Consider the following 132,613-nt stretch of genomic DNA (forward strand, 5'->3'; position numbering starts at 1 on the left):
TTTTACCTAAAGCATACCATTCAAAAAGTAGTTTATTGCAGCGATTATTTTATTGGCCACTAAGCTATCCAAAAGTAACATAAGACATAAACGTAGCATTCATAGATCCATTTAAATTTTATTTATCATTAAATTCATACTATTTTGTAAATTCACACTAATCCTAAATTTATGGGGGGGGGGAGGGGGCGAGTGCCCCTCACCATGCCCCCCCATCCCAAATGACGTCCCAGCTTACAACATCTTGCTCCTGTACATTTAACCGCTTGTTTTTGTGTAGTGTCAACCAGAGAGATTTAATAAGAATAGAGGGGCCCTTACGAATAAATAATTGTTGTCAATTTTACGAGGTACGTCTCTATAAATACGCTACATCGCACGGAATACAATCGGATCAATTTACTTATAAAAATGTATCCCATGTTGTTTATTGTGTGTTTTTGAATGTATTGTGCAATTTTTACCGATGCTTGCCCATTGTACAGACTCCAGGGATGTTCAACTCGAGAGCACCCCGGAAGTCGGTTTTGTGAGATAGCTAGTGGTAAGCTTGGGCGGGGCTGGTTTCCTCAAGGTGCCTTCCTTCGTCGTCGGTGGTCTGGTCTCTGCTGATGTCGGCTGCTCTGCTATGTCCCTTTCTCCTTCGTAATGTGCGTGGGATGCGTGATGTGGAAAAAGGGAGGAAATTGTATAATAATAAAAACAGGTTGTAATTCTGTTTGTATGGTGACTGTATTTTATATATATATAAATACAAAGAATAAGCAGAGGGGGGGGGGGGAGTCCGTCGTGAAATTAGCGCGCACGTGTTCGAGAGGTTATGATAACCTCACTCCTCACGTGACTACGTGATCTGACTTCGACGAAGAAAGACCAGGATTTCCTCACTTCTCACCGGACGTATACTGAAGCTGTACTTCCAGTATCGTCTGCCGATCCAGGCTGAGCTGATCGGGACTCGGTGGTGGGAACAAACTCGGTAGCGAACAGAGATGTTCACTCGACCGAAGCGGAAAACGAATAGGAGGCGGGGACGCCCGCTCGGCGCCGATCTCCCTCCAAAACGGCTCCTTTGGTCGTAACGCCACGAAAGCTGACCATGAAGACTTGGTCGGAACATACTCCCCCCGTTGGAAGTCAGAGGATCGAATTCCAAAACAAACAAGAATTAATGGTGCACAAGCGACTAATGAAATACACAAAAACCAAGCAAATAAGCAAAAAAATAACAACAAAATAAAAAACAACACAACAAAATAACCCAGTCAGCAAACAAAATAACATTAGTCCACCGTCAGTTTCCCATCCTACATAAGCAGCTGACTAAGCCGGCAAGAAACAAACAAAAAATAGACAAACAAACAACCAAAACACCAACAAATAACCAACACCAATGCTAGGTAACAATATTGTTCAACCGTTATATGTCCCAATCTATCCTGATAGCTCCATTACAAAGCACCAATCAAACCAACAAGAGAAGCATAAAAGAAAAGCAACTCAAAAACTTAAGTTAAAACACATAAACTGAATCCACAACACAGATACAAACAACGCGCCAACTTTAATGTGGGACGTTATGAACGTTCGCCACACCGTTGCACAAATTCACTGAGTGCTGCTCGACTGGCAGTCGAGCTACTCGCCGGACTGCTCGCTTGGTGTTGCTGATGGAGGAGTAGTAGGACCTACTCCTGTGCCCCTGTCTGCCAGGGGCCGCTGCTGCATGTGCTGGTGTGGTAGCACCCTCGCTCCGGGTTGATCGACCAGATCCTCCTGCTGTTGCGCAACTAGTGGTGCGCCAACTAGGAACTGGCCAGGAGTTATGGGAGCTGGGTTGGGAAGGTCGAAAGATGTGAGGGTTAAAGGGCGCGGGTACATTGCGCTTCGGCAAGCGGAATCTTCGTTCCGCGTAAATACGCGATTCGTCCAGGGGACGCGTAACTGTCTTGACTGGACGTCTCGCGCCAAAACAAGATAACGGATCACGACCCGTTGTGTGATGGCAATTCCGAGAATCGCTTGAAACTGTGGGCGCTTCTAGAGAGCCGCCCAATATCCAGCCGAAAGCTGTATTCATCATCGCGATGCGTCCTCCTCTGTCACCGCGTGACTTGGAGGGAACTAAAATGGTACGTTTGCCATTGCGTAACATCGCATGATAGGCGTCGCTGCCTATCACCATATCCACTGTACCGGGAATATCGAATGACGGATCGGCAAGGGGGAGATGAAGCGGCAAATGGCTCCGAATCTCGGACACGTTGCGCGATGGAAGTTGATTCGCGATCTCGGGCATGATTGCGCAATCGAGATCAACACTGGAGCCCTGATTGGGGATGCGCGGTAGAATTCGAATTACCGCGCCACTAGTAATGGACGTCCTATTTGAACCTATTCCTACCAGGTTGACGTCCATCCTTTTCGACTTTAAGGCGAGTCGCCTTCTTAAGTCTTCAGAGATGAAGTTGAGTTCGGAGCCGTTATCTAACAATGCTCGAACCTTGTGCGAACGCCCATCTCCGCCGCGAACTTGTACTTCCACGGTGGATAACAGGACAGTTCGGGCGTGAGAAGGCGATACGCGTCTCACCGAGTGTAAAACCAACGATGATTTTACGGGTTTGGCGTTCTCTGATTTCTTGGGGCTCCGATAATGTTTGGCCTTATTTGAAGGCGAAGTTTGGTATGGAGTTGAGTCATGTAACATGGTGTGATGGGCATGACCGCATTTGAAGCATCTCTGCTTTGTTTGGCACGCGTGAACTATGTGCCCTGGCCTCAAGCAGTTGAGACATAGTCGACGTTTTATGGCGTTCGACCTACGCTCATCACCGCTCATTTGGCGGAATGATGGACACGCTAGCAGAGAATGACTTCCGCTGCAACTGATGCAGGAGGGGCGTTCCCTCCTCACATGCAGAACTGCTGCCTTCGGATTCGTAATGGTTCTTGGTCGAGGATTCGACTCGCCTTTTAAGACGAAGTCGGCATTTTCCATCGATTGGCACTGGCACGTTAGAAAATGCATTATTTTGCTAAACGTGCAGTCTTCATACTTGGGAGTCTGAAGCTCCCATTGCAGAAGTGTACTCCGGTCGAGTTTTCTGGTGATAAACATCACCAGAATCTCGTTCCAGGTCTCGACCCGGACGCCCAAGTTAACGAGCGCACGTACATGCATGTTGGCATCATCTATGAGACGACGCAGACTGACGTGATTGTTGCTCACGACTGGCTCGGCTTCAAGCTGTTCCGACCAAGTCTTCATGGTCAGCTTTCGTGGCGTTACGACCAAAGGAGCCGTTTTGGAGGGAGATCGGCGCCGAGCGCGCGTACCCGCCCCCTATTCGTTTTCCGCGTCGGTCGAGTGAACATCTCTGTTCGCTACCGAGTTGGTTCCCACCACCGAGTCCCGATCAGCTCAGCCTTGATCGGCAGACGATACTGGAAGTACAGCTTCAGTATACGTCCGGTGAGAAGTGAGGAATTCCTGGTCTCTCTTCGTCGAAGTCAGATCACGTAGCCACGTGGTTGAGTGAGGTTACCATAACCTCTTGAACACGTGCGCGCTAATTTCAAGTCGGACTCCCCCCCCCCCTTTTCTGTCCCCCCTGCTTGATCTCTGTATATACATATATATATAAAATACAGTCACCATACAAACAGAATTATAACCTGTTTTCATTATTACAATTCCCCCCTTTTTCCACATCACGCATCCCACGCACATTACGAAGGAGAAAGGGACATAGCAGAGCAGCCGACATCAGCAGAGACCAGACCACCGACGACGAAGGAAGGCACCTTGAGGAAACCAGCCCCGCCCACGCTTACCACGAGCTTCTACAAAACCGACTTCCGGGGTGCTCTCGAGTTGAACATCCCTGGAGTCTGTACATTTGGTCCTTCGATTCCGTATGTCTTCAGAGCTGGTCTTCCAACGTCGTCGAATCCAGGTTGGTCGTAATTAGCATTTTTCTGTTGTTGTTGCTATTTTTTTTGGTCGTCAACGTCCATTTTGTTTTTTCCCGCGTCCATTTTTTCCTTTGTTTGATTTCGTCGCATTTCAATAATGGCGTCTTTGAGTACGCTTAAAAATACGCGGAAAAGAATTCGCGCTCGGTTAACGAGAAACGCGAATCAATTGGGGGACGATCTGAGCATCTTCGAGCTCAGAATCAGGCTCGAAACAATCAGACCATTACTGTCTGAATTCGAAGCGATCCAAGCTCAGATAAACGAGCTGGACCAAGAAGAGGCGCAGGCCTCCGAATCCGTCGTGGACCTATTTGATAGGGAGCATATGGCCGCCTTCGTGCGATGCACCGAAGCAATCAATTTGCGTGAGCCGCAATTGAGCGCTTCACCGTTAGATGGCGCTAACCTCACAATGTCACCTGTACCGCAATCAAATTCGGCAATAAAATTGCCCCGTTTGGAGTTGCCCACCTTCGAAGGCAACGTCCAAAATTGGCCGCTTTTTTCACAACGCTTCTTGGCCGCTATGGCCGGCGAGAGTTCGCAAATCGCCCGGTTCCAATACTTACTAGGAAGCCTAAAAGGAGAGCCCCAACGTTTAGTTGACGGCTTGGAATTAGCTTCAGATTCATTTACGAGCGCGTGGTCCATTTTGGATCAACGCTATAACAACAAAAAAATTGTTGTTCAGTATCACCTTCAGGCATTGCTTGAAGCCGAGCCAGTCGTGAGCAACAATCACGTCAGTCTGCGTCGTCTCATAGATGATGCCAACATGCATGTACGTGCGCTCGTTAACTTGGGCGTCCGGGTCGAGACCTGGAACGAGATTCTGGTGATGTTTATCACCAGAAAACTTGACCGGAGTACACTTCTGCAATGGGAGCTTCAGACTCCCAAGTATGAAGACTGCACGTTTAGCAAAATAATGCATTTTCTAACGTGCCAGTGCCAATCGATGGCAAATGCCGACTTCGTCTTAAAAGGCGAGTCGAATCCTCGACCAAGAACCATTACGAATCCGAAGGCAGCAGTTCTGCATGTGAGGAGGGAACGCCCCTCCTGCATCAGTTGCAGCGGAAGTCATTCTCTGCTAGCCTGTCCATCATTCCGCCAAATGAGCGGTGATGAGCGTAGGTCGAACGCCATAAAACGTCGACTATGTCTCAACTGCTTGAGGCCAGGGCACATAGTTCACGCGTGCCAAACAAAGCAGAGATGCTTCAAATGCGGTCATGCCCATCACACCATGTTACATGACTCAACTCCATACCAAACTTCGCCTTCAAATAAGGCCAAACATTATCGGAGCCCCAAGAAATCAGAGAACGCCAAACCCGTAAAATCATCGTTGGTTTTACACTCGGTGAGACGCGTATCGCCTTCTCACGCCCGAACTGTCCTGTTATCCACTGTGGAAGTACAAGTTCGCGGCGGAGATGGACGTTCGCACAAGGTTCGAGCATTGTTAGATAACGGCTCCGAACTCAACCTCATCTCTGAAGACTTAAGAAGGCGACTCGCCTTAAAGTCGAAAAGGATGGACGTCAACCTGGTAGGAATAGGTTCAAATAGGACGTCCATTACTAGTGGCGCGGTAATTCGAATTCTACCGCGCATCCCCAATCAGGGCTCCAGTGTTGATCTCGATTGCGCAATCATGCCCGAGATCGCGAATCAACTTCCATCGCGCAACGTGTCCGAGATTCGGAGCCATTTGCCGCTTCATCTCCCCCTTGCCGATCCGTCATTCGATATTCCCGGTACAGTGGATATGGTGATAGGCAGCGACGCCTATCATGCGATGTTACGCAATGGCAAACGTACCATTTTAGTTCCCTCCAAGTCACGCGGTGACAGAGGAGGACGCATCGCGATGATGAATACAGCTTTCGGCTGGATATTGGGCGGCTCTCTAGAAGCGCCCACAGTTTCAAGCGATTCTCGGAATTGCCATCACACAACGGGTCGTGATCCGTTATCTTGTTTTGGCGCGAGACGTCCAGTCAAGACAGTTACGCGTCCCCTGGACGAATCGCGTATTTACGCGGAACGAAGATTCCGCTTGCCGAAGCGCAATGTATCCGCGCCCTTTAACCCTCACATCTTTCGACCTTCCCAACCCAGCTCCCATAACTCCTGGCCAGTTCCTAGTTGGCGCACCACTAGTTGCGCAACAGCAGGAGGATCTGGTTGATCAGCCCGGAGCGAGGGTGCTACCACACCAGCACATGCAGCAGCGGCCCCTGGCAGACAGGGGCACAGGAGTAGGTCCTACTACTCCTCCATCAGCAACACCAAGCGAGCAGTCCGGCGAGTAGCTCGACTGCCAGTCGAGCAGCACTCAGTGAATTTGTGCAACGGTGTGGCGAACGTTCATAACGTCCCACATTAAAGTTGGCGCGTTGTTTGTATCTGTGTTGTGGATTCAGTTTATGTGTTTAAACTTAAGTTTTTGAGTTGCTTTTCTTTTATGCTTCTCTTGTTGGTTTGATTGGTGCTTTGTAATAGAGCTATCAGGATAGATTGGGACATATAACGGTTGAACAATATTGTTACCTAGCATTGGTGTTGGTTATTTGTTGGTGTTTTGGTTGTTTGTTTGTCTATTTTTTGTTTGTTTCTTGCCGGCTTAGTCAGCTGCTTATGTAGGATGGGAAACTGACGGTGGACTAATGTTATTTTGTTTGCTGACTGGGTTATTTTGTTGTGTTGTTTTTTATTTTGTTGTTATTTTTTTGCTTACTTGCTTGGTTTTTGTGTATTTCATTAGTCGCTTGTGCACCATTAATTCTTGTTTGTTTTGGAATTCGATCCTCTGACTTCCAACGGGGGGAGTATGTTCCGACCAAGTCTTCATGGTCAGCTTTCGTGGCGTTACGACCAAAGGAGCCGTTTTGGAGGGAGATCGGCGCCGAGCGCGCGTACCCGCCCCCTATTCGTTTTCCGCGTCGGTCGAGTGAACATCTCTGTTCGCTACCGAGTTGGTTCCCACCACCGAGTCCCGATCAGCTCAGCCTTGATCGGCAGACGATACTGGAAGTACAGCTTCAGTATACGTCCGGTGAGAAGTGAGGAATTCCTGGTCTCTCTTCGTCGAAGTCAGATCACGTAGCCACGTGGTTGAGTGAGGTTACCATAACCTCTTGAACACGTGCGCGCTAATTTCAAGTCGGACTCCCCCCCCCCCCTTTTCTGTCCCCCCTGCTTGATCTCTGTATATACATATATATATAAAATACAGTCACCATACAAACAGAATTATAACCTGTTTTCATTATTACAATTCCCCCCTTTTTCCACATCACGCATCCCACGCACATTACGAAGGAGAAAGGGACATAGCAGAGCAGCCGACATCAGCAGAGACCAGACCACCGACGACGAAGGAAGGCACCTTGAGGAAACCAGCCCCGCCCACGCTTACCACGAGCTTCTACAAAACCGACTTCCGGGGTGCTCTCGAGTTGAACATCCCTGGAGTCTGTACACAAGCAATGCCTGAAGGTGATACTGAACAACAATTTTTTTGTTGTTATAGCGTTGATCCAAAATGGACCACGCGCTCGTAAATGAATTTGAAGCTAATTCCAAGCCGTCAACTAAACGTTGGGGCTCTCCTTTTAGGCTTCCTAGTAAGTATTGGAACCGGGCGATTTGCGAACTCTCGCCGGCCATAGCGGCCAAGAAGCGTTGTGAAAAAAGCGGCCAATTTTGGACGTTGCCTTCGAAGGTGGGCAACTCCAAACGGGGCAATTTTATTGCCGAATTTGATTGCGGTACTGGTGACATTGTGAGGTTAGCGCCATCTAACGGTGAAGCGCTCAATTGCGGCTCACGCAAATTGATTGCTTCGGTGCATCGCACGAAGGCGGCCATATGCTCCCTATCAAATAGGTCCACGACGGATTCGGAGGCCTGCGCCTCTTCTTGGTCCAGCTCGTTTATCTGAGCTTGGATCGCTTCGAATTCAGACAGTAATGGTCTGATTGTTTCGAGCCTGATTCTGAGCTCGAAGATGCTCAGATCGTCCCCCAATTGATTCGCGTTTCTCGTTAACCGAGCGCGAATTCTTTTCCGCGTATTTTTAAGCGTACTCAAAGACGCCATTATTGAAATGCGACGAAATCAAACAAAGGAAAAAATGGACGCGGGAAAAAACAAAATGGACGTTGACGACCAAAAAAAATAGCAACAACAACAGAAAAATGCTAATTACGACCAACCTGGATTCGACGACGTTGGAAGACCAGCTCTGAAGACATACGGAATCGAAGGACCAAATGTACAGACTCCAGGGATGTTCAACTCGAGAGCACCCCGGAAGTCGGTTTTGTAGAAGCTCGTGGTAAGCGTGGGCGGGGCTGGTTTCCTCAAGGTGCCTTCCTTCGTCGTCGGTGGTCTGGTCTCTGCTGATGTCGGCTGCTCTGCTATGTCCCTTTCTCCTTCGTAATGTGCGTGGGATGCGTGATGTGGAAAAAGGGAGGAAATTGTATAATAATAAAAACAGGTTGTAATTCTGTTTGTATGGTGACTGTATTTTATATATATATAAATACAAAGAATAAGCAGAGGGGGGGGGGGGGAGTCCGTCGTGAAATTAGCGCGCACGTGTTCGAGAGGTTATGATAACCTCACTCCTCACGTGACTACGTGATCTGACTTCGACGAAGAAAGACCAGGATTTCCTCACTTCTCACCGGACGTATACTGAAGCTGTACTTCCAGTATCGTCTGCCGATCCAGGCTGAGCTGATCGGGACTCGGTGGTGGGAACAAACTCGGTAGCGAACAGAGATGTTCACTCGACCGAAGCGGAAAACGAATAGGAGGCGGGGACGCCCGCTCGGCGCCGATCTCCCTCCAAAACGGCTCCTTTGGTCGTAACGCCACGAAAGCTGACCATGAAGACTTGGTCGGAACACCCATCTTGCGAGTAATATAAACAATCAGAGAAGTTTTTATCGGACATACGTCGAGCACCAAGCGTCAAATAATAATGCAAATGGAATTGCTCAATACTCTTTTCTTCAAATGCAAGCCGCATTGCTGCTTTTTAGTTTGCGTCTGTCAGCTGGTTTCTATATTTGTTTTAAATAAAGAGCATTACACTGAATGATCTTTCGCAATATACGATAGTGGGAAAAATAGACAATATTAATAAAGCAATTTTTGCCAAAACTTAATATTGGTTTGTTTCATTGTCAACGTATATTTCTGACCAAAATTTTTGAACCGAAATATTATTAAAATGGTTATTAAGTATTTGATAATGACAAATTTCTAATAATTCATATTTTACGTTAGCCCAGTTAATTAATCTCAATACTGAAAATGATTTTAATCTACATATTTTGTAGTACTATGAAATTTTAAATTTTATTCTATTATTTTTTATATCTCTATTATTTTAAATTTTAATTTTGAAGTTGTGTCTGTCATCTTATCTCTCAAATCACTAACAGAAGATAAAATTGAAAAATTGCCATTTTCAACTTCGGTCATCAATCAAGGCTTTTCGCTATATTTTTTAGTTTGTCAATGATGAGCATAGTTTCTATTATTGTTAAGTTTTTTGTAGTTTATAAAATATATATTTTTTTTTAAATATTAGTATTATTTACTATTAAGTCGCTGGTGGCCGCAGTAAAATCCACTAGTGGCCACCTTGGCCGCACATAGAGCGACCGGTTGTCCTGTGACCGGTTCACATTTGACTAGTAATCACCGAACCGAATGTAAAAATTACTTAGAGCGGTTTTTTATTGTACTGGCAATACTACTCTGGCGGCCATTTTTGATCATACGTCAAAACAGATACTGACCCGGCGCTGTATTCACATATATCAAAAATCCTGGGTACGGCCGTGCTCGAGACGTTTGTGTTTCTGCTGTCGAAGTAGTGATGGAGTGCAGACTTTGCCTGTGCTCTGCCCCACCAGAGGCCTTCGTCTCCATCCATGGCGATCCTCATCCACAGCAATTGGTGCAACGCATTTGGAGCGGTTGTCAGCTGCGGGTCAGTTACTCTTAGCCCATTACTATTAGTGATACCAATTTCATTACTCTGGAAATCATCATTATCTTTGTCATTTGCAGGTTAGGAAAGACGACCATCTGCCAGATATGATATGCCATTCGTGTGTAAACAATCTGGAATTGCTCGACAGCTTTCGAAACGCCTGTCTCCAGAGTGACGAAACGTCCAGGATGGTTCTAAACAAGTCTTTAAAAATCGAGACAGAGGAAGTTTTGCTGGAGGATGTAATATGGGAAGACGAGACGGATGGTGATTTGCCAACAAACATTTCTAGTTCACCAAACAATGACGAGGTAATAGTAATAAATTTACCTGTAACGATATCTAACAATTCTATAAAATTAAAGTCCTTTTTTGTAGATACACGAAGGAAAAATTACTTCAGATGATAACAGACCAGAAATGAAGAATAATAGTGAAGAAATGACACATACAACGTCTCGTGCTCTAAAAAATCTGTATGAATGTGACATTTGTTCAAAGTCATTCGTTCAAAAGTTATATCTTGTAAAACACATAAGACGCCACTTTAAAAAAAAACTGTTTGACTGTGATATTTGCTTAAAATCATTCAAAACAAATTATGAACGCAATACACACAAGCATGCTCATAGTGGGGTAAAGCCACACAAATGTGATATTTGTTCAAGATCTTTTACTCGGAAGTCTTCCTTCGTTAAACATATGAATATTCATAGTGGATTAAAGCCACACAAATGCGAAATTTGTTCTAAATCATTTGTTCAAAAATATTACCTTGTAAGACATTTGAGTATCCACTCTGAGGAAAATGAGTTCAAATGTGATATTTGTTTAATATCTTTCAAAACAAAGTATATCCTTATTAAGCATATGAATATTCATAGTGGGTTAAAGCCACACAAATGTGATATTTGTTCACGATCTTATTTTCAAAAGTCTGACCTTGTTAGGCACATGAATATTCATGGTGGATTAAAGCCACACAAATGCGAAATTTGTTTTAAATCATTTGTTCAAAAATATCTCCTTGTAAGACATTTGAGTATCCACTCTGAGGAAAAAGAGTTCAAATGTGATATTTGTTTAAAATTTTTCAAAACAAAGAATTTCTTTACTGAGCATATGAATATTCATAATGGGTTAAAGCCACACAAATGCGAAATTTGTTTTAAATCATTTTTTCAAAAATATCAACTTGTAAGACATTTGAGTATCCACTTTGAGGAAAAAGAGTTCAAATGAGATGTTTGATATTTGTTTAAAATTTTTCAAAACGAAAGTATTTCCTTACTAACCATAAGAATATTCATACTGGGTTAGTGCCATTAAAGTGTAATATTTGTTCACGATCTTATTCTCAAACAAATGGTTTCACATTTCAGACACGTTTTTGTAATTAAGTAGAGAACAAGAAAAAATAAAGTAAAATGGATAGCATTGGCAGTAGGTACTGGGAGAAGAATTCAACTACCTGTTCTTCCTTAGAAATGTATCCTCACTGTTCCCTGTTATCAGGTTTTGGTTGACCATCGGTTGTCAGAATCCCTATTTGAAATCGATAATTGCACGTGTTTTTTCCTTACTTAAAATTCGTGCTAATATCCAGAGCCCCACCGTCCATATATGCGAATTGTGCAAATCACACGATGGTCAAATTTCTTGAGGCGGCCAACCAAGAACCAAAAAAAATCGACCGCTGTACTCTGTCAGATGGATTATATGCCATCTTGCTTGCACCAACGCAATCCGCGTTACAAATGTGTACACAACGAAAGCATTTCTATCGCAATTACCGCTGGAGTTAATACGTTTAGATAAAAAAAAATATATTGAGATAGAAAACCAATCCTTATGAACGTGGTGAAATAAAAAAAAAATGGCCAAATAAACGCAAAATAGCACGGAGAAAAAATCCGTAAAAAAATATATATTTTTGACTTTTAAAATTCGCTAGACAACTAATTATAAGTATTTTAAAATAATAAACAATCACAATCAATAGAAAAAAATATCACCGAACCATGTATTACATACATGTGTATCCTACTCGCGCACACTTACATATGTATGTAAAGTTGTGTGATAGAAACAGAAATTCCCATCGCACGCCACTGGTATGTATGTAATACCGCTGTAAAGTCACATGCAAAGTCTCACTGAGTATATTGCTGAATATATTGCATTTAAAGTATATACATATTTACTTTCAAATGCCATTTTGTAATTTTTGTATGTATGTTTGTACAAAGAAAAGAATAAATTTATTTTTTTACCCATGCATCTATGTTTTTATTTAATTAATGGGGGTTTGCTTCCAATTTATTTTTATTTGGTATACTAAGTGCGTATTTTTTACGTTTTTTCATATTTATACCTGTGCAGAGTAGAATAGAACCGCTCGGTTAATTTTACTAGAGATGTCATATTAATTACATCTTGTTGCAATGTATTTGTTGAAAGATGTGAAAGCCCCTGACAAAATGTTCTTACCACTAGCGTAATTTGCGAAACTTGTGACAAATTTGACAAACATGTGGGAAAAACGTATTTATTTTAACACTGGTAGATAGATTGAATAGCAACCCACATGTGGTGGTGAAAAAAACTGAAACTTTTGAAACTGGGGATGAAAAAAAAAAAATCAGTTCACGGTCAGTTTTCACCCTGTTAACACGCTGCGTTAATTAACAATTATTGACGTAAAAATAGACTTAAGATTTAATTATTTTTAAATATCAGTTGTAAATTAATATTATTATGTATAAATTATTGTGTTTTTACGTTCGCTTTAATATATTTTTTAAATTTTTAATCACAAACTTTTTTTTTTAAATAGCTCCAAAAAAACCATTTCAGAAGATGTGAAAGTGGCCATTGCAACGCTTATTAGTGAAAAGACATATAGTTACAGACAAATTGCAAAAAAATCATGTTTCTCACCCTACGGTAGCCCATATTGCACAATTAGTGCAATCGGGAGTTTCTCCAACTGCTACATTATACGACAAATGTGGGAGAAAACGAAAAACCACACCGCGAACGGATCGAAAAATCATCACCATAGCTTTGGGGAACCGTAAGGTGCCTAATAAAGGCATTCAAGCTATTCTAAATGAAGAGGGAATCAATATTTCCCCAAGGACGATGCAACGTAGATTTCGCGAAGCTAATATCAAGAGCCGAACTCCCATAAAAAAGACAAAATTGACACCAACAATGAAAAAAAAGCTCAGGAACATCAGCAATGGACTGTTGATGTTTGAAAAAAGGTGTGGCGGCTCGCTTATACGACATGGTCGAGTTTGGTTGCCTTCCTGCGAGTGGGGACCAACTCGGCTGGGTTCGGAGAGCCACTACTCACTCTGCCTTTAGCTGTCATATAATAAACACGTGCATTAACATGCCAGTCGTCTCATTCGTTCATCCCCCATAACTGGTGACCCCCGACATCGAGCCACGCAGCCTCGATAATTCAGCATGCCGCTGCTCATCCCTGCCTCGCCGAGCCAGGCGGGAAAGCTACCCGCCGCGCCGCCATCGCCATCGACACAGCACGTCGCGGCCCGCAGGTGACAATAAACGAGCAGACACGGCTCGATGACAGGTGCTTAAAAAAAATGGGGGAGCGAATGAGACGACGATCTTGACAGCTGGATGTGGAGTCATGCGCGATCCAGTACACATAGAACGGTCATCCAGCACCACAAGATTCATCACACACCACCTCAGCACCATCATCATCATCATCATCAAGGCCCCGTCCGTCTCCACGAGCGTCGTCACGCCGAGACGGGCGGTAGCGCTACAACACCTCCACGAGCCACAACGACTCACAGTCCAGCTCGGAGTATCATCAACCACATCGATGCCCCTGCCGCCCCCGCCGCCCCACCAACCGACATCAGCCTCGGAAGAGCGGCGCCGGCGCAGCATCGCATCGGCGCGACCATCGGACCAGCCGTCACCGCCCTCGAATGTACCGACCATTCAGGGCAGTACACCTACACAGCGGATGACCCACGTCAACATTTTTTTTCTCCCCACTCAATAATTTTTTTTTCTCTTTGTGTAACAATATTTTTTTTCTTTTGTAAAATTTGTTTCTTTGTAATTTTAGTATCGCTGATGCTGGGGGGGGGGAGTGATGTGGCGGCTCGCTTATACGACATGGTCGAGTTTGGTTGCCTTCCTGCGAGTGGGGACCAACTCGGCTGGGTTCGGAGAGCCACTACTCACTCTGCCTTTAGCTGTCATATAATAAACACGTGCATTAACATGCCAGTCGTCTCATTCGTTCATCCCCCATAAAGGTATTGTTTAAATATTAATATTAAACTAAAAAATACTCGATAACCTCCTATGTACTAATTTTTCATTCATTTTAGGTTTGTTTCTCTGGCGAAACAATTCTAAGGACGATGACAGATGTTGTCCAATACATCAGAAGACGACTTTCCGAGAAGCTGAGCGACGAATGCACCATTCAAACAACAAAATATAATGCATCTGTAATGGTGTGGTCGGTTATTAGCGGAAAAGGGGCTGGACCCGTACGTTGGGGCAGGATCAATACAAAAAAATTTGTTGGACGTATTTTTGCCGTATTTTGAATCAGAGGGGATGGATGCACATAATTACATTTTTATGCAAGATGTCACACGGCCAAAACAATTAACAACTACCTGACCACAAAAATATTCGAATTTTGTTATGGCTAGGTAATTCACCGGATTTAAATCCGATTGAAAATTGTTGGGGGTATTAAAAAGTATTTTTATAACAGCCCTAATACTACGTTAGATAATTTAAAAGAAAAAATAATAGATACATGGAAAAATAATTCAAAAATCAAAAAAAACAATAGTCATGCATAGAGATCATACCGCGCAGAATTCGGGCTGTTATAAAAAATAGGGGAGGGACAACTAAATATTAAGTTAATTACAGTTTTTGGATGGAATCGGACATCCGACATCCATTTGCCTTTTAGCATTAATACATATCATGTGCTATCATTCCCCCGTTCTTCCACGCCTAGTTTGTATTCTTATAATCTGGGAGGGAATATTCTGGGAAATTGTCTTACCACAAATGATCAATATCTTTAGTCCGTAGCATCTTGGAATCTGGTTCCATAATATGGAGTTCCAGTGGAGTAACCCACTCCTTACAAATTGAAAGATTTCAGAGGAAATTTCTACGATATTTATATGTGAGAGAGTTTGGGTACTATACCTAGTGTACTGGGAACTTTGGGTTATGTAACCTTATTTTCCAGAAGGAATATCAGTTACATATATAGCATCGCTTTTCTCCCTCACACGCGATCTCACTCGCACGCGTTAGATCGAATTGCTGTTCGCGGCATAAATAATGCCGGGGCACTCGCCTTACGATGCTCTGATCTACATAATATAATAAGAGAAAGCACCGAAAGGCTTTTTATTCAAAAATTCAAAGATTTAGAAGAAAAAAAACTAGTAATTGTTAAAAACTAGTAAGTGCTCTCCTGCGAAACTTGATGAATTTTGAAAAATTATCAACAATTTTAAGTCGTCAATAACTCATTTAATAGTACAGAAAGCTATTTTCTGGGAAAAAAAGTAAAAAAAAATTTTGGCCAGGTTTTCACCCCAAATACCACTCGGTGCCGGGTTCGATCCCATGAGCTGACCTCGATTGAAAAGAATTTTTCTGAGTATATCTGTAGTGCTGCTGGTCAGACTTGGATAATTGTCACTTCAGGTCGATCGTTTCCTATCAGAGTTTGCCAATGTTTCTGATTTCATTGTTGAAACGGTTCCCGATTAAATTGGCTAAAAACTTTCCTACTATGTCACCACTACTTGAGTAAGATTAATGTACAATAAAATGTATGTACAATTCATAGATATCTCGTTAAATTTCGAGTTTTTAGTGTCTCGTCATTCAACGACTTGTGTAATAAAAATGCTGTGTTGTTTGTAATTGCCCAGGAAGGCGCAATGGAGTTTACCTGTAAAGCCTTCATGGTATATACATATGTAAAAAAATATATCATGGTATTTATGGTTTCGAACAGAGTGGCCACGGTTCGATTCCAACTAGTAGTTGCTGGACAGACCTTGGTTTGTGACTCCAGGTTGATTCTTATCAGAGTTTGCCATTTTTTATGATTTTCATTGAAACGGTTCCTGTAAATTAGTATCTCCTTTCCTATCTCTCTCGTAAATCTCAAGTTATTCAGCGTCTTGAGGTTCGCCAATTTAACCGCACTGTCGCCTAGTGCATCAGTAAGAAATAAGAGGCAAATTATCCTCTGAACTGTAATCGTAAGTAAATTTTAACCATAAAGGGGGTTTGTAAAAATATGGTATATATAGAAAAATTAATTCAAGCGAAGTTTTTATTGTACTGGCAATACTACCTTGGCGGCCATCTTACATCAAATCATGTACCAAACATCCTTTGTAACGGCAGTGCTCGAGACGTTTGTGTTTCTGCTGTCGAAGTAGTGATGGAGTGCAGACTTTGCCTGTGCTCTGCCCCACCAGAGGCCTTCGTCTCCATCCATGGCGATCCTCATACACAGCAATTGGTGCAACGCATTTGGAGCGGTTGTCAGCTGCGGGTCAGTTACTCTTAGCCCATTACTATTACTGATACCAATTTCATTAACTCTCGAAATCATCATTATCTTTGTCATTTGCAGGTTAGAAAAGGCGACCATCTGCCAGATATGATATGCCATTCGTGTGTCAACAATCTGGAATTGCTCGACAGCTTTCGAAGCGCTTGTCTCCAGAGTGACGAAACGTCGAGGATGATTCTAAACGAGTCTTTTAAAATCAAGACAGAGGAAGTTTTGCTGGAGGATCTAATATGGGAAGACGAGTCAGATTGTGATTTGTCAACAAACATTTCTAGTTCACCAAACAATGGCGAGGTAATAGCAATAAATTTACCGGTAACGATATCTAACCATTCTATAAAATAAAAAAAAGTCTTATAGTTATAGTAAATTAAGTAACGTTTTGCTTATTTTGTAGATACACGGAAGAGAAATCACTTTGGATGATAACAGACCAGAAATGAAGCATTATAGTGAAGAAGTGACACATACAACGTCCCATTCTCAAAAAAATCTGTATGAATGTGACATTTGTTCAAAGTCATTCGTTCAAAAGTTATGTCTAGTAAGACATATTAGCCGCCACCTTATAAAAAAACTGTTTGAATGTGACATTTGCTTAAAATCATTCAAAACAAATTATGAACGCAATACACACAAGCATGCTCATAGTGGGGTAAAGCCACACAAATGTGATATTTGTTCAAGATCTTTTACTCGGAAGTCTTCCTTCGTTAAACATATGAATATTCATACTGGGTTAAAGCCATACAAATGTGATATTTGTTCAAGCTCTTTTTCTCATAAGCCTTCCTTCGTTGCACACATGAATATTCATAGTGGATTAAAGCCATACCAGTGTGATATTTGTTTACGATATTTTGCCCTGAAGACTTACCTCGTTTCACATATGAATACTCATATTGAGTTAAAGCCATACAAATGCGATATTTGTTCAAGATCTTTTACTCGGAAGGTTTACCGCGTTATACATATGAGGACTCACACTGGCATATCACACAAATGTGATATTTGTTCACGATCTTATCATCAGAAGTCTAACCTTGTTAGGCATATGAATATTCATAGTGGGCTAAAGCCACACAAATGTGATATTTGTTCAAGTTATTTTACTCAGAGGATTTCCCTCGTTAAACATATGAATACTCATAGTGGATTAAAGCCACACAAATGCGAAATTTGTTTTAAATCATTTGGTCAAAAATATCAACTTGTAAGACATTTGAATGTCCACTCTGAGAAAAAAGAGTTCAAATGTAATATTTGTTTAAAATTTTTCAAAACAAAGTATTCCCTTATTAAGCATATGAATATTCATAGTGGGTTAAAGCCATAAAATTGTAATGTTTGTTCACGATATTATTCTCAGAAGTCTGAACTCAAATGAGATATTTGCTTAAAATCATACAATTTAAATAAAATTTGATCTCAGTTCACACAAACGTATTCATAGTGGGGTAAAATCACATAAATGTGACATTTGTCCAAAAAACTTACCTTTCGAGACATATGAGACGCCACTCCAGAGAAAGACTTTTTAAATGTTAATATTTGATTGGAGCCTTTTAATGTAAAATATGACCTTGGTCTACACACGAGTATTCACTTTGGGGTCAAGCCACATAAACGTGACATTTGTTTAAAAGCATTCATTCAAAAATCTGCACTTGCTAACATTGCCGGCCTTACACCCTATAGCGCCCCTAGAATTTTTTTATATTTTACTATTGGAAACATCTCTTATGTCTAATTTGATGTTACCTCCATCAGTCATGTTCACATCGTCCTTTTCACTATTGGAAACATCTCTTATGTCTAGTTTGTGTCGACGAGGTAATTGTGTGACGACGATCGGTCCCAGATGTTAAGGCGACATTGTTTGTTTCGCACCCCGGTTGTTGCTACTGGGGGGGGCTTTTCTCGTTTTCCGATTTCTTTGGATTGAATGAGCACGGTTTTTGGCATTTGAATGCCTTGGCACCATGTTTTTTGTGGAGGTAACATAGTATTTTCTGGGAGGCATTTCGTTCTCAAGCTTGTTTGTAAGTCGAACAGTTTTGGCTGCGGCTGCGCATTTTTAATTGTTGTATTTCACGTTCGCGATCGGCCAGTTTTCTCTGATATTTTTTGATTTCAGCTGCCATTTCCATAATATTGGGTTCGGGTATGCTGGTCGCTTCCTTCGTTACTTCGTAAATCTCTTGATTGTGGTACACCTCCATCAATTCATCTGCGGTAGCGGCCAATTGTTGGAGCGTTGGGTCAGGCATGGATTTTAGTATTGCCTGCGCGTGCTTGGGGAGGCTTTGCATCCACAGTGTTTTTACTATCTGGGAGTCAGGGTGCTGTTTACCAGCTAATTCTCGCATCTGGCGCAATAAATGCGATGGTTTCTTGTCAGTGAGTAGGCGGGTGGTGCGGCGTTCCACTGATTCGCCTAGTCTTTCGAGTATTGCGTTCTTCAATTTTTCGTATTGTTCTCCATTTGTGCGTGGTCCAGCTACGATGTCGCTGACGAAGGACACGGTTTCGTAGTCCAGGGCTGCGACGAGGCATCCATATTTCGTACGGTCGGCTATTATGCCGGCACCATCAAAGTGAGCCTCTGCAATTCCGATCCACAGGGAGATGTTTTCCTTGAAAATCGGTGGTAGGCGTAGCGCTATGCGTGCTGTCTCCAATGGTGCTGGGGATTCTTGTACATTTGGCGGTTCTGGATCTCCGTTCACTGACATGTTGTTCTAAGTTTGCTTCGATTGAGGCTGCGGCTGCAGCCTCAACCGAATACAGCTGCCAAAGCGGGACCGATTAATAATTGATGCAAATATTGCAATTTAGTGACATTCGAATATTCCGTTTTATTTCCTATTATATTCCTAAAAGCTTGTTGAAATGATTGCCATTCAGATGGAGCTCCCTGAAATGTGGGAATAGTTAACGTCGGTAACTTATCTCTAGCAAATTTAATTGTTGCTTGCTCTACCTTTAGTTGATTATCTTGAATGGATTGTCTATCTTATGTCGCTTTAAGATTTTTAACTGTTATTGTAATCGCGTCGTACTCTTCGTCTATTTTAGCCGCTTTCGGTATATCTGTAAGGTTATCTAAATACTCGTAATGGAGTTTTTGTACATAGTCGTATGCTTCTTTAATGGTTTGATACTGTCCTTCATTTATTTCGGAGGTTTTGTCTATTTTTCCTTTTAGTCTTTGTAACGCGCCCGAATACCTTAATTCTATTGACGTCATTGTAACTTCTACTTTGTTTTCTTTCGCTAATGTTTTTATCGATTGAGTCTGACTTCGAGTCTGATGTACTCTAGAGCTTGACCTGTCTCTAATAAATTCTAAGTTCCTAGTTGGACTTCGACTCTTACGCGACTTGGAAGTTGAAACTTCTATTTCCTCGTTTTCAGAACTTGACATTTGTTTCAGAAAGTTGCACTATTTCGTCTCATAAATAAAGTTATCCTCTACTGTAGCCGTCAATTGAACTATTAGTAGAGATGTGGTAACAATATTCAATAATTAACCGTGAATCTTTATATTCTACTTTAACTATTATCACCAGATTCTATCCAACATATTTTGGAAGAAATTACAACACCTACTTGGTGGGTACTAGTAAAAACAACCCTGTTTTAAAACACCGTGACTTATTGTCGCAGTTACCGTTCCTACATACATTACGGAACGTAGAAATATACCAAAATTGGTATGTACTTGATTTAAGCCACCTTCAGGCTACAAGTCTGACCACTGTGTTAGACACCGTGTATTGTTTCATCACACATTATGAAACGAATGAACTTCCACATTTATTGTGGAGGGGGGGGGGGGGGCTAGCTGTGACTTATTGTCGCAGTTACCGTTCCTACATACATTAAGGAACGAAGAAATATACCAAATTTGGTATGTACTTGATTTAAGCCACTTTCGGGCTACAAGTCTAAACACTGTGTTAAACACCGTGTATTGTTTCATCACACATTATGAAACGAATGAACTTCCACATTTATTGTGGAGGGGGGGGGGGGGGGGGCTAACTGTGACTTATTGTCGCAGTTTGAATTCAACACGTGCTTTACACTACATCTATTGATTTTACACTTTTAATAAGAAATTCGATGCGACCGATGAAACATTCCTTCGTGTGCGCGATATTATTATATACGATTACGTGAATTAACTGTTGTACTTTAAAACATATTTTAAAAACTGTCCTACCCACATGATTGCCTTTTGAAAAGATGGCTTGTGATTGAATACATTCACTTACTTGATATCCTTTGCGCCGTTTATCTGATCGTTCTGATAACTTCGGATTACCTCTGTGTCCCATGCGCCTTTGTAGGCTATGTTTTTATGTATTTAATTTTTGGCGTCCAATCACGCGGTCATGTACTTCTGTATATCAATCAATTTATTGCTGAAATAGAAGCAAATATATTATTAGTATTGGAAAGGTAGGAATAGTATAAAAAGGGAACGATACCGATTTCTTAATAATTGACATCCATTTTTTCTCGACCACGTTTATCCTTTTGGTTTGTCCGTTTGGTATTGTGGCTTAGGTTACTGGTGTCCGGTTCGAAGTGACCATCATGGAAAAGACTTCGATATTGGTTTAGATGAAGTTTATTGATGTGTAAAGTTATACACGTGGGTACAAATTTTGAATCAGCTTCGCGTCACGAAAAAAAACATTCGCGAACGCTCCCCCAAAGCTGACTCATGGGATCACTGTTTTTGATTCGAAATAGCACAAGTTATGTTATATTCCTACACCTCCATCAGTCATGTTCACATCTACGTCAGCCATGTTCACATCGTCCTCTTCACTATTGGAAACATCTCATGTCTAGTTTGATGTTACCTCCATCAGTCATGTTCACATCTCCGTCAGCCATGTTCACATCGTCGTCTTCAATATTATCCGTCGTCCTAATTGAATCAGTAGTTGATGATCGACTTTCCGTGTCCGGTCGCACTGGAGAAGCGTTTAAAGTGGTTAGAGACGGCGATGCTGAAGGCTGTGTAGGGGTCATCACTAGTACGAATCCAAAGCGCGCCGCTCATTATTCAATTGTTGTAAATGCTTTGTAAAAAAGGTTCGGCAAACCTTAAACAATGCATTTACAAAATTTGAACAATGAACGGCACGCTGGTTATCCGGGCTTTAGTCATCACCATCTGATCATTTGACATCTTTGGTGTTTCACCGGCCCCACTTGAATCGGAGTCAATGGGCTCTGCTTGAGCAGACATTTCTCGTTCTCCGAACTCGAGCTCTTCATCATCCCACTTGAACTCTTCTATTAGCTTCTGCTTCAAGGTCGTCCATGACTTAATTCCCCATTCTATATCCAGGAACAACTTCGCTGTTCCTACGCAATATTCTCTCCCGTAGACCAGTTGCTGCAGGGGCGTCCAGTGGAATAACTTCGCAAATTCTTCCATGCGCTCAATCCACTGGCTGATTGGCACACCGTCGATCCCCTCAAACCGTGGCGCGTAAGTCTCGAATTAGTCTCTATCGAAATATGGCACTTCGTCTTCTTCTTCCTCTTCATCCTCGTCGTCATCGTCTTCGTCTAAGTCCGCGAACCTTTCCATCTCCGACGTACTAGTGACGCTGCCGCTGCTCCTTTGCTCCCCGTCCCTGGTATCACTTCCAACAGCAGGCACATATCATACAGCTCGTTTAAGGTGAAAGCCTTCGCGGCTTCCAGCTTTGCGTCGTAGTTTGCGGGTGTGATCCCCGTAAACCTCTCCACCCTTCGCCTCGTGTCCCGGCCGCCTAACTTCCCACAAACCAGACGGTGCACGAGCTCCACCGACCTCAGCTCAGCATACCTGATGTTCGTTTTGATACTCGAGTGCTCGCCGAGTCTCCACACGTAGTCGTTCACGTAGTCGTCCATGTTGTGTTAGGTGTTGCGCGTCCCTTACCTCGACTGTCACAGTTCCACATCGTCGTCTGACCGCTCCTGGCTGGCACTGGAATATCTTCATGTATACCGGACGAGCACCCAAATGTAGGTTCCGGATGTGAAGGATTCCAAGTGAAAAGCTCAGATTCTTTTTGGTTTTTAAAAAAAATATTGCAAAGAAATTACAGAACAAATTAAAAAATCTGCAAAAAAGGCACGCCGCTTTGCGGCGCCCCCCGGCATTGCGGGGTCTGCGGGCGCGGTAGTTACGCCACTGCTGTGTTGGCTTGCATCCGTATCGAGGATGAATTGGTCGTTAGGTCGTGGATGCGTCAACACGGGAGCCATTATCAGTGCCTCCTTTAATTGCTCGAACGATTCCTGACACTGATGTCCACTAGAATTTTCTGTCCTTTTCCAACGTGCTGAGGTACCGCGCTCCAGCCAGTCGATCTAGTGTGTCGTCTATCCGAGGAATGGGGTGTGAGTCCAACTTGGTGACCGCGTTCAAACGTCGATAATCAATGCAGAGGCGTGAAGATCCATCTTTCTTCACCATCACAATAGGATATACCCATGGACTGGAAGCTGATTCTATGATACCTCGTCGTAGAAGATCGTCAATCAGCTGCCTGACTTGTCGCTTTCTGGCTAATGGTGTCCTCCTCGGTGCTTGCTTGATTGGTTTGGCGTGTCCCACATCGATGAAGTGTACAGCTTTCGTAGTACGGCCGTGACCGTCCTTGTTCCAAGCAAATGCCACTGCATTCCGTTGTAACATTTTATGTACAACGGAATGTTTTCAAAAAAAATATTGCAAAGAAATTACAGAACAAATTAAAAAAACTGCAAAAAAGGCACGCCGCTTCGCGGCGCCCCCCCGCATTGCGGGGTCTGCGGCCGCGGTAGTTGCGCCACTGACTTGCTGCCGTTGTTCACACGATAGACATTACGCAAAGGTTTGTTCTAGCTTTGTGATTGTCAGGTTTTCCACTGATGCGTTCACTCTTCGTAGTTTAACTTCCACCCCAGACTCAGCCATCGATATGTTAAGTCCATTCCTAGAAGGTCTTTGTCATGGATATCGGCCACGGCGAAATTCCACTTGATTATTTTGGTTATGACTTGATCTTGGCCTCGATCCATTTTACGATGTGTAGGTAGGAGGGAGATTTTGACGTCTGTCTCGCTCTCCTCCTTTTGACGTTCAGCATTTTATACTGGTTTCTGGGAAGTTGTCGATATAGTTCTAAATTTAGAACAGAAATCTCTGCGCCGGTGTCGACAACCATTTGACACGGTATGTCACCAATCGCTCCGTCGATTTTCGGTGACCCTCTTGAATTTAACGGTACAGCACGGGTATTGTGTTGGGCGTGGTGATCATCATATCCCGTTCTTGGATGATCACTGCTCGTTTTCCGATGATGGGGTTTCGGATCTTTTGTCGTCTTCACGCGAGTCTTTGAGTCGACGTGCCGTAGTTTCTCGACAATTCCTGTTTATATGTCCCAAACTTCCACATTTCCAGCATCTGATGTATTTGGGATCTTTCTGTTAAGAACCCCATTTTTTTCGGTAAAACGTCTTGGTTGGGCTTTCTACTGTGAAAAGCGTGCTTCTGTGGCACGGGTCGTGATGGCTGTAGTTTCGGCCAATCCTGCATGCGGCCTGATGTGTCCTTGCTGGTGCGAGCGAATTTTGTCGCCTCGTAGACCGCCTCAGCGACTTTTACGACTTCCGGAAGACTCGTACTTGGGCTTAGTCTAGCCACCGCTGCTTTGACTTCTGAATGCATGGTGCTGTTTATGAACATGCAAACAATCACGCGTTCGAGAGCTTCGGGCGCGAAACTCATCCTCATCCTCTCGTTCTGGATCCCATTTTCTTCCGCTGGCCTTTTCGAAGTGTTGGTATACGGATGTCCGATTGCCGTAGCGTGTTATAGGACGGGATGTTGTGACCGAAACCAACTATAAAAAATAAGTTTTTATAGTTGTCTCGTTAGCGGCGTGTAACTTTGTGCATGGGTCGTTAAGTTTTATAGGTCCCAGATGACCAGGCGACATTGTTTGTTTTGCACCCCGGTTGTTGCTACTTTGGGGGGCTTTTCTCGTTTTCCGATTTCTTTGGATTGAATGAGCACGGTTTTTGGCATTTGAATGCCTTGGCACCATGTTTTTTGTGGAAGTAACATAGTATTTTCTGGGAGGCATCTCGTTCTCTAGCTTGTTTTTAAGTCGAACGGTTTTGGCTGCGGCTGCGCATTTGTAATTGTTGTATTTCACGTTTGCGATCAGCCAGTTTTCTCTGATATTTTTTGATTTCAGCTGCCATTTCCACAATATTCGGGTGTGCTGGTCGTTTCCTTCGTTACTTCGTAAATCTCTTGATTGTGGTACACCTCCATCAATTCATCTGCGGTAGCGGCCAATTGTTGGAGCGTTGGGTCAGGCATGGATTTTAGTATTGCCTGCGCATGCTTGGGGAGGCTTTGCATCCACAGTGTTTTTACTATCTGGGAGTCAGGGTGCTGTTTACCAGCCAATTCTCGCATCTGGCTCAATAAATACGATGGTTTCTTGTCACCGAGTTAGAGACCAGTGAGTAGGCGGATGGTGCGGCGTTCCACTGATTCGCCCAGTCTTTCGAGTAATGCGTTCTTCAATTTTTCGTATTATTCTCCATTTGTGCGTGGTCCAGTTACGATGTCGCTAACGAAGTTGGACACGGTTTCGTAGTCCAGGGCTGCGACGAGGCATCCATATTTCGTACGGTCGGCTATTATGCCGGCACCATCAAAGTGAGCTTCTGCAATTCCGATCCACAGGGAGATGTTTTCCTTGAAAATCGGTGGTAGGCGTAGCGCTATGCGTGCTGTCTCCAATGGTGCTGGGGATTCTTGTACAGGTGGCGGTTCTGGATCTCCGTTCACTGACATGTTGTTCTAAGTTTGCTTCGGTTGAGGCTGCGGTTGCAGCGACGTTGCGATGTTCTTCGAAAGGGTTGATAGTCGTAGCAGTGAAGGTGCGATGTTTGTTGAAGGGGTCACCAGTTATAGGACGGGAGGTTATGTTGTGACCGAAACCCGGCCTATGGAAACTTGTAGATAACAGAGGATATTATTTTTTCTTCAGTATTGTCAGTACAGAAAATTCACGGGGAAGTGGGCTAGTTGCCTGCTTCAGGGGAAAAGTCTGGACTGGACCGCCGCTCATTGTTCAATTGTTGTAAATGCTTTGTAAAAAAGGTTCGGCAAACCTTTAACAATGCATTTACAACATTTGAACAATGAACGGCACGCTGGTTATCCGGGCTTTAGTCATCACCATCTGACCATTTGACATCTTAGGTGTTTCACCGGCCCCACTTGAATCGGAGTCAATGGGCTCTGCTTGAGCAGACATTTCTCGTTCTCCAAACTCGAGCTCTTCATCATCCTACTTGAACTCTTCTATTAGCTTCAGCTTCAAGGTAGTCCATGACTTAATTCCCCATTCTATATCCAGGAACAACTTCGCTGTTCCTACGCAATATTCTCTACCGTAGACCAGTTGCTGCAGGGGCGTCCAGTGTAATAACTTCGCAAATTCTTCCATGCGCTCAATCCACTGGCTGATTGGCACACCGTCGATCCCCTCAAACTGTGGCGCGTAAGTCTCGAATTCGTCTCTATCGAAATATGGCAATTCGTCTTCTTTACTATCTGGGAGTTAGGGTGCTGTTTACCAGCCAATTCTCGCATCTGGCGCAATAAATGCGATGGTTTCTTGTCACCGAGTTGGAGACCAGTGAGTAGGCGGGTGGTGCGGCGTTCCACTGATTCGCCCAGTCTTTCGAGTAATGCGTTCTTCAATTTTTCGTATTGAACTCTTCCTTCTGGGATAAAAACGTTGCCCCCGAGTTCTGCATGTTGGTACAGGATATATGGGATCACTTTTTTTGATTCGAAATAGCACAAGTTGTGTTATATTCCTACAGTGTTATGAGTTTCTCCATTAGTAGCTGGTAGTCGTCCTGCGTATCCTGTGGAAACCGGCAGACGTAGTTCATGGTCGCGCCACGCATCGCTGCACACAGCCTCGTCGACAGATTTTGTGATCACTGAAGTCGAGCTGTGAATCGGAATCTCGCTAGAAATTCCTCCCAGGAACCTGACCCATCGTATGTCGGGAACTCTCGATATTTACCACGGTGAAATTCATTGACCGGTTCGTGAGCGATATGCTGCGGTGATAACCGCATTTTAACCGATTCGTCTTTTGCTGGGGCTTCTTTCTACGCCGCTTGTAGTGTCGCCATTTCCTTTTCCATGGCACGAAGTCTGTCCTCCAGTTCTCGGGTTTGACTTCGTTGTGGCGTTGCGTCGATCTCCGGCGGTTGCTCTGCGCATTTTCAATTCTGCTGGTTGCCCGTCAATGTAAGATAGCTGAGTGGTCCTCTCTCGCCTTTGAATGCCGTCAAATGCAATGCGTTACCACATCAAATGCGAATCGCGGCTTACACCACAACTCAGCTTTCGTCAGATCTCTTCGGTCTCCGACGATTTCTATTTCTTTGTTGCTCTGCTCATCTCCGATTCCACTCGACTGACACCAATGTTGCGTGGAAGTGAAGTGGGGGTTTCCAGGATCGGAGTGAAAGACGCATTGGTGCTGTAGAAGCGGTTTATTCGTCCGCTCTCGTCGACGCTCCCGGTCCGAATGCCTTCCAATTCGAAAGCGCCCCATATTTATACTGTTACGGGGACAAGTAGGAGATGGTGTAGAATATTATAGTCACAGATTTTGTCAAATGATTATATTCTTTAATTAGCTGTAAATATAAACGAGATTAATGTACAAGTTACTAGTCTCGAAGTGCTAGTTAGGTAGTTTAATCACAAGTGCCTTGTGAGACTGTTTGATCGCAAGTAACTATGTAGTAATCATAAGTTACTAGTAAGGCAGTTTAATCACAAGACTTTTATCGCAAGTGATCAGTTAGATTGTTTGATCGCAAGTGATCAGTTAGAGTGTTTGATCGCAAGTGATCAGTTAGAGTGTTTGATCGCAAGTGATCAGTTAGAGTGTTTGATCGCAAGTGAGGTTCAATAGATCTAACATGAGCATTTATACACAAAAGAATGATAAGTTTTAACCAATCACAGAATGTTGGTAAATAACAAAGTGATTAAGATACAGAGCAACATCCGTGTGTAAGACAGTTTTAATATTTGATTTATGTATCCTTTGAGAGTATCGAGACATTATTGAGTAGAAACACAATTTATCATAGAGATAAATAGTGATAATAATATTTTTAGGGTTTACACGTATCGTGGGACAAAATGCAGCTATAGCAATAAAGATTATTAAAAGTAATACTTTGGATTTCAACAGGCCATTAACTATGTCGTCTTATATAACAATCGTGTTAGAAACTCGCATAAATTATAATAGATAAAAGTTAAGTAGATAGGATTGAACAGAATAGTTGATTGTACAGTGCGGAAGCAATAAAGATATTGAAAGTCTCATAAATAATGAGGGATAACTTTAAGAGATAACATCATAAGTAGTTAAAAATGAAACAGATGTTCAAACTTAAGGTTAAAGGGTATTATACATAAGTATATACATAGGTTGTAAGATCCTACCACATAACAATACATATTGGGCTTAACAATCTATTGGTCCATGAGTCGGGCGATCCTATTGGCCGTTACATACGGCTCATTCATACGTAGAGGCCATTTTGGCGGGAACGAGAGATCAGGTGATCTGCGCTAGTAAACCATCGGTCCACGAGCGCCACTCACCTAATCTCTACGTTACAATATAATGTATTATACTATAATACCGAACTATTTTGGTAATACACTATTAAATATTGTTCTAAATTTTGTATGGTCATACGTCGATGCCTATCATTAAAAATATATTTTAAAAGAAAACGATCGTTCGACATCGACCGACGTTGTGGGTGAATACTTAAAATAGGTGGAAAAAGATTTAGTGGATTCCTAAGAGAATGAAGCAAATGATATATCTGAAATACATACATACATATGTGGATTATTGAAAAATTTAAGTTATGACTGATGCTAAAATTATTTAGATCTGCCCGTGGACAGAATATCACTTGACAACAAAAGAACACCTAAAGCTACTTCTATTAATATTACATTTCTCTGGATAATAGTGACTGCTGGCAAGTTATTCTGCAATATGAAAGTAGTAAGAATCATTGTTTTAAAATAGGATATCAAACAAAGAGGTGGCATTTGTAAAAAGCTCTGCCACAATTATTTGGATTCCAATGGATTACCATAATAAATACTAAATCATAATTATCAAGTCAACATTTACTTTATATACTTTAAAGGCATTTTTTTGTTATGTTAATTCCACGCTGTAATTTAATATAAAATCAATTAAGTTATGTTAAGCTACTTATATACACCATTATTTTATTGTACCATTTCTCAAAGCGAGTGTCGAATGAGGCATAGCAGAGAAGTGCATATATGTATATTGAATTAAAATGAAGTTACCTGTATAATTTTTTTTATTTTTATTTTATTACAATTTATCAAACACACTCTTCTAACAGATTGCTCCAAAGCGGCGAAAGGTGGAAAATATCACATTCAGTCTCGGCAGCAACGATTTCATTAAGAAGTCGAATAGCTCTTGGAATAGGAGCCATTCGAAAAAGAACTGTGCGGTCAGGAGGTACAGCCAGCAAATGATGATGTCTACCACGCACATAGTGATTAGGGACATAAAGTCCCAACTGCTCCAGCAACAACGGGCATGACGTATTACCACGTAAGAGCAGGAGAACGAAACGAATTAATGAGAAGTTTCTCCGAAGTTCAAGGGAATTATACCCAAGCATGCCCAAAAGGAAAGGAGTGGGGTAGAGATATAGGTAATACCCATATTCTTTCCTATATAGGAAACGAAGAAATGCTTTTTGCACTTTCTCAATCATCAGAGAGTAATTTGCTTCATGCGGATTCCACACAATCGCATTATACTCTAGCTTACTTCTCACAAGCGAATTGAAAAGCAAGCGACAAGACAAAGGATTGGAGAATAATCTTGCATATCTCAAAACAAATCCAAGTCGACGAAAGGAAACGTCAGCGACTTTCTTGATATGGTTGTGATAGGTGAGTTGAGGATCAAAAGTGATACCCAAATCGACCATATATTCCACACGCTTCAACAAGACGGATCTAATGGAATATCCGTGACAATAGAGCGAATGTGCACGTCCATAGCTCATAATTGCACATTTATTTAAATTAAGTTCAAGGCCTAAACTAGAACTGAACTCCAAGACAGCGTTAATATCAGCTTGAAGGAGAGAGGCTTGCCTCTTATCCTTGACAGCAAAAAAGAATTTAACGTCGTCAGCAAACAAGAGACATGATGTATTACATAAAACTCTAGGGAGGTTATTAATAAGAATTGTAAATAGTAATGGGCCTAAAGTGGACCCCTGAGTAACACTAGATCGAGTAAAAAATGAAGGAAATTCATAAAGACCATATCTAACAAATTGCTTCCTATCACTAAGATAAGAAGCAAAGAGTTAAAGAAGACGCGTTGAAAAACCCACTTTAGCTAACCTGATCAAAAGAGCGTCATTATTGACTTGATCAAAGGCTTTACGAAAGTCAAAGTAGGCTACATCAACTTGCTGACCAACGTCAACTTTAGACATGATCAAATGTGTGAAGCAGGCGAGATTAGTGGTAGTGGAACGACATGGTGTAAAACCATGTTGCTCATCACATAATAATCTTTTAAACTGCGTAAGAATCAAACGGTGAAGAATGATGTCAAAAATGTTGTGAATAGCCGAGATAATAGCAATAGGTCTATAATTTTCAACCTCATTTTTAGAGTCACTCTTATGAATAGGAATGACTAGATAATTTCCATTTTTCAGGATAATTACCAGAAGCAAAAATAAGGTTAAAAATAAACTGAAGAGGCTCTAAAAGCGAATTACAGCATGCCTTTAATACGTCAGGGGGCACACCGTCAGGCCCAACAGATCCTTTCAGCTTCATAATAGCCATCCTAACATCTCCAAGCGAGACCCGCGGAATGTCTATACCGACACCCTCAGTACCAATTTGTGAAGCCAAACTAGCATTAAGGGATGGTTTTCTCTGGTCAAAGACAGAGCTAAAAAAATGAAGCAAAAGCATTAGCGATCTCAGGACCGTAAAAACTTTTATTACCAAATGAGAATGAATGCTCAAGGCCATGTGAAATATGCTTACTCTTAATAAATCTGAAAAAGTGGTTAGGATTAACCACAATAGCACTCTCCATCTCATTAAGATAGACAGTATATCGCTCACTCACACCACGTTTCACGATCTTCCTAAGAGTCCGGAATTTCTCATAGTCACAAAATGATTGGCTACGTTTCCATCTTCTATGAGACAACCATTTTGCACGCACATCACTTATAAGTTTGGATCCAAACCACGGTGGAAATACCCGACGATGTTGTTCCGAATTAGGATAAATGATGAACCGAGGAACATAACTGTCAAATATATTATAAAGTATATTATACAAAAATTCAACAGCATCACCAGTATTCATGAGGTACATTTGGCGCCAGTCAATTGAACGAACCTCATTATAAACCAATTCAGAATCAACACGAGCAAAATTCCATCGCAGTGAGGAAACCCCAACCGATGAAGAAGCTGAAGCAGCTCTCACAGAAGAAAAAAACAGAAGCTCAATATGTAATGCATCATGATATAGGTCCTCAGGGATGATCGCAGTTCCTTTTGGGCATTGGATCATCGTTGCTGACACATTAAATTCATTCACTAACATAATATCAAGCATACTTGGATTAATGGGTGAACCAATCTGTATTATGTCGCAATAGGAAATCACAAAATTAAATTTATTGCGGACATGAATATTAGCACTAGGTAGATGCTAATATTCATAAAATCACCCATTATTAACAAAATATCACGTTCATTCATAAAATCACGCACATTCATCATATTCACAAACAATAACTCGTATACGTCCTCTTTTGCAGCAGGTGGAATGTAAACCACACATATAAACATTCTCAAAAATATAAAATCAACTCTCACCCATAAGTCCTCACCAGATAGAGTTTCAAAATTTGTCATCCGGACTGACCGATCTACTCTATCGCGACGATGCACCCTCCAGAAAGAATCAAAAAGTTCAGCATCAAAAAATGATGAAGTCAACCATGTTTCCGTTAGTGCTACCATATCATCACAAATAGTAAAAACGGCTGAATTAAACGCAGCCAGTTTTGTCCTGAGACCTCGTACATTTTGGTAATAAATTACCAGTTTTCGGTCTCCCAGTTTGGCGCGTGACTTTTTTTGAGACAAGAAATGGCAGTTTTGATTGAGCCAACGGAGGTTGAGCCAACGGAGACGAAACGGAAGAGGAAGCAGAAGAAGAAGCCAACACAGTCACAACAGCATCACGACTATCAGGACCATTTGAGCAGGCAGATGTAGGAGAAGAGGCAAACATCGACGTCATGCGACCGTTTCCATGGAAGATTCACCAATACTTGCAGACGTAGTTATCAGGCTTCTAACATAGCTAAAATTATGACATCTATGGTCAGACATTACAAACATCGTAAACAATACATTAATAAATAACATTTTTCATGTAACAATACGAATTTTTACATTCAATAATCATCCACAGAGACATCCATGGAGAAAAATCTGGCGAAACCTGAGATATAACAATAACACTGAGCAACAAAAAATCACGTTTTTGAGGTTCCAAAGCGGAGACTAGCCAATCTTTACTAAGTTTGACCCACTGAATTCGAATATGATATTGATTTTTGTTGGTGGGTGATCGTTTACGAGATATGAGTGTTTAAAAAAATCCGCGATATTTACAGTTTTTTGGCTTTTGCGGTCTTTAACTCAAAATTTAGGATTGTTACGCTCAAAGTGAGTATTGGAATCAATAGTCAGATATTTTTCCTATTAATGGTTATATTTCATTGCTTTAAAATACTTATAATTAATTATCTAAAGAATTTTAAAGTCAAAAAAATATATTTTTTTTACGGATTTTTTCTCCACAGTGACAGTGTATGTGTTTCGTCGTCGTCTTGTCGACCAGCTCGTTCTGGAACGGTGCGGGGTGGGGTAATTAGAAAGCCACGGTTTTTGGTTATGACCTTGTTTATTGATTTGTATGAATGATGCCGAGCTGGGGAGTACGCTCGGCGCCTCTGCCCCATTGCGGAGGCTGTGAATGAGCACGCCAACCCTTCAAGCATCGTAACCTGTGCACCGCGGTAATATGTGTTCTCCGAACAGCACTTCGGTCTAATGCGTGCGAGTGAGATCGCGTGTGAGAGAAAAAACCGATGTTAGTTAGTGTTTTGTCCCTATATGTATGTACGTAGCTGACAAACTCAACGAGTCGTAACTCGTAAACAATGTATACCGCGAATATCCAAAGGTTACGATGCTCTGTTATCCCTTTCGCCCACTCAATGATAAGAATGAGTGAAAGACAAAAGGTGAGAGCAGACGGTCCGATTTGCATACTTATTATTATTATTATTTTGTCTTTTTTAACAAAGTAGTATCGAAAGTTTTGTCCATCCCATTCAGCAATGCGTTTGTTGAACGCATTTTTTCTATAATGGAATCCATTTGGAGAAATGACAGAAATAGAATGCGATTAAATTTAGTTCGAACTGGCAATTCGGATTAATTTTGATATGGATTGCGAAAATTTTTACACATCTTTAAAAGCGGTCTCCGTAACGAGCCAGAATCTTAAATTACAGAAAACGCAAATATCGGAAGGCAAAGATCGAAAATCGAAAGATGTTAAGTCGAAAGATCAAAAACCTTTGAACAATACGCGGCACCTTCTGGGTCCGGTGACTACTGATATGACAGCTGTCAAACTACATAGTATTATAGTCACGCAGAGAACTACCTGGCTACGGCGTTTGTGCTTCTGCTGCCTTTGTAATGATGGAGTGCAGACTTTGCCTGTGCTCTGCCCCACCAGAGGCCTTCGTCTCCATCCATGGCGATCCTCATCCACAGCAATTGGTGCAACGCATTTGGACCGGCTGTCAACTGCGGGTCACTTACTCTTAGCCCATTACTATTACTGATACCAATTTCATTAACCCTCAAAATCATCATTATCTTTGTCATTTGCAGGTTAGGAAAGGCGATCATCTGCCAGATATGATATGCCATTCGTGTGTCACCAATCTGGAATTGCTCGACAGCTTTCGAAGCGCTTGTCTCCAGAGTGACGAAAAGTCGAGGATGGTTCTAAACGAGTCTTTGAAAATCAAGACAGAGGAAGTTTTGCTGGAGGATCTAATATGGGAAGACGAGTTGAATGGTGATTTGCCACCAAAAAATTCTGAACTCAATTCACACAAGCATATTCATAGTAGGGTAAAGCCACACAAATATGACATTTGCCACCCCAAAGAAAAACTGTTCAAATGTGATATATGTTTAAAATTTTTCAAAACAAATAAAATCCTCACTAGACATATGCATATTCATAGTGGGTTAAAGCCACACAAATGTAATATTTGTTCACGATCTTTTACTCAGAAGTCTACCCTCGTTGTACATATGAATATTCATACAATGTTAAACACGTACAAATGTCATATTTGTTTAAAATCTTTTAATTGGAAGTCTTCCCTCGATTCACATATGAATATTCATACTGGGTTAAGGACATACAAATGTGATATTTGTACAGGATCTTTTACCAAGAAGTCTAACCTCGTTAAACATATGAATAATCATAGTGGGTTAAAGCCACACAAATGTAATATTTGTTCACGATCTTATTCTCAGAATTCTAGCCTCGCTAGACATATGAATAATCATAGTGGGTTAAAGCCACACAAATGTAATATTTGTTCACGATCTTATTCTCAGAAGTCTGGCCTCGCTAGACATATGAATATTCATACAATGTTAAAGACTTACAAATGTGATATTTGTTCAAAATCTTTGACGCGGAGGTCTCACCTCGTTACACATATGAATATTCATACAGGGTTATTAAATACTTACAAATGTGATATTTGTTCAAAATCTTTGACTCGGAGGTCTTACCTCATTTCACATATGAATATTCATACAGGGTTAAAGACATACAAATGTGATATTTGTTCAAGATCTTTTAGTCTGAAGACTTACCTCGATAGACATATGAATATTCATAGTAGGAAAAAGCTATATAAATGCTATATTTGTTTTCAATCTTATTCTCAGAAGTCTGAACTAGTTTCACATATGAATATTCATAGTGGGTTAAAGGCACACAAATGTGATATTTGTTCACGATGTTATTCTCAGAAGGCTTCCCTTGTTCAACATATGAATATTCATAGAGGGTTAAAGACATACAAATGTGATATTTGTTCAAGATCTTTTACCAAGAAGTCTAACCTCGTTAAACATATGAATAATCATAGTGGGCTAAAATCACACTAATGTAATATTCGTTCACGATCTTATTCTCAGAAATTTGACCTCATTAGACATATGAATATTCATACAATGTTAAAGACTTACAAATGTAATATTTGTTCAAAATCTTTGACGCGGAGGTCTCACCTCGATTCACATATGAATATTCATATAGGGTTATTAAAGACTTACAAATGTGATATTTGTTCAATATCTTTTACCAAGAAGTCTAACCTCGTTAAACATATGAATAATCATAGTGGGTTAAAGCCACACAAATGTAATATTTGTTCACGATCTTATTCTAAGAAGTCTGACCTTGTTAGACATATGAATATTCATACAATGTTAAAGACTTACAAATGTGATATTTGTTCAAAATCTCTGACTCGGAGGTCTCACCTCGTTACACATATGAATATTCAAACAAATGTGATATTTGTATGAATATTCATTAAAGACATACAAATGGGTTAATGCTACATAAATGTTATATTTTTTTTCGATCTTATTCTCAGAAATCTGAACTCGTTTCACATATGAATATTCATAGTGGGTTAACGGCACACAAATGTGATATTTGTTCATGATCTTATTTTCAGAAGGCTTCCCTCCTTAAACATATGAATATTCATACTGAATTTTGAAAAATGTTTGACTCGATAGAATAATAATATTTTCGATATTTCGAAATTTAAATTTGTTATCAATGTCAGGAAATTTGGTACGCAGAAGGTACTTTTAAAGTATTTTGAACAATTTTATACAATCCACGGCCTAGAAAACAATGTGGCTCTACCTTTAGTATACGCATCGTGGCTGCTTCTTTCATTTTAGTCAGTGTATATAACGACGTATTCAAGAAAATGGGGTCGTCGATTTAGTGAACAAATATTGGCTGACCATCCTAGTATATGGAAATTCTTATACTAGGTTCTCGTTCTCGGTCTCGATTATATACGTGGGATTGCTCACAACTTATCATATTAATCGTTGTTGAATTTTTATGTTGTTTTATAATGTAACAACTGCCATTCAAATTAACTTTTGCAAGTGATGTGTCACCGATCATAATTATTGTGTAGTGAAAAGACTGATTAGCTTTTATATCAATTGTGTAAATTATTTTATATTTTAAATATTTGTATACTAGTGCATTAATTAAATATTGTATTTTCAGTGCGTTCCAGTAAATTGTTATATTGTAAATATGTAAACTATCATAATTATTGTGTATTAAAAAAATCTCAAAAGTTTTTATTTCTTTCAATTTTAAAAATGTTACTGTGTACTTTTTATTATTCCCATTATTTAAATAATTTTAACATACATATTCATATTTACTTTTTCTTTATTTCATAATTTTCAACTCCAGCTACAATTTTTGTAATATTTCGCTTGAAATTTTGAATAGCAAGTGGAGACTCTTGTCTCTTACAATCTTAGACTAACTGTCGCCAGAAGATAAAGAGCGATATTGATTTCGTAATTTGTTTCCATTCGATTTCTTGTTTGAAAATAGGTTTGAAATTTTGTTCAGTAGAACTCAAAGATTGTTAATGATAACAATGCCAGCTGTTCTCTTGAGTAAGTATCAAATGAAACATAATGTTTACACAAATCTTCGTCTTTTTCTCGTGTTCGGGTAAAAAATATACATATATAAGAAAAAGATGAACAGAGAACATATGTGTGGTAAAAGTATATTTACCAGTTGTAATATATTCCGATTAGCCAAAATATGTTTAATCTATCCCATATAGTTATTTCATATGACAATGGATTTAAAATGTGACTTATCGCAATCAGTCGATATGTAAGTATTCACCAACAGATGATCCGCTTGAAATACCATATAAGTGCTCATCATATGACATTTCTTCGCTGAATTCCGTTTCTTCTATCTCCTTTATGAATATGATTTATAGAACCTAGGCTTTCAATGAATGCAACTTGATTTTTTATTCAAAGTACTGATTGTCACTTAATAAAATGGCACTTGACTTCTTCGGCAATTTCAGTCGGTATGTCTCTATTAACTATTAATTGATAGTGTAAGTATTCAATAGTTTCGAAAAAATCAATTAGAGTAGACATTTAATAAAAAAGTCCTAAAAATAGTGTAAGTTCGTGCGTACAAGTTAATTTACAAGTTGAAACTTATAGATATGAAATTTCAGTTCGATACACGGTTTAGGATATACACATAATAATTCAAAGAAAAATGACCACTAACACGAAAACCTTGTGAACTTAATAAGAGATAAGTAAAAATAATGTGTAACGCGACGTCCTTCCGGTCGTCCCGTCGGTTGGCATGTTGTTTCCATACGTATTATAGAAATTGAAATCGAGCTCCATTCTTCAGAAATGCTAGCTCCTTTAGATTTAGAAGTTGAAAGACTTTAATATTAGAAAAAATATCACATCCAATATTATTAGACTTACATAGTAACAAGGGATATTTGTTTTTTTTTCTTCCCACATCTCCATACTCCAAACATCTGGCCAAGAAGACAAACATATCGCATCACTATCACTACTATCATTTATTATATTTATACTACTAGATTCTAAATTGATTTACTTCGTTTGGCAAAAAAAAATTGTGTCGAACATAAATTTCGTTTTGAAAAACTATTTTTATAATTTTAAATCAAATTTAAATACGTATATTGTAAATGTATAATGCAGTAAACAAAACAATAAACATACATATGGTTAAACTACTTAATGACTGAACATGAATTTTACTATTTAGCACTGTCTCTAAAATATTATTATTAACTAGAATTAAATTAACTAATTTAAAACTAGGAGTAAACAACTATTTAAAATAAAAATAAAAATATTATCGCCCGTTTAACTCAAATGATGAGAACGAACTAAAGAAAATACAGTATCATGTTATTTGAGCCACTTGCCATTTGCGCACCCATTACTCTGTTGCGGCTCGCTATACGACATGGTCGAGTTTGGTCACCTTCCTGCGAGTGGGGACCAACTCGATTGTGTTCGAAGTTAGCTACTCACTCTGCCTTCAGCTGTCATAAATAAAACACGTGCATCAACATGCCAGTCGTCTCATTCGTTTATCCCCCATAACTCCTTAATTTATTGCGTAATTTCTCGTGACCATACAAAAAAAATCAGACTTTTTTTTGCATTGTGCAAGAAATGCATCCTCAAACCAATCTTCGAGCGATGAAGATTGTTCTGCTATATTTTTTTGCAAATATGGGATACACCGTTATCGATCACTGTCAAGCTCCGTCCGAAGGGTCGAATTGGAATATATCACCATCAAGTTAGTATAAACAATTCTATATAATTTCAACGAGACCGCTCCAATAAATATACGGTCCGATGTATATACTGCACGATACCGCGTATTTGACTCCGTATACGCGTGTTTTTTTTATATTTAAAACTATCTAAAAAAAAAATCCCGCGTACAGCATACCGCATCCCTCGCTGTGTGATCACGCCTTTAACGAATATGTTCTGTACACTCTCGTATTTGGCTGTTCTCGTATAGTTTTGGCGAGAATGTGGAGCGGGCTTAAGGCAGGGAAGGTATGTTGACCGTATCCCGGCCTAACGAAACACATGTTGTGTAGTTTGTAAGAAGTTATTTATTGCTCTGTAGGAATCTCGTCACCGCAATCGAAACATCTATTCCGATGGAGGATACATTTCTCACGCTCAGCCATTGACGTCATCTTGAGTCGAGAAACCCCCCCAACAAATCAAGCGGAACGACGCGAAGTCGAAGAAGACCTGCATCCATTAAAGTGCAGCTGTACAAACAACAACTACATCGTAACCCATTGAATAAACATCCAGACTCACTGGAACAAAGGGTGATAAAAACTAAATGAGTGGAACGACGCCACCTATTCGAGAATATTCCACCCTAACAAATCAAACGGAACGAACCGCATTCCTCGCATCTCTTGCACACGAACCGCATACAGCGGACTACTATATAAAACCACACAGCGGGCTCAACATCAGTCAGACTTCAACAACCACCACGACAACAGTCGACATCCAGCTTCTGACCAGCCACCCCTACACTACCCTACAATGGAAGAACGGTTGCAACTCAGAGCAGATCCAGAGCAACAACACATTGCAGATCCAACGGCCGCCACGACACCAGTCAACAGCCAATAGCCGTCTCGAGAACACTACGATTCCAGCCGCTTCGAGAAACTTCCTCAAATATTCTAATACACTTGTACAATAACACTGTTCGACAAATGACGACTTTTAAAATGTTTCAGAGACGAGATATAACTTTTCTTATAGATCTATGCCCAGTGAACACGAATCTGGTAATAAAAAGTGTTGATTGGCTCGAGATTCTATATCTTGGTGTTGTTTGGTCGATTTCTCAAAATATGTTAATTTCCTGTTAAAAATGAATATTGGAATCTACAGTCGGGTATTTTATCTTTCATTTGTAGTACTTTTCAGCTTTCAAATCTCTCTAAGTAGTCGTCCAGTTCAAATCAAATGTCAAAATTACGTATTTTCACTTGGGATTTTTTTCCCACTGTTAATACTATATTATATTGAGTATTTTCTATTGAAACATGTTTATTAGGATAGTTTTCTGGCCACACTATTTTTTGATTTCGTTTAAAAGGGGTAATTGGATGTGTGGTGAATTTTAAACCGGTTAATTTTCGAGCAAAAATTTCGTATTAGTAGAGAACATATTTGTGTTGCGTGCGCTGCATCATTCTCCGCTGTAATGTGCGTCATTGTATACAACGATATAGAGTGGTCACAAACTTTTTTCAATGTGTTTTTAAATAATTTTGTAATGAAATAATTAGAAGGATTTCAATTTAATAATATATTTATTGAATACGAATATGTATAACGTAAAAATAAGTATCAGTACATTTTAAGCACCCGAATAAAAATAAAAATAGAAATGGAAAATAAAAACAAAAATCAAAATGAAATTAAATACGAAGATAATGAACATTTCAAAGATAAATAATTGTGAAAAAATAAAAATATATCTATATTAAAATAAAATATTATGTTATATATGTTCTGATATTGAAATATCAGAACATATATAGGAATAAAAACAAAAAATTTATTTTTTTTAAGTTCTTTGTACCTACTTAAAAAATAATGCTTTCGAAACAAAAATATAAAAAATTGAAAAATTAAAAATATTTATTTATAAAAATGAAAAAAACATGAATAATATAATGATAATATTTACATACATATATCACAGATATAAACATGATTGATAACTGGTTTTCCTCGATAAATTACATTGCCTTCATCTTTTTCGTTTGTATAAAAATTCTGGTTCAGCTCGACTCAATGTCCAGCAATAATCCGCTAACATTGTTGAACTGCATTTACCCTGGTACCGCTTGGTATTTAAATGAGAATGGAGTATATGTATCTTCAATGACATATTGCAACCTAATTTTTCATATGACGACAAAAGATTAGTGTGGCCAGAACACTATCCTAATAAACATGTTTAAATAGAAAATACTCAATATAATATAGTATTAACAGTGGGAAAAAATCCCAAGTGAAAATACGTAATTTTGACTTTTGATTTGAACTGGACGACTACTTAGAGAGATTTGAAAGCTGAAAAGTACTACAAATGAAAGATAAAATACCCGACTGTAGATTCCAATATTCATTTTTAACAGGAAATTAACAGATTTTGAGAAATCGACCAAACAACACCAAGATATAGAATTTCGAGCCAATCAACACTTTTTATTACCAGATTCGTGTTCACTGGGCATAGATCTATAAGAAAAGTCATTTCTCGTCTCTGAAACATTTTTCGTGTCGAACAGTGTAATTAGTCAAACAACTTAAAACAAACACAACAGTGTTTCGTTAGGCTGGGATACGGTCAACAGCTCGATAAATACATTTGTTATTGTATGTACGACGAAGTATGTATGTAATTTAGTTGCTTCGTGGAGTGAGCTATGTTCGAGGTGCTGAAGCTCACTAGCGTTGATTCTGTTGATCTGGCAGTGCGACAGTTTCTGTTTCAGTTCAACACGCGGTTGTCTTTGTCTAGGGTTGTTCTGCTTGATTAGAAATGCATTCCAGAGGGGTGCCGACATACATATGCGTGACGTGGAAGTATGCTTGTGTATTGACATCGATATTGAATAAGTACGTGATTCGATATATCCCTACAGTTTCACTCTAAAGAAATCGAGGGTACGGTCGTGCTCGAGACGTTTGTGTTTCTGCTGCCTATGTAGTGATGGAGTGCAGACTTTGCCTGTGCTCTGCCCCACCAGAGGCCTTCGTCTCCATCCATGGCGATCCTCATCCACAGCAATTGGTGCAACGCATTTGGACCAGTTGTCAGCTGCGGGTCACTTACTCTTAGCCCATTACTATTACTGATACCAATTTCATTAACCCTCAAAATCATCATTATCTTTGTCATTTGCAGGTTAGGAAAGGCGACCATCTGCCAGATATGATATGCCATTCGTGTGTCAACAATCTGGAATTGCTCGACAGCTTTCGAAACGCTTGTCTCCAGAGTGACGAAACGTCGAGGATGGTTCTAAACAAGTCTTTGAAAATAAAGACAGAGGAAGTTTTGCTGGAAGATCTAAAATGGGAAGACGAGTCGAATGGTGATTTGCCACCAAACAATGGCGAGGTAATAAATTTATCAATGATGATATCTAACCATTCTATAAAATCAAAGTCTTATAGTTGTTACAGTAAATTGAGTAACGTTGTGCTTATTTTGTAGATACACGGAGTAAAAATAACTTCAGACTATAACAGACCAGAAATGAAGAACAATATTGTAAAAGCAACACAGACAACGTCCCACACTAAAAAAAATCTGTATGAATGCGACATTTGTTCAAAGTCATTCGTTCAAAAGTATCAATTTTTAACACACATAAGCCGCCACTCTGGAGAAAAACCGTTTAAATGTGATATTTGCATGAAATCATTCAGTGTAAAATTTGACCTCAGTTCACATAAGCGTATTCATAGTGGGGTAAAGCCACATAAATGTGACATTTGCTTAAAATCTTTTGTCCTAAAAACTTACCTTTTGAAACATATGAGGCGCCACCCCGAAGAAAAACCATTCAAATGTGAGATTTGTTTAAAATCTTTCAAAACAAAGTATGAACTGATTAAGCATATGAATATTCATAGTGGGTTGAAGCCATATAAATGTGATATTTGTTCACAATCTTATTCTCAGAAGCCTTACCTCGTTTCACATATGAATATTCATAGCGGGTTAAAGCCACACAAATGTAATATTTGTTCACGATCTTATTCTAAGAAGGCTTACCTCGTTTCACATATGATTACTCATACTGGGTTAAAGTCTCACAAATGTAATATTTGTTCAAGATCTTACTCTCGGAAGTCTGAACTCGTTTCACATATGAATATTCATAGTGGGTTAAAGCCACACAAATGTGATATTTGTTCAAAATCTTTTACTCGGAAGTCTTACCTCATTTCACATATGAATATTCATATTTGTTCAAAAACTTTTACTCAGAAGTCTTCCCTTTTTAAACATATGAATATTCATACAGGGTTAAAGACATATAAATGTCATATATGTTCAAAATCTTACTCTCGGAAGTCTTCCTTCATTTCACATATGAATAATCATAGTGGGTTAAAGCCACACAAATGTAATATTTGTTCACGGTCTTATTCTCAGAAGTCTGATCTCGTTAGACATATGAATATTCATACAATGTTAAAGACTTACAAATGTGATATTTGTTCAAAATCTTTGACTCGGAAATCTCAACTCGTTTTACATATGAATATTCATACAGGGTTAAAGACATACACATGTGATATTTGTTCAAGATCTTTTTGTCTGAAGTCTTACCTTGTTAGACATATGAATATTCATATTGGGTTAAAGCCACATAAATGTTATATTTGTTTTCGATCTTATTCTCAGAAGTCTGAACTCGTTTCACATATGAATATTCATAGTGGGTTAAAGGCACACAAATGTAATATTTGTTCACGATCTTATTCTCAGAAGGCTTCCCTCGTTAAACATATGAGTATTCATACAGTGTTAAAGACAAAAATGTGATATTTGTTCAAGATCTTTAACTCGGAAGTCTATCCTTATTGAACACAAGTCTGCCCATTTGAGCTAAAGCCACATAAATGTGACATTTGTTTGAAAGCATTCGTTCAAAAATCTTCATTTTCAAGGCATTTGAAGTCTCACACTGGAGATACGGCACACACTTAATGCGATATATGTTCAAAACCTTTTTCTCACAATTATCCTTGTGGCACTTAATAGTCATACTAGGTGAAAAGTATGATTGTCATACGTCCCAATTAATCGGGATCAGTTATTATAGATCAGAGGCGGTGAACCTTTTTTAATTTATATTTATTTACTGATTGTCAGGCGTGCATACTTACAAAATTTTAATTACAAAAAAATGAGCTTTCATGAATTATATTGAAAAAATTTAAACAAAATTATTTAGTAAAATTAATGAAAAATCATAATAAATATGAAAATATAATATAAAAAATACTTGATCCATGAGACTTTTGCTGTTAAGAAACCTACATATGTATGTAAAACGATGTGATAGAAACAGAAATTCCCATCCCAAGCCACTGTTATGTAACAATGCTGTAAAGTCACATGCAAAATCTCACTGATAATATTGCTGAATATTTATATAATCAATTTACATATTTTAAATATGTAAATTGTATTTAAATTTAAATATCCTTGATAAGATCTTGGTAGGGAGTTTTCTGTTCGACAATTATCCTGTGCGACGAATTTTTGAGCGACAAGAGAAGCGCGCAAGCGATTTTCGTAGCGGCGGTTATCCTGGTAGCAATTCACACTTGGGGTGTAAACCGTTTACCATATCGCTTCAACAAAATATAACCGATATGAAGCAATTGTTGATGTAATGTCTGAGATTTTAAATGTAGAATTAAATTATGTGAATGACTGGTTGTGTGAAAATAAATTAAAGCTGAATGTAAATAAAACAAAAATGATGTGGTTGAATGGTAAAAATAAAAATATATTGAATGAATGTAAGAATTGATGATAATTTAATTGAAAAATTTGAAAATATAAAATACTATAAAATACATAGACTCGGGACTAAATTTTAAGATGCACACTGACTATATAATAATAAAAATGGCTAGAAAAGTTGGTATATTATGTAGATTAAGAAATATTTTAAGTAAAAAAAGATAAATTTTAGTGTTCAATTGTCTTGCCACTTGTGGTTTATTGTGCCACTGTGCTTAATGTGTTTAGTGGCCAAGATTTAGAAAAAATGCAAAAAATACAGAATAAAGCTATGAGAGGTATTTTGAATGTGAGTGGATTTAAGAGTATTGGAAGTATGTTAGATGAATTAGGATGGATGAGTATTATAATTAGTCTAAATATTAGTACATTGTCTTTTGTTTATAAGTTAGATCATAAGTTATTGCCTAAGTACTTTGATGCTTATATAATAAGGAATAGAGATAAACTAGAAATAAGGACAAACTAGTTGTAAGTAGAGTAAGAAAAAATAAGACAGTTGGGGGGGTGTTTTTCGCAGGGGTGTGCTCATGTATAATGCCCTCCCTGAGTGCATCAGGTCTGTTAAGACCATGGACGCATTATTGCGAAGTACGAAGAGACACCTCTGTGAGGGACAGTACACATATGTAAGTTAATTATAAATTTTAGAGTTAAGTAATTAAGATGTATTTTTTAGATTAGCTTGACAGCTAAGATAATATATAAATAAATTGATTCGTCTATTAGCAGATGGTGATATCGAAATATCTTTTTATAATCGAAAAGCCAACAAATAAATAAAAAAGTGAAAGTAATACGTCTAAAACCGCAAGCATTTTTACTGTCGCTCTTACTTCCTAGAATCTAGGAATCACCCGGATTGCACCTGAAACCTGACAAATAACAACTGTTTGGCGCATTGCCTGTCCAGCTTGTAGGTGACAATAAAAAGATAACTGTTTTGTACGCTGTGGCAAAAATATTTTAAATCAATGTATAATTTTCAAATGGTAATGAAATTTTGGGGGGGGGAGGGGTGATGTTCAAAGATGATCAAAACCACCTTGGCGATGCTGCAAAGCTTGAAGGAAAATAATTGAAAATAAATTTTAAACCTATCGACTGATTAAAAAAAAATTAAATTAAAATTCTAATTATTGTTTTAAGCCTTCTAGTTAGCCAATTAGTATTTTAAAAAAGCGGCTACCAACCATTTTTAGCAACAAAATTTTTAAACTGAAAAAAAATTCCCGTCATCTTTATGATAGAAATGATTGCAAAATTTAAAACATAAAATTTTTTTAGACTAGGGTAACCAACCTTTTTTATATAATAAAATTTTTAAATTGAGAAAAAAATTTAAAAATATCATCATCTTCATGATACAATTGATTGCAAAACTTAAAATGGCTTTGTAACCTAGGGTAACCATCCTTTTTTTATAGAAAAGTGATAAAAAAAAAATTAAAATATACCATCGTCTTTAAGCTATATATAATTGTAAAATTTAAAATAAAATTTTGGACTGGGGTAAACAAACTGTTTTTATAACAAAATCAGATGAAGTAAAAAAAAATGAAAAAATATTTCCATCATCTGGTTACTAAAATACTGGTTTCCCTAGTCAAAAAATTCTTTTATTTAAAATTTTGTCAACATTCACAGCTTAAAAATGAGGGGAATATTTTAAAAATTTATTTCCAACTTGAAAATTTTTTTTGTATAAATAAAGCTGGTCACCCTAGGTAAAATATTATCATATTTTAAATTTTGCAATCATATATAGCATAAAAACGATGGGAATACTTTTAGATTTTTTTTTCGGTTAAAAAGGGTTGGTTACCCCAGTTCAAAAAATTGTAATATTTTAAATTTCGTATTCATTTATGTCATACAAATGATGGGAATATTTTTAGATTATTTTCTCAATTCAAAAATTTTGTTGTATAAAAAAGGCTAGTTACCCTAATCAAAATTTATAGTATTGTTGCGTGGACGTGAAGTGGGGGTTTACAGGATCGGAGTGAAAGACACAATGGTTCTGTGGAAGCGGTTTATTCGTCTGCTCTCGTCGACGCTTCCAATTCGAGAGCGCCCCATATTTATACATATTGGGCTCAACAAACTATTGGTCGATGAGTCGGGCGATCCTATTGGTCGTTACATACGTAGAAGCCATTTTGGCGGGAACGAGAGATCAGGTGATCTGCGCTAGTAAACCATCGGTCCACGAATTTACCAAATGTACCAAAAAAGCTATTAATCATGACATTTCAAATAATTAATCAGCCTAGTAGTTGTCGATCCTTTGCATTCAATGTTTTTCAAACATGTATCCCAATTGTTTCAAATCAGTCCCAATTGCATCGATTTTTACAAGCCTCAAATCAAGTTGCTTTCGATTTATCGTCTAACGAAATTTTTAGAAATTTTTCACGTAGATAACAAAAATATATATAATACGTTAGTTATATGTAATTTAGTTAATCATTTCAAATTAGTTTTTAATTGTCTCACCTTATATTGATTATCAAGTCCAGACCACCACATGAAAAAACTCAAAAATTTTCACACAACTCTTTCACTCTCGATGATTCGCAAAGAACTGATTTTACTTTGAATGCCTTTAAAAATGTACACATGTTTTAGTTTATAATTTCCGCTGACGGATTGGTAAAAACAATTTATTAGTTCTACAATCATTTACGCCACAGCTACATCCATTAGTCGGCAAATCTGAAATATATTTTGTTGATATTTCAAATTGTTTGTTTCCGTTGATAAGATATGTCATGAGGACACGAAGCACAAAATATTTTTTTTTCGTCTGACCCCATACATATTTCGTTCACAAGTATAAAAAAAAAACCTTGCAATAACTCGTTCACGGAGTTCATAAGTTAAGGGCGGATAGGAAGCGTGCCGTTCATTGTTAATTCTTCGCTGTGCTTTTTTCAATTTTATGAAGAAACTTTTTTTTGCACTCTAGCTTTGTAAATAGATCCAAAACGCCCTGATTCCTGGAAAAAGCACGCTTCCTATCTGCTCTTTACTCATAAGTAAAGAGCAGACCAACTTTTCGCCGTTCATTGTTCATTGTTCGCCGAGCTTTTTTCTTTTATATGATGAACCTTTTTTTATGTTCTCTAGCTTTGTAATTTGTCCTGTTTCCTGGAAATAGCACGCTTCTGGTCCTACCTCTTCTCATAAGTGAATGTTGGAGTCGTAATCGAATCGTTGTTTTCGGCTTTTTTCATAATAAAATTAATATATCGTATACGATTCGTAAAGGCAATTCTTGAAAAAAATCGTTTTTTAAAGCAATTTAAAGGTTAAATAATCTTCCGGTCTATAGTTGTTAAAAATTGTGCTTTTTAATAACAAAGATTTATAAAAGAATTTCTTCGGTGTGAATCTGGAGGTATGGCGAACACGCCAATAAACGATTTTTTCCGATTTGACGCGAATTTCAACGCCAAAAATATTCTTGATACATAAGATAACTATTTGAGTTTTGAGAATAAAAAAAATTACAACGTTTCAGTGTGTCAGTTTCAAAGACATTTATTTAATGATTATGAACAAATTATTTATTTATTTAAGTTTGGACCGTTGTAGCATTACAGGAATTCCTAATGCGCCACAATGGTCAAAAATATAACAGAAAAGACAAGAAACAAAATAATAAATTAGACATAACAAAAACAAAACATATATATACACAAACAACTAAAAATAATAATAATTATTATTATATATCGTTTATCGTCTTGAATTCATCCTATGTTTACAAGGTTTTTGTATTTCGTAATATTCTTTCTCGATTATGATTTTCAAGTTATGAATTCCATAAGTCCTCACCAGATAGAGTTTCAAAATTTGTCATCCGGACTGACCGAAACCAATCACGACAAGCAAATAATACACCACCACCACGTCGATCTACTCTATCGCGACGATGCACCCTCCAGGAAGAATCAAAAAGTTCAGCATCAAAAAATGATGAAGTCAACCATGTTTCCGTTAGTGCTACCATATCATCACAAATAGTAGAAACGGCTGAATTAAACGCAGCCAGCTTTGTCCTGAGACCTCGTACATTTTGGTAATAAATTACCAATTTTCGGTCTCCCAGTTTGGCGCGTGACTTTCTTTGAGACAAGAAATGGCAGTTTTGATTGAGCCAACGGAGGTTGAGCCAATGGAGACGAAATGGAAGAGGAAGCAGAAGAAGAAGCCAACACAGTCACAACAGAATCACGACTATCAGGACCATTTGAGCAGGCAGATGTAGGAGAAGAGGCAAACATCGACGTCACTGCGACCGTTTCCATAGAAGATTCACTAATACTTGCAGACGTAGTTTTAATATCAGGCTTCAAACATCTAGCAGCTCCCGTACAAACATCAGCAAATGAAACACTTGGGCGCAGCTCTAATGATGAAACAACATCAGTGGCAGACATAGAAGTAGTATTAGTATCACATTTTATATTCTTAATGCTCATTTCCCAATCTTTAAATCTACCAAAATGAACACCAGCAGGCCAAGAACCAGCAGAAAATAACAGGCCAGCGACAGAAGCAGGAACAGATACCTTAAAGGATGTATAAGATCCTCGTGCATTAAGAGGGGAAACCACAATGCCATCCTTTAATCCACAGATGGCACTAACGTGAGTCAAAACCTCGTCACACGAAGTGTCCAATGAGAGCTTCCATATATGTATATTGACATTCCTTTTGACGGAAACAATAATTCCAGAAGCTGCTGTTCCCACCTCAAATTTACGTCTAAGTGGAGGTTGTTCAGCCGAAGGTCGGTCAGGTAATGCGGGTTGTCCAGGTTTTTCATGATATTTGAATTATCACTAAAATACACGTATATTTCATAAAAACCGTAAACTGTGATCGACGAAGCCAAACCAGGCTTCCTCACTTCACCCCGGACGAATACTGGAGCTGGTCTCCAAATATCGTCAAACATCACCAGTCTCGAACTGGTAATTTGGGAACGAGGAAGCGAGCCGCGAAGCAGTGTTCAAGCGGCGACGGTTAAAGCGGAAGTGAGATGGCCGCGTCTAGTGTGACCAGTACAAAAAACATCGACCAGCTTTCGTGGGTCGTAAGGCCACGAAAGCCGACCATACGGCAATTAGTCGGAACAGATATAGTATAAATGGAAAAATACTACACCATCAAAAACGATTTTTTTTTTAAATTATCAATACAAAAGTGCCATCTATCCATTAACGTAAAGACATTTCATTCGACCAATATGTCTTAGGCGAACCGATATTAAGTAAATATGAAATTCGGTATAATCGTGTTTCGATATCTTGCTATTCGACCTACTCGCTTCGGTATCTTCGAATTCGACGAATCGAATTCGAAGAATTTAAAGAGAATCGCCCCTCTGACAGTTTGAATTTGAAGGTCTGACCGCACTATGCGTCAATCGAACGATCCGACACTTCACAACAGTGTGAGACAATATTAGGTAAACCACACTTGAACGACAGCGATGCGACACTACGCAGCAAATTATATCAATCATTCGTTCGGTACCTCGGAGCAAGATGGACGAAACGAACGCTATTATAGTATCTCTGATATGCGAGGAAGAAGAACAATCAAGAAAACCTAAAAGATTATGGCTACATGCTATTTCAAAGTCACGATATGAAGAAGGAGAATAATTGTCGCAAGGTAACCCCCACTCAACGACACTTGCGTCAAATTTGGTCGGAAAGTCAACTTTGTCGCACGGTGTTGTTCTACGTCATGCGACTGTCGCGCAGTGCGTTATGTCTCGTTATGTTATGTTTTTCTTAATATGAACAACATATTAAGAAAAAACATTTTAATTTAATTCAACGCTTTTTCCAAATTCCGAACAAGTTTCGTTTTCGTTTCACTCTAAAAAAATCCTTGGTACGGCAGTGCTCGAGACGTTTGTGCTTCTGCTGCCTTTCTAGTGATGGAGTGCAGACTTTGTCTGTGCTCTGCCCCACCAGAGGCCTTCGTCTCCATCCATGGCGATCTTCATCCACAGCAATTGGTGCAACGCATTTGGACCGGCTGTCAGCTGCGGGTCAGTTACTCTTAGCCCATTACTATTACTGATACCAATTTCATTAACCGTCGAAATCATCATTATCTTTGTCATTTGCAGGTTAGGAAAGGCGACCATCTGCCAGATATGATATGCCATTCGTGTGTCAACAATCTGGAATTGCTCGACAGCTTTCGAAGCGCCTGTCTCCGGAGTGACAAAACGTCGAGGATGGTTTTAAAAAAGTCTTTGAAAATAAAGACAGAGGAAGTTTTGCTGGAGGATCTAAGATGGGAAGGCGAGTCAGATGGTGATTTGCCATCAAACAATGGCGAGGTAATAAATTTATCAATGATGATATCTAACCATTCTATAAAATCAAAGTCTTATAGTTATTACAGTAAATTGAGTGACGTGGTGCTTATTTTGTAGATACACGAAGTAAAAGTAACTTCAGACGATAACAGACCAGAAATGAAGAATAATAGTGAAAAAGTGACACAGACAACGTCCCATAATAAAAAAAAACTGTATGAATGTGACATTTGTTCAAAGTCATTCGATCGAAAACATTCCCTTTTGATACACATAAGCCGCCACTCTGAAGAAAAACCGTTTAAATGTGATATTTGCATGAAATCATTCAGTGTACAATTTGACCTCAGTTCACATAAGCTTATTCATAGTGGGGTAAAGCCACATAAATGTGACATTTGCTTAAAATCTTTTGTCCTAAAAACTTACCTTTTGAAACATATAAGGCGCCACCCCGAAGAAAAACCATTCAAATGTGAGATTTGTTTAAAATCTTTCAAAAGAAGGTATGAACTCATTAAGCATATGAATAATCATAGTGGGTTAAAGCCATATAAATGTGATATTTGTTCAAAATCTTTTAGTCTGAAGCGTTACCTCGTTAGACATATGAATATTCATATTGAGTTAAAGCCACATAAATGTAATATTTGTTCACGATCTTATTCTAGCAAGCCTTACCTCGTTTCACATATGATTATTCATAGTGGGTTAAAATCACACAAATGTAATATTTGTTCACGATCTTATTCTCTGAAGGCTTCCCTCGTTAGACATATGAATATTCATACAGGGTTAAAGACAAAAATGTGATATTTGTTCAAGATCTTTTACTCGGAAGTCTATCTTTATTGAACACAAGTCTACCCATTTAGAGGTAAAGCCACATAAATGTGACATTTGTTTGAAAGCATTTGCTCAAAAATCTTCATTTTCAAGGCATTTGAAGTTTCACATTGGAGATACGGCACATACTAAATGCGATATATGTATGTTCAAAACCTTTTTCTCACAATAATCCTTGTGGCACTTAATAGTCATACTGGATGAAAAGTATGATTGTCATACGTCAGTTATTATAGATCAGAGGCGGTGAATCTTTTTTAATGTATATTTATTTACTGATTTTCAGGCGTGCATACATACAAATTTTTAATTTAAAAAAAAATGAGCTTTCATGAATTTTATTGAAAAAATTAAAACAAAATTATTAAGTTAAAGTAAAGTAAAATTAATTAAAGAACATAATAAATATGAAAATATAATATAAAAAATACTTTATCCATGTGATTTTTGTTGTAAAAGATGTTAAGAAACCTACATATGTATGTAAAACGGTGTGATAGAAACAGAAGTTCTGAACAATTGCATACAATCCACGGCCTAGAAAACAATGTGGCTCTACCTTTAGTATACGCATTGTTGCCGAATCAAACGGAGCAGACATACATACATACGTCACATTATTTAAAGAAATAAAAAAATTACTTCTGATTTTGAAGCAGCAGTCATAAATGCCGTCCAAGCCGAGCTACCACTCACTGTGCATCGTGGCTGCTTCTTTCATTTTAGTCAATTTATATACCGACGTATTCAAGAAAATGGCATCGTCCATTTAGTGAACAAATATCGGTTGACCATCCTAGTGTATGGAAATTCTTATGTTATTTTCTCGTTTTCGTTCTCGATTATATATGTACGTGGGATTGCTCACAACTTATCGTACTAATGTTGTTGAATTGTTATGTTGTTTTATAATGTAACAACTGCCATTCAAATTAACTTTTGCAAGTGATGTGTCACCGATCAAAATTATTTTGTAGTGAAAAGACTGATTAGCTTTAATACCAATTGTGTAAATCGCCACACAATGAAATTATTTTATATTTTAAATATTTGTATACTAGTGCATTAATTAAATATTGTATTTTCAGTGCGTTCCAGTAAATTGTTATATTGTAAATATGTAAACTATCATAATTATTGTGTATTAAATAATCTCAAAAGTTTTTATTTCTTTTAATTTTAAAAATGTTTCTGTTTACTTTTTATTCCCATTATTTAAATAATTTTAACATATATGTGGTAGAGATTCCCGAAAGATGACGCTGTTCAGGACCACGGTTGGGATGTGGCGGTTGAGGTGAAGATCAAACACGCGTTTTCAGTCATGTTGTTTATTAAGACGATTCGTGCAGAAGTTTAGCGACCAACCGCGCGGAGCGCAGGTCCAACTGCTACTAACCGTTACATCTCTACCCCTTCGCACAATCAGTCGTAGCATACTCTTTCTCAGCCATAGCCCATACATCAGGCTTTCGTTCAATTCCAACCCTACATATATACATATTTACATTTTTTGTAATATTTCGCTTGAAATTTTGAATAGCAAGTGGAGACTCTTGTCAACTCAAAGATTGTTAATGAAGTAAAACTCAAAGATTGTTAATGATAACAATGTCAACTGTTCTCTAGAGTAAGTATCAAATGAAACACAATGTATCCACAAATCTTCGTATTTTTCTCGCGTTTGGGTAAAAAATATGGGTCTAACTCACGGGATCGAATGTGAAATGCACGAAAAACCAAATATCGGAAGGCAAAGATCGAAAATCGAAAGACCTTAAGTCGAAAGATCAAAAAAAAAAAGGGTGCATGGTAAACAGTACTATGTATATATAATATATATGAGTGGCATGCGGTGAAATTATATCTCTTTTTGTCACACAGCCTTGTTTAATGTGCGCGCGCAGGATACAGGAGGAAAAGCCTGTTCCTCTTGTTCCTGTTGTATCCTGCTCGCGCAAATTAAGTGAGGATGTACGACGGGGGGAGAGGTTTACCATGCACCCTTTTTTTTTTTGATCTTTCGACTTAAGATCTTCGATCCCGTGAGGTAGACCCAAAAATATATATATATATATAAGAAAAAGATGAACAGAGTACATATGTGTAGTAAAAGTATATTTACTAGTTGTAATGTAGGAATCTCGTCGTCGTCATCGTCATCGAAACCTTCGAGAATATTCCGCAACAACAAAATACATCGAGCGGAACAGCGCCAAGCATTCCAGAAAATACTACGCCTCGACGAAAGCAAATTCCCCTTGTACGCATCAACAACTAAATTTTCGTACGACCACTTCCATCAAGCATTCCAGAAAATACTACGCCTCGACGAAAGCAAATTCCCCTTGTACGCATCAACAACTAAATTTTCGTACGACCACTTCCATCAAGCATTCCAGAAAATACTACGCCTCGACAAAAGTGCATTCCTCTTGTACGCATCAACAACTAAATGCTCGTACGCATCAATAACCACTTCCATCAAGCATTCCAGAAAATTCTACGCCTCGACAAAAGTGCATTCCTCTTGTACGCATCAACAACTAAATGCTCGTACGCATCAATAACCACTTCCATCAAGCGTTCCAGAAAATTCTACGCCTCGACAACAGTGCATTCCTTTCTTACGCATCAACAAACCACCACCATCGGTCAGGCGATTCCAGAAACACTATAAAAGGAGGTACAACCCAAACAACGCCAGTCGACCCACAGCAGCAAGAGTCGACCCACAGCAGCAAGAGTCGACCCACAGCAGCAAGCGTCGACATACAGCTCCTGACCAGCCACCACTACACATGGCGGACTGGTGGTGAAGAAGACCTTCACAATAAGACTAGTTCCCATAGTAATATATTTTGATTAGTCAAAATATGTTTCATCTATCCCATATAGTTATTTCATATGACAATGGATTTAAAATGTTACTTATTGGAATCAGTCGATATGTAAGTATTCACCAACGGATGATCCGCTTGAAATACCTAAAAATGGTAAGTTCTCATCGCATGACATTTCTTCAATATAATTATTATTCAAATTAAATATCAAGAAAATAAAAATAATTTAAAAGGTCAAAATAAAATAATGAAATATTGGGTGCTACTTTAGTATGAGGTCTACCTAAATTCACGTTTTTACTTTAATTTGTACACGTCTAATGGTGCTTACGGACTAAACCAACGACGATTTTGGGCCAACTTTTTAACCAGCAGTAGCGTACAAAATATCGAAATAAAAATTAAATTTTAAAATTGAAATTAAATATCAAAATCAAGCTAAAGAGCAAGATTGAGCTAAAATTAGATCATCGTTGATGTTTTGAATTACAACAATGTTTTGAATTACGACGATACCGCATTTAAAACCAGAGAAATATTATAATTTCTCTGCGTACGAGCGAAAAAAAATATTGTTAAAGTCGTCACGAGATGTTACTGTATTTCCACGTGGATGATCGATAAAAAAAAAACAATTCATAAAAAAACGCGGTGTCGGATGTCGGTGATTTGTCAAAGGGTTTTTTTTCTTTCGTCGAAATAAAATTAATAATCACACATTATCCGATAAATTTTACCTCTGAAATGATTTAATTACTTGATTTATTTCGACGAGAGAAACAATTGAAGAATAAAAAAATCCGTTTGATGTGACCGACAACACCCCGGGTTAGCTTCCATCGTTGGATCACCCATACTAATACATGATATATTCTCAGTAACTGCGCATTACGGGGAAGTAAAAATAATAATTCTTTGATTTTTTTTCGATCTTAGTGCGTATGTAAGTCAAAACATCTTCGACAAACAAAAGTCGAGGATTACCTGTATGTGATGATGATCTAATTTTAGGTCAATCTCGAAAATTTATTTAAATTGTGCATTTTCTGTTTTAACTTTCAATATTTAATTTTAATTTTAATAAAATGATTATAATTTTATTTTGATACTTGAATTTAATTTTAATATAATAATAATAGTTTTAATTTTGATATTTAATTTCAATTTTTAAATTTAATTTTTATTTCGATATTTTGTACGCTACTGGTTTTAAAAGTTGGCCTGTGGGCCGTTCGTTGGCTTGGTGCGTACGCACCATCACGTGTGACACTTAGACTGAATAATATCGACCCTAACAAGCCCACAGCCCACACCACAGCATCCATGGACAGCACGCCACTGACACATAGATAAAGTAATAATATCAAATAATAAAACACAAAGTAAGGAATGTCTTGTACCTAAAGCCAGCATCAATAATAAATAAATATCACATTTATGTGGCTTTCGCCTGGAGTGAATGCTCCTGTATAGACCGAGGTCAAATTTTGTATTAAAAGGTTTCAAGCAAATATTAACATTTAAAAGGTTTTTCTCTGGAGTGACGTCTAAAGGTATGTTCATACCTAGTCAGCACGTACCGACTTCAACAGGTATCCGGCCGTACGAAAAGTATTCTTTGGTACATTTTGTATGGGTATATTCATACCAACCGTCACGTTTACGCCACGGCAGGCTTACAGCAGTACCCGACATTTCCTGTTCATACCTTACAGCAACATCCGTCAACGTATCGTATCAGTTTTTTTGGCCATCGTGAAAATACACGCGAATTACGTGCCATGAGTCTGCCGCTTCGCTGTTTTGGACCAATTATCGATAGTGACAGATGACAGCTGTTCAATCTTTCGATATGGTTTTGGCGCAAATATTTAAAAAAAAATTGAATTTTTTACGGAAATATTTAAAAAAAAAATTGAATTTTTTACGGAAATATTTAAAAAAAAATTGTCCATCATCCACAAGATCCTTATACAGTGTCCAAAACTCTCCTTCGGTTTTTCTATTTTTTAGCACGGGATGCACATCAAAACGCCTCCGTGCTTTTTTATTGCTTTCTTGAGCTTCTTCTTTCAACAACAACGCGATTTTGCATAATTATTCGTTCGATAAACGCTGAAACATTTTTGCTGACTTCTATTCTGACGCGTAGCTACATATGCACGTGTATGCATTCATATTCTAAGTACTAGACAATACGACGTAAGCAATATTGTGCCGTATCATCATGGCCTGTAATGTATAAGTAAGCCGATTTTGCCTTGCACTCGGCCAAAGTGCTGTGAACGTGACGTGACCGCGACGTGTAGGTAGATATGAATAGAAATGTAATAAAATGACATATTTGAAACGGAGTCGTACAGTGCTGAAGCCGTGCAGTGCTGTTAAGTATGAACAGACCTTCATATGTTTCAAAAGGTAATTTTTTTGGACAAATGATTTTAAACAAATGGCACATTTATGTGGCTTAACCCCAGTATGAATACTCATGTGTGAATTGAATTCCAATTTTGTATTGAATGTTTTTAAGCAAATATCACATTTGTAGGGGTTTTCACCAGAGTGGCCAGTTTTTCGGGAGGGGTGCGGTGAAAAGCGACTACAAGTGACTCGGTGTGATCGAATCGGTGCCTAATCCTCGTTAATCGATTCAGAACGATTTTAATTTTTTTTTTTTGTTAAAATAAATAATATTTGCGTATGGAACTAAAGAGCTGCAGCTTCACATCCAAAGAGCCGCAGGTTGCCGACCCCCGACCGACAGTTCTTGGAACGCGCGTCTACCTGCATCTTGCATAAAGCACGCTATACATTACCTATATTTATTCATTATTTTCGTAAAAAAAAACTTCTGGAATTTTTTTGTTCGTATAATTAGCAAATAATATAACGATATTTAAAAATAATAAAACACTTTAATTTATTATCACGAGACATAAATTGGGAGTATGTATAGCATTCGGCCAATTTATGTCTTAGCCCTGTGTGGGGAACATGTATGTACCTAAATATATATAAATCCTGGCTACGGCCGTGCTCGAGACGTTCGTGTTTCTGCTGTCGAAGTAGTGATGGAGTGCAGACTTTGCCTGTGCTCTGCCCCACCAGAGGCCTTCGTCTCCGTCCATGGCGATCCTCATCCACAGCAATTGGTGCAACGCATTTGGACCGGCTGTCAGCTGCGGGTCACTTACTCTTAGCCCATTACTATTACTGATATAAATTTCATTAACCCTCGAAATCAATATTATCTGTGTCATTTGCAGGTTAGGAAAGGCGACCATCTGCCAGATCTGATATGCCATTCGTGTGTCAACAATCTGGAATTGCTCGACAGCTTTCGAAACTCCTGTCTCCGGAGTGACGAAACGTCGAGGATGGTTCTAAACGAGTCTTTGAAAATAAAGACAGAGGAAGTTTTGTTGGAGGATCTAATATGGGAAGACGAGTCAAATTGTGATTTGTCAACAAACATTTCTAGTTCACCAAACAATGGCGAGGTAATAGTAATAAATTTACTTGTAACGATATCTAACCATTCTATAAAATTAGAGTCTTTTTGTAGTTGTTATAGCAAATTATGTAACGTTTTACATATTTTGTAGATACCCGAAGGAAAAATTACTTCAGATGATAACAGACCCGAAATGAAGAATATTAGTGAAGAAGTGACACAGACAACGTCCCATACTCAAAAAAATCTGTATGAATGTGACATTAGTTCAAAGTCATTCGCTCAAAAGTTAAGATGACACATAAGGCGCCACTCCGAAGAAAAACCGTTTGAATGTGATATTTGCATGAAATCATTCAGTGTACAATTTGACCTCAGTTCACATAAGCTTATTCATAGTGGGGTAAAGCCACATAAATGTGACATTTGCTTAAAATCTTTTGTCCTAAAAACTTACCTTTTGAAACATATAAGGCGCCACCCTGAAGAAAAACCATTCAAATGTGAGATTTGTTTAAAATCTTTCAAAAGAAAGTATGAACTCTTAAAGCATATGAATAATCATAGTGGGTTAAAGCCATACAAATGTGATATTTGTTCAAGATCTTTTACCAAGAAGTTTTACCTCGTTAAACATATGAATATTCATACAAGGCTAAAGACATACAAATATGATATTTGTTCAAGATCTTTTAATCAGAAGTGTAACCTCGTTAAACATATGAATATTCATAAAGGGCTAAGGACATACAAATGTGATATTTGTTCACGATCTTATACTTGGAAGTCTTCCCTCGTTTCACATATGAAAATTCATAGTGGGCTAAAGCCACACAAATGTAACATTTGTTTACTATCTTATTCTCGGAAGTCTGAACTCACTAAACACATGAAAATTCATAGTGGGTTAAAGCCACACAAATGTAACATTTGTTCACAATCTTATTCTCGGAAGTCTGAACTCACTAAACATATGAATATTCATAGTGGGTTAAAGCCACACAAATGTAACATTTGTTCACGATCTTATTCTTGGAAGTATGAACTCACTAAACATATGAATATTCATACAGGGCTAAGGACATACAAATGTGATATTTGTTCACGATCTTATACTTGGAAGTCTTCCCTCGTTTCACATATGAAAATTCATAGTGGGTTAAAGCCACACAAATGTAACATTTGTTTACTATCTTATTCTCGGAAAACTGAACTCACTAAACATATGAAAATTCATAGTGGGTTAAAGCCACACAAATGTAACATTTGTTCACGATCTTATTATTGGGAGTATGAACTCACTAAACATATGAATATTCATACAGAGCTAAGGACATACAAATGTGATATTTGTTCAAGATCTTTAAATTACAAGTTTAACCTCGTTAAACATATGAATATTCATAAAGGGTTAAAACCACATAAATGTTATATTTGTTTTCGATCTTATTCTCAGAAGTTTGACCTCATTAGACATATGAATATTCATACAATGTTAAAGACTTACAAATGTAATATTTGTTCAAAATCTTTGACGCGGAGGTCTCACCTCGATTCACATATGAATATTCATATAGGGTTATTAAAGACTTACAAATGTGATATTTGTTCAATATCTTTTACCAAGAAGTCTAACCTCGTTAAACATATGAATATTCATAGTGGGTTAAAGCCACACAAATGTAACATTTGTTCACGATCTTATTCTCGGAAGTCTGAACTCACTAAACATATGAATATTCATACAGAGCTAAAGACATACAAATGTGATATTTGTTCAAGATCTTTTAATTACAAGTTTAACCTCGTTAAACATATGAATATTCATAAAGGGTTAAAACCACATAAATGTTATATTTGTTTTCGATCTTATTCTCAGAAGTTTAACCTCATTAGACATATGAATATTCATACAATGTTAAAGACTTACAAATGTAATATTTGTTCAAAATCTTTGACGCGGAGGTCTCACCTCGATTCACATATGAATATTCATATAGGGTTATTAAAGACTTACAAATGTGATATTTGTTCAATATCTTTTACCAAGAAGTCTAACCTCGTTAAACATATGAATATTCATAGTGGGTTAAAGCCACACAAATGTAACATTTGTTCACGATCTTATTCTCGGAAGTCTGAACTCACTAAACATATGAATATTCATACAGAGCTAAAGACATACAAATGTGATATTTGTTCAAGATCTTTTAATTACAAGTTTAACCTCGTTAAACATATGAATATTCATAAAGGGTTAAAACCACATAAATGTTATATTTGTTTTCGATCTTATTCTCAGAAGTTTAACCTCATTAGACATATGAATATTCATACAATGTTAAAGACTTACAAATGTAATATTTGTTCAAAATCTTTGACGCGGAGGTCTCACCTCGATTCACATATGAATATTCATATAGGGTTATTAAAGACTTACAAATGTGATATTTGTTCAATATCTTTTACCAAGAAGCCTAACCTCGTTAAACATATGAATATTCATAGTGGGTTAAAGCCACACAAATGTAACATTTGTTCACGATCTTATTCTCGGAAGTCTGAACTCACTAAACATATGAATATTCATACAGAGCTAAAGACATACAAATGTGATATTTGTTCAAGATCTTTTAATTACAAGTTTAACCTCGTTAAACATATGAATATTCATAAAGGGTTAAAACCACATAAATGTTATATTTGTTTTCGATCTTATTCTCAGAAGTTTAACCTCATTAGACATATGAATATTCATACAATGTTAAAGACTTACAAATGTAATATTTGTTCAAAATCTTTGACGCGGAGGTCTCACCTCGATTCACATATGAATATTCATATAGGGTTATTAAAGACTTACAAATGTGATATTTGTTCAATATCTTTTACCAAGAAGTCTAACCTCGTTAAACATATGAATATTCATAGTGGGTTAAAGCCACACAAATGTAACATTTGTTCACGATCTTATTCTCGGAAGTCTGAACTCACTAAACATATGAATATTCATACAGAGCTAAAGACATACAAATGTGATATTTGTTCAAGATCTTTTAATTACAAGTTTAACCTCGTTAAACATATGAATATTCATAAAGGGTTAAAACCACATAAATGTTATATTTGTTTTCGATCTTATTCTCAGAAGTTTAACCTCATTAGACATATGAATATTCATACAATGTTAAAGACTTACAAATGTAATATTTGTTCAAAATCTTTGACGCGGAGGTCTCACCTCGATTCACATATGAATATTCATATAGGGTTATTAAAGACTTACAAATGTGATATTTGTTCAATATCTTTTACCAAGAAGCCTAACCTCGTTAAACATATGAATATTCATAGTGGGTTAAAGCCACACAAATGTAACATTTGTTCACGATCTTATTCTCGGAAGTCTGAACTCACTAAACATATGAATATTCATACAGAGCTAAGGACATACAAATGTGATATTTGTTCACTATCTTTTACTCGGGAGACTTCCCTCGCTTTACATATGAATATTCATAGTGGTTTAAATCCACACAAATGTGATATTTGTTCAAGTTATTTTTCTCAGAAATCTATCCTCACTGATCACAACTATACCCATATTGAGGTAAAGGCACACCAATGCAATATTTGTTCGTTATCATTTTCTCAGAAATCAAATCTTGTTTAATTATGCCACCCAAAAGAAAAGCGATTGGTCAATCTATATCTCAAGCACGAAAGAAAAAGGCATCACGAGCTTTAGAAACAGACGAGCATCGGGATGCAAGACTGGAAACTCTTTTACTGAAAAGGAGTTTTTGAAAATATCCAGAGTATGTGGCCTGCTCACGCATCGGAAAACCATTTACTTAATTCGTGTAAAAACAGGAACGGAAACGGGAAAAACGGGAATGAATGGCATTGCAACGCAATAATTTCGAATGTTTTTTTGGGTAAAATAAACAAATAATTAAATAATTTCAAATGTGTTCGCTGACGTAGAAGTTTTTCCGACAAATGGGAACGGGAATGGGAATTGCATGCGTTATTGTGGCATTGAAACGCATGCCGGGTTCAGCTAGTTATAGAATAAAAAGAAACCCCGTTTTCGTTTTCTTATAACCAAAACATAGGCTACGCCTCTGAATTAAAACGTACTATCGTCGGTTGGACCGCCCCGACAAAGAGAGAAGTGAATTCCGTTGTGTCGGGTGCCTCGGGGAAAAGGCGCCTCTGACTCATGCGATAGAGGGCAGGCTTTGTCTTCTTTTTGCTTCGGCTTCCCTCTCTATCTTTGGCAACCCTCATCCAGTGGAGGAACGCATTAGGACCTGTCTTCGACTGAGGGTCAGTTACGCTTACGGTTACCGCCACTTTTACTCTGTTCCTATCTCTTACTCTATGCCAACTCTCATGACTTTCCTTCTCATTTGCAGGTTAAGGAAGATGATGGGCTGCCGCATTCGATATGCCTTGTGTGTAATAAAAACCTGGAATATGTGGACACTTTTAGAATTTTCTGTTTTCAAAATGATAAAACGTTAAAACTGAGGCTAAGTGAACATCAACACATCAAGTCGGAAGAAGTTTTCCTCGAAGATTATGGAAGGATGAGTTGGGTAATAATTTGCCACCAAACATGTGCGATCCCCTCATCGATGACGACATAAATGATTTGGAATTCAGTGCCGAGGAAGAAATCGATTCAAAGCAAAACATTCGTTTGATTGAAAACACCTATAATGTAATGCGACTTCTCAGCACACTGTAAAATCTATTACACAGATAATATAACGTTCGTTTTATTTTACAGGTATGCAGAAGAACTACTTAATATATTCCACCGGTAGACGAGTCAAGTTGTATTAAAATTCCAAAAGAAGAGCCCCAATCACCGAATATTTCACATGATATATACATATGTTACAAAATCTGAATCGGGCCTTGAAATTAATGTCTCTAAATTAGAACCGCACCAAAAGAATCACACACTGTTGAAATGTGGCATTTGCTTTGAATCATTTGTTGATACGTCTACCCTTGAGAGCCATTCGTGTTCTCAGACTGCAGAAAATATGTACAAACAAAACATTTATTTAGAGTAGTTTGATGAAAAATCTAGTCTTGTCGGACATTTGAAAAATTGTTTAAAATCATTCACCACAAAGTGGAACTTTGGAACATGAAAAATCTCACGGTTCGAAAAAGTCTTACAAATGTTATGTTTGTTTAGAGTCATTTTCTACAAAATATTTTCATAAAATGCATGAAAGATCTCACACTGCGAATGAGCCATACAAATGTGATATTTATATGAAACCATTCTTAAACAAACCCACTCTTTTGAGACATAAATCATCTCATATTCAGAAAGATTCGTACAAAGCGCTATTTGCTTCAAATCATTCGCTTCGAATTATAGTCTTACAAATACATGCGAGATTTCATACCGACGAAGATTTGTACAAATGCGACATTTGTTTAAAACTGTTCACTATGAAAGCTAAGCTTGAAAGTGCATATGATATCTCACACTGGGCACAAGCCATACAGATGTGCTATTTGCTTTAAGTCGTACGGTACAAAACATTATCTTAAAATACATAAAAGATCTCACACAGAGGGAAACGGCCATACAAATGTGATACTTATTTGAAATCGTTTCCACAAAAATCTCGCCTAGCGACGCATTTGATATCCCATGCTAGGGAAAAGCCGTTCAAATGCGATATTTGTTTAAAATCATTTGCTACAAAATATCGCCTCGTTAGACATAAAACATCCCACGCTGGAAAAACCATGCCGTTGTTTCAAATTCTTTGAATGATTTCATCTACGTACGATCTATAATATTTCAGTGCCGTGCAGTGATGTCCCTAGACTATGTGCTGCCCTTAGGCTAATTTCAAAATGCTACCCCTTCTAAAAATACTATACAAACGAGAAAAAACATAACTAAAAGTTTTTTTTAGATATTTCGAATCGCACTCTCTTAGATCAATTGAGGATTTCCGAGTCATTTTTGAAAGACAAATAATTTAAATGGAATATAATAATTTTAATTGTTTTTTAAATTGTTTCATTCTTTTGTTTTGCCGCTCCTTAAAATATACCATCTTATTTGTCTATGCCCAAGGGACTTTGCTGTTTGTGTCTTTGAAACTGTATACCTCATACATATAATAAAGATTTATATTTACAAAGAACTTTCGTTTTCTTTTATCGTTTTTCTTAAGAGGGCTGTACACCCGAAACCTTAATTTTGTTGCCGTTCCTTTCTTCGATATATATATTGAGTGAATGCGACAGTTTCGCTTCGATCAGATAATACGTATTTTAAATCGACAAAATCGAGGTTTCGTATTCTCCTATTTCCTCCTCCAAAACTGGACGAATTTTTAAAAAAATTTCATCATCGGTATGAGAAAGATATTTTCTGTGCAACTATTCGCGTATTTTTTTAAAATCGACCGTTAAATAAGCACGCTGGACTCTTTTCGTGGGTGTAAAAAAGAGGCGATTTTATAGATGTTTGGCGGCTCCTAGCTCCTATAAAAAATAACTAATCAAAAAAATAAAACGATAGATGCATCCCAATGGTGGATATCCATAGCATATTAAAAAATAATTTCTCTAGTGCCATAATTGAGGAAGGGAGAAGTGTAATACGTTTTTAGGCGCTGGTGTCCAGCCCCCTTAACAGCTAATTTCGGTTGTATACATATTTACAAAAATGTATGTATCGTTATAGAGGCTTGCTTAATCTTTTATGAATAATATTTGAAATTGTCAGCGTCAGTTGAATCCAAGTGAATATGAAATTATTTAATATTAATTGCTTCGGTCAAATTCGGTACAAATTTGTTTAATAAACAGACAACTTCGTATAGAAGTTCAATATCGCGAGTAATATTAAATAATTTCATATTCGCTCGGATTCAGCTGATTCGAACACTTCCAGCTGACGCTGACAGTTTCAAATATTATTCATAAAAGATTAAGCAAGCCTCTATAACAATACATACATACATTTTTGTAAATATGTATACAAATTTAGCTAAGTCAGGATTTTTAGAAGTAATGCGGGACTCGGGATTTGTCTGTTGAACTCGGGACAGACCCACTCAAATAGGGACGTCTGGCAATCCTGTCGGAGGATGAGAACATGAGTGATATTATTTTCCTTCATTGATAGCCCTTAATCACACTGCAGACGAATTATCATTGAATGAATTAAGTGATTCATCCGTCAAATCATTTAATTTAGATTGCTTTCGTTTTTTTACATACATAAACCAATAATTTTTCTCATTTTTGCTGTCTTAATTTTATTTAAAATTGTTTTTGTCTTCATATGAATACATTTTATTTCTTTTAAAAGCACATTTTTTTATTACATTGATAAATTGATTTCAATTTGAAACCAAAAGATGAAAGGTAGCCCAGACTACTTTCTATATTTCCATCGAATTGCTATCCAGGAACCGCATATTGAAGTTGTCTTAAACCAGACTCCAGTTTTACCAGGCTATTATCTAGGATCTAGCAATCTACTCTACCGAAAGTCGTCCACTACTACAACTTCCGCAGCATTCCGTCCAGCTTCACCAAATTGCTATTCAGGAGCCACAAATTCGCTTTGTCTTAATCTGACTAGTATCATTGAAATGTGTTCCAGATTAAATGACTAAATGAATACATCGCTTACGTGGTCAAGGACGTAATCATTTAAGTACTTAAAGGAAGGCTACGTATAGGTGTATATGTAAAATAAAAGCCATACATTTCGTAGTGATAGCTTAATTTAAATTTATATATGCGTTAAAATATACAAGCTTGCGCCCAAATACGAAGCGTCAATATAAAATTACAAATGGTATAAAAAGTAAAGCATTTAAAGCCTCATTTTAATCTTCTCCGGCTTCGATATCAGACCCAGTCCGTCCAAGTGATTGTTCAGAGCGCCCACATACTCTTTGGGATGCTTCATGAAATGTTGCACGTGAGGTGATTTATCCCAGCACTTCCACGTACACTAAAACAACACATTGATATCAATATATGAAATTATGTGCATATGAGGATCACTTGTGTGAATAGTTTTATAAACTTATAGCAATTTATTGTCACAAAAATCGTTTTAGAAAGAAAATACGTCTTGAACTACTTTTCAACACAATCCCCTTCGATGTGGAAGCGTTTTTTGAGATGGGGAGATTGTTGAAAAGTCCATTGAACCAGTCGGTGAAAAATTGGTGGATATTATTACCAGTCTGCATATGATTTTTTGATCAAAAATTATTTTTAATTTCAGGAAGAAATTTATTATTATTATTTATTTTTATTACAATCAATGTACACTCGTCATTACAGATCGCTCCAATGCGACGAGTGTACGAGAACGGTCAGACAACGTATACAGTACGTTCAATAAACATAGAATACAATAATTAATCAAGTACAGAAATAATAATCATAGAGACATCTATGGATTATTTTTAGATTTTGTGCACAATTATTATTACAATTTTGTACACATAAGAAACACGATATTATAGAGACATCTATAGATTTCAGATTTCTGTGCATAATTTCTACAAATTATACACATAGATTTTTGTGACAACAGGAAATGATCTATTACCAATTTTCAGGAACCGTTTCAACAATGATCAGATAAAATTGACAAACTCAGATAGAGAAACGATCGATTTGGAGTCACAAAACCCCCAAATCTAACCAGCAGTTTGACGAGTCGAACCATTGATCGCAGTGGTGTTGAATATATACGCTACCATTAAGCCAAACTGTTGGCTGAAATGAAAGCCTTATTGCGCTAGATCAGAACTGCACAGGGGAAAGTCCTGTGGGGACCCTACGACATGGTCGATTTTGGGTCGCCAACATGCGAGTTGGGACCGATTCGACCATGTTGGTGGCTACTACTTTACTTCTTTCTAACCCGTTATATTAAACAGCGTGTTTATAACAATACCGCAATTTCATTCCTTTCGCCCCCCCATAGTTCAATATTTTTTATTTATTTTATTTTATACGAGGAAGGCCTAACAGGTAAACTCCGATGCGCCTTCCTAGACAATTAATTACAAAAATTGCAGCATTTTTTATTATATAAATCGCTGTATTTCGAGAGGCTGAAGAACACGAAATTAACAATGAATTAATCCATAGAAACATCTATGGATTTAGACTTGTACATAAATTTTTACATATGTACATAAATTAAATTCAGATATTTGTGATATAGCAGGTAGGATGGTTTTTGCCAATTTGATGGAGGATCTGTTTCAACAATGAAATCAGATAAATTGGCAAACTTTGATAGGAAACGATCGACTTGGAGTTACAAATATCCAAGTCTGACCAGCAGCATTATTGATTAGCACGGGATCGAACCCGGTAACCTCTCGGTGCTAAACATAAACGCAACCACCGAGCCATACTGCTGGCTATCTCCAATTGGCGGGATTTACATTGTGAATGAAACGCTAATAGAAAAAAGATAATAAGAGGCTTGTAAAAATAGCGTCCGAGACAATTAAAAACTCTCAAATTTATAACATCGTTACAGATGAGACATATTCCTGAACAGGTTGCATTCCAAAGCATCAACTTGTGTTGTTAGAACATATATGTGGGATTGGTATGAATGCGAATATTTTAAGTTGGCAGGCCTCGCTGGTCGAGCCCGAAGTGAAGACATTAAACGAGTAGCGTAAAGACTTTGTACATTTTCTATTACAGTAAATTGATAATTCATACCTTAATTCCTAAACTTTCCCACGAATCGTGGACTTTTCTGTTTGAATCTTCAGCACCGACGGGATCAGTTTTACTCAGTAAAAATAACGCTGGAGCATGGCATAGGTTTAAATGGAAAGCTTGACTGGATCGCATGTAATGTATAGTTGCTGCTTCATGGAAAGTTTTTAGATGATATCTGAAAAAATTGTTTGAAATTAGTGCTCTGATCATTAAGTTGAAATTAACGTTAAATAAGTAAATTACTTACAAAATGTATTTGTGTAGAGCCGTTTGCATTGTTTCGTTTTTGGGAAATATTGCCTTGGGAACGCCGACCGGTATTTCGCTAATGTCAGCAGCACTATCCCAAATTTGAGCAATGAATCTATCCAAAACTGGTTGATATCTAACATTCGTTATACAAAATATAATTAAAAATTCATTAGTGATTGTACATATGTAGGTATATAATATTTCCACCGTGTAGAGATCATCATCTAATTTTGCAATCGTACAGTTGAAGGTTAAACTAGTTGATGGTTTCTGACGTGTGATACAATCGTTTGATGAGTTATGTAGTTAGTGATACCTTTTTTTGTCAGTCGACGCTAAAAACAGCAGTTCGCCGAATACGTAGCCTCCGATTGAGAATCCGTGTAAAATTAACGGACTGAAAGATTTATTAGCTTCCATAAAATGAAGGAGATCTGCGGCGACTAACTAAAATGGCGACACATTCAATTTACGACGATATATTCAATCGAACTTAACATTCATTCATTGGACATTACTTGCGAGCCTTTCATCGGCCACAATAGTTGCCACGGTGAACAGTTCACCGAAAGCACGTCGTATCCCTGATCGAGGTATATGGAAGCGTATTTGTGAACGTGAGATCGTTTCGCCAACATCCAATTTAGCATAACGCATAGTGGCTTGTTCAAAGGTTTGTTCAATCTAAAAAAATATATCAAAACTTCAAAAATATAAAATGTTTTTACAAATTACTTCATATGAATGTTACTTTCATATCAACAAAAAAGATAACTCATTGTTATTATTACTAGTGGCATGTAGTCCGACCGCTGTACTCTGTGAGGTGGATTATATGCCATCTCGCTTGCCCTAACATATTACGCGATACAACCATATATACAACGAAAGCATTTAAATTGCAATTACCGCTTTTGTTAGTACGTTTAGATAAAAAAATATATTGAGATAGAAAAACAATCCTTATAAACGTGGTGAAATAAAAAAATTGCCAAATAAATGAAAAATAGCACGGAAAAAAAAATCCGTAAAAAAAAATATATTTTTGACTTTTAAAATTCGCTAGACAATTAATTAGAAGTATTTTAAAGCAATGAAATATAACAATTTATAGGAAAAATATCTGACTATTGATTCCAATACTCACTTTGAGCGTAACAATCTTAAATTTTTAGTTAAAGACCGCAAAAGCCAAAAAACTGTAAAAATCGCGGATTTTTTTAAACGCTCATATCTCGTAAACGATCGCTCACCAACAAAAATGAATATCATATTCGAATTCAGCGGGTCAAACTTAGTAAAGATTGGTTAGTCTCCGCTCTGGTAACTCAACGACGTGATTTTTTGTTGCTCAGTGTTATTACTCTACTAGTGTTGTACTCGATGAAACATCACCGCATGGGTTATGGCATATTAAGTTATTAAGTAAAAAATATTTAAAAGATATGTGTTGGTCCAGTGTTCGATCCGCACGCGGTCGATTTTTTTTCAAATACCTTTTAAATATATTTATATTTAATTGTTTAATATGAAAAAAATTGTAAACGGTAAAAGTCTGAATTCTCGACAGGGTCGGAGACCGCTAGGTCGGAAGGGAGGCTAGGTCGACCCGCTCCTTCCTGTGATTGGCTACTCTTTGCGATGCCAATAGTATTGCCGTGCCCTGAATTAACTAACTATTACGTCACAGCTAATGCCAATAAAATGTACGATAGAAAAAAACTTCTATATATACTGTTTGCTACCAATGTTTCCTCTAGGCTAATATACGGCGCTAAGTCTCTAAGCATTTACCACCATCTATTGAAGGTAAAAGTCTGAATTCTCGACAGGATGGAGACCGCTAGGTCGGAAGGGAGGCTCGGTCGACCCGCTCCTTCCTGTGATTGGCTACTCTTTACGATGCCAATAGTATTGCCGTGCCCTGAATTAACTCGACTTTTAGCTGATGAAATACTCCGACATATACTGCCAGGTTCGCATATAATTTCGGAGGGTTGGGAAGCGTAAGCGTAAAAAGATATTTATAACAATCGTTATCGGTCTTGACAAATTGTCGAAATTACAAAATCGGAAATTTCGTTAGAAAAAACCCAATCTAGAGCAATTTTAGAATTTAATTAAGATATATCTGATTACAATTTTTTTTTATCTTGAATAGCCAACACATTGATTTATGAAATATTGATGTTCTGTATCGATTTGGTACACCTGATTATGATAAGTTAATATATTACATAGCAATAATTGCGTAATACAATAATCAGATTAGATGTCTATCTGTTACATTGTTGTTCTATGGATATTGACCTACAACAATCGAAAAATCCATGGAAACCACACACGAGGAGACACAATCTTGTTGATAAATGGATAAAACATTCACAAAAATGTATAACAGTTGAATTTCGCTTACTTGAGTGTTTTCGGATCGTTTTTCAGATCTGTATGATTTTCATTACTGATGAACAAAATGTTCTTGGTGATTTCTTGACTTGATAAAGGTCGGCTTTGAACATTAGTAAGTGCTAAGCATGTAGCAGCAAACATGTGTCTCGCTTTTGTCTGAAAATATATTCAATTCATAAAAATATATCTTTTCATAAATAAGAAGGAGCTAATTAAAGAAAATATATGTATAAGAAAAAGTGGTAGAAATGGAAGATGCTTTGAGGATGTACAAATGTAAGTCTGAAAATAACAATGATGGCACATGAAGTGATCTAAAGATACACGAACGATGGTTGAATGGTATCCAAGAGAATGCAGAACCTAGGAAGGACTAATTAAAGAAAATATATAAGAAAAAGTGGTAGAAATGGAAGATGCTTTGAGGATGCACATATGTATGTAAGTCTGAAAATGACAATGATGGCACATGAAGAGATCTAAAGATACACAAACGATGGTTGAATGGTATCCAAGAGAATGCAGAACCTAGGAAGGACTAATTAAAGAAAATATATAAGAAAAAGTGGTAGAAATGGAAGATGCTTTGAGGATGTACATATGTATGTAAGTCTGAAAATGACAATGATGGCACATGAAGAGATCTAAAGATACACAAACGATGGTTGAATGGTATCCAAGAGGATGCAGAAAAAAACAAGACAGGAAATACTAAAGAAAATATGTAAGAAATAGCGATAGGCAAGAATGGAGATGAAGATGAAAGACTGGAAATTATGATATATACTTGGCATACAAAAACATTCACAAGTTTGCTTGAGTTAAAATGAAATTTAAAAACTTGTGAATAATTGGAATGATAAAAAATGTTAGACGAAATACTTACACTAGATTTAGGCGATGCTACAGAACTTCTCATCGACGAGTACATCGCCGGCGAGTTGTTCAACATGAACGTGATGGTCGTCTTTAGAATGGACATCTTGATTTTGGTTGAGATCGATCGATGGTAGTTAGTTGTTGTGATTCATCTATCGAAGCAGTCGTCTGTAAACAAGTGCTTTCAGTTGGTGAGATAGAATAAAAGTGACACAGAGTTTAATGGACTTGTGCGATATAATTGTCTGTATAGATCAGCGGTTCCCAACCAGTGGTAAGCAAAAAAATCAGTAATGAATAGAGGTCGGAATCTGAAGGGGCCGGAAACGTGCCGCCTATTGTTCCATTGTTGTAAATCATTTGTAAAAAAGGTTCGGCAAACCTTTAACAATGCATTTACAATCTTTGAACAATAAACAGCCCCTTCAGATTCCGGGCTCTAGTAATGACTAGAGGTCGGAATCTGAAGGGGCCGGAAACGTGCCGCTTATTGTTCAATTGTAGTAAATGCTTTGTAAAAAAGGTTCGGCAAACCTTAAACAATGCATTTACAATCTTTGAACAATAAACAGTCCCTTCAGATTCCGGGCTCTAGACTAATGACGGACATGCAGGAATGAATGATTTACAATCATAATCAGAAATATATATTTTTTATATTATTTAATTAACATTCTCATAATTAGTCGACGAATCGATGAATTCAATAAATCAAATTAAATTTATTTTGTAAGGAGATTTAATCAAGAAAAGAAAATATATTTTATGTACTTTGTAAGTGTCATGGAGAAATAAAAGGAACATTTAACAAAAAAATGTTAATTTTTACATTTTTTTTTTATAATTGTGCCGGTTGTTATTAAAGTGAAATAGGTCATTTAAGGCAGAGCATCGTAACCTGTGCACCGCGGTAATATGTGTTCCCCGAACAGCACTTCGGCCTAATGCGTGCGAGTGAGATCACGTGTGAGGGAGAAAACCGATGTTAGGGCGGTTTCAGACTAGCGTTTTATACGCGCGTATAATCTCGTTTTTTGAAGTGCATGTAGGCGCGTATAGGCGCGTCGTTTTCCATACGCGCAACTCGTACGAGCGTAGACGCGCTTAAAAGCTCGTATTATCCATGTTGATACTAAATCACCACTACCCGGAATAAGCCCGTGTACGCGCGTCCGGTTTTTTGAAGCGCGAAAAGTAGCGCGCGTGTAAGCGCGTATGCCGAAACGACCGTATACGCGCAAAAAATAACGCTAGTCTGAAACCGCCCTTAGTCAGTATTTTGTCTCATATACGGAATAACTAGCGACTGCCGATGAAGTACATATGTATGTATGTATCTACGTAGCTGACAAACTCTACGAGTCGAAAACAATGTGTGCCGCGAATATCCAGAGGTTACGATGCTCTGATTCCAAGTACCAAAAATACCATTATTTTATTTTATTTATTTTATTTATTTTTTTTATTTTATTAATTGAAAAATCAACAGACAGGATGTACAGAGATAGGTATAAAAAACACAAAAAGTAAATAAATAATATATGTAACACCCGAGTCCAATAATAGATTTTTACAAAAATGAAAAAGATAAATATAAGGAAAACAAATTAAAAAGTAAAGAATAAAGGCATGACAAAATATGTAGTACATTGCATAATTAAACTATAGTATTAAAATAATTGGAAAAGGTTATAAGATAGAATATAAGAAGAAATTGAAATTTACAAATATAAAAAACAAATGAAAAAGGTAAATACAAAATAAACAAATGAAATGGAAAGGAATGAAAGCTATAATATGATTAAATAGCACATTACATAACTAAACTAAAGTATAAAAATAATGGAAATATTGGAAAAATAGAATAGAAGAAAAAATGAATCAATCGGTCAAGATTCTCTTGATGTTAGACCTGAATTGATGTAGGGAAATACCAAACAGATCAACCTCATTCAGCTCTCCGTTAAACATACGATAAACGCGCTGCAGATAAAAATATTTTTGGGAATTAGTATTGAAAGGATCAAGTGAAAAGAGTGCAACGCGTCTAGGGTATCGAACTGGGATTCTGAAATTAACCTTATTCAGTAAATCAGAACAATCAAGGAAACCATTTATGAGCTTAAAGAAGAATATAGCATCAGAATGTCGTCGCCTGACAGAAAGATTGTTAAAAGAAAGGATTTTTAAAATGTCGGAAACAGTAGAATGGGTATAGGTAGGAAAAAGGTAGCGTAAGGATTTAATAAATTTAAGTTGAACTTTCTCAATACAATTAATATGGGATAAATAAAAAGGTGACCAGATAATTGAGGCAAATTCAAGGTGAGACCTTACAAAGGAAAAATAAAGTAATTTTAGTACGTAAGGATCATTAAAGGGTTTTGTTGAGCGGAGTAGGAATCCAAGAGATTTAAATGCTTTGTTGGTAATAAAAGAAATATGTTCAGAGAAATCTAGTTTATCATTGAGTATTACACCAAGATCCTTAATAGAAGATGACGTGTTAAGGATTGAATGATTTAATTGATATTGATTAGTAATAATTGACTTATTTCTAGTGAAATTTAAAATAGAGCATTTTTCTAGATTAATAAAAAGATCATTATTTAAACAATATATAGAGAATCTATCTAGATCTTCTTGTATCTTATGACAATCGTCTATGGTGTATATAGGTTTGTAAATTTTTAAATCATCAGCGTAAAGAAGTATAAAGGAATGTTTGAAGATGTATGAGATATCATTAATATAGAGTAAAAAGAATAAGGGACCTAAATGCGACCCTTGTGGGACACCGGAAGGAATATGTCTAAGTGATGATCTAAAACCATTGAGAATTATGATTTGGTGACGATTTAGTATATACGAAGAGATCCAACGAAATAAATTTCCTCGGATTCCGAGGGACCAAAGTTTATTGAGTAAAAGGTTGTGATTGATTTTATCAAAAGCTTTAGAGAAATCCGTATAAACGACGTCTATTTGGATTCGTTTGTCCATATAAGATGTGAGAGTACTAGTGAAATTAAGCAGGTTAGTCTCTACCGATCTCCCCTTAAAAAAACCATATTGTTCAGGTATAATGTAGTTTTTGAAATTGGAGAAAAGGAAATTATAGATAATTTTTTCAAAGATTTTACTAATGACAGATAGTTTAGATATAGGACGGTAATTCTCAATAAGATTCTTATCACCTTTTTTAAAAATAGGGGTGATGTAAGATAATTTCCAATAGTCAGGAAATTTACCGTTCGACATAGAAAGATTGAAAAGGATTGTTATGGGAAGAGATAATGGGACAGCACATTTAACAAGGAAAAAAGAAGGCAAACCATCACAACCCGCACCAAGATTAACATTGAGAGAGTTGATGTGACTGAGTACAGTAGATAAGTCAAAATGAAAAGTAGATAAGTTACAAGAAGAAGTATCTGTATTAGAGATAGAAAGGTTAATGGTAGAATCACTATTGAAAGTGGAGTCAAAATAGTCAGCAAAAATGGTACAGATTTCAGAACCATGTGAAGCCGACTTATTTCCATAATACATTACGGAAGGATATGAAGAGGAGGTATTTTTTTTTGAATTTATATATGACCAAAATGATTTGGGATTAGTTTTAATATTATTTTGAATAAGAGAAATATAATTTCTAAAGCAGATTAAAGAATATTTTTTAATTCGAGCTCTTAATAGTGAAAAACTTTGATAATCTAAGGGATTTGAATAAATTTTAAATTTTTTATGGAATTTGTTTTTTTCTTTTATTATTTTAATAAGAGACGATGTAAACCAAGGGGGATATTTGGTACGTTTAGATTTAAGAGTAAAAGGGACGTGGCATTCAATAATATTTTGTAAGGTATCGTAAAATTTTTTACAAGCTAAATCAATATTTAAATTGGACAAAAGTGAATTCCAATTGATATCGCTTAAAATTGGAATAATTGTAGCATAGTCAGCTTTTCTAAAGAGGAAAGTTTTATTATAATTATAATTCAAGGGTGAAGATTTGTTGTAAATTATTGAGATGCAAAAGGATAAATGATGAGAATCTTCATGGATTAGCGTAGAGTCAGCACGAGAAATATATAAGGGGAAACTACTAATAGCTAGGTCAAGAATACGATTATTAGTATTTGACAAATAATTGTATTGATAAAGTTTATTATAAGATAAGAATTGAGTAAAGGAAAGGGAAGAAAAATTAATACAATTGGAAGGAAATAGATGCAGATTTGAGTCGTATTTTGTCCAATCAATAGTGGGAAGATTGTAATCACCGAGTAAAATGAATCGATCCTCTGGATAATTGGTTATTAGATCAGATACTTTATTTAAATGGGTAACTAATAGAGTTTGGTGAGAATTACCAGGAGGAATATAGACAGTACAGATATTTAGTTTAAAAAATTTAGTGGTAATAGTAATCCAAAGGTCTTCTGTGGAAGTTAACCAATTATTTTGAATGACAGAGGGTAGATTATTTTTCACAGCTATGATTACACCACCACCAAATATTTGGTTATGAAGAGGATAATCTCTGTCACGTCGAAACACCTGATATCTGGCATCAAAAAACTCACTATTATTGAATGAGTCATTTAGCCAAGTTTCTGATAGACAGATAATATCATAATTATTAACTAATACATTTTGAAGAAAAGAGTCAGATTTAGTTCGGAGACCTCTGACATTTTGATAATAAATGACAAGACGATTAGAAGACATTGTAAAAAAGGAAGTAGATAGAGCACGTAGTGATATAAATATAAATATCCATATGCATAAATGAAAATAGATATATGCATATAAACATACACATAACTGCATACACAGATAAAGATATGGAATTATTAAGCAAACCATCCTTGGTGATACCAGTTGAAATACAAAGGTATACATGGACACAAATATAAAAATGAACTCGTACCTTTTTTAGTTTATGAGTAAAATATATGTAAATAGCATAGTTATATAGTAATAATAAAAATAATAAATTATATAGCCATACGTACATAATTGTTTGCACATACATTATAATATGTGATGCAGACCAGTAGACAATAAATGCATAGATAATTATTAGGTTATTAAAATTTAATATTGCACTTAGTCATTTGATTTTGCAAAGATCTGATTCTTTTGAGATTTGTATGATATTGGAGCTCGCACTTTTTCTAATCATGATCTTGCAATCTTTAACCCACAAGTAGGCGTAGTTATATTCAGTTTTCAATTGGCGTGCTCGCTTCAATAATAATTTATTCGTTGGTGTAAGGTGATCCGTGACGTATAGGGTGGTGGGCGGGCCTGGAATATTGATGTCGTTGGTGGTGATGCCGCGGCGGGCGCGCACGGCCGCCATCAGCAGCTCCTTACGACGGCGCTGAGTGAACCGTACGACCACTGATGACGTGCGCACACTCACATCGCTGTTGCCCTCTCGCTGTTGCTGTTGCTGTTGCTGTGAACCTGCAACGCCCTGGGACGGGTACGGCCGCACACGGTGTATGGTGTCAATATCTGTGTCGCACAATTTGTGACCCACGACAGCACATAAGTCATATAATATAGACACTAGATTTTCACCCTTTTTCATAGGTATGCCGGATATTTCTACATTGTTTTTTCTAGAGAATTGATCTTGCAGATTGTTTTCTTGTTTCAGTTCAACAATAGTATTTTGCGCCTCAATTAAACCTTTATTTACATCAGAAAAGCAGGAAATTTTCTTTTCAGCAGTGGTTAGTCTCCCATCAAATTCATCAGACTTAGCCTCTATTGTGAATAATTTATTGTTTATGTCTGTGATTACAGATTTTATGTTTTCAAACTCATTTTTCATGGTATTAAAGTCTGCTCGAAAGCATTTAATTTCATTAAGTATATCAAATAAAGATGGCTGAGGACTGATGACTGAATCTTGAGAACTGAGCATTAGTGATGAGGACTGAGACGGCGGAAGGGGGTTAGGATGGATACGGCAAGAAACGCATCGCCATTTTTCCTTATTCTTTGACGTCATTTTTTTGTATTTTGTTTCCGAAATCCCCACACAATCATGGTGGAAAGGTTCTTCACAAAGCTCGCACAGCACATAATTAGTCAACAACACAACACTTTTGCATTTATAGCAAATCATTGTTAAGTATTATTAGTTATTTGCGTCACAATTTATAATTTAAATAAGAGAATATTCTCAAAATTTCGCACAAAAATATGTATGAAATAAATAGTTTTTTGTTTAACAATGTTGCATTATGCTGTAATATTGTAAATATGCTCTGGGTTCGAGAGTTAATATATAATTTCAGAAATCAGTTTGATCACGTTCGTTGCCAAACGAATATTATTTGAAGAAACAAAAGAACTTTTTTTTTTTTTTTTTTTTTTTTTCTTCTTTTTTTTTTTTTTTTTTTTTTCAAGTGAAAATTATCTTTAAAATATAACCTTAGAAATCAGTTTAACCACTGTATTTAATCACAATTGCAAAAATTTTAATCAAAAATTAAAGCAACACCAATAACTCTACACAATATGCAAAGCACGACACCATTAACCGACAATATTTACGAAAAAAGCATCCAAATAGCGGACGAGCAAAACAACGAACCAGCTAGTTATTATGCTACCTAGCAACAAGAATTTTACAAGGTAATCGTAAAATTCCACTAGTACAGCAAATATTACATATATCCATAAAGCTAAGAATCATAATGTATAAATATATTTGTATGTATGTAGTATCAAAAATAATTTTTAAAACAAATTAACGTAAATGTCCAATTATCTCAACATGAAATATTTTTGTAATTATATATGTACATACTACGCTTAAAATACCTCAGATAGTGGAAATTTTCAATTTATTTCTTTCTTTAGTCCACTGTCCGCTGATCATGGAAAATATTCTAGTAAAAGTAAATACGAGTATGTATATGTATACTTAGTATTGCCAGGTTGCCTCGCCTCTTCACTCACGCCATGTCTTGTGAGAGAAAATATAGTACGAACTGCGTGAAATTATTCTCAACATTGAAAATGAGGACATTATGGGTATAATATAAAAAAAGATAGAGAACAAAAGAATTGTGCTAAAAAAGAGAACATGCCCTTTTAAAAAGAGACCTGTTGGCAACCCTAGTACTTTGTAATTTTGTGTTTTACTAAAACCATTCATCAGTAATATAGGTATGACGAAATAGTATATAAATATTTTAAACTTTGAGCATATTATAATTGTGACTATAAATAGCTTTTTTACCACAAAATTTCTTAACAAAACAGATCCATTGCGTCTATCCTGTTTTCACATTCCTTACCATGCAAGTACTATATATTAAAAATACACTGGCAATAATAAATTTCATGAAATACAATAATTTTTAGTACCAACTGGTACGTGAGTCAAAAAAGGTGAGGAGCCGCTGATATAGATAGTTGTATCTTATATATATATACATATATACACCGTATCAGCGAAAGCGAACAAAGTACAACACATTCAGATTTGAGGCAGGTTTGTGCAAACCAGACAGGGTTATCAAACTGGCCGAGTTGACATTGAAAATTTTGATCTGCAGATAAATCGGCTTATCAAGTGGTGTTTGAATATTATATGTAGATATGTACATATATGCTGAATGCAATTTTTTATGTAATTTTTTTTTTTGGAAAATATGTATTCTTAATACATGGGAATTACATATATATGCTCAGTTTTTTTATAGTAATTGATCCGAGTATAACAATTTGTGTTAATAGATTGAAAATGTAAATTTTATGATGTTCAATAAAATTAATAGAAGAATATTTTGTTTTTTTTTGTATTTTATGTATTTAATTGTGGAACATTGCTATTACTAAGCCAATTGATCCCATGACTAATCCAAAAAAAAAGGAAAAATCATCTTTGCATCATATGTATATATAATATCGCTATTCTGTGTGTCTGAGATAACGCTCGCCGTACTATAATAGTCGTTTCGATTCGACATACGGTTCGGTGATTACTAGTCAAATGTGAACCGGTCACAGGACAACCGGTCGCTCTAGATCGGTCACACATGATCACCTGTCACACTAAAACTGGTCACACCCTAACACTGGTCACGAGAAAACTGGTCACACCCTAAAATCGGACACCCAGTTTTCTCGTGACACATTTTTTTTTTTAAATTAAAAACTTAATATTTCAACACCCATGCGATGATATATCATCAGGTACAACACTAGTTACATATATTATTGTAGATATGTTATTGTTATTATAATCATTTAAATATACAATCAATTTAGTTTCGAGTGAAATATGTAATTTGCATTCGCTTGTATGAGAATATGGATAATTTTGATTGCTCAATGCTTCAATGGGAAGTGAACAGAAATTAAAATCCCAGTCCAAAAATGAGACAATAGTTTCCGGTTCAAATTATATCGTGTTTCAGTAAATTATAAAATATAAAATCTAAATATGGATGACAAATATTTTTCTAAAATTGATAGCATTTTTAAAAGGTTTTAGAATCAAAAATTATCGCTTGCAAAGCATGCGAAGTACAACTTATTGAAAATAAATGTATTCATTAAAAAAAACAGATTTACATGAAAAACAAAAAAAAGGGAAAAAATCTACAAAATAAAGTCATAAGTCATATTCAACATTGAAATTTATGTTTAAGGTCATTTTCCTTAAAAAAAGAGCTATGAAATATTTTGATAAAAAAAAGTGTTGCTCATATTTCAAATTTATCATAAATGTTATAAAATCGAAAATCAACGAGCCATTTGTTGACTTGCTCAAGCGTTAGAAAAGTCATAAAATTAAATGAAATTTTAAAATTGATATTAATGAGTTCTGAGATTTTATAAATATGATCAAATATAAATCGATTGGAATTTCCATCGCTGACCAAACCGCACATAATGGGAAAGTTTTAAAACGATCGGAAGACTATAGGAATTTTAGCTCAATCGTTTGCGAAGTAAAACATAGAAAAGCCTAGTACAAAAAATGTTTTTTAAAAATTAGCCTATTCTATATTTTGTTTATAAGACAATATATAAAAAATAAATGTACAAACCTAATGTACTAAATTATAAAAAATAATTATAAAATAAAATGGCAATTTAAACAATATTTCAATAACAAATGTACGACAATATAAACTATAAATATATAAAATGTGTGTGATTTCATGATTAGGATTTCAATCAAAATTATGATCCCGGCTTAAACGAGGTTTGGGCCGCCTTTATATCATTTGTCATTACATACGTACTTACGTGTTTATATTATCGTACATTTGTTATTGAAATATTGTCACAAAAATAAAAAAAAGTAGTAACACTGTAAATGAAAATAATCAAAATAAACGGTAAACGGATTATTGCGCAAATTGCGATCAATCGTTGCCACAAAAATCGCGAATACGGAATATCTGGCACTCGAGTTCTCGTTAGTATATTATTTCGATTGATGGAGTTTTTGGGTGCCAGTTGTTCCGTCATCGAGATTTTAGTGACGTGCGCGAGATCGCTTTTTGCGGAATAATCACCGAACCAAAAGAAGCAACATCTCAAATGTACATTTGTCTACAAGATCATCGAAAAAAATTTTACCTGTGGCGCATTTTTTTATTTATAGCGAGCAGATTGTTAACAATTTAACGGCATACTCTTGCCTGTCCCTAAACATTTCCTGCTTATCGTTCTACATATTAAAATACAATGTATCACATTGTATTACAAATCGGGAGCCACTCACTGCATTTGGTGTTTATTTTCATGTTGTCAAACCAACACAATTATTTGTAATAACTTACATATTACTAATACGCGCAGAGAAACAAAACGAATGTTTAGATATAAACTGATGATTCCACATTCTACAAAGTTCAGCCACGTCGCAATGAACGCATTCAAGGTGATGCATAAACAAACAAAAAGTGAGAAGAGGCTAGTAAAAATAAAACAAAACACATTCTCGTACGAATATGTACGCAAGTACAAAGAAGCTACACGGAAAAGAATACGGTACATGCCGACGCAATTCACGGTTTCGAGAGCCGACATGGTCCCAATTAATAAAAAAAAAAATGAGGGACGGGATCTATAGAGCGACTCTAGACACCTACATATGTGTGTAAATACGAGCGTATTTGTGAATGTGATGACTAGAATATTGGCAAATTGGCGGACGTACCACGACCGCCTGAACCGCAGCCAACACGCTAACTGCACGTGCTCCTACACCAGTGTGGCTGATGTACACATGAGAGTTGGGAGAGTGGTCGATGTATACTTCCACATGGTACACATATACCCTGTGTAGTCATCATCAACGTTTTCCCCTTAAAGTCGCTCTCTAAACTATAAACATCGGTATCTCTGATCTAATGTGATCGTCGGTCTTTGATTCACAAACATATGTATGTATGTTCAGATTGGAGATTGTCAAATTAATTCAATATAATTGTGTGGGAGATAGTAGAGTTCAGCTCTTGTACATACATATATACATATTACATATATTCGACATAGCCCCCACAAAAGGGGGAGGGGTTTGCTGTGGTTCTAGCCTAGGGATCTGGGATTAGGTAGGGGGGGGGGAGGGGTAGCGTGCTGGGCATTTTTTTCAAATATTCCATAGTGCCATGGTCTATGACTAGGGTGTCCCGATTAGGGCCGGGCCGCACCGTGCGACTTGCGAGCAACTTGGTTGAGGGTGACCAGACCAATGCATGCAAGTAGATGGAACATGCCACACCCGTCAACTTGTTTGTCGCACACATTTCCATACATTTTTTCGTGTCGCGCAACAAGTCGGCCGACAAAGTTGCACGGTGCGGCCCGGCCCATAATCGGGATTGTCACCAGTTTTAAATCTTGTGTCCCGGTGTCACGAACAAACCTCTCGGGACGCCCAAATGTCCTGGTTTACTACTTTTTAAATTCCCATAGAAGTTTTTAACTCAGAATTAAAAAATATGTAACATAAACTCTAAACAAAAAGTCGATGTCTGGTACACACTGCAGCAATATTCAACAATGCACTATTTATCTCTGTCTTAAATTTTCTGTAGAATTATGAGACAAAAAATGTGTAAGTGTGTGCTACAGGCTAAAAAATTTGTATCAGGTATCAATTTATCTGGAATCGATAATTTTTATACATTCAGAATGATTCATCAGTGATGAATCAGGACAGCCCGTTAGGACGAGCCGCCACTGGGTATTGAGCATCATCATCATCATTTACAGCCATTCACCACCCATTGCTCGTTGAAGACCTCTCGGCCGGGCCACACTGTGCAACTTTGTCGGCCGACTAGTTGCGCGACACGAAAAAATGTATGGAAACGTGTGCGACAAACAAGATGACGGGTGTGGCATGTCCCATCTACCTGCATGCATTGGTTTGGTCGCCCTCAACCAAGTCGCTCGCAAGTCACACGGTGCGGCCCGGCCCTAACACGTTTCAATTCAATGTCTCTGTTTTGAGTAACTTTCATCCATCCCTCCCCACACCATTTTCTAATTTCATCCACCCATCTCCCTTGTAGCCCTTTTTGCGTTTTACGTTTTCTTGTTCACCTTTCGTTCGTTCTTTTACTACAATTAATATTCTATAGCTACGTGACTCGTCCATTGCCATTTCAATCTCTACGATCGCTCCACTATATCAACTACCCTTATCATACTTTTCATCCCCGTATACCATTTCCTATCTCTCCTCGTTAAGTCGAGTATTCAGTGTTTCATAATCTATTGAGTGCATTGATCTTGATGTAGCATTCTCCTCGTCAAGGTTCGTTGGAACGAGCGCGTAGAATATGAATTGACCTTCTCTGTTTGATCGTTTTGAATATATTGATCATTTTCGTATAATTAAGAGCTGCCAATATTTGGATGGTAAAATCCAGATCAGCCAACTTTTGCTCAAATTTATCATTTCAATTGTTAAGGAAAATTGGAACCAGTCAACTAAGATGATCATATTTAGTCTATTATATAATTTTGTATTCAAATAACGTATTCGTAAACGCGTTATTGACCACTGGCTGAATCAGTGACGTCAGTACGGTCATTGCATACTACATGGTATTATAAAGTTCTGAGTGGACTTTGGACCCGCAATTCTATATTTGAAATAATGCGCTCGTGAAAGTCATACATTTTAAAATTTGAATTTTTCATATAGGAATAGAATTCATTTGTTTAAATTTGCAGTTGATAGAAAACGAGCGAAAGACTATGCATTACAGCCAAAGCCGAAAGGGAATACCGCGATTATTCTATTACAAATATTGAATTACCACTGTGTATTTCAATAATACCCGAGTGAAATAAAACTTTGACTTTCCCAAAAATTTCAATTGAGAATTATTGTATTGTATACACTCTGAGTAGTTTGTGTGTACATATAATATTTGAATATACAATTGGGGTTGGGTGGGAGTTGTTAGTTTTTATTAATTTGATTAGAACCAATTTATAAGTAACTAGGGCTGTGAAGTTGGAGTTATGTATCTTGGGTGGAGTCAGATTGATCAAAAATATTTTTAGCTTCAAAATAATTTTTAATTATATCTGAATGTAGTTATAAAATATACAAATTTTATTTATCCCTGACAATTCTAGAGATATACTTTATTATATTCGTTTTCGGAGACGCTAATGAAGTTAAGTACATTTTGAATATTGATGCGGCAAGTATGAAGTTAATATCTTATGGCAATTATTTTTCCACCACATGAATATTTTATTTTACATAGATGAATATTTTGAATATTTTATTACCACATGAATATTTTATTACCAGGAAGGCCTAACAGGTAGACCCCAATGCACTTTCCAAGAAAATTAATTAAAAACATTGCAGCATTTTCATTACATAAATCACTATATTGCGAGAGGCTGAAGAACACGAAATTAGCAATTAATTAATTAATCCATAGAAACATCTATGGATTGAGACTTGTACATAAATTCTTACATATTGTACATAAATAAAATTCAGATATTTGTGACGTAGCGTTTGTGAACCGATTCAACAATGAAATCAGATAAATTGGCAAATTCTGATAAGAAACATTCGACTTGGAGTCAAAAATATCCAAGTCTGACCAGTAGTATTAAAGATTAGCACGGGATTGAACCCGGTAACCTCTTGGTGCTTAACATAAACGCAACTACCGAGCCACACTGCTGGATAATATGTTTGATGTATACTAATAATACTTTAAGAAACATTGATTAATTGAGTGAAGCTATATAGAAATATGAAATCGAGTATAGGAATACTAGTGCATTCAGTCACTGTCTCGATTACTTTAAAAGCTTACATGACGATAAATTTTAAATTAATATTTATCACATGTATGTATATATTTATAAATAAAAAGAAAAATGTTTATATTTTCTATTATATTTTAAAATAGTACAATTATACCAAACAAAAAATCCACATATGTATAATGTCATACGCTTACACTTCAACAGTCATCAAATCACATAATACTATTGTTTAAAAAAATTATTATATACATTGAAATTCATTTATAAACCGATAATTTTTTATAATTGATGAGATATTTTCGCAATACGCTTGATATTTCCTTTATTTTCTAATAAGAATAAAATTGTAACTTCAAAATGAGATGTGCATTACGTGCGAGGTGATCAGTCTTTCCGCTATTATTGGCTAGTTTTTAGAGACGCATCTTCATCTTTTCGGGTTGGGAGATTAGACCGAGATCGTCCAAATGAGTGTTCAAAGCTGCCATATATTCTTTAGGATGCTTCGTTAAGTGCTGTACATGAGGCGATCTATCCCAACACTTCCATGTAGTCTGCACAAAACACAAAAAGGTACATTATAAATATGTGTATACAAAGATTTGAGTTCAAAAAGTAAATCATTCGTTACCTTGATTCCCATACTTTCCCAGGAGTCATGGACGCGTCTATTTGACTCTTCAGCTCCAACAGGATCAGTCTTGCTTAACAAAAACAGGGCTGGAGCTCGACACAGGTTTCTATGAAACTGTTGACTGGACCGCATGTAATGAACAGTGGCAACCTCGTGGAAAGCTTTCATATGATAGCTGTACGCAAGTAAATTGAAAATTAGTATAGTAAATTAAATGATACATATAAAAATTAAACATAACGTACAAGATATACTTCCGCAAAGCATTTTGCATGACTTTATTTTTTGGAAATACAGCTAGAGGGACTCCGACTGAGAGTTCACTAATGTCAGCTGCGCTGTCCCAAGTTTGAGCAACTACCCTGTCTAAAATTGGTTGGTACCTGAAACAAAAAAATAAATAATTCAAATAAATCTTGCTTGTTTTGGGTAACCAAGTTTTTTAAACCTTTTTTTTCATTTCTTTTATATATTTTTAGACAACATAAGAGGACTTCCTTATTTCATCTGCTATTAATTTGTCTAAATCAGGGCGCCACAGACAAGAGGCGATGCGAGGCGTCCCCATTTTTACATACCTCTTTTATACTTCTTCATTTTTTTGATTATTAAATTGAAAAAATAATTTGATAAATATTAAAATATTATAAACTAGCTGAACCCCGGCATGCGTTGCAATGCCATAATAATGCAAACAATTCCCGTTCCCGTTCTCGTTCCCATTTATCGGAAAAACGCAAGCAGCGAACACATTTGAAATTATTGCGTTACAATAACTCATTCCCGTTTTTTTTTCACAGTAATCTTTCCGGACATGCACATAACAAACCCTGAAAGTTCCATCGTAATCGTTTAATTCAGTGGTTTAGGAGCCTATTCGAGACACACACACAGACATTAATTTTTATATATATATATAGATTAGGAGGAACGCAGGAAGTTGACTGTCAAATATCAACGACTCACGAATAAAACATGTAAAACAACAAACTGTCGCCGGTAAAATGGTAATTTGGAATTGTATTTTATATAAAATACCGTTGAAAAATATGTATGTATGTAAATATATATCAGGGGTGGATTTGCTTCACGAAATTATCTTAACCAATCATATTCGAAAAAAGAAGTGTCAGTCTATAAAATTCTTCAATTAATTGTTGAAAATTAATTAATGTCTTCATTACCGAATTTATTTATAGCTATCCGTATTTTATTTTATTTTATTCATTTTTATACATAAAACGTGCCTACTATGAATAATTTTTTTTAATTCAATTTTACGTTTTTGTCTTAATATATTTTTCTTCAACATAAATTTTCAAGAACTTACATGAAATTTATTGTTTAAAAATTTAAGAGGGGGCATATACCATATACCCCCAGGTTGGGCCTGTTCTAAATACAACTCATTGATTCAAATAGAGGTTTCATTGAAGCACCCCTCCACTTCATAGAAAATATGAGCATGTTAGGATCGTGTACTGATATTTGTTTATTTTCCGAGGAGTAGGGTTGGGCTTTTGAAATTTATTTATCTAAGTTTGGACCAGTGTGGCATTACAGGAATACCTAATGCGCCATAATGTTCGAAAATATAATAGACAAGAGAAAAAAAATATGCAAACAAATATAAAAAAATACACCATTAAAAATAGTAGATATCAAATAAACAGAATACATAGTATGAAGTGTCTTGCATTTACAACTAGCACCAATATATATGTATAAGAACCAGCTGTAAATACAAAACATCCCTGCGAGGCCCGAATGGAAGATCAAAATTCTACTCATTCATCACATATAATTATAAAAATAAGGATGAGCGCAGGCTACCAGACAGATAGGTTCAAATAATCTACGCTCACTGATGAGCAGAGTTATGCAATGTAGGCACGAAATCTTTCTGCATCCTTACTTACAGTAGCTGAACATTATATCAAAGAACTATGTATGTAATAACAATTAAAGATAACTTACCTCTGTTTATCTTTAGAGGCAATCATGCAAACTTCACCCCATACGTAACCACCAACTGAAAATCCATGGATCGCCAAAGGATTGAACGCAGCATTTGACTCCATGAACCGTAGCAGATCAGCAGCCACTAACTAAAAATAAAATATTGTAATTATATCAGTTTTTTTCGGATCATCATTAAAACAATAAGTACAAATATACAATTAATGCTGACCTGAGAGCCCTTCATCGGCCATAACAGTTGCCATGGAGTACAATTGACGGAAATAACGTCGAATCCCTGCTCCAGGTATATGGAGGCATATTTAAGTACATGTTTTTGTTTAGCGAGTAACCAATTTATCATAATGCACAGCGGTTTTTCGAGTGGTTGGTTTAACCTGTGGTAAAATAAACATTCATATAAAAAAAACGTATTTTATAAATGGAACAATGAAATGGTATTATTGATTTGCTTACCTGAGAGTTTTCGGATCTTTATCAAGTTTCAAACTCTTCTCGCTGCTTATGTATTGGATATTTTTTGTAATATCCTGACTGCAAATGGATCGAGCTTGAATATTAAATATTACGCTAGCAGCAGAAAGCCCATGAAAACCCATTCCCTAGAATCGATTAAAATATTTGTATTTACATATAAATACGTACATATTTTTAGATTTGGATGAAAAAATATGATTGGATATTTATGATGATGAACATTACTTACATTCTGCCTGTAGGTTCCGAAAGTGTTTTTGGTTATGGAATATCCAAACACTGATGGTGAATTGGCGATGAAGGTAAATGCTCGTTTTAAAATCACCATCTTGAATATTTAGAGATTCAGCGGCGATGACATTAAATCTGAAAGTAAATATTTAAATATAATATTAGTAGGATGTTTTCCAAAAATAGTACGTCATCTGGATTTATTCCAGTTTTTGATTGGTTTTTAAGTTTTTAATGAGCCTGATATTAAAGCTACTGTTTGACAGTAGAGAGTTTGTGGGTTCAAATTCTGGCCGGTAAGCTGCTGGCAAGATCTGGATTATTAACATAATTATTGTAAAAGATCCAATAAAATCAGTACATTCTTCCATATCTGCATATAGCCAGCAGTTTGGCTTAATGGTAGCGTATATATTTAGCACCACTGAGGTCGAAGGTTCGAGTCCTCGTCAAACTGCTGGTTAGGTTTGGGGGTTTTGTGACTCCAAATCGATCGTTTCTCTATCAGAGTTTGCCAATTTTATCTGATCATTTTTGAAACGGTTCCTGAAAATTGGTATTAGTTCATTTCCTGTTGTCACAAAATCTGTGTGTATAATTTGTAAAAGTTATGCACAGTAATCTGAAATCTATAGCCCATCTCTATAATTTCGTGTTTATTATATGTATAAAAATTGTAATAATAATTGTACACAAAAATCTAAAAAAAAAATAATCCATAGATGTATCTATGATTATTATTTCTGTACTGATTAATTGTTATATGCTATGTATTCTGATTGTATATGTATTATTGTATTTCTGACCGTTATCGTACACTCGTCGCATTGGAGCGATCTGTAATGACGAGTGTATATTGATTGTAACAATAAAATAAAATAAAATAAAATATTAGCCATCAGCATAACTCAGTCGTTAAGCTTCAGCTTAGCATCGAGAGGCGCCGGGTTCGATCCCAGGGTCGGGCCTCGAGTGAAAATGAATTTTTCAGAGTATGCTGTTGGTCAGACCTGGATTTGTGCTCCAGGTTGATCGTTTCCTATCAGAGTTTGCCAATTTTTTCTGATTTCATTGTTGAAACGGTTCCCGGAAAAAATTGGCTAAAATCCTTCCTATACAATATGTCACCTATAATTTGTGATTGATTAATGTGCAATAAATAAGTTTGTGTACAATTTGATAGATGTCTCATTGATTTGCGAGTTTTTCAGTGTCTCGTAATTCAGTGACTTATATAAAAAAAATGCTGCATTGTAATTGGCCAGGAAGGCGCATTGGGGTTTACCTGTAAGGCTTTCCTGGTATATATGTAAAAAAAAAAAAAAATATATATATATATATATATATATATATATATATATATATATATATATATATATATATATATATATATATATATATATATAGACTCCAATGCGCCTTCCTAGATAATTAATTACAAACATTGCAGTATTTTTATTACATAAATTACTGTATTTCGAGAGGCTGAAGAACACGAAATTAACAATTAATTAATTAATTAATCCATTGAGACATCTATGGATTTAGACTTGTACATAATTTTTTACATATTGTATATATGTAAATCAAATTCAGATATTTGTGACAGTGGTTAGGATGATTTTTGCCAATTTGAGGAACCATTTCAACAGTGAAAATCAGATAAATTGGCAAACTCTGATAAGAAGCGATTAACTTGGAGCCACAGATATCCAAGTTTAACCAATAGTATTAACCGTTTGCCCGCGGCCGTCTTCTATGGAAGCTTTGGGCGACAAGTCTGTAGAGCGACTGTCTTCAATAGAATTTCTGAACTTTGCACGGGATTTTGAGCCTTATATGCGCCTATTTCAACTGTTTTAAGGTTCAAAATTGGTTGAATATATTACTGAGAGTTGAATGCCATCTATTCAATTTGCTTAAAATGACTTGGAACCACAGATATCCAAGTTTAACCAGTAGTATTAAAGATTAGCACAGGATCGAACCCAGTCATCTCTCGTTTATGTACAATGTTTAACCATAGATGTCGTGTAAAATAAAAATGACTTCTTCAATTGACGCGAGATATTATCAACTTGCACGTCATAAATATGTATACATAAATATGCTGATTCGGAATCATAGTGGCAGTGACAATAATGGTCTTAATATATCATTACCATTATCTTTTACTAGGGTGACCATAATTCCTCAGTGCTAAACTGGGATGGGACTAGACAGAAATCGTAGGATTTTCCAATCCAACAATAATAGTTCTTTGTTCAAGAAAACTGAGATGGATAATTTTAGCCAGGGAACAAAAAAAATTGACCATTTTTTTAATAAATAAAAATAACTATGTATTAAGGGGTCAACGGACTATTTCGCACGAAAATTATTAGAATATACTGTATATCTGGCACTCGAATTCTAGTTAGTGTGAAAGACTCTCGGTGGGTGGTATTTCGAGTGCCAGATATTCCGTGATTGAGATTTTAGTGGCGTGTGCGAGATCGCCATGTGCGAAATAATCACCAAACCTAATAAAGGACACATAGAGACATTATTATTTGAACATGCAATGTAAAATTACACAATCATGAACAGTTTATCAAAAAATTACCGAATAACTTTAAAACCGAACAGAAAAGACGTATTGCGAAACAAATCTAGCTTAGTATGTATATATGTACTAGTGTTGTACCCGATGAAATATCGGTAAACAGACTACTAGTCATATGTGAACCAGTCACAGGACAACCGGTCACTCTAGATCGGTCACACGTTATCACCCGCCACACTAAAAAAAATTAAAAATTGGTCGAATTTTTGGGTGTGACCAGTTTTTTCGTGACCAATTTTCGGGTGTGACCAGTTAGTATGAAGGGTGATCACGTGTGACCGATCTAGAGCGACCGGTTGTCCTGTGACCGGTTCACATTTGACTAGTAATCACCGAACCGAAATATCATCACATGGGTGTTGGCATATTAACACTTTACGGTATATGCTCACGCGTATATGCGTGAATAAAAACTTTGAGTAAAAGTCCGCTCACGCGTATATGCGTGAATAAAAACTTTGCGTAAACTTCCGGTCACGCGTATATACGTGAATAAAATTAGCTTGCGCTTTGTGTACATACACGCACACAAAAGCAAATTTCCATACATATATGTATGCATACATATCTATATGTGTGTATGTATATCTATATGTATTTATTTTAACGCTGAGATGATCTCATCATCGGTTAAAGGTCATCTGAAAATCTTGATTTACTTTTTTTATATATAAAATTTTTGAATTGAGAAAAAAAATTTAAAATATTCTCATCATCTAAACGATATAATTAATTGCAAAATTTAAAATGCAATAATTTTTTGTACCAGGGTAACCATCCTTTTTTTATAGAAAAAAATTTTTGAAGTGGGAAAAAAAATCTAAAAATATAGCATCGTCTTTTAGCTATAAATAATTGTAAAAATTAAAATAAAATAATTTTTTGGACTGGGGTGACCAAACTTTTTTTATACAACAAAATCAGATGAAGTCAGAAAAAAAAAGAAAAATTATTAAAATCATTTTTGGGCTATAAATGATTGCAAAATTTTAAAAATAAAAATATTTTGACTAGGGTAACCAGCCTTTTTTTATTCAAAAAAGTTGAAAATAAATTTTTAAATTTTTCCTATAGTTTTTATACTATAAATGATGACAAAATTTAAAATAAAATAGTTTTTTCGAGTAGGGTAACCAAACTTTTTATATAACATTTTTTTAAAGCTAGAAAACATCTAAAAATATTACCATCATCTCTGTGATATAAATTATTGCAAAATTAAAAATATGATAATCTTTTGACTAGGGTAACCAGGCTTTTTATACAAAAATTTTTTTCGAGTTGGAAATAAAATTTTAAAGTCTTAATGCTATAAATGTTGCAAGCTTAAAATATTATTTTTGAGACAGGGCTTACCAATCTTTTCATAAAACAATTTTTAATGTGAAAAAACAATCAATATAACATGTAAGTAATGTTTAATGACAATTTATGATTATTTTAATTTAAAAAATAAATAAACTTAATTTAAATTTTAAAATTTGTTTACGTTGTAAAAAATTATTTTTTAAAAAATTTGAATATTTAATAATTTTAAAATAAAATTAGATTAAATCAAGATACAGTTAATAATGTATGTATGTTTAACTTTAAGCGAGAAAAAAGTCCAAAAATATTTCCATCGTTTAAATGCTTTCAATTATTCTAAAATTTAAAATAAAAAAATAAAATACTATAATTTTTTGACAACAGTAACCAGCCTTTTTTATACAACTTTAAATATTATTTAAATATTCCCACCGTTCTTATACAAAATTTAAAATAAAATAGATTTTCAAAATAAATTAGATTATTTTGTCAATTAAAAAAATTCGTTGTATAAAAAAGGCTGGTTACCCTAATAAAATTTATAGTATATTAAATTTTAATCATAAAGATGATGGGAATATTTTGAGATGTCTTCTGACTTAAAAAAATTTTTTTGTAAAACAAGGTTGGTTGCCCTAGTCAAAAAATCTATTTTATTTTAAATTTTGCATAGGGACGATGGGAATATTTTTTGATTTTAATCTCACTACAAATATTTTGCTGTATAAAAAAGCCTGGTTACCCTAATCAAAATTTAAAGTATTTTAAATTTTAATCATAAAGAAGATGGGAATATTTGTAGATGTTTTCTCGCTTAAAAAGGATGGTTACCTTAGTTCAAAAAATATATTTTTTTTAAATTTTGTCATCATTCATAGGCCATAGCATAAAAACAATGAGAATATTTTTAGATTTTATTTACAACTTGAAAATATTGTTGCGTAGGGGTGGGTGGAGGATCCAAGTAAAAGGCCAAAGTCGTTTCACAGCATTTATTGGTGATTAAGGAGATACACGCACTGGCAGTGCTCCGTCCAGAATGTCATGATATCGCCTAAGTACCGCCTTATAACGGATAGGTCTCTCAGGGCATCTTCAACGTCCGATTTGCTTGCCTATTGTTATGGTCACGTACTAGATGTCCCACGCTACCGCTGTGGGTTCTGAGAACTCTACCGGAATGCGATCCCGAGTTACCGCTACTCCTGCATTCGGGGGAGATAATCATCGAAACCAATTATAACGGTCACGCAGTCTCTGGTATGCTACTCGGCCTAATCCGATTGCACTTACTCGGCTTAATCCGAGTGTACGTAACAATATTTTTTGTATAAAAAAAGGCTGGTTACCCTAGTCAATATTTAATCATATTTTAAATATTGCAACTTCTTCAGTGGGATTCATCATTGGTGAGTATTAATGTAAGTAATTAAAAATATGGTTTGTACGTTCAACCAGCTCACTCACTTCTGGGGTATGCTGGTATCACTTCTGGGGTATGGTGGATGCTGGTGTTGTCTAACACTAACCATACTTTTTCAAGATTAATACTTAATCTTTAAGAAACACCGAGCTTAACATTATTATTTTGACATCTTGGTCTTTTGCCTTAAAGTTAAGTTGCCTTAAGTTGCCTTTTTTAAAACCAAAATATCGCTTTACAAAAATGCAAGTTAAAGAAACACTGGATCTTTAAAAAAATTTAAAACACAGATGATACTATTCTCAAGGATTCACTAGTTGATTTTGGATACTAAAAAAATATACTTATACTTTACAGTTAATTTAAATTAAACCCAAATATCCTATTTAAACATTATCCTAAGCCATTATTATTCCGAAGTTATCACAAATTGTCTCATTTTCAAATGTGTGAAAAATGATTTTATTCGTCACATTTTTGGAATTTTGATTTACCATGGTCTGTCTATTACTGTCCACTACTACAAAATTCAGTTTTATGCTATTTTTATATTCAAAGGCTATTCGGATGACATTTACGTAATTTATTATTTTTTAACATTAATTCGCGTACTCCAGTTTAAAATCCCTGGTTTTAATTTTTAGATGTTTGCAGAGTGATATAACGAACACTGTTTCAAAATATCACTACAATACGATTATTATTCTAGAAGTAATCAAATGCACAAAAAAGGCTTTTTTTCTATTGAAACTGAAATCGGCCCGGATTCTGGTGAAAATAGTCGCGCACATTTCCGGACATGGGTGAAAAAAATCCACGCGTCAAAGCGGGCGGTAAGGTGTTAAGTTATTAAATAAAATAAAAAAATGTGCCGGTCCTGTGTTCGATCAGTACGCGGTCGAATTATTTTCAAATATATTTAATTGTTTAATATGGAAAAAAAGGTAAAAACTATTTACCTACCTACATACGTATAAACAATATAAAACACCAATAGAAAAAATAATTAATCACTTAAATAAATAATCAATAGATGGCGCTAAATGCTCAGACTTGGCGCCGTTTATTACCCTAGAGGAAACATTGGTAGCAAACAGTATATATAGAAGTTTTTTCTTTCGTTATTACTAGTCACCGGACCCAGAAGGTGTCGCGTATTGTTCAAAGGTTGTAAATGCATTGTTAAAGGTTTGCCGAACCTTTTTTACAAAGGATTTACAACAATGGAACAATGGATGGCACTGTGACTATCCTACCTCTAGTTATTACATATATTCGTATATTATATTGTACGTTTTGTTGGCATTGTTTTAGCTGTGACGTGTATATGTACATATGTATGTCGAATCGAAACGACTATTATAGTACGGGGAGGGTTAACTTACACAGACAGACAGAACAGCGATATTATATATGTATATGAAATATACAAAATAATGGACATACAAATATACAAAAATAACTATATATATATATAAAATAAAGAATATACAAAAACAATGGACGCAGAGTCAGTTTATTTAATTATATTACAAATCATCATTTAACACGTGTCCTGTTATTGCAATTGCAACGGCGAAGATGCACTTCGAATGACGACTCATATCCAAACATTACTACAAAGGTCGTTAGCATACAATCACTTATTATCACCGAGTTTGAATATATTAGATACGTACAAATTTCCATCATTTATTTGTATTGTACTTAATGATGATAACAATATACGACTTTGATCATTGGAAAATTGTACTTTTAAGATTATAAATTTGATTGTCTCACTTATATGTGATAAATATTAAGACTATCTACCGAATCAAGTGTGGCCTTGTATCCGAGTTAAATGATTTGAAGATGCCTGGCGGTATATATTAGAAAAATGACGATGTAGAAAATCAAATGATTTTCGTATACACGTGTCTCTTGACTCTTGAGGGCGGCAAGTAAGTAATTATAATACAAAGTTGCATTATAAATGTGCCAAATGCATTTCCTCAAGGTTACATGGAAAATGATGCACCCACTCTGCATAAAGTGAATATTTGTTTGCTCTGTTTAACAAAACGCACATAAAATTATATACTTTTGATACAGAATCTTCCTGGGAGAGGTTGCTTTTCTGGTTTTGATTTCAATTTCTAATACTTCTGCAAGCCGTTGCGTGTCGTCGGCAACTTTCTTTGCGAATATCCGCCTCAATGTAATGACATTCAATTGATTTTCAATTGCCAATATAAACTCAAAGCAATTTATGCACTGTAGCTTCTGCTCCATCACTTATGGTGTGATTATGTGTGACGAAAATGTGATAAAATTATCAATATTTTGAATACGAAATCACTAACAGTTTTGATTTACAGTTAACCGGTTTACCAATATTATGCAATTAAAATGTAAATATTTACAAGATAAGGTGTTTTTACGATACAATGTATGCTCTGTATTCATTAGTGATTGGAAAATCTTTATTATTATGACCTTGTGAATCTCTATTTAAAGGATGAATTAAAAACATAGCAATTTATTCTATTATATATATGTAAATGCATTAAACAAAATATGTAGATTATAGCAGCGGTTTCCAAACTTTATGCTACTACGCCTCCCTAAAAAAAATTTTTTTTTCCGCGCCTCCCTACCTTTTATTTTTTAATATATATAATAATATAGACACGTTTTAAATAATAAACCTTTATTAAAAAAAAATACTGAACACTACAATAGACAGAATAATAAAATGGTTTTGCTATAACATAAATATATACGAACACGTATATTTATTATTATATTAAATTACTAATTAAACTACATACATCTAACACATCAAAATTTAATGCGAATGATGTTGTTGTTTATTGGCACAAAGTTTATCAAATCTTGGGGGCAATATGGAGAGTGCCACTCGTAACTCCTTTTCAACTATTGACCTGGCTCGATATTTGGTTTTCATTGCAGCTAGTGCCAAAAAGCCCGTTTCGCATAAATAAGACGTTACAAACGGTAGAAACACTTGCATTGCTATGCAATACAAAGATTCATACTCTCCACTAAGATTCATCCAAAATTTAATTATGGTTTCATTTTGAAACTTTTGTTTTAGTGAGCTATCGCATGATAATTCTATCATTTTTTTTTCGATGGTTGTCAGTTCGAATTGGTCTTCTTCATTGTAGTTAAATGGATTCTGTATACACAAAAACTTTGAGGAATCAAGGTCTTTGAAATAATTGGAAAAATGCAGCACTAAACCATCCAAGTGGTCAATAAAAAGATTTTTACTTGCTTCAATATTGGCTGTGGCCCAGAAATCTTTGGAAAGTGAAAACATATCCAACTCATTATTTTGTAAATTTGATTTCCATAACTTCAACTTTTTAATGAAAGCTTTTACTTTGTCTTTTTGAACAAGTGGATGTATTTGTGATCCCTACATTGATTTATTTAAACCCCTCAATTTTCCAAAAATTTCAACCAAATAGGCAAGTTAAACAATTAAATTATCGAGAGGTTTTCTTCGAGAAAGGTTGCTAATTAAACGTGTATATAAAAATGAAAGAAAAATAAAAATAAACATTCATGCATTGAATTTTTACTGTTAAGCTACGATATGAAGTTTTATTTATTTGTAGATATTATGGTATGAAATTTTTTTTTATTATTAAAAAGTTTTGGCGCCTCCCCTGGCAATAACTTCCAAAACTGGGAGGCGCGCCTCCCAGTTTGGAAACCGCTGGATTATAGTATAAAGTTTTATATTATTTCTTGTATAAAAACAAGATGAAGTTAAAAAAGATGAGTTTGTGAGGTTTTGTATTAGATTTTCAATCTAATATAATATACAGTTTAATTCACGAGTCGCATTATGTCCTCATTTTAGAGATTAAATGTTGCCATAGTGATGTGTAATATCAGGAAAATTTGTTATGAAATAGTAAATAAATCGATTGATTAATTTATTTATCTATCTAAATATTTCTACATGAAATACTAGATATTTTCATTCCTTATAAAACAATATGTTAGGTTTAAAACGGAAAATTTTACCCGTCGCCATTTTATCAATAAGTAAAAATTATTTTCAAATAAATATTAAATCAGACAAAAATGATAGAAAGCGACAGGGCTGTCGAGTTAGAGTCTTTGACAATCACTGTCAGGCTTATATCAATACAAGGACAAAATATCACCGAAAACAATCCAGGGGGTGATTGATTTTGGGATGGTGTGCCTTGAATATGTGCTAGGCGTGCAGCATTTTTTTCGCATGTTTAAAAGTATCTAAAAATAACCATATGCCGCGTTCTTAAATCGAATTTATTTTTTTTCTTAATAAAGTATATGTATAAAATTTGCTAACTAAGAGTGACTCACCAATACCAAATGTATGCTAATCTAAGACATAATGTTTATATTTTTGTCATTTCATGTTTAGGTCAAATTAAGAGGTCAGATATTTGACAAACCAGTTAATCAAAGTGCGCACATTATATTAAAATCATGCAGGGGGGGGGGGGGTTCACAAAGGGGCATTTGCCTCCCCCCAGATTTGGCCAGGTCAGCAACGTGCATTTTATTTGATGAAGTACTGTGAATCTTAATGAAATCGAATATTCTTTACTGAAAGTTTGAGGCAGCAGAAATTTGCAACAAATTTAAACATGTTGATCAGAAGTTTTTTTTTCTTCTTCTTCTTTAAAAAAACCAACCAAAACTGTCAAATTTTTGCCTCCCTTTTTCTGGTAAAAGCTGAAGTGACGTTCTTGATGTATTCATAAATACAAAAAAATACAAGATATTGATTTTTTAAAAAAATTAAAAGTGAATGATTTATATATGCGGCAATACTCCAGAAATAATCGAATATTAAGAGAGCTGGACCCCACCGTCTTGTCCATACAAACGTATTAAACTTCTCCCTTCCTCAATTATGGCACTAGAGAAATTATTTTTTAATATGCTATGGATATCCACTATAGGTTTGGTTTTTTTTTTTTTGATTAACACGTTCAACCTGGCGAGTACAACCGGTGGCCACGCGGATAGTGTTATAGCAGACTATAATTTTACGGTTCCACTTCATTGAGCACCCCAACACTAAAATTCCTATAAAATTCTAAAGATTTAGAGACAACTCATTATATAAAGTGATTTAATGCCGTTACGTGTAATTGGGTGCCGATACGCGTGACAGTGCCCCCACATGGGCAAATGTATGAAATCATGCGCCGGGCTGAATGTGTTAATCAAAAATCAAAAAATCAATTAATCAAAAAAATAGAACCATGGCTATGGTGGATATCCATAGCATATTAAAAAATAATTTCTTTAGTGCTATAATTGAGGAAGGGAGAAGTCTAATACGTTTGTATGGACAAGGCGCTGGGGTACAGCTTTCTTAATCCAACAGGAAAAGAATGAATTTTGCATATTTAAATTTTAAAAATCTGAGTCGGACTTGGAGTTGGAGTCGGAGTCGTGTTTTTAAACGATTCCACAGTCCCGAAAAGCGATAAAATGAAAATTACAAATCATGCCCGTAAATTTTGTAACTTTGAACCTGGAATACAATTGTCAACAATGGCTGCTTCCGGTGCATAACCTCTGTCTGATAAACAAAGAAGATATCGATCGATTGGATTTCGACACAAAAAGTAAATAAAACAAAATGAGCTCGGCCATTATATCGCCGTTAAGCCGTATCAATTTTCGATACACAAACATTCAAGTCATAAAATAACAATAATGCATTACATGTAATTAGTCAATTGTGATGTTTATGTAATTATATTATGCTTGTGTACAAGCAGCTGTCAAAAAAAACAAAATGGCGGTTTGGTGTAAACAATGAAAATTCGGGATATTTACGGATGTAGAATGTGGGTTTGATGGATGTGATGTTGCAGAGCAAGCGTTACGTCGCGAAGACTACGTCGAACGACGCAAACCCAACGACGAGCAACGCTTCACTGGTTCGTGGTAACTGTTACTGCTACACGGAGAATACTACTCCGAGCCAATTGAGAATATTATTGTTAGCCATCTTGACAGAGGTCGAAAACCCTATATTTAAGGGCCATTTTGTGTCATATCAAACAATCAACATTGAACTATTTACAGTTTTTCTCATAAATATTTAAATATATCACACTCCGATTTCGCATTATTATCATTTTTTACTTAATAATATATGTATGTGAATATTCAATTATTTACGGACGTAGGGCTCATGTTTTCGACGAGGGAGATTCACCTCAGATTATTCTTGACATTAGAGAAGAGACGAACAAGTGCTAAAATCTGAAATCTTAATAAAAGTAGTGGAGAATGCTTTCGAATGAGCGAAACAAGTTGAAGTTGAAATAAAAATAGAGGCAATTTGATGTCTATTATTTTTAACAAACTAGTGTTGTACCCGATGGAATATCGGTAATTGGATTATTAGTCACATTGCGGTGGTCACAAAGACAATTTTTGCCATTAAAATCGCGAATACGCAATATTTGGCACTCAAGTTCTCATTAGTATGATAGTTATCGTTATTACGATGGACTTTTCGGCTGCCAGATGTTCCGTTATAGAGATTTTAGTGACTTTGTGACCAGTAATCACCGAATCGGAATATCATCACTAGTCACCGGAGCCTGAGGGGGCCGTGTATTGTTCAAAGGTTGTAAATGCATTGTTAAAGGTTTGCCGAACAATGGATAGCACTGTCACTATCCTACCTCTAATCATCACATGGGTTATTGCATATTAATTTAAAAAAAAATTAAAAGATCGGTTCCGTGTTCAATCTGCACGCGGTCGTATTTTTACAAGCCTGATATCATTTTTGCGAATATTCATTGAATAGTTTGTCTGAAAATCCTCTAAATGCAATATTTTCTGAGGCCATCGTTAAAATAATTGAAATTATTCTCTTGAGCAACTCATCCCAATGCTTGTCCTCACTCAAATATAAATTATTTGCTATACAATCGACAGTTTGATTTGTGGAAAGCCTCTTTTTAAATCACTCTCACTTCTCATAGCAATCAAAATGATGAGTGCTTCCCTCGTGTCCCTTTAATAAAGCCGTCATCTGTCTCCAATCATTAGAACCAGCTTTTGCCTAAGCAAATTCGCCTTTACTAAATATTTTGCAACGAAAACAGAACACTCGATCTAATTCGGATAAATACACAAGCCATGTTCTATCCACTAATTCACCATTTGCTGGTCTTCGTTGGAAATGTATTTTGTTTAAAGACCGCCAGCCCTGAATATTATATATATGACAATGTAAACAATGTATGTGTTCAACTGAGAGCCGACAGGAAAAGATATGCCCTTCAGGGCGGAAACACTCTGAGTGGTACGGAACGTCATGTGCTTGGCTCCCCATTGTGACGGTGGGTGTTCCGCAAATTGAATTCGCGTGTAGTTGTACATGCAGAGTGCATATATTTCTTCTACATTTCTTCAAATATGGGATTCACCGTTATCAATCACTGTCAAGCATGGATAAAATATCACCGAAAATACTCAAGGGGGCTAGTTTTGGGACGGTGTACCATGTATATGGGTTAGGGGTGCTGTGTTTTTTCGCATATTTAAAAGTATCGTAAAAAAGTACGTTAAAAGTATTAAAAAATACATACCATTCAGTGTGTTTTCGCCCTTAAAAGTTTAGGCTTGGGATTGATTGGAAATGTAGGAAGACATGCAGTCAAAAAGCTCACCGTGAATTCCAAGTTCGGGAATAAGAAAATTAGTTGCCGAAAATGGATAGCTTAGAAATTGGCCGATAATTCTTAATATTATGCTTATCACCAGAATTCAAGATAGGAACAACGAGAGCAGTTTTCCAATTGAAAATTTGATACTTAGTATTGAACAGGACGAGACGAAAAGAGAGACTGAAAGTTTTCAAGTTAATTCAAGAATATATAGTGTTTTTACCTCCAATCCCCCATCTAGGATATTGTTCTTTCGATGACAAATCAATACTCAACATCCTTGAAGAAATACACCTGGCAGTCACAAAGATAATAGAACATAAAAGACCTAGCTCTATGCGGACCGAAGCTATACCTGCTATCCCGTTATTTCCCTTTCATTTCTTTCAGCCGCCTTTATATTTCGGCCGTCTGTGTGCGTTGCACACATTTGTACATAAAATTCGCCATAACTTAAATTTTATAACATATGATACGGGCCCTATCGGGAGCTGGGGCTTCTAGTCAGGCCTTATTCAACTATTCATACATAATATATTAAATTTCGTTTTAATTAAAACGCAATGATTTACACCGAATCACCACTTTGATATAGTATATCAGAAATATTAAAAAAATATTTCATTCGTCACATTGGATGGTTAAATTACGTTCGTATTGTATTTATGTATCTGATAATATTCTTACACACTGTATACGAAAAAATCCAAAAGATTTACATAGATAAAAGAATCTTTCAGTCAGTTGTATATGAAAAATTTGACGATCTTGAAAGCTGTGAGTATAAAAGGTTGCATATCGCTGATGTAGAAAGAGTAGAACATATCGCCCATTTCCACCTTTCACATAACGTTCAACGTCTTTTTGCAGGCATACGTAGGGCTTCCGTGTCAGCATCTAACAGGTTTCTAATGTGTGTGCGGAATTATTTGCATGTGCTATTTATAAATAAACTAGCTGTATTACCCGGCTTCGCTCAGTGTTTATAATATAAACCGCTTAAACATGACTAAGCTAATTTAATTAAAAAAAAAAAAAAATTAAAAAAAAATTTAAAAATTAAAAAAAAAAATAAAAAAAAAATAAAAAAAAAATCAAAAAAAAAAATTAAAAAAAAAATAAAAAAAAAATAAAAAAAAAATTAAAAAAAATTTTTTTAAAAAATCAAAAAAAAAAAAAATCAAAATTTTTTTTTGCCTTCTAGGGCTTCGCCCTCGGCGCCCCCCTGAGCCTTTGCCTTCTAGGGCTTCGCCCCTCCACGCCCCATGAGCAATTGCCGTTTAGGGCTTCGCCCCCCTTAGTTAATGCCTTTTAGGGCTTCGCCCCTCCGCACCCCCATGATTAAATGCCGTCTAGGGCTTCGCCCCCCTTAGTTAATGCCTTTTAGGGCTTCGCCCCCCACGCCCCCAAGATTAATTGCCGTTTAGGGCTTCGCCCCCCTTAGTTAATGCCTTTTAGGGCTTCGCCCCTCCGCGCCCCCATGATTAAATGCCGTCTAAGGCTTCGCTCCCATGATCAGTTGCCTTTTAGGGCTTCGCCCCCCACGCCCCCAAGATTAATTGCCGTTTAGGGCTTCGCCCCCCTTAGTTAATGCCTTTTAGGGCTTCGCCCCTCCGCGCCCCCATGATTAAATGCCGTCTAAGGCTTCGCCCCCATGATCAGTTGCCTTTTAGGGCTTCGCCCCCCGCGCCCCCAAGATTAATTGCCGTTTAGGGCTTCGCCCCCCTTAGTTAATGCCTTTTAGGGCTTCGCCCCTCCGCGCCCCCATGATTAAATGCCGTCTAAGGCTTCGCCCCCATGATCAGTTGCCTTTTAGGGCTTCGCCCCTCCGCGCCCCCATGATTAATTGCCGTCTAGGGCTTCGCCCCCCTTAGTTAATGCCTTTTAGGGCTTCGCCCCTCCGCGCCCCCATGATTAAATGCCGTCTAAGGCTTCGCCCCCATGATCAGTTGCCTTTTAGGGCTTCGCCCCTCCGCGCCCCCATGATTAATTGCCGTCTAGGGCTTCGCCCCCCTTAGTTAATGCCTATTAGGGCTTGCGCCCCATGAGGCTGGGCCCCACGGGGCTGCGCCCCTTGTGGCGCCCCCTTTTGAGCCCCATGGGGCTGCGCCCCATGAGGCTGGGCCCCCCGGGCCCCCTTCGGGGCCCCACGGGGCTGCGCCCCTTGTGGCGCCCCCTTTTGAGCCCCATGGGGCTGCGCCCCATGAGGCTGGGCCCCCCGGGCCCCCTTCGGGGCCCCACGGGGCTGCGCCCCTTGTGGCGCCCCCTTTTGAGCCCCATGGGGCTGCGCCCCATGAGGCTGGGCCCCCCGGGCCCCCTTCGGGGCCCCACGGGGCTGCGCCCCCTTTTGAGCCCCATGGGGCTGCGCCCCATGAGGCTGGGCCCCCCGGGCCCCCTTCGGGGCCCCACGGGGCTGCGCCCCTTGTGGCGCCCCCTTTTGAGCCCCATGGGGCTGCGCCCCTTGTGGCGCCCCTTTTTGAGCCCCACGGGGCTGCGCCCCTTGTGGCGCCCCCTTTTGAGCCCCACGGGGCTGCGCCCCTTGTGGCGCCCCCTTTTGAGCCCCACGGGGCTGCGCCCCTTGTGGCGCCCCTGGCGGGGCCCCATGAAGCTACTCGCCTTGCGCCCCCGCGGGGGTGAATCCATTGAAACGAAAAAAAAAATCGGCGCCCATGGATCGAAAAAAAAAAAAAATCGAATCACGTGTTCGATGACGTCACCGATCTACGGACGACGACGACGAAGACGACCAAGGATATTTACATACAAAGTCTCTTTCCAAATTATAGATTAGATATTAGAAGTAATTTTGATGGAATTAACGCGAGAGTCTTTTTGTCAGTTTCGTCACTGTAGGTTAATTTTTGTATAGCCTTTTTTGATTGAAGTTTTTTATATTATAATGAGGCATCTGTTGACAAAAATAAAAACAACTTTTATTATAAACCTTTATATTTGTAAAATATTTGATAGATTTATATTGAGACATCTATTGACAAATAGAAAAATACTTTGTAATTTAATTTTAAATTTATAATTTATCAATAGATGTCGTAAGTAAATTAAATAAAATTATTTAAATTATCAAATATTTAAAGAATTTTCTCGTCAGCAAATTGTATGTTGAAAAATTTACTCAATTAATTTATAAGTTGTAAACAGAAAATATAACTATATAATATTATGCACCATTAGTCGTTCCTAAAAAAAAAAAAAACAAAACGCATAAAGAAAAACGTCTACGTAAGCGTGGCAGTAAGAAAAATGCTATAGATTCCGGTTATTCTCGACAGATCTGCTGATGAATAGGTTTCGCGTCGGAAAAAAATAACGAAAATGCGCTGAAATATGAAAATTTGCGGAAACGCAACGCCCCTCTCCCCCCTCCCGCGTTTATTTATGCTGGATTTTCAGCAAAAAAATGCGAATTTTCAAAAGAAAACACTTTTTCTACAAAACGACACACATTTTCGCATCTGAACGAGCTGCCGCAGGTGGCCGTGGGAAAATCAGCTCGTTTTGAAATCCCTTTTACTTCAACACCGTATTGTAATCATATTTATACCACGTAGGTACATACATACATACACACATACGCAGCTTCTAGTTAAAAATGATACCTTGTTCTATATGCAACATCTTTCACGTGTCGGAATTACAACAGAGATTTTCGAGAGAAAAATGAAGATGAGATTCTGAAAATATAAAAGATTCATGACGCCAGCACGTGTTCTGAACTCTTGAAAGAACTATCCACAAGACTCCCTCGATGATACGAAAAAATTTTAAAGTATCGAGGGTATCACGGGCTCAATTACCTACGTGTCCAATTTCACCCTATCGTCCTCTTTTTTTTTTTCAACGACACACTGGATATTTTAATCGAACAATTGCATGAAAGTGACCGCATTTGATTTGTAGATGCCGTTTCAATTCCATCGTGCGATCTTCGCAATGTCTAGACGTCGTTTCCAGGATCAGAAGTTGATATACAAGCTACTAAATCTCGACTAGGGGAATAAAGTGAATAAAATGACCATAATATTATGCCGAATCTCTCCGCTTTCGGACAATTGAATTGTTGCCTAGATGTTTGTATGTAAATATGTATGAGAGTATTATTATTTTTTTTCTCATACTGTGTAGTACAATATAATTTTTCTTTGTGTTTTTTGCAGGATACAAGCGGCCATCAATCACATCGAGATATCGTCGAAAAGAATGGGAAATGACAATATAATAAACTGGTTATGAATGCTATGATTATTCACGAACGCTCGATCAAAGAATTGCGCTAGCCGAATCCCTAAAATCAGGGATTGTCAATCAAAATTCATTATATGCTATAAGAAATTCAATAAAATTTAATTTATGTATGTATATCTAATATATAATTCGAAAGAGACTTTGTATGTAAGTATGTAAGTATTGTTGGTGGGGAAATTCGAAAACAAAACAAACTTTCTATGACGCCAATTCAATTGGTTGAATATTATATTTTTTTCAATTCAAATAAATTTAATAATAAAAAAACAAATAAACATTTACTATTAGATTCGCCATGTTTAAGCTGTTTATATTACAAATACTGAGCGAAGCCGGGTGAAACAACTAGTATCTTATACAATAAAAGACTGAAAGCAATAATGCGTGCACCAGGCCACTAGTTAAATTAGCTCAAGCTACTTACATTGTCTTCCAGTTTATCTCGTGGTTATGGAATAATTCTCACATAGCAGCGAAAGCGGTCCTATATCATTTCGCGCACTCAATTAATACATATTTAACTTCTGCGAAAGTTCAAATACTGAACCATTTAGTATAATATTATATATGTGCATATATATGTACTAATTTCGTCGAGTTATTACATAGCAGTAGATAGGTTGTGGGTTCAAGTCCCGGTCAAATACGCTGCTGGCGAGATCTTGAGGTTATTAAAAAAAAACACAGATCAACTGTCTCTTGTTCCGATTTTTCTAGCTTAATTGTTGTGACGGATTTAATAAATCCTTCCCCCCAGTTTCTCATAAATTGGGGTTATTATCATCTAAAATTTGTTGAATATTATAAATGCTACCTACATAATGTATTTCTTGCAAATTTGCTGTGGATGCATTTTTTTATTGTCCATAGATGTCTCTATTTGTATTCTATTGTGTCTATGTACTGTTATGTTGGAAAAAGTAACAGTAAAAGTACTTGGGTACAAAAATTAATACATACATACACGTTTTTATTATTTTACATAGATATATACCAGGAAGGCCTAACAGGTAGACCCCAATGCGCCTTCCTGGACAATTAATTACAAACATTGCAGCATTTTTATTAAATAAATCGCTGTATTTCGAGAGGCTAAAGAGCACGTAATTAATCCACAGATACATCTATGGATTCAGACTTGTACATACATTTTTACATATTGTACACAAATCAAATTCAGATATATGTGACAGCGAGTAGGATGATTTTTGCCAATTTGATGGAGGAACCGTTTCAACAATGAAATCAGATAAATTGGCAAACTTTGATAAGAAACGATCGACTTGGAGTCACAAATATCCAAGTCTGACCAGCAGCGTTAAACATTAGCACGGGATCGAACCCGCTAGCCTCACTGTGCTAAGTATAAACGCAACCACCAAGCCACACTGCTGGCTATATATAAAATACAGAAGAATTTTCATTTTGATCAGAATCTAATCAAATATCTATACTACCTACTTTTAGCTGTTATATGTTTTTCAGCCGTTCAAAACACCCAAAAATCAAAATTCACCGAATACAGTTCCGCGTCTTCATTTGATTAAAAGATTCGGCACAGCTGCGATAGTCAATAGAGAGTTCATGGATCCTCCTCATCCTCAGCAGGATGGGATTGAGTCCCACCTCCTCCACCCACCTCCCATCGGGGTGGGGTGGTTTTTGCCACCCCCTAGTCTTGGCATTCAAGGCGCCAGACTATCCCGAATCGCTAGCCTAACGTAGCTGAGGTGAATACGTTTTGGGTTCTCCGACACAATTATCGACGACGATCATCCAGGACTAATCCCAGAACTAATCTGGATTGATGACGTGCAGTGCAAAGTGGACGAAATTGAATGGTTCAAAATTTAAACATAAAATAAATAAAGTTGTCTTGTTTGCGGACAGCACCATTGCTGCTTGAATTAAAAAGTCTCTTCAATCTAATATATATAATTTCGAAAGAGACTATACATATATGTAACCTTGGTTGGTTGGTTCGTAGACAACACATTCTATTTTTTTTTTTTTTCGATTCAAAGGCACCGATTTGATTTTTTTCGATTAAAAGGATTCGAAGTCCCCGGGGGCGCAGGTGCCGGATTCTGGTATATATATAATTTTGAAAGAGACAGCGAAAACCTATACATAATACTACCAGCGGAAACCTATAATTGGTCTTTTGTTATGTACTTTATTATTTGTTCTGTTTTGAAATTAAGACTGTTGGTTTTCCTTAAATAAAATAAATAAAAATAAATATATGTTTGTTTGTTCGTGACAGCCAATTTAATAAAAAAATGAGTATTCAAATAAATAGTAATGAGTATTCAAATAAATTTATATAAAATAAAATTATTCAAATAAATTTAATAAAATGTTTACTATTAGATAAGTCATGTTTAAGCGGTTTATATTACAAATACCGAGCGAAGCCGGGTAAAACCACTAGTACTTCATATTTAATACATATTACATTCAAAGTACCTCTTCCCAACTTAGACGCTGTCCCATTCATAAAGTCCCACACTCACTCTAAATCAGCAGCGTGGACTAGTGGTGAGCATATTATGCTTTCGAGCGGAGTGGTCACGGTTCGATTCCCACTAGTAGCTGTTGACCAGACATTGGTTTTGTTTGCCAAAGTTTCTGAGTTTGCCAAATTTTCTGATTTCATCGAAACGGTTCCCGTAAATTGACATTTCCTTCTCAATCTCTCTCGAAAATCTCAAGTTATTCAGCGACTTGAGGTATAATAAAATGCTGCAAAAATTTCTCCATAGATATCACTGTGAATGATTGTATGAATTTGCATTGTATAAAAATGCTTTTATTAATTGAATTATTGCATTGTATCTGTATTAGTACACTCTTCGCTTTGGAGCGATCTGTAAAGGCATGTTCATGTACATGTTCGATTGAAATAAAATAAAAATAAAACTGTGCTTTTGCGCATCTTTTCCGAGGAAGGGGGGTAGGATTTTATAAATGAAACGAATTGTACTCTTTTAGTTGAAAAATTGATTCATATCAATATCTTCACAAGTATATTTTTAGATATACATATGTTACATTCCGGTCTCCGTGACGAGACAGAATGTTAAATTACAGAAAACGCAAATATCGGAAGGCAAAGATCGAAAATCGAAAGATCTTAAGTCGAAAGATCAAAAAAAATTGGTGCATGGTAAACGGTACATACTCACGTACATACTCATTTAATTTGCGCGTGCAGGATACAACAGGAACAAGAGGAACAGGCTTTTCCTCCCGTATTAATGTGCGCGCGCACATTAAGATAGTTTTAAACGTGTGAAAAAAATGGACCGTGCCTTGCACATATTCATGGAATGCCCAACACGCACCGTCCCAAAATGACCCCCTGGAGCGTTGTCGGTAAAATTGTATCCTTGTATTTATCCTTAATTGACAGTAATTTTCGCCCTAATTCTATTCATACTATACAGCAGAGCACGTTTCAGTACGTTTAGATTTAATTTGGCTGAGTGCAAGGCAAAATCGGCTTAAATATACATATAGATTACAGAGCGCGACGATATGGCGTAATATTGATTGCATCGTGTCAATATTGTCACAATTTGACGTTTCCGAAAATATTCATATGCACTAGCGCACTTTCATTAGTACGCGTGCACTCGCTACTTTTCATAGTGGCCAAAAAAAACCGTGAAAAAGCTTGATACGTTACAGTAACATGTACTGCTGTATGTGAATAGATTGTGTCGGCTATTGTTATCACGTCTACGCTACGTACACGTTACGGAGCACATGAATTCATCCATTTATGTAGAATGTATCAAAGAATACTATTCGTATTGCTGTTTACGAGCAGTTGCCATTCTATGCTGTGCCAGTATTAATAGACCTTTATATTTATATGTATATTCTTTATAATATATTGTATGTACATAGATGTGTCTATATTCTTGACAATGGAATTGAGCTACTTTTCATTAAAACGTTTCTTTTGTAACACTTTTGAGAAGCACACGATAGCGACAGTGAATATACGATGCGATGAAAGTATAAATTTTTCTTTCGGATGAAATAATATACATACATATGTACATACATACATATATACCTTAATGTAAGTAAAAGAAACAACAGAGACATTATTCACGAAAGCGTCGAGCACAGTGAGATGTAAAAGTATGAGATTTTTTGCCTCGTACTCCACGTTATGATGTCACAATGCTAACGATATCCATTTGAGAAGAATGAAAATAAAAAGCCAAACGACAAGAAAAATAAAAAGATGAGCAATAAACGATCCAGAGTGAAATAAACTCTTGATGTATCTTCGCTGTACAATTTCCTCGTTCGGAATGCAATCGATCGTGGAAAACTTCAAATATTTCCTATCCGGCGATAAACACGAATGAAAATTAATTTTTTTTACGAATAAACACGATATATACTTGCGTTTGTTTATTGGAATTATTGCGATATCGAAATCGACGAATAACTAAAAAAGGTTTGGATTTGGGCCAAATCTTCACGAGCGTATCAAGTGCAATGAACTTCATACACGTGTGAAAAAAATTAATCCAATCCACATTTACGTATGGAATATGAAAAAAAATACAAAAAACTACTAATCAAACACATCCTACATATCATGTGTTAACCTCATAATCGTCACAATTAATCTTTTCGTAATTATTCTAAATTGAATCATACCTTGTTGACCCACATTCGGTACAGAATCACCGCAATATTGAGCAATTTAAGTTGACCGATTATAACCGAATCTTTGCGGTTTAAATTTCGTTAGATATAAAATTTTAAATAAAAAAATTAAAACAGCAATAAACAGTTATTAAGTTGACCAAATAAACCGCAAACGACCCGTTGCGCAATTCTTCCGTTTAAGTGTTGAAAAAATGTATGTATTACATTTAAATATTTTGACAAGCGCTCGAGCTCGACATTTAATATTTATATTAATTACCCATTTTTCGAGATTTTTTCTCAACATTCGAAGATTTTTCTTGGCACGGACGATAGCATTTAACGGGTGAAGGATGGCACACGGTGCGTGACGGCTCGGTTGACGCGTGTCAACTTTGAAAACCGTCGTGCAAATTGTCTAGAAATTTAATATAGTGCCTTTAGTTTCGTAAACGTGTGCTAAATTGCAGTGTCACCAATGTTTATAAATTATATTTTGTTTAGTTTGTATTCTATTTGGTCAGTCTGATTGGTTACTGTAATGCTGACCATACTTAGAGCGAAATCACACAGGGAAGAACGGCACGTCGTGTGCATGGCTCCCCGCTGGGGGTGGTCCTCTACATTTCTTCAAATATGGGATACACCGATATCGATCACTGTAAAGCAAGGATAAATACAAAGATAAAATTTTATCGAAAACACCCCAGAGTGTCATTTTGGGACGGGGCGTGCTGGGCGTTCTATGAATATGTGCAAGGCACGGTCCATTTTTTTCGCATGTTTAAAAGTATCTTAAAAAAAACCACGTGCCACGTGCATTGCTGTGTGTTTTCGCCCTTAGTCATTATGTAATAAATATTGGTAGTAAATGGTCATTATAGCATTGACTATACTCGATCTTGTATTGACTGCCAACATGCTTGGTCACTATGATGCTGATCGTTTGGTAAATATGTGGTCTTCCTTTTTACCATTTTGCATTCTTTTGGGTACCATTCTAGCATTTTTTTTATCCACCTTTCGTTCATTCTTCTAGCCACGTGTCCCGCTCATTGCCATTTCAATCTCTTCACTATATCTACTATATCCACAACCCTTGTCATACTTCTCACCCACGTATTCCGTTTCCTGTCATTCCTCGTTATGCCAAGCATACAAAGTTCCATGCTTCTTTGAGTGCATTGGACTTTGTGTAGCAAGTTGGCATTAAATCTCTAAGTTTCACATCCATACGTCATCACTGACAAAACACCGAAGATCTTCGAGATAATATCATGTAATTTTAGTTCACAATATTGAGAAAAGGACTCGATTATAATATGACAAATACGGGGTTATATTTCAAATTTCGAAAAAATATACATATATGCATATTTACCGGGTTTGGTGCATCCGCTCTAAAATCGCCAAATTAACAGAACGGCAGCTTTAAACGTAATTCTCGTTTTCTCGAATGATTGATTGCACATCAGATGACGAGTAACCTTTCGATGTGCACAGATGCAATTATTAAAATTGAGTTGGATCTTTCTGGCGAGTTTAATAAGGCAAGATTCGGAACTTATCGAATCTTCCCTTATTAAGTCGCCTGAAAGATCCAACTCAATTTTAATATTTACCATTTTAATAATTGCATCTGTGCACATCGAAAGGTTACCCGTTATCTGATGTGCAATCTATCATTCGAGAATACGAGAATTACATTTAAAGCAGCCGTCCGTTAATCTGTCGTTCAATTTGTCTGGCGATTTTAGAGCGGATGTACCGCATCCATATTTACCATAAGTTGCTTTCGATTTTTTTAGTTTTTCAATATTTGATACGTGTAAGTTTATAAATGAGAATGCGTATGTAATAATTATATAACGGGTTTTATTTTTATTTAATTAATTAATAATTGTTGATGTTTATTATTATTATAGCAAATAAATATATAGTATATATATACTACATATCTTTATATATATTGTATACATATGTATTATAGCCAGCAGCATAGCTAGGTCGTCAAGCTTCTGCTTAACACCGAGAGGCGCCGGTTTCGATCCCATGAGCTGACCTCGATTGAAAAGAATTTTTCCGAGTACATCTGTAGTGCTGCTGGTCAGACCTGGATATTTGTGACTCCAGCTCGACCGTTTCCTATCATAGTTTTCCAATTTTCTCTGATTTCATTGTTGAAACGGTTCCCGTTTAAAAATTGGCTAAAAATCCTTCCTACCTACTGTGTCACCACTATTTGAATATGATTAATGTACGATAAAATGTATGTACAATTCATAGATTTCTCGTTAATTTGCGAGTTTTTCAGTGTCTCGTAATTCAACGACTTGTATAATAAAAAAAAATGCTGCAATGTCTGTAATTAGCCAGGAAGGCGCATTGGGGTTACCTGTAATGCCTTCCTGGTATATATGTTAAATAAATAAATAAAAAATATATTGAAACGATTTTAGATAATCTGATAGGTCTCAATGCCTAAAATGAAAATGTAAATAAAAATAAAAATAACTTAGGTATATAGTGATGTTTTGTAGCTTCTGTTTACGCCAACGATCTTATCTGTAAGTTGCACTATTATCACATAATCTCATAATCGTCGAGCTAAACTACTTGCATCTGCATCTTCGGCTGAAATCTGGGTTATCAAATAGGAAGGAAGGACGAACGGCTTTGTTTGCCATCAAACCCAGCCAAATTGACCTAAGAGAGCGAGAGAGAAAACACACGCAAAATTCAGAGGGGGATGAAAATCTGGCAGGAGCGACAGTAGAAGTGGCGATTTTTATTAGGCCAGGGGTGAGGGATTAGGAGAAACTGGGGCAACGCGAGTAAACAAAACAAGTCAAAAATCCAACTACGAAAAAGGCATAAATTTCTTCGATGACTACAGATAGCGGATGTTGCGTCGACTTTAGCCCTATTCGAATTTATTCACTCAACCCTTTGCATCCTCGTACTTTTATCGACTCGCGAATTCTTTCAATGAAAATCTTCTGGAACTTTATTTCATTTGAATTATTGTTTCAGAGTGAAAAGGGCTAATTTCTTGTATAACGAATGTAATGCGTGAAAAGTTCATTTCTCGAAATAGTATTGTATAAATCCAAATGACAAAACTGCAATGCTACGGTCATACTAAAAATAAACTGACAGGACCTTGACTCGTTCGCGTTATCTGTCTAAATTGTACTGCGAGTTTACTTTTTGCTCCACATTCGTGATGTTTATTTAATTATTATACATGTGTATGTATGTATGTCGAGTGCATAATCTTTGTGCAATAATTGCAGTGTTGAATGCAAGACAATATACCGGTAAAAGTGAGCTATGCCTCGAGGCAAACTCGTATAAGGAAAAATCGGTTAACAGTTGAGTCATACGTTTGTATGAACATTGTGAGTGCTCAATGAAATTTTTATGTAGTTTTGCGTAATGGTACTGTAATTGGCCATATAATTGAAAACTTCAAAAGATCCATTTTTACATATTACATACCTCCTTTTAGCTTCACTTTGCCACAAAATTTGCCTCTTATCCGATCGTTTTCATACTTTGTCATATTGCTCATTTTGGTCATCAATATAAGTAAATGTATCCTCCGCCATTACGATGGAGAAAAAATATCGTTTTAGACGCGTTTGAAATTTTAATTTCTGAAAAGTGCCTGACGTTTATCCAGTTTTTAGTTTTAAACATAGATGGCGGCAGTAAAATAAAATTATTGGTATTTTTATTCAAAATAATAAATTTATATACAAATTATAGAAGAGGTATGTTTTAAAAAAATCTTTTTTTTACTGCAATTATTATTGACTAATGAAATGATTAAAATATATTTAAAAAGTCAAAACGTTCATATGTAAATATAAATTAATAGATTATCGGATGTTATTTTAACATATTTATCTGGTAACCTGCGCTCATCATTACTTTCTTAATTTGAATGTGATGAATGAGTGGAATCTTAATCTACTCTCTTCCATTTGGGCCTCGCTGTGATTTTATTTTTTATTCATATTTTGTTGATTTATTTTACTTTTTCTTTCTCCTTTGTACATTTTATGTACTATTTTATTTGTATTATTATTTTCCTTTTGTTACTTTTTATTATTTTTTTATTCTGCTTTCTAATTTTTCTGTTTTTTTTTACTTGTATTATCTTTGTTAAATGTAGGCCATTGTGGCGCATTAGGTTCTTCCTGTAATGCCACAATGGTCCAAAACTATTAATAAATAAATAACTAATAAATAATAAATAAATGTATTTGTTACAGTAAGAGTATAACGCTCGAATCAGTATATACTGGCTAGTAAGTGTATGCATAATTAAAATCACCCAGTAACAGTATACACGGAAGAATGAATAAACACGTTTACTAGTAAATTCACACACTAGCTATCCGTACGCATGTTTATGAAAGGAATACAACAAGTTGATATTCTTAACAAGTATTATATACATACATATGTATAGTCGGCCTATCACGGATTATGCTAAAAATTGAATGAATGCGACATTATATCGAAGAATATATTATTAATGAACAAAATAAAATGTAACCTAACCTAAAATCGTAGGTAATACGGATGTCCTAATTGTAATTGTTGGATTTAACCTTGTTAATTATTGTCTATTTCGTATCAATTCAATACTAGATTAGTTATTTGAACACAACCAGTAAAATTCTTGAGCATATAATTCTTTTGAAGAAGAACGTTTAACTTTGGTCAGCTGTCAAACCACTCAAATTTCATTCGTTAGCAGATTTACTAGTGCAAAGCAGCAAGTGCATGAATTTGCGCGTCAGTGTATACTTTGTTTAGTAATAATATCTGCGAAATCTAGCGTCGTAAGCTTTAGCTAAAGCTAGTGCACCAATGTCAGTGTATACTGATTCGAGAATTAACCTCTTACTGTGAAATATATTATATGTACATATGTTTATTTATTTTTCAAGATAATGGCAATACCACTGATATACATATGTATATAATATTAAATATTTAAAATTAGATATGACTGATGAAAAACCGGAAAACAATGGTAAGCGTGTGATGCATTCTACTGAGGGGTAATGGGTTCAATCCCTAGTGTTGCTGGCCAGATCTTGGTTTGTGACTCCAGGTCAATCGTTTCTTATCAGAGTTTGCCAATTTTTCTGATTTTCTTAGAAATGGTTCCTGTAAAAATTGGCATCTCCTTTCCTATCTCTCTTGCTAATCTCAAGTTTTCAGCAACTTAAGGTTCACCAATTTGACTATAAAATGCTGTAAAAAAATCTCCATAAATGTCACTGTGGTCGTCTGTATGAATTTTCATTTGTGTAAAATGCTTATGTACATACATACATATATTGATTGTATTGTATGTACATGTACACTTGTACAGATACAATACAATCAATCTTCGAGTCAAAAGGCTGGCCAGACCATGGTATGTAACCAGGTCGGTCGTTTCTTATCAGAGTTTGCCAATTTTTCTGATTTTCATTGAAACGATTCCTGCAAAATTGGCTTTCCCTACACATTTATCTCACGAAATCTTTTTTGATTTTTAAATACTTTTTATTACTACTAAATTATGTTCACAATACAACTTATATCTATTTTAATAGCTACTGATCTACTGATCATTTTCTATATTACAATTTTAATTTAATTTTGTTAGTAATCATAGTATTATATTATTCTAATGTTAATCTACAGCATAATAGGAAAAAGAGCTCAAAAACCTATTTACAATTCTTATAAATGCTCATAATAAATCTAATACATAATATTAATTAAAGACTCTCTAAAGGTGACGATCTAAAGCAGATTGTGTTTAGGTAATCTGTGTTTATACCTGAAGGGTGTAGACATTTTGTTGTAATCACCGAGACTCTTCACAAGTGTGTTAGTATGGTTATTAGTGATTCTGTCATAGAATCTACCGGTTAGTTTGTTAGTAATGTCTGTAACAAACGGAATATTATTTATGGCATGCAGTTTTTTCAAGTTAGTATATATGGGTGTATTATAAATTATTTTTAGGTTTTTATTTTGTATTATTTGGAGCTTGGAAAGGTTAGTATTCGAGGCGTTATTCCACACAGGTGAAGCTTATGTTAATAATGGTAATATGAGCGCGCGATATGATTTTATTTTATTTTGAGCTGATAAAGAACTATGGCGGTTAAGTTATTTTATACATCTAATACATAATACATTTGCAAGACTATTAAAAATACTGTTGTTTGTTTATAACCTAAGTATGCGATAGAATACTTGTGTAAGTAGGTATATTACATTTACTTTATATTTATTGGAAATGTTTCCACAAATTTTCCCACATCTTGCGACACACACTATACGGGAATTTCCCCGACTTTTCCCCGGTGACATATTGCGTTGTGCGAACGCGCCAAATTTGGCCACCACCACGTGCCACGAAGACTCTTGCGATTCATGGGCTTATTGATGGGGCTCAACTAACCTACGAGTAACCCAGATACCATCTGACCCGGTTATGACACCGCTCCGGAACGTCAGGAACATCCGGTCCGGGTGACGTCTGTTCCGGAAAAGGACTCTCGGACCAGTGCGCCCGAAACGCCAACGCTCTCTTTTCCGAACACGTCCATTCGGGCAGAATTTCCACGCGACACGAAGCATATGCCACTACATATTTGACTCTGGATTGTATAAAGACCACTATCTGGCTCGACGTGATGTAGCACATCGGTCGTGTGCTGTTGATAGCTCGATCGTTTGAGCCCATTGCAAAATGGGTCGTGTTAATGTGTGACTTTTGGCTGCTTCGGTATTTTAAGGCTTAATTTGCTTTTTTAGTGGGTTGCGTTCCTAATCTTGACAGTTGAAATATACGCATATATTTTATTATTTCTAAGCCGACGATTAAAAGCGAATTGGGTTTAGTTAATCTGTGTTTATGGCTGAAGGGTATAGACATTTTTGTTATTTAAGTATATAAAAAACTTGACCCACATACATCTATATTTCTAATATTTGGGATTTAAGTTATCAGGATTAATGTTGGGAACCTTCTATAGTGGTGCTTTTTATCTCATTGATAAATATGTATATATGTACATACCATTGTAACTTAGAGATTAGGTAATTAGTGCTCGTGGATCGCTGGTTTACTATCACTAATTGCCTGATCACGCGTTCGCGCCAAAAAGGCCTTTATGTATGAACAAGCTGTAGACAACAGCCAATAAGGTCTCGCGATCAATCGACCATATATGTATATATATATATATTTTTTTTTTTTTCATTTTATTTTAAAAATCAATACCACAGAGACTTGACAGGTAGTCCCAAAGCGTCACTGTGGTTATAATATAAATCAATAATATTAAAAATCAAGTAAGAAATATGTACATATAATAAAAAACAAATAAATTAAATTATATCGTGCGATTTAGGATGTGTTCCACCAACTCAACATAACTGGCATTGAAGAGGTCCAAGTAATTTGCCAGTAAGTTTAGGAGTCGAACAGCAACAGAGAGGGGGAGTTCATGAGCATGTTTGATTTAGCCCTAATTGGCAAAAATATATCATGCTTTCGCAAAACCCTATGATTTTCCGGGGCCCAGAATTTTAGTCTCTCCAATATAGCGGGATTGTGAATCTCTCCTCTAAGTAATTTTACGAAATGTTTCCCAAGAAATAAATCTCTTCTCTTTGCCAGGGAGTTGCAACCCAAAGATCCCAAGACAAAAGCATTAGGGAACAGATATGGATTAAATCCAAATGTCTTCAGATATAAAAATCTAAGGAATTTCCTTTGGACTCGTTCCAACATTAGAGAGTAGCGAAGTTGATAGGGAGACCATATAATGGAGCCAGACTCGAGCACACTGCGAACTAATGTACAATATAAGAAACAAATGGCATTGAGCCCTAGATCTGACGAATAACGGATTACGAATCCAAGGATTTGTGTTGCCCTATCACAGATATTCTCAATGTGGATGTTGAAACTCCAACTATTTTCGAAGACTATTCCCAGATCAGATGTGATATGAAATTTATACGGATACTTAATAGGAGAAAGAGAACGAGAGTTCCCGAGAATTACCCGACACTTTAGGATATTGAAGGGAAGTTTATTAACATTAGCCCATTCAATAATATAAATACATTAGTACCGCTATTTTAACTAACTATTTAAACCAGAGAATTGGAGCAGAGCAGAAGCAAGGAGCATGGAGCAGTGGAGCGATGAGATTTTGCCCGGAGCAGGAGCGGAGTGCAGTACGTAACATTTTGTAGCGCTCCATGCTTCGAATATATTTTTATTTTCAGCCTACTTATGCCATTTTTTACTAGCCTCTTCTTACTTGCACTTATTGACGCACTGTATAAATGTTTCATAATGTTGCCATTAAAAATATTAAATATGATAACTATTAAATATGACACATAAGAACACTGCCGCATCAATGGCATTACCTCAGTATTTGATGCCATTAACTATTACTCATAAATGATTCAAGTAGAATGTTATGCTACATTTAGTATGCCCACTACTCGGATAATCTCGGAGCGAGTATTTTCTGCATTAAGGTTAATTTTTAGTGAGAGAAGACAAATAATGAAAGATGATTTGCTCTCGTCTATTTTATTCTATAATATTAATGATGAATGAATGCCTTTAGTTTATATTGTACTCATACTTGTACTTTAAGTTTATTTGCAATATACGATACGACATAAATTTTTTTCAAATTTTTTAATTGACCGGAAATAGTACCTCACCTATTAGGTGTCCTATTTTTTTCAAGTTTTTGAATTAATTTTTCTCCCAAACCACTAATCAAATCGGACTGAAATTTTTTTACATGTAATAGTAATTATAAATTTTATACATCAATAATTTAAAATATTTTTTCCTAACCTGGAAGTAGTACTTTTACTCTAGAAAATCGAGGCTTTTTATATTTTTCTCCGAAACCCTTCAGTCTATTGAACTGAAATTTCATCTAGAAGTTGAAGCTTAATACCAAGCTATGTATTTATAAAAGTTGCTAAGCATCCGTCAACCGGAAGTGGCAGTTTACTCTCGTTCGATTTTTCTTCCACTATTTTTTACGACCGCTTAAACATGTGTGCTCTTCACGAAAAAATTCAAGTATAACTCTTGTATTAATGTGATGAAAATAAAAATAATAACTAAATTTCATTTAGTTTTTTTCCTTTTAGAAAAGTCAAAAATGTTATGACCACGATTCTTTCCACACCCCTGAACGTATCAAGCTGAAAATTTATATTTGTATTTTTGATGTATTAACCTAGAATTGTTAAGGTTTTGGTCATAATTCGTAAACCGAAAGTAGAAGTTTCCCTACATTTGTGCTCAATTTGTATCGAAAACGCTCCCATAACCGGTATATGTGATCGTGTATGTATGTTTGAGTATCGAATTTTGTTTGTGACCTTTTTATGTTCCTCAAATACATAGATAAATTAATTGGTTGGTCACATCCGAATTTTATTTATTTATTTGCTGTTTGTATGCACATGATTTTTGTTGAAACTTTTTTGCTCAGAGCATGGAGCGGAGTACGGAGCTGAGCAGTTGCAAAAATAGTCCGATCCAATTCACTGTATTTTAAACTACTAAGTAACTACATATTTTAATATAAAATTAAAAAAAAATTATTACTAACCAATAAATTAATTTATATAAACGAGTATTTATTTTTATAGTCAAAATATAATATGTACATATGTAAGTCAACTTTACAATTTATTTTTATTCTATTTTGGCAAACTTGCCTAAAATAAATCTGAATATACAATAATAATGGAGTAATTTCATTCATTAACTTTTCAGTTAGACTTTCAGTAAATTTTTTAATCTAATTCGAATTTTTTACACTAAGAATCACTTATTACGTCGAATGTCAATAGTTACTAGTTTATTAGACCGAGACATTCGCTTACCCGAATTGCGTCGTTAACGCAAAAAAACCAGTGCAAGAGCACAGAAAGTGATTCTAAATTGCCCACCAATGTCAAGAACGATGATGTACCATTATGACTCAATCTTTAAAATGCCATTAACCGTAGAAATTTAGGTTACAAATAGAAACTTTCAACGCGCTCCGCTATTTTATTACGACGCTTACATTTATTCGCAGACGTGTTGATTCACGTGAACGTTCTGCTACTAATTTTTCAACACTTTTGGACACAATCAGTGAAACGGCTAACTTTGATCTCTCTACGAATTTAAACTAATTTAGAGAGTGAAACACGTACAATAAATGTGTAAACTTCACATTTCATACGGACGAGTTTGATAATAAAGTACGATATATATGTAAGTATATGTATAATCGGCCGGCACGCGCCAAAACTGCTGCAACTGTGTGGTCATATGCACAGAACAGTTCGATCTGATATATTATCCATTCCATTAACGGCTACTGTGCTATATACCTTGTAGAGTGATAATCGGTTTTATATTTTACTAGACTTGTGCTCGTTGATTTCAAGGGGTGGTTTGGAAAGGAATTGATACACGAATTAAAATAAAGTTATTATATTGTATATAAATATAGTGTAATTTATGGGCGCGAGCGTCTATTAATACGCCATTCAACCGTTCGAAATGATAAATATATGTGTGTGTGTGTGTGTCGCCCGTCGCTCGGTCTGACTCAACCGCTTGACTCTAATTGGCTGTATGTCCACGGTCTGGTACAAACCCACATACCCACATAGCGTCCGTTTTTATAGATATTATTTTTTTTATTTATACATATATTTTAGTTCATAGAACATGAACACTCGCCTTTACAGATCACTCCAAAGCGACGAGTACACTTTAAACAGATACAATACAATCAATATACATTAGCATTTATATATAATGCGAATTCATACAAAAATCCAGTGATATTTTTGCAGTATTTTATAATCAAATTGCCGAACCTCAAGACGTTGAATAACTTGAGATTAGCAAGAGAGATATGAAAAGAGATGACAATTTCTATACAGGAGCCATTTAAATGAAAATCGGAAAAATTGGCCAACTCTGATAAGAAACGATCGACCTGGAGCCACATACCAAGATCTAGCCAGCAGCGAGACTCTAACGGGACTCGAACCCGTGACCACTCTGCTCAAAAGCATAATATGCTAACCACTAGTTCATGCCGCTGGTACGTATCTAATATATAATTTGGAAAGAGACTTTGTATGTATGCATGTAACCTTCGTTCGTTGGGTCGTAAATCCATGATGTCATCGAACAAATAATTCGATTTTTTTCGATTCAAAGAATTCAAAGTCCCCGGGGGCTAAAGGGCCGAGGGCGAAGTCGCCTTCGCGCCGGGGGCGGTGCCCTAGGGGGCGCAGGCGCCGGATTCTGGTATACATATAATTTCAAAAGAGACTTACTATATATACAGACCCATGAAAGGATGTTCTTACCACTATCGTAATTTGCGAAACTTGTGACAAATTTGACAAACATGTGGGAAACACGTATTTATTTTTAACACTGGTAGATAGGTTGAATAGCAACCCACATGTGGTGGTGAAAAAAACCGAAAATTTTGAAACTGGGGATGAAAGAAATAAAGAATCAGTTCACGGTCAGTTTTCGCCCTGTTAACACGCTGCGTAAATTAACAATTATTGACTTAAAAATAGACTTAAGATTTAATTCTTTTTAAATATAAATTGTAAATTAATATTATTGTGTATAATTATATTTTTATTTGTACATATATTTGTTTGTTTGCGACAGTCAATTGATTAAAAAAGCAAATGAGTATTCAAATAAATTTATATAAAATAAAACTATTCAAATAAATTTAATAAGATGTTTACTATAAGATTAGTCATGTTTAATCGGTTTATATTACAAATACCGAGCGAAGCCGGGTAGTACAGCTAGTATGCTATATATATATATATCACTAATTAAAACACATTCACGACTGGGATGTTCTAACCTAGGTTCGATTGAATCTTCTTCTTGAAGCTGGAAGCCCTCACATCAGTATAATTATTATTGAGTGGAGAGGAGCTCTTCACATCCTGCATCAAATTTCTTCATGGAGATACAAGGCGCGCACGGAGACACAAACTGTTCACGGATATATAAGATGGATATAAAGATACGTGATGCACACAAAGACACAAGTGTCTTATACACTTCAAAAAACCGCATTTAGATGTATATCAACATCGCGTGTTTAACAAAACGTAGTTTGCGGTGGAGACCTTGCACGTTTGCGTTTCCCGAGGATTTTTCAATTAACGCGGGGAAATTGGACTACGAAAGTACCGAATAAATTAAATTTTGTATAAAGGGAAAAATGGAGAAGGGGTCGAAGCGTCCGCTCATTCATTCGGAATTTTCATTTTAATTTTTCGCCGCGAATTAAATTAATATTGTGTGTATGTGAAGCGTGAACATAAATCTTTTCAAATGCGAAACCTCAACTTTGCACGCTCGAATTTATTTACAATTAAAATCTATTATGTGTGCAGGATTTGTCGCTCGTAAATAAGACCCGATGGAATTGTTCTATATAAAAAATAAATGTTAAAAAATAGTATGAGTTTTCTATTTTCAGTGGTGTTGAAAGCGGTGTCGATTTTTTTATAGGTTCGAGTGTCTATTTTTGGAACGTAGTACGTACTATTTTTATGGTGTTTCGTGTTTTGTGTTTGATATCGATTGGTCGTAAAAAATGTATTCGGGGTTTTACTGGGCTGTTTATTTGTAATTAATTTATGGTGTTTCGTTCGATATTTCTGTTGTCAATTATGTATGAACTGTATGTGATTATTGGATACGTGGTAGTATGGTAAATTTGAGCTCTTACGATATTGAAAATGTACGAGTATTAAATGTTATTTATTGTGTGCTATTTTAAGGCGAATGAAGTGTGTGTTTTATCATTTTGTTCGTTGTTTGAAATGAGTAATGACAATCGTTTTATAATTAATTGGTTTGTTTATTATGATGATATAAGTAATATCTATATATATGTATATAAAAATGAATGTCTCTTTGTCTGTCTGTCTCGTATAGGCTCCTAAACCACTACACCGATTACGATGGAACTTCTAGAACTTGTTGTATGCATATCCGGGAAACTTACTGTTAAAAAAATCGCCCAAAAACGGGAACGGAAACGGGAAAAGCGGGAATGAGTGGCATCGCAACGCAATAATTTCAAATGTTTTCACGTCGCAACCTGCGTTGTTAGGGTAAAATAAACAAACAATTGAATAATTTCAAATGTGTTCACTGCCTGCATTTTTCCGACAAATGGGAACGGGAACGAGAACGAGAACGGGAACGGGAACGGGAACGGGAATTATTTGTGGCATTGCAACGCATGCCGAGTTCAGTACAAATATAAAATAATGCATTGTAATTTTATTATTATTATTTTTTAAGTATATAATTTGATTATCCGAATAATAATAATTTAATAGAAATAAAAATTTCAACGTATAATAATGATATTTCTATTTAATCATTTCATTACTTATTATGTTATTTGTTTTAATTGTATTTACACTGAATGTTTCCATGCATTTTTCTATAATGCATACATTTATATTTCTATATATTTTCGATATTTCTTTCATCTGCGATTGGTTTATTTCTTTATCCTTTTTTTTCTTTGAGTATATTTTATACTTTTTTATTTAAGATTTGCCTCTTTAATTTTTGCTTTTTCTTCCACGGAGTCTATATATATGTGTCTAAAATATAACCATTGAGAAAATCAATAAACTGAGACACCACTAGGATTATATTCCATTACCAATCTATGATGGGTTCTTTTAAGGTAACTTTATTTGATTAAATAAAGTTTAATCGACTTTCATCAATCCTACCCTGCTATATAATATTTGAATACCTTAAATCTAAATAAATAAGATTGTATCAAATTTAAAAACAACTTTATTACAAATGAAACATCACATTAACGTATCAACATGAAACAATCCTTAACCTCATATCAATCGAACTATCTAATCACAACAAAGTCCCCAAAAACTTTACCATTCAAAATTCAACTCTACTATTAACAATATTACACTATAAGCTAAAATTTCTCTCATTCAGCATATATGTATTACTATTATGTTTAAGCACCATTATCAAATCCAACGTAACGCAACGCTAATGCGAACAATCAGCTCCAAGTAGACTATCCGACGTCTCTATCCTGTAGCAATCTGAAGATGTTCATTTTAAATTACCTCCAGAATTACACCAGAGTCTGAAAGTTTGCTCACATTTAAAGGACGGGCGGAAAGGAAGGATTTCAAAGGTTACAACTATTGTACTGAATATATGTAAATATTATATATGTATATATATTTGCATGGAAGATGTGAGATTTCTTAAATAGTTTTGTCGACATATTGAGCCATCTCACCGGTGCAACTTTTAGCGACAGGTCCACTTAGCATATATATTGTGGGAGTCCTGAAATAGTCGCAGGGTTGTCAACCTGTGGGGCGTGTGAAACTCTGATATGCACTTGTGTGTATTTGTAAAAGTTTAAGTGTTCAGCTTCCTCTGGGGTATCGTTTTTGGAATTGGATTTTCGAAACTTTGTTGTTTCGGAATGCCAAAGGTCGTCTGAAATAGTATGTACCTATAAATAATAAATCAAAATATTAATAAAGTTCGGTTCTGTGAATGTAAATGTGAAAAGTGAATGAAAATAGAACGCATTAAGCGAGATAGACAGTGGTTTATATCGAATGGAGTATTGCCAGTTTAAAATAAAAACGCATTATTTAGTTGTGATAATGTAATGTGGTCCAAAAATAAACAGGAATATTTTGAATGAACATCTTATTTGTGTTTTAAATACTGACGGCTATTTTTATTACTAGCCTCTTCTTACTTCGCTTTCGATTTTTTTACTAGCCTCTTCTTACTTCGCTTTTTTTGTCTGATTTCGTGAGACGAAATTTGGGTTCTTATCTGATCGTTTTCAAACTTTGCCATTTTGCTCGGTTTGGTCATCAATATATGTGGAAATCAAGTCCGCCATTATGATGGTGAAAAATAATCGTAATAGATACGTTTGAAAATACTCTGTTATCTTTCTCGGTGTCGTCTATTGTCCACCTTTATATCATTGACCCAAGCCTCTTAGTAATATATTTAATTACATTAGTTTAAGCCGGGATCATAATTTTGATTGAAATACAAATAATTGAAATCTTTTTAATTGAAACCCTAATCATGAAATCCCACACATTTTATATTTTTATAGTTTATATTGTCTTACATTTGTTATTGAAATATTTTTAAAATTGCCTTTTATTTTATTTAATAATTATTTTTTATATTTTAGTACATTAGGTTTTTTATATACATTTTTACTTTATTAATATTCTGTCATATACTTTAGTATCCAAAACTAACTTTTTAAAAATCATTTTACACTTTTAAGGCTATTTCTAAGTGTACCGAATTTTTGGCTTAATATATTTTTACAATATTTTTACTAGTTAAGATACTTGGCACAATTAGACCATACGAAAGACAAATCTGTCAAATTTATTTTTCAGAACTTTTCTATGAGCAAACGATTATATAATATTATATGTCAAACGAAATTTCGAAATTATTCAGTATGTTTGTGAATGAATGTAACGTATGTAACATGTGTTAGCCAGCAGTATGTCTCGGTGGTTTAGTTTATGTTTAGCATCGAGAGGTTATCGGGTTCGATCCCGTGGTAATACTGTTGGTTAGACTAGGATATTTGTGATTCCAATTTATCTGATTTGATTGTTGAACGGTTCCTCCACTATATCACAAATATCTGAATTTGATTTTTGTAAAATATGTAAAAATTTATGTGCAAGTTTAAATCCATAGATATCTAAATGGATTAATTAATTGTAAATTTGTTCTTGAGCCTCTAGAAATACAGAGATTTATGTAATAAAAATGCTGCAATGTTTGTAATTAATTGTCTAGGAAGGCGCATTGGGGTCTACCTGTTAGACCTTCCTGGTATATATGTACATTACTATGTAAAATTATAAATAACTAAATATAGATATATGTATACAAGCAAATTAGAAAACTCATATTTAGCCCTTGTCTCAAAAAGGTATTCTGTGAGATTCCCGAAAAAAATGGAGACTCTTAGAGAGCAGATATAATAATATAGTTTTTGGATATTAAAAATTGTTAAAAAAGGTATTGTGAATAGTCAGCAGTTTGGCTTAATGGTAGCTTATATGTTTAGCACCATGCGATCACTGGTTCGATCCGCCAAAACTGCTGGTTAGATTTGGGGTTTTGTGACACTAAATCGATCGTTTCTCTATCATAGTTTGTCAATTTTGTCTGATCATTGTTGAAACGGTTCCTCAAATTGGCAAATAAATCCTTTCATGTTGTCACAAAAAATCTTATATATTATTGTGTATAATTTGTAAAAATCATGCACAAAATCTAAATCTAAAGATGTCTCAACAATCATCTGTATTTATTCTGTGTATAAATTGTAATAATTGTGCAGAAAATCTAAAATCCATAGACGTCTCAATGGATTAATTCTGTACTTAATTAATTGTTGAAATTAAATCAACGCTCCTTTCGGCCGTATATATGTATGTATGTAAAATAAAAATGTCTGGCCGTATATTTCATGTATGGTTTCGTATTATGTAATGATTGTGTATTGAAAATAAATATAGTTTCTTGATGTGTATATGCGATCTGTAATGACGAGTGTACTTTGATTGATTGAATTAAAAAAAAAATGAATGAATAATATCCGGTCCGATATAACATATAATTTATTTATTTATTTACATATTAGCCACAGTGATATTATAAAATACTATAAAATAGCAGACATATAAGCATAGTACAAATACTACATATAAGAAAATTAGCGAGACATCTACATACCTACATATGTTGTAGATAATAAATTTTTGAAATCATATTAAAATGGTGGTGACATAGTGGGTGGGATGGTTTTTGCCAATTTGATGGAGGAATCGTTTCAACAATGAAATCAGATAAATTTACAAACTTTGATAAGAGACGATCAACTTGGAGCACAAATATCCAAGTCTGACTAGCAGCATTAAAGAGTATACTCAGAATAAATTCTTTTAAATCGCGATAACCTCACGGGATAGAACCGGGCGACCTCTCGGTGCTTAGTATCAACGCAACCACCAACTAGGATCACTTTATTAATTGAATTGGGTTGGCAGATAAGTTGCTAGCTGAAGTTGACAGCTACTACAAACAAATTGTAAGACTGTTTTGCAGAATGCTCACTACAATGCAGAATCTTAACCAGGGCCTCTACAAAGCATGCCATGGGAATGCATAGAAAAGATCATTTAATTTTATTACACATCGCATGTATGGACAGATAGATAGTCGTTGCGCAATGATCATGACCCTCCTCGGCGAGAGTTTCAATTGCTCGTAAATCATTCCGATACATACAGCCGGTGTGTATATAATATATTTAATATAATATCGTCACGCCTCTTTTCATTCCATCCATATCGGGCTCGAGAGCCGGGTTGAGTGAGTCCCTTTTAACACCGGTTAAGGTGTGTTTGTGTATTATGTATGTGCACAGGTGACTTTTGTTCGACGAATATATCACGAAAGTCGACCTTCGTCGCCACTTTTTCGGATGTGTGTTTATAATAAGACCTTGAACTGAAGTTCGGTGGGATTAAACGCATAATAAGATGCGGTTTACAGGTGTTATTCATGTCGATGATCGATGTAGAGGTTGTGGGTGAGTTATTGTTTGGCTGCATTTATGTAGTATGCTGTAAGCAGTGAGTATGATGTATGATTTCTAAACTATTTTATGAACATTTACTAATATATTCACTTGATCCTTTCAATACTAATTCCCAAAAATATTTTTATCTGCAGCGCGTTTATCGTATGTTTAACGGAGAGCTCAATGAGGTTGATCTATTTGGTATTTCCCTACATCAATTCAGGTCTAACATCAAGAGAATCTTGACCGATTGATTAATTTCTTCTCCTATTCTATTTTTCAAATATTTCCAATATTTTTATACTTTAGTTTAGTTATGTAATGTGCTATTTAATCATAATATAGCTTTCATTCTTTTCCTTTTCATTTGTTTATTTTGTATTTACCTTTTTCATTTGTTTTATATTTGTAAATTTCAATTTCTTCTTATATTCTATTTTATAACCTTTTCCAAATATTTTAATACTATAGTTTAATTATACATATTTTGTCATGCCTTTATTCTTTACTTTTTAATTTGTTTTCCTTATATTTATCTTTTTCATTTTTGTAAAAATCTATTATTGGACTCGGATGTTACATATATTATTTATTTATTATTTGTTTTTTTTTATACATATCTATGTATATCCTGTCTGTTGATTTTTCAATTAATAAAATAATATATATTTTTTTATTTCTTTTTTACCATAGTGCCATGACAGGTTTCCTCATATCGACACTTTTGTGTGGCCAAACTTGTTCTTTTGTATGTATTGTATAGGTATGTGTATATAGGTATAAGTGGATTCCCGGAAAGGGGTCTACGTGACGAGCCAGAATGTTAAATTACAGAAAACGCAAATATCGGAAGGCAAAGATCGAAAATCGAAAGATCTTAAGTCGAAAGATCAAAAAAAAAGGGTGCATGGTAAACGGTACATACTCACGTACGTACTTACTTAATTTGCGCGAGCAGGGTACAACAGGAACAAGAGGAACAGGCTTTTCCTCCCGTATTCTGCGCGCGCACATTAATACGGGTGGAAAAGCCTGTTCCTCTTGTTCCTGTTGTATCCTGCTCGCGCAAATTAAGTGAGTATGTACCGTTTACCATGCACTCTTTTTTTTTTTGATCTTTCGACTTAAGATCTTTCGATTTTCGATCTTTGCCTTCCGATATTTGCGTTTTCTGTAATTTAACATTCTGGCTCGTTTCGTAGACCGCCCGGAAATATGCACTAAGCTGTACTGAAAAGTAGAGCAGTTTCGAGAAGTTCTAATTTTCAAAAAGAACTACGCAATATAATTTCACAAAAAATGGTTGGTACCCTCGGATAACATACAAATACACAATAGGTTTTTGCGTTATTTTTCCTATTATGCTGTACATTAACATTAGAGTAATATAATGCTATGATTACTAAAGAGCGGAACAAGTTTGCGCCGATCTTTGTTTATTGTTCGCCGTGCATTGTTCATTTTTATGATGAACCTTTTTTATTTGCACTCTAGCTTTGTAGCTTTGTGCTCTATTTCCTGGAGAATAGACCCAAAACGCTCTGTTTCCTGGAAAAAGCACTCTTCCGGTCCTACCTCTAATGAAACAGGGCGTTTTGGGTCTATTTTCCAGGAAACAGGGCAAACTACAAAGCTATAGATCATGAAAAAAGGTTCGTCATAAAAATGAACAAAGCACGGCGGACAATGAACAAAGAACGGCGCAAAGTTGGTCCACTCTTTAATGATTACTAACAAAATTAAATTAAAATTGTAAAATAAAAAATGATCAGAAGCTATTAAAATAGATATAAGATATTGTGGTAGAAGATATTGTGAACATAATTTGAAAATAATAATAATAAGCATTTAAAAATCAAAATACAAATACACCTTGACGTTGTTTTGTGGAATTTGAGGGTGCAACTATCTCGAGTGCATTTTTCCGGTCACCGTTAAAGTGAAATTGTTATTGTCAGTGAAATTGTAATTTCACTAGTAAGATTATAATTTCATTGACTCAAGCTGTGAGTACGGATGTAAAAATAGAATGTCAGTGAATTTGTAATTTGGTAGCGCATGTCGTAATACTAACCCTAACTTAACCTAACCTTAAATAAATAATTGTTGGCTGCTAAGATATTTTGATGTGTTTGCTTCCGTATCCAGTCCCACATGCGACATCAAAAATAGTCAAATCGAAACAAATGCTACGCTCTACAGAGTAGGAATGGACAAGTGCGGGGTTACGAGGAATAGGGATGGAGAGGAGAGGGGTTTGTGACGTGGGGCGGCGCGATTCGTGTCGGCGACGCACTCACAATCATCTTAAAATAATGGAATTTCATTATCATCCAACTGTCAAAAATTATAATTTCAGTGAATATATGTAATTTCCGTAGTGAAATTATAACTATAGCCAGTGAAAATGTAATAAGATGATATGATTTCACTGAAACGTTAGTGTAATTATAATTTCAATGTGACATACATAAATTTGAAATTATTTATTTAAAGTTTGGACCCCCGTGACATTACAGGAATTCCTAATGCACCAAAATGGTCGAAAATATAACAGAAAAGAAACAAAATAAATTAACTATAAATTAAAAATATAATTATTCAATTAGACAGTAGCGACAAATAGATTCAATGATATTCAAGTCAATAGTGCCAAAAAAATTGTGTGCGGCCTTTTGAGGCCGACGGAAATTTGGCCGAACGGACATTAAGTCGACGGATGTTTGACCGAATGGACATTTGGCCGATTGGAAATTTTGAAATTTTTAAACGCTAACCAGCAACAGAGATCAGTGGTTAGAGATTAATGCTTTTGATTGTGTGGTCACGAGCTCTATACTAAGCTTTGTTTCTGGCCAGAACTTAGGTATGTATGTTACTCCAAGGTCGATCGTTTCCTTTCATAGTTTTCCAATTTATATGATTTCATTGGAAACGGTTCAAACAAATTGGCAATCCTGTCCTATTTCTCGCAAAATTTGAGTTTAGAGCATCTCATAATTTGTCTCTATGATTATTGTAATGTTTTATGTGTGTAATTGGCCTTGAATTAATACTCATGTACAATGTTGACAATAGATGTCGTGTTAGTAAAAAAAAATGGGGTGTATACTCGTATAAAAATAATTGCTTTAATTTATTTATAATCAGCAGTGGATGGCGAATAGCTATGAATTATGAAGAAAAAAGGGATAAATAAAGTAAAATATCGTGCAGATTGTTATTTTATTTATTTTAATTGTAATGTAATTGCTTTGTTAAAAATAAAAATAAAAGAAAATTTCAATAATGACGCACACATACTTTTATAAGGTTTTCGCAAGCCCATTATGTATGTACATACATACATACTATATATTTACTAAATGTCTACATACTATTTACTTAATACAAATATTATTTTGAAATAATTTTGTATTTTGATCGATTTTGACAAATATATACATATGTACATATATGTAAATAAAAATATTTTTTTTTATATTAGAAGATTAATAATTGTCTATTGAAATTATTCAAAGCTCACTAAAAATAAATGTAGATAACATTGTTCTGGAATCACTTCGACGTATCACTTGATATTTTTGATAGATTTAACAATTAAAATTTATATTCCGTCAAATGTGCGTCGGCCCAATGTCCGTTCGGCCAAGTGTCAGTAGGTCAAGTGTCCACTCGGCCGATAGTCCGTTTGTAGCTATTTGTAACAGCAGCTCTAATATTTTCATTTGTACAAGAAAACTTAAGCTATATCGTGCATAATATCACGTACGCTTAAATACAGCGAAGCAAATATTTATTTCGGTTTTATTTTTATTTCAGTTTTGAATCGCCGTTTGAAAGATATACTCTCCGTGAGAGTGAGTGGTTAAGGTGTTGATTTGTATGTCGTGTCGTTTGACGATTGAAATGCGTCAAGGAAGGAATTTTCCCGGGAAATTTATATACGGCAGGGACGTGCAAACTTTTTTTAACATGTGTAAGCCGAGTCTTTCGGGCGAGTCGCATTTTGTCTGATCCTGTTTTATAGTCGTAAGCTCCATTTACTTTAAATATTCCATTTAAATTATAGCATTCGAGTGCACGATTGGCCTAAGTCTGTTTTATTTTACATATATACAAGATAACTGTATTTTGTACATAGTTTAAAAGAATTACTTTTTTTTACCAATATGCAGAAGAAATAACTAAGATAAAGTTACAAATAACGAAGTGATGATTAGAACAAACACGTATGTATGTATGTCGCAAAATTCACAAGCGTTCCGTTTTATGTGACTGCTGGTGTATATATATTTTTTTCGATTCAATTAAATTTAATAAAAAAAAATGGATATTTACTATTAGATTCGCCATGTTTAAGCTGTTTATATTACAAATACTGAATGAAGCCCGGTAAAAAAACAAGAATACTATAAAGCTACGACCCACAAACAAACATAGATACGCAAGGCGCTTGCAGTATTTGCTGAAAGTTTTTCCTTTTTTTTTTCAACTTTTACGTTTCCGTTTACTGTGGTCCATAAAAAGCGGATGGTTGAAAGCTAAATAATTTTTTTTTATGTAAAAATGATATATTTATAAAAAAATAAAGGTAAATATATCCCATTTTGAAATGTGTATGTACAAAAAATTATATATGATGACCGTTTTTAATGTAAATATTTAAAAATACAAAACACGAACTCAAAACTAACAAAAAATAAAAGTCAAATTCTACCGACTGCTATACGCACGAACAATGTTGTATTTTTTGACCAAAATACAAAATATAATGTGAAACTGAAACGAAATGTAATTGGCCATCGCGGGTAGAGCGGGGTGTGAATGTGATAGCATGTACATTTTGCATAAGTCACATCAAGCTAGATCGCTTCGACTATGAGTAAAATTAAATAAAAAAAATAATATATTGGATGTGTAGAGCGGTTTCCGAGATCGGGGTGAAAGACGCACGAGTAGTGATAGAGGTAGTTTATTGTTGTTCCGTCGACGATCCAGCTCTGAATGAAGGACGGAAAAGATACGCCGAATACTTATACACAGCGTGCACTCTCAGCACAGAGCTCATTGGTCGATGGGTCTCGATATCTTATTGGTTGTTGTATACGGTTCAGTCATACGGCGCAAACCAGTGGTCAACGAGCATCAATCACCCAATCTCCATGTTACAATATGT

The 132,613-nt window shown here is 36.0% G+C and overlaps 11 protein-coding genes and 1 long non-coding RNA gene across 17 annotated transcripts; 7 read left to right on the forward strand and 5 right to left on the reverse strand.

Moving 5' to 3' along the window:
* Window positions 1-723: 723 nt before the first annotated feature.
* On the reverse strand, window positions 724-7,525 carry LOC143919640 (uncharacterized). The gene is made up of 2 exons (XM_077442051.1): window positions 7,474-7,525; window positions 724-3,250 (listed from the first exon to the last, which is right to left on the reverse strand). Exon 2 carries the CDS (start codon window positions 3,182-3,184, stop codon window positions 1,565-1,567), a length of 1,620 nt encoding a protein of 539 aa, XP_077298177.1. The 5' UTR covers window positions 3,185-3,250; window positions 7,474-7,525; the 3' UTR covers window positions 724-1,564.
* A 2,134-nt stretch (window positions 7,526-9,659) lies between these two features.
* Window positions 9,660-12,282, forward strand: LOC143919580 (uncharacterized). 2 transcript variants are annotated; one of them, XR_013261253.1, is made up of 4 exons: window positions 9,691-10,000; window positions 10,081-10,314; window positions 10,382-11,371; window positions 11,461-12,282. XR_013261253.1 is itself a non-coding variant. In XM_077441961.1 (3 exons), exons 1-3 carry the CDS (start codon window positions 9,887-9,889, stop codon window positions 11,243-11,245), a joined length of 1,212 nt encoding a protein of 403 aa, XP_077298087.1. In that variant the 5' UTR covers window positions 9,660-9,886; the 3' UTR covers window positions 11,246-12,282. The 2 variants fall into 2 exon arrangements, 1 of the variants encoding a protein (XP_077298087.1); XM_077441961.1 differs by having other exon boundaries at window positions 9,660-10,000; window positions 10,382-12,282.
* Window positions 12,283-13,362: 1,080 nt separating this feature from the next.
* Window positions 13,363-14,846, forward strand: LOC143919581 (uncharacterized). Its single transcript, XM_077441963.1, has 3 exons — window positions 13,363-14,024; window positions 14,121-14,313; window positions 14,389-14,846. The coding sequence occupies exons 1-2, from the start codon at window positions 13,658-13,660 to the stop codon at window positions 14,309-14,311; spliced, it is 558 nt and encodes a 185-aa protein (XP_077298089.1). The 5' UTR covers window positions 13,363-13,657; the 3' UTR covers window positions 14,312-14,313; window positions 14,389-14,846.
* Window positions 14,847-16,430: 1,584 nt separating this feature from the next.
* LOC143919643 (uncharacterized) lies at window positions 16,431-22,729 on the forward strand. Its single transcript, XM_077442058.1, has 3 exons — window positions 16,431-16,613; window positions 16,695-16,928; window positions 17,032-22,729. The coding sequence occupies exons 1-3, from the start codon at window positions 16,500-16,502 to the stop codon at window positions 17,968-17,970; spliced, it is 1,287 nt and encodes a 428-aa protein (XP_077298184.1). The 5' UTR covers window positions 16,431-16,499; the 3' UTR covers window positions 17,971-22,729.
* Window positions 18,180-22,729, reverse strand: LOC143919648 (uncharacterized). The gene is made up of 2 exons (XM_077442068.1): window positions 20,683-22,729; window positions 18,180-20,481 (listed from the first exon to the last, which is right to left on the reverse strand). The coding sequence occupies exon 2, from the start codon at window positions 19,367-19,369 to the stop codon at window positions 18,665-18,667; it is 705 nt and encodes a 234-aa protein (XP_077298194.1). The 5' UTR covers window positions 19,370-20,481; window positions 20,683-22,729; the 3' UTR covers window positions 18,180-18,664.
* Window positions 22,730-24,755: 2,026 nt separating this feature from the next.
* Window positions 24,756-29,108, reverse strand: LOC143919649 (uncharacterized). Of its 2 annotated transcripts, XR_013261257.1 has the most exons (4): window positions 28,735-29,108; window positions 28,220-28,335; window positions 26,346-27,305; window positions 24,756-25,959 (listed from the first exon to the last, which is right to left on the reverse strand). It is a non-coding gene; the product is annotated as an uncharacterized LOC143919649 (long non-coding RNA). The 2 variants fall into 2 exon arrangements; XR_013261256.1 differs by lacking the exon at window positions 24,756-25,959 and having other exon boundaries at window positions 26,440-27,305.
* Window positions 29,109-33,505: 4,397 nt separating this feature from the next.
* On the forward strand, window positions 33,506-36,344 carry LOC143919642 (uncharacterized). 2 transcript variants are annotated; one of them, XM_077442057.1, is made up of 3 exons: window positions 33,544-33,723; window positions 33,805-34,637; window positions 34,725-36,344. In XM_077442057.1, the coding sequence occupies exons 1-3, from the start codon at window positions 33,607-33,609 to the stop codon at window positions 35,110-35,112; spliced, it is 1,338 nt and encodes a 445-aa protein (XP_077298183.1). In that variant the 5' UTR covers window positions 33,544-33,606; the 3' UTR covers window positions 35,113-36,344. The 2 variants fall into 2 exon arrangements, with proteins under 2 accessions (XP_077298182.1, XP_077298183.1); XM_077442056.1 differs by having other exon boundaries at window positions 33,506-33,723; window positions 33,805-36,344.
* A 4,636-nt stretch (window positions 36,345-40,980) lies between these two features.
* LOC143919639 (uncharacterized) lies at window positions 40,981-45,006 on the forward strand. Of its 2 annotated transcripts, XM_077442050.1 has the most exons (5): window positions 41,228-41,485; window positions 41,567-41,782; window positions 41,879-42,603; window positions 42,659-43,038; window positions 43,289-43,577. In XM_077442050.1, the coding sequence occupies exons 1-4, from the start codon at window positions 41,372-41,374 to the stop codon at window positions 42,681-42,683; spliced, it is 1,080 nt and encodes a 359-aa protein (XP_077298176.1). In that variant the 5' UTR covers window positions 41,228-41,371; the 3' UTR covers window positions 42,684-43,038; window positions 43,289-43,577. The 2 variants fall into 2 exon arrangements, with proteins under 2 accessions (XP_077298175.1, XP_077298176.1); XM_077442049.1 differs by having other exon boundaries at window positions 40,981-41,485; window positions 41,879-45,006.
* Window positions 45,007-49,582: 4,576 nt separating this feature from the next.
* Window positions 49,583-52,030, forward strand: LOC143919645 (uncharacterized). The gene is made up of 3 exons (XM_077442064.1): window positions 49,583-50,285; window positions 50,367-50,582; window positions 50,679-52,030. Exons 1-3 carry the CDS (start codon window positions 50,172-50,174, stop codon window positions 51,372-51,374), a joined length of 1,026 nt encoding a protein of 341 aa, XP_077298190.1. The 5' UTR covers window positions 49,583-50,171; the 3' UTR covers window positions 51,375-52,030.
* A 4,768-nt stretch (window positions 52,031-56,798) lies between these two features.
* LOC143920363 (uncharacterized) lies at window positions 56,799-65,483 on the forward strand. Its single transcript, XM_077443235.1, has 5 exons — window positions 56,799-57,435; window positions 57,517-57,750; window positions 57,856-62,036; window positions 62,126-62,433; window positions 62,503-65,483. The coding sequence occupies exons 1-3, from the start codon at window positions 57,322-57,324 to the stop codon at window positions 58,000-58,002; spliced, it is 495 nt and encodes a 164-aa protein (XP_077299361.1). The 5' UTR covers window positions 56,799-57,321; the 3' UTR covers window positions 58,003-62,036; window positions 62,126-62,433; window positions 62,503-65,483.
* LOC143920362 (uncharacterized) lies at window positions 65,006-81,451 on the reverse strand. Of its 2 annotated transcripts, none has more exons than XM_077443233.1 (8): window positions 81,226-81,451; window positions 71,023-71,183; window positions 70,144-70,292; window positions 68,246-68,411; window positions 68,044-68,174; window positions 67,723-67,860; window positions 67,473-67,650; window positions 65,006-65,724 (listed from the first exon to the last, which is right to left on the reverse strand). In XM_077443233.1, the coding sequence occupies exons 2-8, from the start codon at window positions 71,116-71,118 to the stop codon at window positions 65,584-65,586; spliced, it is 999 nt and encodes a 332-aa protein (XP_077299359.1). In that variant the 5' UTR covers window positions 71,119-71,183; window positions 81,226-81,451; the 3' UTR covers window positions 65,006-65,583. The 2 variants fall into 2 exon arrangements, with proteins under 2 accessions (XP_077299359.1, XP_077299360.1); XM_077443234.1 differs by having other exon boundaries at window positions 65,458-65,724; window positions 81,158-81,325.
* A 3,005-nt stretch (window positions 81,452-84,456) lies between these two features.
* On the reverse strand, window positions 84,457-98,975 carry LOC143919924 (uncharacterized). Its single transcript, XM_077442519.1, has 8 exons — window positions 98,844-98,975; window positions 87,641-87,777; window positions 87,391-87,536; window positions 87,146-87,311; window positions 86,932-87,062; window positions 85,200-85,337; window positions 84,952-85,129; window positions 84,457-84,874 (listed from the first exon to the last, which is right to left on the reverse strand). Exons 2-8 carry the CDS (start codon window positions 87,737-87,739, stop codon window positions 84,734-84,736), a joined length of 999 nt encoding a protein of 332 aa, XP_077298645.1. The 5' UTR covers window positions 87,740-87,777; window positions 98,844-98,975; the 3' UTR covers window positions 84,457-84,733.
* Between the last annotated feature and the right edge of the window lie 33,638 nt (window positions 98,976-132,613).

Source organism: Arctopsyche grandis, chromosome 12 (genome assembly GCF_051622035.1).
Source record: "Arctopsyche grandis isolate Sample6627 chromosome 12, ASM5162203v2, whole genome shotgun sequence".
Classification (NCBI taxonomy): domain Eukaryota; kingdom Metazoa; phylum Arthropoda; class Insecta; order Trichoptera; family Hydropsychidae; genus Arctopsyche; species Arctopsyche grandis.

What these genes read in the sequence shown, in the direction of transcription:
- LOC143920363 (XM_077443235.1), top strand. Translation starts at nt 57,322, where the DNA reads ATGGAGTGCAGACTTTGCCTGTGCTCTGCCCCACCAGAGGCCTTCGTC. An exon ending in GGACCGGCTGTCAGCTGCGG is followed by an intron (nt 57,436 to 57,516) that starts GTCACTTACTCT and finishes TGTCATTTGCAG; the next exon opens with GTTAGGAAAGGCGACCATCT. An exon ending in GTTCACCAAACAATGGCGAG is followed by an intron (nt 57,751 to 57,855) that starts GTAATAGTAATA and finishes CATATTTTGTAG; the next exon opens with ATACCCGAAGGAAAAATTAC.
- LOC143919648 (XM_077442068.1), bottom strand. Translation starts at nt 19,369, where the DNA reads ATGTCAGTGAACGGAGATCCAGAACCGCCAAATGTACAAGAATCCCCA.
- LOC143919580 (XM_077441961.1), top strand. Translation starts at nt 9,887, where the DNA reads ATGGAGTGCAGACTTTGCCTGTGCTCTGCCCCACCAGAGGCCTTCGTC. An exon ending in GGAGCGGTTGTCAGCTGCGG is followed by an intron (nt 10,001 to 10,080) that starts GTCAGTTACTCT and finishes TGTCATTTGCAG; the next exon opens with GTTAGGAAAGACGACCATCT. An exon ending in GTTCACCAAACAATGACGAG is followed by an intron (nt 10,315 to 10,381) that starts GTAATAGTAATA and finishes CCTTTTTTGTAG; the next exon opens with ATACACGAAGGAAAAATTAC.
- LOC143919643 (XM_077442058.1), top strand. Translation starts at nt 16,500, where the DNA reads ATGGAGTGCAGACTTTGCCTGTGCTCTGCCCCACCAGAGGCCTTCGTC. An exon ending in GGAGCGGTTGTCAGCTGCGG is followed by an intron (nt 16,614 to 16,694) that starts GTCAGTTACTCT and finishes TGTCATTTGCAG; the next exon opens with GTTAGAAAAGGCGACCATCT. An exon ending in GTTCACCAAACAATGGCGAG is followed by an intron (nt 16,929 to 17,031) that starts GTAATAGCAATA and finishes CTTATTTTGTAG; the next exon opens with ATACACGGAAGAGAAATCAC.
- LOC143919639 (XM_077442049.1), top strand. Translation starts at nt 41,372, where the DNA reads ATGGAGTGCAGACTTTGCCTGTGCTCTGCCCCACCAGAGGCCTTCGTC. An exon ending in GGACCAGTTGTCAGCTGCGG is followed by an intron (nt 41,486 to 41,566) that starts GTCACTTACTCT and finishes TGTCATTTGCAG; the next exon opens with GTTAGGAAAGGCGACCATCT. An exon ending in TGCCACCAAACAATGGCGAG is followed by an intron (nt 41,783 to 41,878) that starts GTAATAAATTTA and finishes CTTATTTTGTAG; the next exon opens with ATACACGGAGTAAAAATAAC.
- LOC143919640 (XM_077442051.1), bottom strand. Translation starts at nt 3,184, where the DNA reads ATGCATGTACGTGCGCTCGTTAACTTGGGCGTCCGGGTCGAGACCTGG.
- LOC143919581 (XM_077441963.1), top strand. Translation starts at nt 13,658, where the DNA reads ATGTGGAGTCATGCGCGATCCAGTACACATAGAACGGTCATCCAGCAC. An exon ending in CTACACAGCGGATGACCCAC is followed by an intron (nt 14,025 to 14,120) that starts GTCAACATTTTT and finishes TTGTAATTTTAG; the next exon opens with TATCGCTGATGCTGGGGGGG.
- LOC143920362 (XM_077443233.1), bottom strand. Translation starts at nt 71,118, where the DNA reads ATGTCCATTCTAAAGACGACCATCACGTTCATGTTGAACAACTCGCCG. An exon ending in AACGATCCGAAAACACTCAA is followed by an intron (nt 68,412 to 70,143) that starts GTAAGCGAAATT and finishes ATATTTTTTTAG; the next exon opens with ATTGAACAAACCTTTGAACA. An exon ending in GGCCGATGAAAGGCTCGCAA is followed by an intron (nt 68,175 to 68,245) that starts GTAATGTCCAAT and finishes TCGCCATTTTAG; the next exon opens with TTAGTCGCCGCAGATCTCCT.
- LOC143919645 (XM_077442064.1), top strand. Translation starts at nt 50,172, where the DNA reads ATGGAGTGCAGACTTTGTCTGTGCTCTGCCCCACCAGAGGCCTTCGTC. An exon ending in GGACCGGCTGTCAGCTGCGG is followed by an intron (nt 50,286 to 50,366) that starts GTCAGTTACTCT and finishes TGTCATTTGCAG; the next exon opens with GTTAGGAAAGGCGACCATCT. An exon ending in TGCCATCAAACAATGGCGAG is followed by an intron (nt 50,583 to 50,678) that starts GTAATAAATTTA and finishes CTTATTTTGTAG; the next exon opens with ATACACGAAGTAAAAGTAAC.
- LOC143919924 (XM_077442519.1), bottom strand. Translation starts at nt 87,739, where the DNA reads ATGGTGATTTTAAAACGAGCATTTACCTTCATCGCCAATTCACCATCA. An exon ending in TCGGAACCTACAGGCAGAAT is followed by an intron (nt 87,537 to 87,640) that starts GTAAGTAATGTT and finishes AATCGATTCTAG; the next exon opens with GGAATGGGTTTTCATGGGCT. An exon ending in GGGAAAGTATGGGAATCAAG is followed by an intron (nt 84,875 to 84,951) that starts GTAACGAATGAT and finishes TGTTTTGTGCAG; the next exon opens with ACTACATGGAAGTGTTGGGA.
- LOC143919642 (XM_077442056.1), top strand. Translation starts at nt 33,607, where the DNA reads ATGATGGAGTGCAGACTTTGCCTGTGCTCTGCCCCACCAGAGGCCTTC. An exon ending in GGACCGGCTGTCAACTGCGG is followed by an intron (nt 33,724 to 33,804) that starts GTCACTTACTCT and finishes TGTCATTTGCAG; the next exon opens with GTTAGGAAAGGCGATCATCT.